This window comes from Gnatocerus cornutus, chromosome 3 (assembly GCF_029298725.1).
Source record: "Gnatocerus cornutus isolate USDA-ARS CGAHR chromosome 3, icGnaCorn1.1, whole genome shotgun sequence".
NCBI lineage: Eukaryota > Metazoa > Arthropoda > Insecta > Coleoptera > Tenebrionidae > Gnatocerus > Gnatocerus cornutus.
In genome coordinates this window covers 11,339,764-11,483,942 of record NC_142235.1, presented here as the reverse complement: position 1 = coordinate 11,483,942, position 144,179 = coordinate 11,339,764, and the positions used below count along the sequence as shown (strand labels likewise).

The following is a 144,179-nucleotide window of genomic DNA, read 5'->3' as shown; positions in this document are numbered from 1 at the left end:
CTTGCCGTCAACGTTGACAATTTAGATTTTGGTTTTGATAAACTTGATAAATCGATCAATATACTATTATTTCTTGTTATTTTCTATGGTATCTAGTTATAGAAAAAACTACTTCGCTAACTTGAATTTCAGTTTTATTTTTCTCAAAAACTGGAACCAATAAAAACTTTTTATGATCATTTTTGTATTTAACGAACCCTTAACACTTAATTAGTGAGATTTGATATATTTCACTTATGGCACAAAATGCCTGTTGACCAGTGTAATTTGCAAAAGAATACGTCTATTTAAAACGTATATTTTCACAACTACATACCCCATATTATAAAACAAAAAACGTTAGAAAAGTTTAATTTCTATTCCAAATTTGATGCGACATCAGACCAAAAGCAAATCGGTTTGGTTTCATTTACTTTTTCGAAGTAGAAAATATCCAAAGGAGGATTTGCAGCTATATTTATGAATGACAGGCTTCCGATCGACTGCAAGTTGGGTTGCTTAATTACTAAAACCTTGTTAGTTTTTCTTACTGTAACGTTGACCTGAATTGAAATAAGTTTTGTTTGACCTGAATTGAAATAAGTTTTGTTGACTGTTGTAACAGTCAAATTTGGATGGAAGAGCGAGTCTAAATATTCTTCTTTACAAGCTTTTGAATTTTCCATTAAACAAATTTAGGTTCACAAAGGATTAACAAAATTACAATTGATGATGATGGTATCATTGCTATCGAAACGCGCGTCAGCATTTTTTGACAAAATTTGGTGTTTGGGAATAAATTGTAATTTTGATAATTTTTGTCAACACCAAAGAATTGATCCAATAAATTTTGTTCACAAAGGAATTAAAATTAATTAAAGATGCTGCCAGGTGTAACGGTTTCAATCCCAACATTGTTGATAAAATAGTTAAAAAATTTAGATTTAAGAAATTGATCAATGAATGTTCTACTTTTCAGACAACAACTGAGAAGACTTCATTTGTAACAATCCCTGACTCACCTTCAGTGACAAAGGAACTGGAAAGAATTTTCTAAAGTTTAGATCTCTAAGTAGTTTTTACTTCGGGTTCAAGCCTCCAAAGTCTTCTAGGTAATCCTAAAAACCAAGTAGGAACAACAGAAAAGTCGGTGATTTATGAAATTAAATGTAAAGATTGTGATCAGAAATATATTGGGCAAACAAGAAAGTCAATTTTAAAAAGGATTCAAAGAGAATCAAGCTCATCTCTTTGCAAGGTTTGTAAAATCAAGCGTTGCCCAACATGTTTTTGACAATGACCACCACATTGATGAAAGTTGTCTTCGTTTAATTAAAAATGTAAATAATTATAAATTTCTAGACATCTATGAAAGTCTAGAAATATTTAGGAACAAAAATGTAATAATGAACTCAGACAACGGCCCCATCCCCTCCTCCTCCCTCTACTCTCTTCTACCTGCGCCAAAAGGGACGGGTCGACATACTTTTAGTATATTAGGACGACGTATTTGTTAGTTTTTAGTTTAATCATCGCTCTTATGATGGTAGCATTGCTATCGAAACGCGCGGCAGCATTTTTTGACGAAATTTGGTGTTTGGGAATAAATTGTAATTTTGATAACTCTTAAGAGAAACAATACAATATTTAATGAACAAACGTGTATTATAAAACCGAAACAATTTCATTTGGCAAAACAAGCAATGATGTCCCCTTGTTTCATAAATTTAGCCACATCCTTAGCTGTTTGATCCAGACCATTTTGAATGTCAACATTGGCACCAGCATCCAACAAAGCTTTTACAGTTTTCGGATCTGTTCCACTAGCAGCTAAATGAAGAGCCGTGTTTCCATCGAAATCAACTTCGTCTATAATATTTTTACAATAATCGAGTAACAATCTCACAATATTAGCAGAACGCTTTCTATTCACAGCAAGATGTAAACATGTTTTGCCTGCACTAGTTTTCTTGGTAACATCTATTCGTGCCGAAACCAGAATATCTATTATCTCTTTTTGCCCATTTTGAACTGCAACATGTAAAAGACTTTTATTGTTGGAAATAACACAATTAAGATCCACTCCAGAGTTTACAAAATCGGTAATTACATCAGTGTTGCCGTGGCGGGCTGCATCAAAAATTGTTTGGGATCTAAAAAGAAATGAAACATATAATGTTGGACTACTTAAAAAATTACCTTTTTTCCACATCTCTGCTATCTACAACTTTTTGAAACAGTTTTTTCACATCATCATGATCTTTGGCGTAGTCCAAAGCAGTCTTGTTATATTTATCTTTTATTTCAATTTTTGCTCCTTTCCTCACCAAGTATTCAACAATTTTGGTCTCTCCAGTATGAGCAGCCTCGTGGAGAGGCGTTTTTTGGTAACTGTCGGTACTGTTAACATCGGCACCTTCTTCAACCAAAGTTTGGACAATAGTTAGATGACCCGCTCGTGATGCGTAATGCAACGCAGTTTTCCCCAAATTGTCTTGATTATTAAGATTTTTTCTTACAAGCAGCTTTGCAACGTCGTCGTGACCATGAATGGCAGCCAAATGTAAAACAGTTCTTTGCTCGGAGTCTCTTCTAGTTGCGTCAACACCACGAAGCAACAACAGTACAGCCACTTCTTGTTGGTTGTGCTTTATTGCTACATGAAGAAGAGACTCGTCATGGAGACTGTCTAAATCTCGCAGACTCTTCTCTGAGGATAGACTTGTTAGTAAATTAATGTAAGCGTGTACGACGCACTGGTAAGACAATGAGATTTCCTCTTTAAAAAATGTCTTTAAGTTCGGCCATGGGATGTCCTGAATTTTTGATAGTTGTTCCAAAGAAAAAAGACACAAGGAAGCGTCAGCATACTCAAACAAATCCCATCCAAAGACACTATCTTTTCCTGGTAAATTGTTATTTCTAATTTCATTCAACAAAATTTCTAAAAATTTTTCTTGTTTGGAAAAATTTTCTCGTACTCCTCTTGCTTTGGTAATGACGTGCTTTCTTCCCAATGATACAGCGAGGTGAAAAGCCGTTCGTTTTCCAAGGTCTTGTTCGTACAATTTTTGAACTTCTTGTTTAACTTTTGATTTGTCGTTGTTTAGAACTGCTAGATGAAGAGGATGATCTTCAGCCAACGCATAATGTTGCATCTACAAGTTTCTTGTATCTCTGAATGAGAATGTTCCCTTTTATTTGTTCTTCTAATTCCAGTCCGTTAACGAAATCATTGTTTGGATGGTCGGAAGAACCATCCAGCACGTCCTGTTTAAAAAATTGGAAAAGTTCATCCACTGTACTCATTTCTTCAACATTTTGCGAAAATTTTAATTTTCCTTTCATGTCTTGGTATAGATCACCAAGATCTTTAAGGTGCTGAAAAATCTTAAAATCTTGAAAACCTGCATTAATATCATCCCCAACTAGTACGATGCTGAGTTTTGGTAACATTTTTAAGAGAAGAGCAACTGCAGTAATGATTTGTTTGGATTCTTGGTTCATATGCAAGAAGAAGAGTTGGTTGTTTATGTGGTAAACAAAGTGAAGAACTTCTTCTTCTGGATTCTCCTCTAAGTCTGTTCTAAGAAGTTTTAACTCAATCGCTTGAGCTTTTGCTTCAGATGGGCTTCCTTTGTAGATCCAATTTTTACTGATAAACTTTCTTTTGGTTGCTGGCAGTACTGTTAGATCAAACTTTTTGATAACTGTTTCAATTAGTTCGATTTTCTCATCGACTTTTTCTTGAAAAGGACACCTAATAACGAGCTCTGATAGCAACAGTTTCAAAATATTTGACACAACTTGCTCACGACTGACTTTACTGTCTTGGAAGTCACCATTGCGCACATTCCTGAAGAAAGCAATGAAACAAGTTGCCGCTTCACGAGTAGAAAAAAACTGTTTTTTTTTTGAGCCGAAAAAAGGTAAAAATTCCGATGAAAATTGCTCTTGGTATCACGCAACTGATAGACCTTCTCCGGCGTCTCTGAAGGAATTGGTGGAGTGGTAGATTGTCGCAATTCCGACACCTTTTCAATGTTCATGAAATCAGCGTTCGTAAACAAAACTAACTTGCAGTCTTTTGGAAACCTCTTGTCATGATTAATAAAATCTGAATATTCTGAAATGAGAAAAGCTTTGGATCTACTTTTCTGTTGGCCCTTTTTTCCGAAGAGTGCTTCTTGGGCATCAAAGTGGTTTTTGCCTTTCTCACGGTGTTTTAGCTGGAGCGCAATTTGAGTTTTTTTCTCGTCCGAGTACGTCAAGTGTATTACCAAATTATCAAATTTTTGGAAACTACTTGGATTAAGGTCAAGGGTGAAGTCTTTGATGTCATTGTCAACGATGAGTTGTAAGGATAACAGTGCTGGCATTAGTTTTTCGTATTCGTAGCCTCTGTTCACCACGCCCGACTTGTACTAACAACAAAAAGAATATAACATAAGTAAAACTTTGTTTTCTTACCATTTTGGTGTCCATGTCTTCGCTTAGAACGGTGAGTGATCTCTGTACAATATAAGAGCAAAAACTCAGCAAAAAATGATTTAACATTTGAAAATTTTACCTGACTTGTGGACAACTTTTTGTGACTCGTTTGCAAAGGCTAAAAAGATTAAAAGTAAGATACTATGGCATTACATTCTCTAGTTAACAAATTTTGGACGACATTTGTGAGCATTGGAAAGTCATTTGTAAATTAAAATTGCTTTTGATTCTGACTCCGAAGCTGGTTTTGCTGATCAGATCAGGACTCACAAAAAGATATCTGTAAAATATTTTTTTGGCGACCTTAACTAAAAACTGAATTTTCTGTTCTCAAATGAAAAATTACCGTTTTCTAGCCGCTTTCATTTTTGTGCGTACTAGGGTTACGCCATCTATCGATAATCTTTTAAATTACATCAAGATACCGACATTACCCCCAATTTTATAATTATTTGGGTAAAATCAAATCGACAAACTGCTGTAAAGTGCAACAAAGACATGTTGAATTATTGAAAATGAACTTGTCTAGCAGTGCTGCTGCAACAACATCAAAAAGCACATCAAACCTAATTCATACAAATTGTGAAGCCACACATGCCGAAATTGCAAATGTAAATAAAGAAAATATAAACTTTTCTGAAGGATTAATAAATATTTACAACTATTTAGTTGTTATAAATGATTAAATCAATGAAAATCATAAACAAAAATTAATTAACTTGAAAATTTAATAATGTCGCCTAAAAAATCTTGTGTGTATCATGACCAAAAAGTGCCATTTTGCCATCGGCCATTAAAACAAAGCTCGGCCAAAAAGAAACACTTTTTAGCTTTGATACACAAATAGCTATTTTAAGATCTTTTTTTGTTTTCTCTGATTTGCTTGGGTATCATGAAACTTCAGAATGCAACATCAAAAAGATAATAATTACAAGTTTAATAGAAGATTTAGTTAGTTTTTCCCAAGATATTTGAGAAAAATTAATGACCCTTTCGAAAAACAAACGGTTATTAAAACTTTTTCGATACTTTTGACCATTCTAGTTTAGAAATGACTTTACACTTTCCCGATATATTTTTTCCAAAATTTGTTTAATAGTGTTTTTCCTACCACTGAAACTGATGTATTTTCTAAAATGGAAAAAACATCATCTGCGCCACCAAGTTCACTTCTGTCCGTTAGCTTCATAATTTCGTCATACAGCTCTTTATCAATTTTCAACAGATCCTCAAGAACTCGAAATGTTTCCAACGTTTTGAACTCACCAACATCTTCTTTTCCTACCAACACCAAGTGCAATTTTCGCTTTAAATACGGCGCAATAAAAGTGATGCCATCCTTAGACCGTTTGTTAAAATCCAAAAATAACAATTTGCTATAAAGATACATAAACATTCTGCGTTCTTCTTCCTGCAGTTTTTCGAATCCATTCTTTTGAAGCAGTTTTGATTTGGTGGCCCATTTAACTAATTTTTCAGTTTTTATAAAATTGTATGACCATTTGGATTTAATATAATCTTTTTCTACTGAAGTCAAAATAGTAAGATCAAAATTTTTGATTATTTTTTCAATTAAATTGTTATTGTTATCGTTGATATTGTTATCGTCTCTTTTAATAGAACATTGTATAGTAAAATCTGATAAAACTAGTTGTGATAAAAGTAAAATTAGCTGGTCTCTGTCGATTGTGGAGTCTTCGTACCTTTTTTTACGTAACTCTTTGAAAAATTTCTTGTAGTTTGATTGTGCAGATATATCCAAATGACATTTTTCGAACATCACTTTTTGAGTTTTTGAATTATTTTTTTCTATTGAAACAATGAAAGATTTTGTATTGGTACTGCTGGATTCTACAAGCTCAAAAACTTCCTTTTTCGATTCTGACATTAAAAACGGTGGAAATTGAGTGACATGTCTATAATTTTCTTCTAAATATTTAAGCGTTGTGTTAATAAAGAAATATAATTTGTACTTATGCTTCTGTTCTTTGTCTTCATACTCCAATGTGACCGAGAATTTTTCTGCTTGTTCAAACAGTTTCAAATCCATAGCCAACTCTTCGAATTTTTTACTCTTGTTAGAATTGACGTTTAATGAGAAATCCTTGATGCTCTCATTAAGGAGCAGTTCTAAAGCAAATGAACTCGATTCTAATGTGTCATCATTGTCATTTATTTTAGGCTCAGGCTAAAAAATAATTATTTATTGTATAGAACTATAAAACTCAAAAGATAAGGATAAGGATGCGAGCGTTAGCTCTAGTTGTGTAGCCTTTTCTTAAGTGTTTTCATTAAAAAAGGCACGAATGCAATACAACATTTTATCCACAACCGCGACAGTAAACATAAAAAAACTACAGGAACGTTACTATGGCTTTGAATATTGGAAATTTAATTATTGGGGGAACAGTTCAGCAATGTTGCCATTTTCCTAATGTTATTTTAGCCACACTGCGACAACAGAGAGTGTTAATTTTTTTTTTACATTTTTTGGTACTCTGGGGGCAATTACCCCCTTTCAAGGTGGTGTACCACTTTGCGAACACCTGTATATTCCACAAGGACAGATATGAGAAGGAGTTTGGCGAGTTTAACAATTGGAGAACACAAAATAATGTAGCATCAGCGGTAAATGAAGGCGTTTTACTAGTGTTTTATTGACTGCATAAGACGTCTCTAAACAATAGTAATGGATCGGTTGTGGATAAAATAATTTTAGAATCTTATCAAAACAAATTGTGGGAAGTCCCGTTTTCCCCGACTTTTACGCAATTACCTCTCCTTGCATCTTTCTAAGGAAAATGCTTCAATTTTTCTTTAATTTTTCCTGGGCACTAGCACCATTTCAAAAGCACAAGAAAAAAACTATTAGTAATATGATATGCCAAACAAATAATAATTCTGAACGAATAATATAAATGGATTGTCTGCCCTCTTATCTGATTACAGATAAGATTACAAATCTATGTGGTTATTGAAAAATATATTTGCGGAAAATCCAAGAGATAAGGTTTTAAAAAACGTAGATAATTTAATTAGGTATGTTTTTAAAAACGGGATCAAATTGGCCTGCGAATTTTGAACTATGTTGACAACTCTGCCTGTCAAGTCAAAAACAACAGTTTTAGCTTAATCAAACTATCAATGCTCATATGATTCTATGACAGCAATACCACCAACTTATCTAAATTTCCACAGCCTACTCCGTTGTAGTTCAGCTCGACCAATGCAACACAAAAACAAAAAGAGCTATTTAGCTGCTGTTTTTTGTGTTTGAAAGAACATAAAAAATTGTAGTGACGCTACCCTAAAAGATTTATATTTTGGTTTTATGAATATTTTTGGATTTTAGAAAATTTTATGTTTCTTTATTAAATTTGACTAACAACGCTACAGATTTTCAAAGCGAACCGATTGGCGCAAAAAAAGTCAATTTATTAATTAGGACCGCTGTAATTTTCTTAAACTATTAAAATTTTAGCAGCTTCCAAATGGTGTCTGTCTTTTTCTTTCGCCTCAGGCAAAGAAGACCCTCAGTGTAAAGGTAGGCATTATCCACTTTTGATTCCGTATTTGATGACGCTTTCGCCTTCTCCCGGGAATCATAGACATTGTATTGTCTTCTTGATGCAGCAGCATTCTGCAGTCTTTCATTCTACTGATTTAACACAAATGTAGAAAAAATCGTTAAGAAAGAAGTCAAAAATTTAATTGCTGTAATCAACAAAGAATAATACTGATTGTTATCAATTATCGAAGAGATAAAACACTGTGTCAAGGCCAACTATAAAACTCCAAATAAAAACCACAGCAATTCCCACTTCTGTTTTTTGCAATTTTTTGGAAAAGAGGTAAATTTTTTGGAAAAGTTTTAATTTTAAATTGTGGAAATTGCTTTAATACACATGTATTAGAGACCAATTTGGAAAAAAATATACAGGGTGTCCCAGAACTCGCGCCCTAGAGAGATAGGCTCAACTAAAAATTTCTTACTCAAAAAATAATCGAGATAAGATGAAAAAACGGTAGCCAATCCCGAAGCTGAACAGAATTTGAAAATCGGTAACTATGGACACATACTATCATCCATTGGTCAGATGAACATTGTTCATTGGTTGTTAATTTTTTATCCGTTCTTAAATACAAGGTGTTTATAAATGTTTCTAGCATCAAGGGTGGCTATGAAATGTCAAAGAAATTTGCCGCTCATTACAAATGTGAGTTTCGATTTGTCAACTGACATTTGCAGTTAACCTTAAACATGAAGCAAAGTAAGTTTTGAGAAATAAACTGTTCCTGTTGTAATTTAAAACCTGAAAATCGAAAACTAGGGCACACAACCGTAACTAAAACGTCATTGAAGTAAGTAACATTATAAATAATTTTCAAGATAGTTATATTTATTATGAAAACAAAGCGGCAAAATAGTGTACGACAGGAATTCCAAAGCCACGCTTGATGCTAGAAACATTTATAAACATCTTGTACTAGTAAATATAGACAATTTTTGTTTTGAAATTTACCATCTGCATTGCTGTCGGCACCCTCCGTTGATCTCTGGGGCGAGAGTTATGGGCACCCTGTATTTATAAAAATAAAAATTATAATAACAACTTTCTCAAAATTCTTTGCAGATCAATTTATTTAAAATTCGCGCAATGATAATAATGTTATTCCGAGAATAAACTTGAATCGTAAATATTAACGATTACAATCTTGTTCAAGATTGTATCAACAATAATAAATTATTATTATGATTGTTTAATTTATTTTTAGATGGTTTATAATACATAAATAACAAAGATCAAACTGGGCTCAGAAGTATTAGTGGGCTAACCTTGTACTTTCATAACGCAGTAGCTTTAATCATATAAGTACAAAGCTAGCCCACCTAATACTTTTGAGTCTAATATCTTTTTTATTTATGAACGGTTTAAAACAAATTAAACAATAGTAGATTTTGTTATACGGCAGAAAAGTGCTACTTATTGTCGAGCAATTAAATTGCAGTAGCGAGGCGAAGCGTAGCGCAAAAATTGCGAGACAGCAAAAGCCACTTTAAGGCCAAATAACAAATACTACTTGTTCTCCAAACGTTAGATTCAGTTCCACGACCGACAATGAGTGAATGCGAATTAAACTATAAACATGGATGGCTATGGATGTAGTTGTCATTAATGACATTTATTGTGAAAAATATTGGTTTCAAAGAGTTTCAAAGTTAAGACCGTGCAAGTGCCATACAAAATGCAAGTCTCAAATAGTAACCATTACAAAAAGTACTTTTTCGGCCTAGGCATACAAAGTGTTTCGATGTCAACACGCGCTTTTCATTACTTATAACAAAATTGCCTATTTTACTATCTAAAACGAATAAAAAATAGGCCTTTTTGTGACGTTTAGAGAAAAAGATAATTGTGTTTATGGAAATGAAACCTTGAACAAGATTATTGCATGTAATCCCCAAGTTTTACGATTCGCGAAATAACATTATTATCATCGAGATAATGTAAATAAATAGAACTGTAAAGAGTTTGAAATTTGGTAACACCTATATTTAAGACTACCTTACTGTCATAAAATTACCTCATTATACAAAAGTGAACTTTTTCACAAAAGATAAAGATTTCAAAATGTAAATAACAGGTCAAGTCAATCCTTTTCTTTAGAATCGAATCGGACAACACAGACAAAATTTTGCATATTATTTGTATAATTATTTTTTTAATTTCTTGACTGCTACTTTAAATAGTAGCATAAAGTAGTAAAATCTATTTCATCATCTATTTCACAGCTGAGATTTCTTCTGACTTTTTAAGAGCCTTAAATTTCCACAATTCACATTCTTATGCAGAACTGTACTTGTAACCAAAAACGGATTTTCGTGATTATATTTGTCATAATGATAGATTATGTTGATAATAAAAGAGTAAGCACCAATATAAGCTAAATTTATTAAAAGATTAGTTATTATCCCTTGTCAATAGATATGTATCTATACTTAAACTTAAATAAGTCAGCAATACAAATAAAAAAACTGCGTTACTAATTCGTAAGATATCGATTCGTGAACGAAAATGTGTGAAATTAAATGTATTTAATGTATTTAAATGTCTTCAAAACGCAAGAATAATCATTTCAACAGTTTACAGGTAACCAAATTCAAATTTGAAAAGACAAACTGCTGCTGGGGTTATGACAACAAGTTAACTATTAAACAATTTCTTTCAGATGTCAGACCAAAACCAAGAAGAAAATAACAAAGAAGAAGTCAAACAGGTGAGAAAGTCTTTTTTTACTTATTCAGAATAAGCTTAGGGTTTATATAATTTACATTAACTCTACATTACGAGTAGTATTGTGACGCAATCTCAGGCCTAGCGCGCGTTTTGGGTACCGGCTCGGCCAACCCTGACGGGAGGCGGGGGTTTAAGGACCAAAAAAAAATACCAGAAGGGCGCCACGGGTTTTTGGTACCAAAACTCAGCGCCGCTAGGCTTGTTAAAAACCCGAAAACTTACCTTATTAGTGTATGGGGGGTTGAGAGGAGGAATAACAGCAAACAAAATCTATATAATGACTAGCGAATTTAAAATGACAAAAGAACAAATGTGAATCGTTACAATCTAAACAAAATACTATAAAAACAATAAAAAAAATACAAAATATTCAAATTAACGCAGTTTGACCGGTTAGCGCTTTGACTGCTCGGCGCAATCACCCACCGCCTAGGCGCACTTCGCGAAAATCGCAGCTGCAAATTTCGGCCTCCGCTCGCGCCCGCGACAAGTGACAAACCGGCACGGCAATAAATCGACCTTAACTACCCCAAATTTGAATACCTGTAAGATTTTACTGTCTGAAGGACAAAGAAAAAAAAATTAAACTTAACGTCTGAAGGACCTAACACACAAAAAAAATAAAGATTAAAACTAACGCGTCTGAAGGACGAAATCAAGAATGGTGTTAAAAATTGGCCTTATCTCGTATCTCTCCGGGACGTCTTCTGGCGGATGCGTCCGGACTACTCCTGGAAATCGGTGGATCCGAGATGGAGAATATTCACGACGTTGAACGATGAACGTTGCCCAGATAACACGGAGACGAGATAGATACGAGACACAAGAGGTGAGAGTGAGAGGCCTTTGGATGGTGAGAGGCCTTTGGATGGTGGGCGGCCTCAAGGATTTATTGTCTTGGGGTGGTTCCGGAACGCTCCAAAATCCGACCGCAGTCGAGGGTACTTCCCTGGCCCAATCTAGGGTATTTCGCTGTTAAATCCGACGTCGTCGTTTGCCACAAAAGGTCTTCACACACAATTACTACTTTTAAGGCTTTTCTACAGCGTTTCCCCGGATACGTTCTTCCCAGTACGACCACCAAAACGGAAAAAAAAAGAAGACCAAGGTGAAACCTCCCACTCACGATACTCCAGAAAAAGTATTGACGATTGTCACAAAAACTCTCCACATTCGCGCCGTTGGATACGCGTTATATTGGTTGCCTAAAAATTTCCCTTCTGATCTTCCTCCTAAATTTGACCGTTACAGTATGTGTTACACCTTTCGCACCATTGATTTCCAAAAACATTGGTCCTAAACTTCTTCCTTCCATTCTCTGACTGGTATTCTTTCGTTTACAACTTCTTACTTACTGTTAGCAATGCTTTGCTACATTTGTGTTAAATTAGTTCACAAAACTATTAGGGTGAATCGTCAATAATTTTTAAAGCCATTTTTAAAATCAGTTGGTTGTTTTTGCGAGGCAGTGTCTTTTAAAATGCGTTTTTTTTTTTTGAGAATACTATTTTCTATTTCCGTTAATATTTTCAGTCAGTAATTTTAGTTTAATTATTTTCTTCATTTGTAACAGGTTTTGACATTACTGATTGAACCATTCCTTTGCTTGTCATTTTATTAGATTGAAATTTACACTGTTTAACGTTACTTTTATATTTCACCATATTTCTTGTTGATATCTTTCTGTGGCAAATCATTTTTTTTGTAATTCTCCCTAATTGCATAATTTTTCGGTAACTTAGCATCGTACAGTTTCTTTACTTTCTTTTGTTTCACTTTTTCTTTCTCTTCCCTTTTGACTTGACAGGTTTGCTCTCACTAGGAGCGCCAGGAAATATTCCATTTTTTTTATAAAAATTTAGTTTTTTCGAGATCTTTATTTTTATTTATTTGCACTCTTATTCTTTCTAATATACCTACAGGGTCCGGCAACACTTATGTGCATTTTAAAGATAAAATTTTGAAAATTTGCATACGTTCATAGTTGATAAAGCTCTAGAAATTGACGCAAAAATTTGTTTTGATCACCGATAGTTTTGGCGTCGCGAGGCCTTAAGAATGTAAATTTTAGCTAATTATAAAAGTTTGAGAAATCAACCGCAAATTTAATTTCTTTTCAATATAAATGTGTTCAAGATAAGTATCTCAGTTGTCACTTTAGATTTAATAGAAATTGTATCAAAATTTGTTGTCAAAATTTGAGAAAAAAAAACTACTGATGAAAATTGGTTTTCTTCAGATTGGATTTATATAAATGAGTACATGGAAATTAGTAGTAACTCAAGTAATCTTTGAACACATCAAAGTTATGATTCCTTAAATTTAGTTAAAATTGGTCCTAATTTTTATTTAATTGAGACTGAAAATCATCCCGACTCAGATTACAGTTGTCTTAGATAACAGTAACAGTAAATCAAAAATAAAACACTTTTATTACACATATTTTTTACTTTTTTTTTGGAGTTTTTTCCGGAAAATCTTGTTACTGACAGTGATGAGCATGATGACAAAAATTTTGTTGTTTTTTTAGCATACCAAATTAAAGAAAAAAGATTTATTTTCTATTCTATAAAAGTTTTGTTTGAAATAAGGTAAATTGGGATAATTTTTTTTTTATGAAAATTGACTCAAAGTCATATTTTAAATGTTACCTAATAAATTGTTAACAATTTTCTCATAATTATACGTATCAGGGTAAAAATTGTTATTTTTGATATTTTTTTCATATAGAATCTTGAGTTTTTGTATATCTCAAAAACTGGGGACCTGTTATTTCACCGAAATTCTACCTATGTGAAATTTTTCGGGATCGGCTTTTTCGTTCTTGTATAGTATTAAACTTAAACACTTTTGATTTTGAATCCGCAATTTGTATTGATATCGACACCTTCCCTTACTTTTTGGGTCAAGAGTTTTCGTTTAGTCTAGATTTTCTTTTTCATAACCGTTCAAGCCTTTTAATAAGTATGATGAAAATAATATCCATTAATTTGATTGCTGTTCTCTCAAAAATAACAGAATTGGAGTTATAAATATAAAATCTTCGAAATATCGATTTCGTCACAAAAACAAATAGATATTTACATAACAAGTACCGAAAGTGACCAATTTCGCACGAGTGTAAATGTAGATGCACGAGGCGCCAGCCGAGTGCAGATATTACACGAGTGCAAGAAAGACACTTTCCGACGAGTTATGTACACTATTTTTCCTACGACCTTTCATCATCAGGAAGAAACCATAAGTTTCGACACAAGTTCATTTCTTATCTATTCTTAATGTCATTTTTTTACAACCTCATAAAAAAGTGACGTATTTCACATATTTAGATGGTTCATGTTTTTGTACATCCATTTCCAAAAGTAAAAGTCACTAGTGTGATATGAATATATCCGCACAGACCTGTCAAAACTGATTTGTCAAAAACGACCTAACCAATTCATTTTTATCATTATGCATGTTGTTTTACAGTGAATCGTCTAGATATTTGAGACAAAAATTCAGGAGTTACATTTGTATTTGAAACTAACTGTCAATTTTGACAGGTCTGTGCGGATATATTCATATCACACTAGTGACTTTTACTTTCGGAAATGGATGTACGAAAACATCAACTTTCGGAGTCATTTAACCGTGTGGAAAATGTCACTTTTATATGGGGTCTTAGGAAAAATATTTTTTTCTGGTTTGGTGCTTTAAGCGTTACATTATAGCACTTTTCAATAGTTTGCGATGCTTTATGAAACTCTTTAAAGCACGTTTTCGGTAAGCCACCCTGTATATGTATTAAAAATTTCGTTCGTTTTGCAGCAAAGACAAATAAATAAAGAAATAAATAAGACGCTATAAAGCGAGCGCGATAAGCGATGGTGTTGCGGCGCGAGCAGCTGCCTGAACTAACTAATATTTCGGAGTCATTTAACCCTGTGGAAAATGTCACTTTCATATGGGGTCGTAGGAAAATAAACTTTCCTTTCTAGTGTAAATAAAAATAACTTGTTTAAGAAGAGTACTTTCTATAAATCTTGTCCCTGTCATGTCAAAACTAATAGAATTAGAACCATAAATATAAACATTTCCAAATTTTTCGTTGGCCCAAACATGAAATTCCTAAAATTGGGGTATTTTGGTCTATAATTTTGTAGTTTTGAACAACTAACACAAGATTTGTTCTCGTTCTTTGTAGTAACTGCAGCCTCTGCTCCTGCTTATGAACCTGATCCTTCAGTTTGGTATATTTTTTTCTTTTATTGTCTCCAATAGTTCTTCCAATTTGTCGTCAATTTTTGTAAGCATTGGTTCGATTTTTTTCATTTTGCAGTTTGCTAATAACACTAATCAGCTCCGCGCAAAAACTTTTCGGCCGGTCAGCCCGTCGGACTTATGTATGATCTAGTTAATTCCCTTTCTAATTGGCAAGATCTTACTCACGTAATTGAAAAGCTCAACCACGCAAATATCAGCCACTTACGTGTCCTTCAGTTAAGAAATTCACATCACTTATATTCATTTTGTAAAAATCTATTGTTTTTATCACTAACTTCATTTCATGATAAATTATTCGTTTTCAGCTCAAGTCTGGCGTGGTTAATCTTGGCTACAATTACGAAAGTGTAGTACCAGCACTGCTCGCTCTCCAACTACTTTTTAACAAAGACATCAAAAATTTTACTATCGATATTAATCCCAGCAGTTTTCAAAAGTTTGATGATTTGGTACTGCGTGTAACTCACGAGGATGGAACTGAAAACCAGTTTGCAATTCAACTGAAACATAGAACTACAAATAGAGATATTCTTGATGCACATGAAGAATTCTGTGGAAAAACACATGTAAAAAGTAAAAGTTTTCTGATTTCGTCGTATCAACAACATTATCATATACATAAAAAAACAATACCCCCTAAATGTAAGCTGGTTTTGTTCACCAACGCAATTTTTTCTAATACTGAAAATGTTGGTGATTATTTTGTTAAATCTGTTGAACCACCACTTCCTGTTTTCAATGGTAAAACTTTTCAGTTACAACCTAAGAACTGTGATGAGAACGACATTTTTTTTGAAAAGTTTTATTTTTGTTCTACCCAAAGAAATTTTCAAAAAACTGTCGATGAAATTAAGAAGTTCTTTCGAACGAAATTCCAATCTACTGAACAAATGGCAACTTGTTACATGCGCTTCTTTCAAGATCTCCACAGCGCGCTGTACAAAGATACAAATATCGACAGAGACAATGTTATCTTAGTTTTGACAAGAGTATTACTATCAAACTACATCATTGCTTGTCCAAAAACTGAAAACATTGCTGATTATTCTTTGATTGAAAAAGTCTTTAACACGTTTGATTTGACAATACTTTCTAATACTAAGAAGGAGTTCGTCGCCCAAGAATGGACATACAATTGTGATTTGTCCAATCCGGAAATTACTTTAATGGCAAAGAACTATAAATTCCTTGAAAAAGAAAAAAAAGTCGAAGATTTAGACTTGATCCCTATTTTCAAAAAAGTTTTGTTTCTGCACGTCACTGAAGACTCTGAATGCGTTATCGCATCACTTGCACTTTTGCTGGAGACTCTACAGAACCACAAAATTAAGTTGATTCTTGTGGAAAAAGAGATCAAAAAGGATTGCTTCCAAAACTGGAATAGTTTTAAAACTCTTGAAGATCTTCGTCGTGTCAACGAAACTTTGTATGACAACGTTGCGCAACGAGTCAAAATTTCATTTCAAGGACGAGAATTTAAATCTCTTGAGCAACTAACTCAGGCAGGCCTACAACTTGATCATCTTATTACAGCAGATCACCTATTCCAGTTGAAAGATTTAATAATAGGAGAAAAACTCCAAGAGCTCCCAAAATACTACATTTCCAAGTCGTTGATAAGATCAGACATACCATTAGCTGCTGTGGAGACACTTTGTAACGATAAACGTGTTATTATTCATTGTGAAGGAAAATCAGAAAAAGTTAAAAAACTTTTACTGGAAGAAAAAAGCCTTAATATTACTATCACTGATGACCAAGAATTTTGCGATGATTCTTTTCACCACTTGAGCTTTAAAGGTGAGACTTTCGAATGGATAAACCCCAAAATCGATCCAACAACACCATCAGTTTTCGAAGAGAATTTAAACATCCTGAGTGGTGAACCAGGGATGGGAAAAACAACACTTTTGACACAATTAGCCCACAGTTGTCCCTTAAATTACTGGGTTCTTTTTGTACCACTACCGGAAATTACTTTCACTACAGAACCTGATGAACTCGTGCGACAATTTTTGAAGACCCAATTGAAGGAAAATCCATTTTGCGATTACTTCATTAAAGAGAAAAAAGTTTTACTTCTGTTTGATGCAATTAACGAGTTAACAATTCAAGGAGTTACTGATGCTCTTAACATGATCACGAAAATCTCTCAACAAGGCTACAAAGTCTGGATTTCATGTACAACGTACTTAACGGAACGTTTAAAGAAGACTTTTAACCGTGCCTACTCTTATTGCATTGAAGAGTGGACAACAGAAGACCAACAAAAATTTATCACCGATAGATTGCTTGACAAAAGTGTGGATAAAAAAACTATTGATAAAACCATAGAGATGTGGTTTGGAATGGAATTCGCTAGTCCCATTCTGAAGACTCCTCTTACTTTATACATTTTAACTACCAGAGACAAAGTCACTGAACTTGAAGAACTCAACATCAGTGAGGTGTTTTGTAATTTCGTTGAGGGAAAGTTGCGTCATTACCGGAAGAAAGTTGGCCTTACATTGGAAGATTACGACCTGATCATGGAAGGATTCATGTCCTTTCACCTTAAAGGCCACCAGACTATTGCCTTAAAGATTTGCTTGGAACCGGAACTAGTAAAGTCACTTAATATCCTTCCTGATCAACGTTTTATCAAAAACATAGAAACCAAAAAAGACTTTCTTGAGATTCTAAGGATTCACGATAACAATACTTTTTCTTTCACTCATCGCTCTTTTGCTAAGTATTTTTCAGCAATATGGTTGATTGAAAACTTTAAAAATCTGTCAGACGAACACAAAAGCTTTATTTTCCAGTCTCAGTATGATGGAATACGAAAGTTTTTCGATTACGAACAGGCTCGTGGCCATCCTCTTCATTTAGCTGTGTTGGATCAAGACTTATCAAGAGTTAAGAAGCATGCTTCGACTTATCTGCGAGACATTGATGGAGGTGGAAGAAGTGCCTTTCATCTCGCTGCTTCTCTTGGAAGAAAACATGAAATTTACGAATCAAACGACATTGGAAATGTTCACTACACCGCTGAAAGTTTTGACAAACATGAAGAAATTTTCATGTATTTGTTAATGTTGAAACCTAATATTTTTCAAAAAGATGAACTCTTTGGGTGGAATTCGTTGCAGTATGCAGATGCCTCTTTGTGTTTGTGGTCATTAGAAAAATTGGCGATTGAAGTGGATTCCAAATGGATAGAATATTCGCCAACATTCAGTAAAAACTTGTTTTCACTGACGTGCCACTGTGCCATAAACGGATATTTGACTTTGTTGACAAATATTATTGATGAAGTAGGATTGAAATTGATCAATAATCTGCACGAAAAGTCTGTTCTTCAAATCGCCATAGAAAACAACCAGAATGAAATTTCCATGTTCTTGTTAAAGTATGGTATTTTTTATACTAAAACCGACAAGCAAAACATTACAGCTCTGCATACAGCTGCAAGTTATGGGAACTTTGAGGTAGCAGAAAAGCTTCTTCTAAACGATGAAGTGAATGTTGATGCGAGAGACGACATGAAAAGAACTCCGCTACATCTTGCTGCTAGAATAGGTCACATGAGAATAGTAAAGTTGCTAACAGACAAAGGTGCAAATATTGATGCTGTAGATTTTGAAGGCAAAACACCTTTACACAAAGCCGCTCACAGTGGAAAACAAGAAGTTGTTAGGTTTTTGATTCAAAAGGGAACTAAAGTGAATGTGAAAAATTTTAGTGGAAGAACAGCCCTTCAGCGAGCTTCCGAAGCTGGACACTTACCTGTAGTTAAAGTGTTGTTAAAACACGGAGCAAAAGTCAACATTCCAGACAATTCAAAAACCACAGCCCTACATGTCGCAGCAGGGCAAGGCCACAAAGACATTGTGGAATACTTAATCAAAAAAGGAGGCATAGTTTTTGTAGAGAATGAAGACGAACAAACTCCTCGTGCTCTTGCGCAATTAAACCTTCATGAAGATGTTGTAAACATTTTAAGTGAAGCTGAAAGAAAACATGATCCCCTGTAAGTAAAACTCTTTTCTCGGCAATAACTAAAATATCTTTTTAGACATAATCCAAATCCTACATCTCACAAAGCGGCGCAAGATGGAGACTTGGCAACAATCGAAGAGCTATTGAAAAACAAAAACGAGGAGATTAACGGAACAGACAGTAAACAAGACACAATGTTACACAAAGCAGCTTACAAGGGACATCTTCAAGTCGTTAAGTGCCTTTTGGACCACAACGCCGATACTGGACTTCCTAATGAAGACGGTCGAGTTCCATTACATTTAGCATGTCATGGTGGACATGTGGATGTTGTCAAAGAATTGTTAAATAAAGGACAAAGTGAAACTCGTGACAAATACGGCTTCACACCTTTGGCTAGAGCATCTCAAAAAGGTCATTTGAATGTAATGAAACTATTCGTAGATGCTGGCATTGATATTAAATCTGAACCACAACTGCTTCACTTTGCAGCTAAAGAAGGTCAAATCGATGTCATTAAGTGGCTTGTGAAAAGAGGGGTTAATATAGGAAGCAAGAACTATAATGGAGAAACATGTCTGCATGTCGCAATAAGCAGACTCCGTAATAAAACTGCTCTTTATTTAATAAAAGAACATAAAGAAATTATTAACATTGTTGACGATGATGGTCAAACTGCTCTTCATTTGGCTGTTGCACGCAGCAACAAAGATATTGTTGTTAAATTGTTACATAGTGGAGCTGATAGCAAGATTAGAACTAACAACGGAAGGACAGCTAAGGATTTTGCCAAAATAGTGGAACAAACAGAAATTATTGAGTTTTTGAATGAGTTTTAAAAAACATGTTCATGCTAGGTTTTATAAACAACATAAAATATAATATTCGTTATTATCTACCCCTATATTCAATTAACTGTATTAAAACTTACGCTTTATTTTTAAGTCTTATTTTCACATTCCGAACTTTCCTAAGCAAACAAGAACACTGGTCTGAAAAAAAAAATCTCTTTCAATTTATTACGCATATTTTTTATAGATTTGATACTCCTGAATAAAGATATACAAGGTGAGTCGTTTAATAACGGGACCCTAACGACTTGGAAACGCAACACAAAATACATCTTCCACTTGTCACTAGATACCAAAATATTTTTTTTAAATTAAGGATTTACGTAGGTGGGCATCCACTTTGTACATTTTATAAATTTTGATCACTTAGACCTCACTTTGCATGCCTGTGACTCTTCGAGCCCTTGTCATTCTTTCTTTTAGGTAGTTGATCGTAATCTCTAAGCACCTAAAACTTTGTTGATCCTATCGACAATAACACAAATACTTGCAACAATTTGCTTCGTTTATTTAACAGATTTATTGCTAATCTAAAATTTATCCATTAACTATGTTTGCCCGTTTTGTAGATAAAATTTACAAAGCGATGCCTATGGAATGTGTATTTAGTGTTGCAGTTTCAATTCGTTAGGATCTCATTATGTGACTCACTTTGTATAACAAAAAATTTGTCTCACGTATATAGCAATTCCATATGTCACGGGTGTGACAAAATGACAACATTTTTTTAAATTTATTTACGACTAAAAGCTTTTTCAAGCAGAAGTACACTGTTATCAGGTAGGTTAATCATCAGATTATAGAGTTATCAGATCATAGAGCAGCAAATTAATTTATGGTGTCACGGGTGTGACGCGTACAAATTAAATTTATTGTTTTTAATAACATTTTTCTATATTTCTGCGAATCACAAAAGTCAGATTTTTTCTCCATTAGTACACAAATATATGAACTGTAGGCACACATATTAAGCCTCTTTGCAATTAGATTAACTAATTCAATTGTGCACTGTATTTTTTAGAAAACTGTAACGGGTGTGACATACATTTGTAACGGGGCGTGACAAAGCAAAACTTGTTAAATAAAAGTTGCTAAAAAATGAAAATAATGTAGCAGAAAGACTAATTTTATTAATGCTTGTAACATTTTGAACAAAGTAAGTTATATTTTACACAGGCGAAGGCGCCCACAGCCCCCAATTTCGGTTTCTCAAATTGGTCGAGTGTACTTATATCCGCTAGACATACCTACATCCACCCTAAACTAACTTCTTCATTTGGACAAAATATGAGATATTAGTATTGATTGCTTGAATATTTTTACTTAGTTGATTCAGATATTTTGAATTCACCAGTATACAAAATGTTTATATTATTAATTGAATTTTTGCTTTCAAGAAGAAATCCTTAACAGAATTGTTGATTACCTTTCTGTGAACGATACGTTTATTTGTGCCTCCCATATCATCCAGAGTTTCTTTAACATGTGAGCATTTTATTAGGAGTTGTTAAAACCAACTGTGTGTACATGTTTAAACCTTAAATCATCAAATTTGGAAAGTCCGATCTAACAATTGTCACACCCGTGACATTTATTTTCAGTATTTCTCTAATATATCTTTTAACTTTAATTAGTGCAAAAACTGTATTATCAATTTGTTACTTTGTATACAAATTATCAATTTTTAACTCCACAGATTTCAACCAGTTTTGCCAACTTTTGTTAAAATATTGTCACGGATGTGACAAATTTTCTTAACAAAGTTTTAATTCAAAAACAAATTATGAAATTACTTTTTATGTATTCAGTATCTGATGTGTTAAGTAAATAGTTCAAACTGATTTGTCCACTAATTTTAAATTCTTGGAATTTATATTTTGAGTGAAAAAGAAATAAGTGAAGTTAAGCGAAAAATTTAATTAAAATAGATGAACAAAAGTGTAGTTAAAAGAAGGTGGTTATTTAAAGTATCAAGAAGCAAACAATTCAACCATTCATGGTTTTGGTTAATTTAAGATTTTTATATTCGATTTTTTACAAAATTATGTTTCTGCAAGATGTTTTTGTTTTTAATGTGTCAGGTTCAGTTCGTGTGGAACTGCTATATAATTATTGGGCAATAATTTAATAAAAATAATACTCATGTTTAGTTTTAAATTCAAATAATAAATTCAACAACTGAAGAAATACTCGTTTCAAGACACAAAAAAATATTTAAAAATAGTATATTGAGACACCGAGTTTCATAAAGCAAAATTTAAGACACGAATCCAAATTTATGAAACGAGCGGCAAGGCATGAACGAGTTTTTTATACTATTTTTCCTAATTTGCTCTTGTAACAAAGCTATGTCCGCTATTTCCGTATTCGCTTTCAATGCTATAATATCCCATTTCGACACAGAATGCTATAATAGCTTTGTTTCCATAGCACCGTAAAAATGTTTAAAATACAAATTATTAAAAATACATAAATACGTGGTATCAAATAAATAAAAGCAGATCTACACTTAGTACCCTAAACCCTTCATATTTATTTTCGTTTTGTTGGCCAAAGTTTCAATTATAACAATGCAGGTACGAGCTTTTTTAACAACGCCAGATTTGAGCTGGAACAATACAGTTGACTTATTAGGATTTATTGAGAGTTTCTTACCGGTTTGTTTCGACTTTGCTGGCTTTAAGATTCTTCTAGTTGTGGTAAATTCTGAAAAATTGAATTGAATGCTTTACTGATGTTTGAAAATTTTCTTCTATTTGGTCTCCAACAAGAACGAGACTCAATTTATATACTTGTAAACTTTTTGTGTAGTTTACTAGCGAGCGACGAAACAACACTTTTGGACGCTTTATTTAAACTCAAAAATAAAAAATCAAAAGAGCAAGTTCAGATTAAAGTCCCTCGTCTTTTAAGTCTTTATCTTGCTATAAAACTATAGGGTTTTGCCACAATGTCTTTTTTTACCGTTTTAGACCAAGCGAACAATTCTTTTAAAATCAAGTGTTCTATAATTTTACGAATCTTGTTAAATTGAAAATTGAACAAACAGCGGTTGGGTTTGCTAAAGTTAGATTATCTTGGATCCATTGAATTCGGTCACTAAAATCTTGGGAATCGGTCGTAAATTCAAACCCTCCAAATGCACGAACACGTCGCTGGATTTGATTGTTGCCCACTTCTATAAACATAACTTGGTGGCACGCACGAATCACAGCAACTGTGGCATTTTTGATGTTTGTGGCTAACCACGGTGCATCCTCCAACTTCTCCATGTCTCGAAGATAACCTTAACACCACGCGGATTTCAGATAGTTGGTAAAACTCGAAGATATCGTATCAAAACAAAAACTTCTGGTTAATCCCACTTCTGACGTTGTAGGGGGTTGGTTAGAACCCCCCGATGGCCAGGATTAAACACAAAATAACATAACTAACAAAAGCAACGGTTTATTCAACCACACCCTTTCGACAGATAACAAGCAGTTCTGCCAACCTGTAGTCAGCAAATAACCAACATTACAAGCCTAATTGACTACATATTATTATTATTATTTTCGTTACGCAGTCAAGAGACTTACTTGACACCTAAGAAGTAATAGCGATATAACAGATAATGAATTGCTGAATCGCGGGCTTCTTTATTTCTTTAAATTTGGAGCTGTGTGTTCCAGAGACACTCCTTTTCTTTGTATACATCGACATATTTTAGTGTTGTATCCTCGCTCCACTTGGTACTCATTTTTCTAAGGTATTTTCGATGATTTTTTTAATATAAAAGGGTGCACAGATCAACTGAATAAGCACTGGAATTGTAGTTAATAATCGTGTTTCCACAGGTTTTGTGAACAGGATAGTAGGGGTGGAGGTAGCCAGTCGTGCCAGTAAATAGAGATGCTTTCTATTCACTGGACTGGAATTGTTACTAAAAGCAGTCCTGGAATTTAGTACGGTTTACACGAGGAAAGTACTAAAATCTCTTACTGGAATTTAGTGACTCAAACGAGTTACTGGCATCGTCTAACCCGGCCTTAAGCCGATCCGTCCACTCAGCCGTCGCCAACTTAACATAAATAAAACCCGATTGAATGTTAGTACGGTTTTTGGGCCATTATCGCTTATAATAAAATTAATGGCTAATAATGATGCTAGAAATGCTAGATGGTACTTAATTGTTGATGATAATTATTTCCATTTTCCTTTATTAGACGGTTGTTAGGAGTAAAACTTGTCCTGTAAGGTACGAAAAAGAAAAAAAACATAAAAAACATTAAATAAAAATCAAATATGAAAAAACAAACACATTTGTCCGTTTTTGGTCATTTTTGTCAAATTGCTTTTGTTATACAATACTGCTTATTTTCGTTAATTAACTTCCAATTAGTAAATAATTGATAAGTTTCCATAACAACAATTGTAACAACAGACATAACTTCATTTTGTCGCAAACAAATTATCTTCAGTCGTCTTGAAAAATGGATGTCGCCGGATTCCCAAAAGTTATTCCCTACTCCAAAAAACGTATGCAACCCTAAAAAAAAAATCTCAATATTACCCCACTGATTCCAGATGATCGTCTCTGGCTCGTCCGCCTCCTCTACATCGACTCTTTCCAAAATATCTTCATGAAAGTCCAAGTATGGATCATCAGCATTACCATCACACTGTTGTTGCTTTTCCAAACTTTTCTCTTCTTGAAAAAGTTCGACTTTTGGTACTTTCTCAAGTACTTTCCGTCTTACGGAGGCTTTAACTTTGTAAGTACACTTGAGGGGAGGATTTTAACGTCAACATATTCATTTTTTTCTAGTTTCTTGGTGCGATTTCTACAGTCCCATTAGTAGCAAAACTGTACCACGAGTCAATTAGCAGTAGCGAGTACTGGGACTTAAGCACTTATTGATTGATTTTGTAAAAAAGATTAATGATGGGTTCAAAAACGACGAAACGTTATTCTATCAGAAAGATTACCAAGAAGTTGTGGAGCGGAAACTGAAAATTGCCATTGAGACACACGTTTATATTCATTTGTATGTTTTATATTGTTCTTCTTTTTCTTTTTATTGACGTTTTAGTTCTGTTCACGATGTCTTGCAGAAAACTAATCCGCTCATACTTCTCTACAGCGTCACTGGTGCCATTTTGGGCATCTGCATGCTAGTCTTCTTCTACACTGTAAGTACATTTTGATTTAACTTCTTAATATTTTTCAAAAGTATACAGGAACTTTGGAAGGACGACAAGCAAATGTGTGCTCTTTAATTCTGACAGCGGTATATACTAATCCTTGTGGTTGGGGACCATGAAAATAGGCGCACGTCTATTCAACCATCGGTCAACCCTCTACAGTTTATCAAACGCTCTAGTGCGGTTATGGCTTTGACTTTTTAAACCGTTTATAGCCACCTAACCGCAAACCCCCATAATCATAATAACCCTAGAGTGGTTGGGTCTCATCTGGCTTGAAATGAACCGCAATAAATATTTTCAATCCCTTTTCAAATAGGCAATTTAAAAGCGAATTGAGAGTTATTGATGACTATTTATTTCAAATCGTGCGTAATAGTCGTAATGTTTTATCCAAAAATATTTTTTGGGCATATTTTTACGATTGGTTCCTTATGCTTCAAAGAAAAATTAGATTATCTGGACCTAAGTCTCACCTAGTAAGTGAAACTTTAAAAAAAAACAATGTTTTTACAAAAAAAAGGTAATACGTTATTACAAATAATGGCTAACGAAGATATATTAATTAACCCAAATTCAGGAACTTTTATGGGCTATTTAACCTTAAAAAAACTCCCACAAATTTCGTTCTTGTGACACCAAAAATGTCGAAATTAAAGCGCGTTCAAGTTTTTTTCTGTAATGTTTTTTAGCTGCTCGAAATAAAAATTTCTACAAATTCTCTTTTTCGGTCTAAATTTTTCTAATTCGACACTCTTAATAAGACATTCGAGAGTGATAATCTCCACAAATTGGTGGAACTTTTTTGGTTTTACAACAAAAATTTCTAAAAATCCGACTTTTTGATCTAAATTTTTGCAAATTTGTAATATTACTAAAACAAACAAAAGAACCAACTTGCATGAATTTCGTTCCTGTTGCACTAAAAATAACGAAATTACAGTGTTGAAAAAAATTGACATTTTCACAGTTGTCCAAATAAAAATTTCTAAATATACTCCGTTTTGGACTAAATTTTTCTAAATTGGTATTCTTAATAAGACAGTCAAGACCTATAAACTCCAAAAATTTGGTTATAGTGGCATGAAAAATGAAGAACTTACAGGTCATTAAAAATTTTTGGTCAAAAAACAAAAATTTTTCTTGACTTCTCGAAATCAAAATTTCTAAAAATTCTTTTTTTCGGTCTAAATTTTTCTAATTCGACGCTTTTAATAAGACAGTCGAGAGTGATAATCTCCACAAATTTCGTTAAAATCACATAAAAAACTAAGAAATTACAGGATTAATAAAAATTGATGGCATTTTTTTGGTCTCAAAACGAAAATTTGTAAAAATTTGACTTTTTGATCTAAATTTTTGCAAATTAGTGGTATTTCTAAAACAAACAAAAGAAACGACATGCATAAATTTCGTTCCTTTCGCACTAGAAATAACGAAATTACAGTGTTGAAAAAATTGACATTTTCAGTTATCCAAATAAAAATTTCTAAATATACTCCTTTTTCGTTTAAATTTTTCTAAATTGGTACCATTAATAAGACAGTCAAGACTTTTAAACTCCACAAATTTCCAAATGTTCCAATACACGTATTTTTTTCTTTTGTATCCCCAATTAATATAATTGCGTTTATCATCAATTTGAGTAAGTTTGGGTCAGTTGAGAAACAAAATCACCTCGAAATGTAGACCTCTAAGAAGTTGGTTTGTAAGACTGACCAGCTGGGAAAAAATATTTATTAGATGAGACCCAACCATTTGAGCGTTATTATGTTTATGGGGGTTTGCGGTAAGGTGGCTGTAAACGATTTAAAAAGTCAAAGCCATAACCGCACTAGAGCGTTTGTTAAACTGTTCCTAGAAATTTGTCTGCTGCTGTTTACAACATCCAGTTCTATTTCTAAGGGTGGTTTGACTTAAGCCATAAAATGTTTAATAGGTATAGGTCAACTGGGTTTACAGTATTTCCAATCGCATAATCTGTTTATAAATTCTTGAAAAGTCGGCAGTCCAGAGTGTAACCCAAATGGAAGAACCGAACAATGCAAAAATAGCATTTAATTTTTTCGTACGGATTTTTTCATGCGAACAAAGTCGCACAAAATTTGTTCCTAATAAGAACTCGATAATCGCACTCCTCAGACCTGGCCTGAATTGTCATAACCTCTACCTTTTATCCATTGACCTATTGATTGCAGAAGTTTTGAATAAATAAACAGAGAACGATTATTGCAATGCGATGTTATTTTAATAGTATATTAAATTACAGTCGACTCTCGATAACTCGAATTTCAAGGGAGCAGGCACCAAGTCCAATTTCCGAGTAGATTTTGCGAAAGTTATGAGTATTTTTTTTCAAGGAAATATGGGCTAAAGAAAATGTCTCTCGTCGATTCTTATCTTAACATTTGGATGAATAAATATGCTTTTCTTTACATGAATTTCTGATAGTGCAGATCCTTCAGATTGCTGAGAAACAATACTATGTGTTTAGATATTGTATTTTACAAATACTGACCGTTAAATTTAATGTTGTATTCAAGGTACACCGCGTTTCAAAATGATTTTGATTTATTTAGTTGCCTAGTTAAGGTCCCAGAACGCGCGCCTCTGAGAGCAAGGGAGGGTGTGGACATGCTGACTAAATATCTGTCTAATTTTGTTGTTTGTTGTATAAAGTTTTTCTTTGTTGGCGATTTTAATGTTTGTCAAATGTCACTATTGACAAAAGACCAAAATTACAGAACTAGTTCAAATACAGAATAGTGCAAACGGCACAAAAAAGCAAACTAGATAAAATTTATTTTGAAACACAACCATATTAACTACTTTGCAGTCGCTCTTTTCTGTGATTAAAATTTTAATTGATTGATTCTCAACGACAAACAAGAAAAAGTTCATAGATATCAAATAAATAATTACACCTACAACAATTAGAAATTTAACAAACAAAAGAGAACTACTTTTTTGTCACTTAATTGTGTGTTGTTATTAAAAATTATGAGTTATGACTTTTATTTACTTAACACAAATACAGATCGATTAGCTAATCAATAAATTAAATAGCAGTTTAGTAACCACAACGACAACCCTAACAAATTTAATTTCAAATCAGTGTGACTGACGATTTTAAATCCACTCTGTCGTGCAGCAAAATGGTTGTCTTTAGAGACCCGACAGTTGTCGGCTTCACCAAAAAAGGTATAAAATAAAATGCCCAAATTTAGCTTCAATTCTTTCCAGATGATCGTCTATGACTGCTACGACTTTTATATATCGATTCTTACCAAAATTTCTTTATTAAAATTTTAGGAGGAACTATCTCCATCAGCATTACTCTATTGCTGCTTTTTCAGACTGTTCTCTTCTTGGTAAAGTTCGAATTTTGGTACTTTATTAAGTATTTTCCAGGCTACGGGGTTTTTATTTATGTAAGTATTTACTGAAAGAAAATTTTCTAATCAATTCTAGCTTCTTGGTTCTATTTCCACAATTCCACTGATGGCAACACTTTACGAAAATACAATAAACAACTCTCATTACTGGGACATGAGCCTTGCCACCACTTTCACCATAAAGAAAATTCAGTTTGAAGCGCTGTATTTCAACACCGTTACTGGGATTAACATAATTTTGCTTACCATTTGTGGATTCACGTCCATGTTGCCAATGGATGGTGATGCTAATATTTTCTTTTCGTATGCCATATTCAACGAGTTTTTTCCAAAATGGGAAAAAGTTTTAACTTGGTTTGTTAGAATAGGCATCATTCCTTTGACTTTGATGACACCGAGCGTTTTCTATATGACTTACTACGTTGTGGCGCGGTTGCGATTTGAATTATATTTTTTCTATTTCGCGTTCATAATGAAGATATTTCGATACGCGTTTGAGCGAATTTCGGTATCGTAATGAACCAATCCCGTGCCAATATTCCCAGAAACATATATTTTTCTTAGGTTTGTAGCAGACAAACCGTCAACGTTGACAATTTAGATTTTGGTTTTGTAAAACCTTGATAATTCGATCAATACACTATTATTTCTTGTTGTACTTGGCTTAATAATTCATCTGAGAAAAACTCTTTGGTTGTAAGAGAACCATCATGATCATGATCAACATCTTCGCTCTCTTGGCTCCCTTGCGCTCCAGTAACCTCAAAACGTCACACCTGTCAAACTGACTGAAATTGGATTTGGCTACTTCGAATTTTTTCCCGAACATTTTGCAAATGCCCAACTACTCTAAAATTCCCTTGATTTCGAAATCAAGTTTTTTCGTTTAAAATAAGGCGAAATAGAAAAAATAGCGTATGATACTTGTTCATAATGCATTTTGCCGCACTTACTACTTTACGTGCGGCAAAATGTTCATTATGAAACGCGTTTCATAATATACTATATTGATCGATTTTTTGGAAACAATTGATAATGGCGATATTCGATAATGACGAGAAATTATTTTACCAGAAAGAGTACCAAGAAACTGTTGGTCGAAGATTGAAAATTGCTATTCAGAGACACATTTATATTTGTCTGCATGTGCCATATCTTTATTCTTTTGTTACTATTTGTTGTTTTTTTAGAATCTGTACAGATGTTTTGCGTAAAATTAATCCACTCATAGTTCTATATAGCAGCATAGGCGCCATTTTGGGTATCAGTCTTTTATTTTTTTTCTACACTGTAAGTGTAAGTAAAACTTTATTCAACCTCTAAATGTTTTTTAAAAATATCCAGAATTCCTGGAAGGCCAATACGCTAGAGTCTATTCTTTGAGTCTAGTAGCATCACTGACGTTCGCTAATATCATATTGACAGGACAAATGTTAGAAAATGTTGTAAGACTTTAGTTTCATTTATTCCATTCTTTTATCAAATTTTTGTAGTCAAACAAGTTGAGTGCACAACTTCTAAATACAAATTGGTACAACTGGAGTTCAGAAAATAAACAACATTATTTGATATTTGTGTTGAACGCTCAGCAGACTTTTCAACTGACATTTTCTCAAAGTATGACATTGAATTATAATTTGGGCATTGCGGTGAGTACACGAAGATACAAAATCAAACTAACAAATTTTTCGAAGATTGTTAAATCTATACAGAGTTCGGCAACACTTGTGTCCACCCCCAAAATCGTCTTTAATTTTAAAGATAAAATTTTGAAAATTTGCATACGCTCACAGTCGACAAAGCTCTAGAAGCTGACGCAAAAACTTGTTTTGTGTCACTGATAGTTTTGGCGTCGCGACGCCTTAAAAATGTAATTTTTAGTTAATTGTGAGAGTTTGTGATATCAACCCATAATTTAATTTTTTTTCAATAAAAATGTGTAAAAAATATTTCAGTTGTTATTTTAGATTCAATGCAAATTGTCTTCAAAATTTGAGAAAAAAATGCGGTTTTATCAAGTTAGTTTCCAATTTCATTACGTCAAAATTGGGAACAACGTTTACACCCATCTGTCAACATCTTGTGTCACAAATGACATCTATCCTTTGGCTCGCTTTAAATTGTAACAAAAGTCTTAATTGGTGAAATTGTCACTTTGTGGATGTAAATTAACGATTTCTGGTGTCCATAAAGTGCAACATGCCCGTGTTAATCAAAATTAACCTTTATAAGAGTGAATGAAGTGACTTGTGAAATTTTGGTGTAAACGTAGTTTGCCGCTGCGCTGTCAGAATGTTGAAAACTAACTTGATAAAACAGCGTTTTTTTTGCAAATTTTAAACACAATTTGCATTAGATTTAAAATAAAAACTCAGATATTTGTATCACAGTTATGTTGAAAAAAAAAATGCAATCGCGAATATTTCCGCAAGAACTCAAAAATCGCTAAAAATTATACTTCTGAGGCGTCGCGACGCCAACCAAACCGTGATAAAAAACAAATTTTTGCGTCAGCTTCTAGAGCTTTGTCAACTATAAGCGTATGCAAATTTTCAAAATTGTAACTTTAAAATTAAAGACGATTTTGGGGGTGGACACAAGTGTTGCCGGACCCTGTATATTCTTTTGTATCTAATGAGCCAGGTTCAGACAACATCTTACTCGGCCAATTAGTTGTAGAAACATTGTTGTATTTCATTTATTTAACTGAAGATAAAATATTTATTGCAATTTCTAAACTAAAAGCGGCCTTAACTGCTGATCCTGACTAAATTTCATTTTTTGTTGTGTCTGACTACATTTTTTTAGCCTATTCTCTTATATTTTTGTTTAATAAAATTATTATCCAAGCCCGGAGTTTTTCCCATGCGGGGTAATTTAGCCGCAGCTGTATATTAAACTAGACATCTATTGCTATGACAGGCAATTTTTGTAAAGATTTTAAATTCATATCACAGAAGAGATCTTATAAAGTGCAGCTTCTTGCACCAGCCCACTCTCCTATGTGAATTTTCGAAAATTTTTAAGTGTAAATTAAGCATTCAATTCTTTGAAAAGAAAATTAAAAGAAAATTGAATGTAGCAATTTTTGAAGTTAACACGTTGTAAAAGCTTGGTGTAATAAATTAACAATTAATTAATAATATGCTGCAAAAGAGAAATTACAATAAAGATTTACTCCTAACAAGTTGGTTAAGCGCTTTTGCTGCGAACTGTTCCCGGTAAAATTTGTAAAGAATTGCTGCCAACATAATTTCATAATGAGTGGCTACAGTAATGAGCTCGAGTATAGTTATATGGTCAGCAGAATTTCAGAGCAACAACACGATTTTAAGTAAATGTTTTGGTTTACTACGACGAATTTGATTGCAATCACCCAATATCTGTGTGAATTTCTGAACAAATTAAAACAGTGTGAGTTCCTAGTCACTTTTTTCTTTTTATTCCTTGGTGACGTTCCGACTAGTTACATGGATCTATTATATTGTGTGATTCATTAAATTTCCATTCGCAGTTGGCTTTGAGGAAAAAATTCATGTCGTAACTAACACCATTACAGTAGTTTCGACTTAATATTTGCTAGTTATAGAACAAGAAGTCAACGCACGTCCAAAATACACGGCCTACCTAGAATGGAAATTTAATGAATCACACGATACAAAAAGGGCGGCACGAATTTAGACACAAAAGGACAGTGTTCAAAGGCGAGTGGCCTAAATTCGAAAACTGCTGGACTTCCAGGCAAAGATGAACAGAAAAAAGAAATGCAGCACTTAAAAAATATTGTCACGTGACAATTTCGGGTTAAACGGAAAGGTGTTAGAAAATGTTGATTTTCGTGACCTTTTGACACGTGTAATTTATTGGTTGCCTGTTTTAGCGTTTCAGCTTGGCGAATTTCATTGTCCGATACGAATTCTGTTTAATTATGTTAGTTGTTAGTTAATCAGTTTTGTTAGGTACCAGTTCGGAGGTGACTGGAGGAATACGTTTGAGCCTCAGAATTTTAGCTGGAGGACTGCGACAAGTTCCTCGGGGTTGTCTAGGTTGCAACTGTTTAGTTTTCGCCTTTGCTTCAACTTTTCCAACTTCTATTTTCTTCCTTTTCACAACCACGTTAGCCTGCTTAGTGTTGAGCGTGTCCTGGTGGTTCGTTCTTCTTTTTGACCGCAACAATGCTAACTCTTTGCTACTCTTTCTTCTTGCAATCTGCTATTCTGTCCATCTTGTGCATTGAGGTCTACGGTTGTTTTTTTTGAATGATTTTCCATCTGTTTACTTACCGTTTGCTTCGTTTTGCTAGTTTTTGCGATCACTCTCATTCTTTGTGACGTAGAGCCGAAGAAGCGATAGCAGCCATTCTGGTTCCGGTAGATCACTTGCGGTTTAGATTTCGAGTCATACGGAACTCCAGAGTTTTCCGATCTTTTTGAGTTTTTGAGAGTGACTTAGTGGCCTTTTTTTCTTGGTTGGTACGTTGGTACGTTCATGGGTCACTAAGGTTCCTGGAGGAGACCGGGGTTTGTCTGGTTTGTCCACCACGAGGTGAGCCGCGTGTAAAAGTTCAAGGCCGCTTTCCATCGTTGTAATTAAAATATTCCGGTGTATTCATCTTCCTAAGGGTATTTTCCGCCCTCGCAAGTCGTAGCCGGAGGATCCTGGCGCCCTCAAGAATATCGGGTCGGTGAGTTTTAGCGAACCCACCCAGACTGAGCTACCGGCGTAGATTTGTCACCAGCCGGCCCGAGCGACTTTGGTTTCTTTTTTATTTTTCACAGTTTTTTGCGTGAGAATTCAACTCACCATAGATTCGACCTATCAGAGACTTTAATTTTTTCAAATCAACCAATCACAACAAACTTTTTCTGGAAATTTCACGAGTGCAATTTTCAGTGACAATTCCACGCGAAAATACCACGCGAGCTGTCAGTTGCTTGTCAGTTCGTTGAATTCTCATGACGAATATAACTCGGGAGCTCGAAATTGTGGGAAATTTTTCCGACAGACGAGTAGTTTTTTCGACGATCAATTGCACGAGTGAGCGAAGCGACACAATTTCGAGCCCACTCGTTATATTACTTATGACAATATATCAAAAAAATGTTAACAATTAAGTGAAAATAATAAGTACCTTCATGTATTTACTAGACAATAAACAAATTAACGCGTCAAAATCTCGCTTCCGCCCGATCGCTAATGGAAGAGCTTACCAGAAATCTGCACCTTGCCCAATAAAAATGGCGATACCATGCCACCAAACATGCCAAAAGGCGTGTCTTATTCGTAGAACTAAGAACTTCTGGGCTTGATGACTTCAAGATTTTGACTCACAAAAAAAATAAAATAAATGAAATAATTACAAGTTAAATTCTATAATAAGTCCGACAAAACAAAGGGTACAAAAAAAGAGTCTAAATTCGTTCCCAGATTTAGCACAGAAAACTATTACCGTCCACTTTAGTAAGGAAATGTTTATTGTTGGACCTAAATAAAATAAAAATGATTTCTTTAGCACCGATCGAAAATTTAATAGTATATTATAATACAAGTTTATAAGCAAGCCTTTAAAACACGCACGACGAGTTTAAGAGCACAACGCGTCAGGTCAGGTCAGGTCAGGTCAGGTCAGGTCAGGTTAGGTCAGGTCAGGTCAGGTCAGGTCTCGAAGGCAAAACCAATAAAGCCCTCGAGCTGGTGAGCGAAAGGATGGCCCAGAATGGCCTGGAAATTGCCCCTGAAAAAACGGAGAGCGTACTCCTGATCGGCAAGAGAAGGCTGACAGGTGTACGATTCAAGATACAAGGAAGAGAAGTACTCCCTGTGGAGTCAGTAAACTACCTGGGCGTCCACGTTGGCAGAAGCCGAACGGGAAAAGAGCACGCGGTCGCCGTGGCTGAGAAAGCCGAAAAGACGGCCGTCGCGCTGAGCAGATTAATGCCGAATGTGAAGGGACCCAAATCGAGCAAGCGAAGGGCCATCGGGATGGTGATAAACTCAATTATCCTTTACGCAGTTCCTGCCTGGGAGAGAGCCTGGCAGATAAAGAAGTACAAGGAGCGACTCGAGAGGACGCAGAGAAAGATGATGCTCCGGATCTGTAGCGCGTACTGCACAGTTTCGACGGAGGCACTCGCGGTGGTAGCAAGCGTACCTCCGATCGACCTTCTGGCCGAGGAGAGGAGCGCCCTCTACCGCGACAAGAAGGATGGGCTGACGAGAAGCCACGCAAGGAAAGTCACCATGGAAAAATGGCAAGAGAGATGGAAGGAGGGAAGCAAAGGTTCGTGGACGCGGACTTTGATTCCTGACGTCACCAGGTGGGTGAGAAGAGACTGGGGAGAAGTGAACTACCACCTAACCCAAGCGCTCACCGGACATGGGTGTTTTTCCAACTACCTGGAGGGAATAGGTAAGTTGGACAGCGACAAATGCTGGTTTTGCAGGGAGGCAGACTCGCCTGAACACACGTTGTTCAGGTGTGAGAAATGGAAGGAGCTGCGTGAAAAGACGCAAGAAAAACTGGAAGAGGAACTCTCCCCACGAAACATGATCGAGCTGATGTTGAGGAAGCGGGAGAACTGGGAGATAATCTCCAACATGGCAGAATTCATCCTGAAACAGAAGGATCACTACGAAAGGCAGAAACAGAGCGGCAACCGGGACGTTGAGCTCTGATCCAGCAAGGTGGACCATTCGGGTCGAGCTCCCGCACTGAAGCAATGTGGAAACAGTTCCAGTGCGGAGAAAGAGCTAAATGGAGGGGTTTTAGTGGGTATGGGTCCCTGGATGGGTAACCGAGTCCCACACTCTCCCGTGCGGGTGGAACCATGCACGGGAGGTGCGTAAAGGCATTTCCCCTCTGGAGAAAAAAAAAAAAAAAAGGTCAGGTCAGGTCAGGTCAGGTCAGGTCAGCTTATAAACGAGTGTTATACGCTATTTTTTATTATACCTATCCATTTACAATCCTTAAGGAGCATTGAAAAATCGTGAATTTACCCAATAAAATTATCAAAGGTTGTTTGTGAATCGTTTTCGTAGAGACGGTTAGCAAGCAATTGTTTGTTTACGTTGTTAAGCACATTTTTTCACGTTTGTAAAAATCCGTTCAGAAAATGAGTGAAGATATTTAAAGGCTAGCAGAACATGCAGAACTGCGATTAATTCTGAATCTACCCGACGCTGAGAAATATACTGGTCATGCTTTCCGACAAACTTCAGACGATTATGGCAAACAGTGGTGGCATCGATGAGTTGAAACGTCAGGTGAAATGGAAACCTTCAAGTGTGGCTAGTGGCTATATTGAAGAATCAACTTTAAACAAAATAGTTGTTTCCAAACGCATTGCTGGTGTTCTGAACACATCGCTTGCTAAATCAACTTCATCAAGAGCTATGGACGTCCAACAGAAGAATGAAAATGAAAAAGCTTCTACTAGTTATGAATTAGAAACAACACACAACTGTAACCAGCTTAAAGCGACAGGCTTTGGAATTTCAAACAATAGTAATTGTAAGTTTCATGTTTATTTATCTTATAAATAAAAATTGACCCTGACATTTCACTATTTCTTGTTACCTAGACGACTTTAAAGCTTTAGTGTTTTAAAGACCCCTTTTTGCACGCTTTTGCGTGTTTTAATTTAGGATTATGATGCAGGTATAATAAAAAAGTGTTTATTTCAAAGTTTGAGACGAAACAAACAAACAATCTAAACTACATCGTACATCATTTTCGTTTTTCTAATTAACACATGAATAGTCGCTGACGTAATATTACGTGTTTACTAAATTGAAATTTTGAACAAGATAATAAGATCCGTTGACGTATTTGTAGGTACGACCTAACATGTCAGTTCTGCCATTTTTGGTTTTTAAGTTAATGTTATTTTTGTTGTAATTTGAAATGACCCATTTACATTATTTAAAATTAGTGCAACTAATTCGTTTAAAATGAAAGTAAACCATTTCCAAGAAATAATAAATGAAATATTTATTAACGATGTTAATTTCTTTGAGTTGTGTACCAATCAAAAGATCCAAGGTTATCATAATTAAAAAACAAAAAAATTCTTTGAGTTGGATTTTTTTTCTTTGTAACGATATTTAATTCGTCTTCAGTGTCAAAGGGATTGGAACGAATTATCCAAGAAGATCTAAAAGTAGTTGTTACTTCCGAACCCAGCTTTCGAAGCTTTCTAGAGAATCCGAACAACGATAACAACGATCCGATTAAGAACGAGATAAAACTTGAGCCGGTGGCGACATCTTTTCAAGTCTCAAACAGTCCGGAATTACAGATTTCTATACAGGTGTCCCAGAACTCGGGCCCCAGAGAGCAAGGGAGGGTGCCGACAGCAATTCAGATGGTAAATTTTAAAACAAAAACTGACTAAGCTTCGAGAACATATAGAAAATAACCAATACTAATTTCCTAGGCAATAAATAAAACCCGAATGAATTTTAATACAGTTTTTGGCCATTATCGCTTATAATAAAATTGATGGCTAATAATGATAATAGCTAGAAGGTACTTAAGTGTTGATGATAATTATTTTCATTTTCGTTTATTAGACGGTTGTTGTAAAATTTGTCCTATAAGGTAAGAAAAAGAAAAAAAATATAAAAAACATTAAATAAAAATCAAATATGCAAAAACAAACATAAAAAAAATCAAATATGAAAAAACAAACACATTTACCCGATTTTGGTCATCTTTGTCTAATTGCTTTGGTTATACAATACAATTACGGTCTGCTTATTTTTCGTTAATTAACTTCCAATTAGTAAATAATTGATAAGTTACCATCACAACAATTGTAACAACAGACATAACTCCAGTTTATCGCTAAAAAATTATCTTTAGTCGTCTTGAAAAATGAACGTCGCCGGACTCCCAAAAGTTATTCCCTACTCCAAAAAACGTATGCAACCCTAAAAAAGAAATCCCAATATTACCCCACTGATTCCAGATGACCGTCTCTGGCTCGTCCGCCTCCTCTACATCGACTCTTTCCAAAATATCTTCATGAAAGTCCAAGTATGGATCATCAGCATTACCATCACACTGTTGTTGCTTTTCCAAACTTTTCTCTTCTTGAAAAAGTTCGACTTTTGGTACTTTCTCAAGTACTTTCCGTCTTACGGAGGCTTTATCTTTGTAAGTACACTTGTGGGCAGGATTTGAACGTCAACATTTTCATTTTTTTCTAGTTTCTTGGTGCGATTTCTACAGTCCCATTAGTAGCAAAACCGTACCACGACTCAATTATCAGTAGCGAGTACTGGGACTTAACCACAGCCAATGTTGCCACCCAAAACCGAATTCGTTGCGAAGCGCTATATTTCAACGTTTTTACTGCACTCAACACAGCCTTGGCTTTCTTCTGCGCTCTTGTGCACATGCCGCCGAAGGACGACGACGCTGATATTTTTTTTCCTTTTGCTATTTTTGATGATTTTTTCCAGAATGTGGAAAAGTCATCTCGTGGCTTTTTAGGTTGGGATACATTCCGATTGCTTTGATGATACCGGGAGTTTATTACATGACTTACCACGCCGTGGCTGGTGTGCGCTTTCAGTGGTACTTATTGATTGATTTTGTAAAACAGATTAATGATGGGTTCAAAAACGACGACGCTTTATTCTATCAGAAAGATTACCAAGAAGTTGTGGAGCGGAAGCTGAAAATTGCCATTGAGAGACACGTTTGTATTCATTTGTATGTTTTATAATCTTCTTCTTTTTCTTTTTATTGACTTTTTAGTACTGTCCACGATGTCTTGCAGAAAACTAATCAGCTCATACTTCTCTACAGCGTCACTGGTGCCATTTTGGGCATCTGCATGCTAGTCTTCTTCAACACTGTAAGTACATTTGGATTTAACTTCTTAATCTTTTCCAAAAGTATACAGGAACTTTGGAAGGACGACAAGCAAATGCGTGCTCTTTAATTTTAACAGCGGTACTAACTTTCATTCATATCATATTGACCGGCCAAATGTTGGAAGACGTCGTAAGATTTTAGTTATTTTCGTTTTTTGGATTTATTGATTTTTATAGTCGAACGAATTTTGCGAAGTAATGTCAACCATTAATTGGTACAACTGGAATGCTAAAAATAAAATGAGTTATTTTACGTTTGTGTTGAACTCTCAGAAGACTCTTCAGCTGGCGTTTGGTGAATTCGTGATAATGAATTACGACTTAGGCGTTGAAGTTAGTAGTATATTATAACATATACGTAAAAGAATTAAACTAATGAAGAGCTTTTAGATTCTTAAAACGATTTACTCGATGGTTTCTGTGTTGAGCCAGATCGACTCAACCAATAAGTTCTAAAATAATATTGTGGTTCATTTTTGTACTTCGGTGATTTTCACATTGTCTTATTAGATTTAGTTTTTGGTTGTTACATCAAATTAGCTTTATACCACGATTAGTGGTGTTTAAACTTGTCAAAAAAAATTAAATCACGCTGCAAGAAGTCTGAATCAATTAAAATATAGAGTTTTGATCTGATCGTCTTAAATTTGATTTTGATCGTTTTTTTACATAAATAAATCGCAAAAAGACCACGTTAGAATATTTGCCTTTCAGTTTTTAACCGAGAAACTGCATTAGTAAGGAGACGAAAACGAAAAAAAATATTTTTAATTTTGTTTTTAAGGTCTGTCTTTTGGTTTGATGGTTTTGAAGATCGTGTGGCAAAAACTGTCACCAGTTAAGAACAATTCATAAAGAAGCATTTGATAATTAAGTAAATTTTTTAAGCAAAAAAATGAATGAAAATGTCTTTATTTACAATCAGTCAACAATTGTTCATTTTCTAACTTTTCGTAAGGTGGAAGGTGAGCTGTTACGGTAATTCACTTCCCAACTCGCTGGGAAGTGACCATTTCCCGACCTCCAAATGCCAGATAACTAGATTTTGATAAATGAAGTAGGCTGCGTTACTGAATTTGACATTTCTATCTTATGTCATTTCAAAAAGTGTATAAAATGTATGTTGAAGTTAAAACTAGTAAATTTTCCGGAGAATTTTACAAAAAATAAGAAGAATGTTAACATTTTAAGAGGAGAAACAACCGCGTCTCGTCTGACTACAGGAGTTTAACTTTTCAAGTGAACGACTGAAACAAGGTCTGACACTGTATGTTGCAGGTTATGATCACTCTTCGTTCACATTCAACATTAACGGTGTTCCCTCTAATACAATTTAACTTGTTAGTTTTAAGTTTCGTTGGTTAAATATATTGTTCATCTTACTATTCGAGATATTTATAATAATAAAGTTGTATTGAAATCGAAAATTCTTAACCTAAAACTTCATGTTTGAATTTCAAGTTGAACTACTTATTCTCTTGATGAGTGTGAAAAAGTGGTTGTCTAGATATATCCACTCCAGATGAGTCATTTCCAATGTAGAGCATGGGCGGAAGTAATTTGATAACAGTTTTTGGAAGCAAATAAACGTTTAACAATATTGGACTTTTAATTTTCTTTATTATTTTTTCAATATGATTGTGAATAAAATAGTATACAAACCTCGGTAGAAGTTCGATTCCTATCTCTCGAGCAATTGTCCACCTCGGCTGACGCCTCGGTGACAAACTTTTTCTCTCGAGAGGAATCTTGAACTTCCCACCTCGGTATGTAATCTACTATTCCTTTAACCGACATTTTTATAGGATATAAAAAGCTCTCCTAATCAACATACTCGTATCAGCGGAGAAAAATTTTGACCATAATTTTGCCTGATATGAATCGATAGATCTACAACATAAAATAGTCTCAAAATTGGTACAGAAATTATTATCGCATCAATAATAGTCCAATGTGCTAGTAAGAAAATAATTTGACGATACCATAACTATAACAATAGGAAAATAAAAGAGCTATATTTTCATTTTTGCACTGTATTAATGCTCTAAACCATCGAAAAAAACCCTCTTATATTTTTAAAGATATGATGCCGCAAATGAGGATTTTTGTACTTGGTACAACTACTTATTTCAAGTTCCAATGCATTTGTTATATACAAATTGTCCCAGAACGTTCGCATTTTATTTTAATAAGCAAATCTGGAGTAGACTTTCGTACTGATGATTTTGTCGTGTGATGATAGGATTGGGTTGGATAAACAGATAGCAGTTTTCACGGAGAACTTTATTTAACTAAGTAACACTGTTCATCGACCGACCTTAGGAACATCATACATATCGGTAACAAAACTGAAAGAACTTTTTATTACATTTTATAAGCAACTATTTATATTAATACTTTTGGTACCATCACCAGTGTTCGGTCCCCGCGTGATTTCATTCTCCGCCTTGGCTGCACTTTGGTGGTGCAACCGGAAGGGGTTGGGAGTGGAAATGCATAGAAGGAAGAGGGATTCTTAAAACAAAAGAATTTCGACACGTTTAACGGCGCCGGCATCAAGCATTCCACCCCCCACCCCCCCGTCCGTGATTTTTAGTACTTCGCACGTTACAAGCATTTTGGCGCGTCTAACCGGCGTCAAGCATTTCAGCCCATGAAGTCCAAACAGCATTTCGGACAGTGAAACTCGTAAACTGGTGGTAGATCTCGATAAAACAAACAACTTTTTCCTCTCCGGTTTTCCAAAATTCGAGCTTAGTTTCGAGATATCAATAATTTTAAAAACTGATTAAAATTTGAACAAAAAAGCATAATAAATTTTAAAGATATTTTATGTCGGTCCACCTCGGTTCCTAATACACTCATTTACTCTATTGGGATACTCGAAATCAGATGGTCTATAATGATTTATTATGTTTAAAATAAACTTACACTCGTCAAAACATACAGGGTGAACCCGAATAAAGTGCAAAAATTTTAACCACCATATCAGACACCGCTGTAGATAATGATTCTGCAAAAAAAAAATCGAAATTTGAATGGGGAACATATAAACTTACTTGTTGCTAAGCAGTTCATTGTATATGTCGTTGATATAAATTAAGAACAGGAGAAGACCAAGTACCGATCCTTGAGGTAATCCAGAAGAATTAAACAATTTGGATGGCGTTACGTTGTTATCTGTTGTCGTCCGGAGAGATATGACCTCATCAGTTGGAGTGCATCGTTAAAGCCCAGTCAATATTTCAACTTAAATAGCAACATATCATGACATACGGTGACAAAGGCTTTAGTAAGATCAAAAGTGGTCACTAGACAGTCGTCTTTAAGATCAAAAGCGGATATAATGTCAGAACACACTGAATTGATGGCTAGTGTGGTGAATCGTTTACTTCTAAAACCATACTGATCATTGAAAATTTTATTACTTTCTTGGAATTCTGTATGCTGCTTGTATGGTATTTGTTCAAACATTTTAACTACAATGGGAACTAGTGATGTTAGTGTATAGTTATTGATGTTTTCATTATCTCTTTTTTTCGGAATTGGAATGACTTTAGATAGCTTAAGTTGAGACGGAAAACTTTTTTTTTCAATATACTGTCACGTCTTTCAAAGGAAAGGGTAGTAAGTGACACCGCACGGGTGCTCTCAATGCCTTTGGCAAGCTGGTGTCGTGGGTTACGAAGTTTGGGCGTCAAGAACTTAGTTTGTAGTAGCCAAGTTGCTAAATGCTCCGTTGATTGAGAAGCCTCAAGTACAAAAAAACTTTAATAAAAAGGTTAAAAAAGATGATACAAATAAAAATTGATATGAAAATATTATAAATAATTATTGTACGTTCTTAAAGAGATGACATGTTAATTCACTATGTCACAGCTGTGAGATGTTTCCAGATATATTACAATTTATTTATCGTTAAGAACATTAAATGCTGTCTAAGGTTGTGGTTTGATAACAAAATACTTGAATTTAAAGAATTAAAAAATAAAAAAGAAAGGATCAATCGCAGGCGGGCAATTCTCTGAAGGAGTTAGCTGGGCACCTCAAAGATATTTGAGAAAGGGTATTTATTCCTGACGGGAATGCTTCTTGTGGTCGTCGACCTCGTCCAGACGGCGTAGTCGTTGTCAAGGGCAAGAGAAGAGGTAAGCTGACGCTGGAGTTCCCTTTTGCTTGGTTGACTTGGGCTGTTGGGGTTGATCAACTGGTGTATCGCCTGGGCTATGAGCGAGCGTCAGGGAGAGCGTACGGGCAAGCCTCTCTGAGGGTGGTCGGTACTTAGAAGCGGTTATGCGTCTCTTAGCTGACTTCTATGGACTATCAGGAAGAGCGTGGACGGTAAGAATACGGTACGATAAGGTACGTCTGCTTCCGAGACGAAAAAGAGCGTTATAATTTCACGAAAATGGTAGGTGGCCTCCACCTGCGCTTTCGGGGTTGATAAGAGGACTTCGAACTCTGCACGAGTACCGTGACCGCTGGTGAATGTCGCAAGTGTCAAGGGTCGTGATGAATAGGTTATGTTTGTTTGTTATTGTTGGGCAATAACGTAAGTCGGTAAGGGTGCGGTAAGTAGTACTGTTTTTTAACCTAGTATTTTCGCGACAGGTTTGATCCTTGAAATTTCTATGGATTTTTGTAGGAACTTTGAGAAAAATACGGGAACCAGTCATGACGAATTCCTGGACTGGACTACAAAAAGGGGCTTTAAAACCACACCGAGTCGTCCTTGGCTCGGTGTGACAACACAAGAAGGAACGTGGGCTCTTAAGGGGGGAAATACGGTTAGGACAGCGTTTTCTCATTGATTTTCATGATTTTTTTTACAGTATAACAGTAGAATATAATTTATTCAAAGTTTGTCAATATTTTAAACATATATTCAAGTATACAATACTGCAAAATTTTTGTATTTCCTTGAAAAACACCGAAGATATTAGCTACACCATATTGCAGGTCCCCATCAGATTCGGCAATTTGCGTACATCCTGGAGCCCGCAATTTTCATTTAAAATCAAACTGCATTAGAATTTATTTTTATTATATGTCTCTTCTACATGAACCTAAATTCTATCAAAAAATTAAAAGTTTAATTTTTTACAGGGGTCGATACAAAAATGCATAATTTTTACCATTTTTTTAACATTTTTTCGTAAAAAAAAGTAATAATAATGATAATATTCCGATTTTAGGGAAAAAAAGTTAATTTTCCATTTTACAAAAAAAAGACAAAGAAATAACATTTTCTGCTTATTTCAAAACAGATAAATCTGCAATTAAAATTTCGAAATTGTTAGTTTGTACTCTTGAAATTTATTTTTTCATTATTTTTGTTTATTAAATTTTATAATCGTATTTAAATAATATCAGGCTGTGGATTCACAATATCAAATAGTGCGTTAAAGATTAAAGAAAAATTTACCCAATAATATGTAAGTATTAAAAAATTGGAAAAGAAATGCAATTGCATCCTTAACAATAATTGAGAAAATTCGAAACAGTCTTAAAGAATTATGAGTTAGAATTGAACTGTGCTAAAACAGGTAATGGGTCAATCAAATATTGAAAATTGGTTTGAGTTAAGTAACAAATCTCATTCCTTTGACATTTTTTGCAAAATTAAAAATATAAAAGTTCTTCGTTATTTTTTGTTTTTTTCGATTTTAAGAACACAACTTGATAATATTAAAGTTTTAATTAAAGATTTATTTATTTTAAATTAAGCAAAAAATATTATTCCTTTGTCAATTTTTTGTAAAATGAAAAATAACGATTTTTTTCCTCTTGTGAACTCAATCCGAGGACATACTGTAGATAACACTTATTAAAAGGTTTCAACACAGTCAAAAATAATTAAATACTGCATCTAAACAACGCTTTCAATGGTGTTTAAATGGATCGGCACGGTTTGTTGATCCTCCATAGTGGAAGGTTGCATAGTTTACAGGCGGTAGTGCCCGCACTTCATATGAATCTGGAGTAGCTAATAACAATAAAACTGACAAAAATTGTCTTTCGGGATTCATCTTATGTCTTCCACATTGAGCTTGTCGTACTAATTCTCGCCCAATTATGGTCATAAGATGTTCATATGCTTCTATTATTGTTATCCGAAAATGTGTCTGAAAGAGGGAGAATGCAAAAAATGTAACCTATATGTTTTTGTACCAAATTTTGTAGAATATTGTTCAAATAACGCAGTGGTGCAAAAATTTTTGAAAAATACATGACGGTTTTGCCAAAATTGGCTAAAGAAATTTAAATATTCAGGCGGGAGCTGAAACACTTTTTCATTGGTTTGACGTCACATCTCAGCTACGCGCTCCGCCTACTGATGGAATTCCGTATGCAGAACATTTGTTTAACACCAGCGTTGCAATTTATGGTTGTTTTTGCAAAAGAATTTATACACAATGGAAACGGAATTTCAAAAAGCCGACACACAAAATTTGAGACACGTAGATGTGCAAATGATATGGGATTTTTTATCAAGAAATTCTAACTTTGCGGTGAAAGTGTCGCGGTAACTACATCTTTCTTTAATTTGATATGACAGTTTACAATGAATGGTTGGGTTTTTATTATCCAAGAGAAATACAATTATAATTATTATGTTGATGTTTCTTATTCAACCGGTATACTTTCAAACGTTTATTCACATTTTTGCTTTGCATCATTCTCGGTCGGCGGGCGCATTTATCGCATTTACCGCATTTAACGATAATTTCTAGGAATACACAATCAGATTTATTATTTCTTTCTCTCTCTTAACATCTTTGTAGAAAAAATATGGTTTTTACATTTTGATCTATTCTGATTTGATTGAATTTTATTCATGTACCTACGATATAATAACCATCTATTATTTTCTACATTCGGAAATAATTATTATGAAGAATACGCTCTCCGTATTCGCAAGAAAATTTATAATTCAATAATTTGGTAGAAATTAAATAGGTGGTTTACTGTATTGGATTTTTTATAATCAGACCAAATTAATAACAATAACTGATCCAAAGCTTTTGTTGTTTTTTTAATTTTTAATTTCTATACAATCCACTATACAGAATGTCCCCGGATTGAGTTCACAAGAGAGAAAAAAAAAGTTATTATCCATTTTACAAAAAAATGACAATGGAATAACATTTTTGCTTAATTCAAAACAGATAAATCTGCAATTAAAATTTCAAAATTATTAGTTTGTACACTTAAAATCAATTTTTTCATATTTTTATTTATTGAATTTTCTAATCGTAAGTACTTAATAGTAGGCTGTGAATTCAAAATATCAAATAGTGCATTAAAGATTAAACGAAAATTTACTCAATAATGGGTAAGTATTTAAAACTCGGATAATAAATGCAGTTGCAACCCGTAAAATTCGAAACAGTCGAATTACGAGTTAGAATTATTGAACTATGTGCTGAAAGAGGTGTGGGTTAATCAAATATTGGTTTAAATTAAGGAATAAATTTTATTCTTTTGGCATTTGTTGCATAATTAAAAATAAAAAAGTTCTTTGTTAGTTTTTGGTTTTTACGATTTTAGAAACACATTCTGATAAGTTTTAATTTAACCAAAAACTATTTATTCCGTGATTTATGCGTAAAATTAAAAATAAAGTTTTTTTTCCATTTGCAAATTCAATCCGGGGACATACTAGATAGACTACTCTATAGAATAAAAGTCGCAACTAAATTGGTAAATTTCTTCGAATAGTTTTTTCGTTAGACCAAAGGATTTTTTTATTAAAACCCCCAACACTTCAAGTCTTTGAGAAAAGGTACAATTGGCAGTTGTTTCGGATATAACAAAAGTCTTCAGTTTAAGCAAAAAATTCATTGTTTTTAAGTTTGTATAAAGCACTTTAATAAATAAAGTCAGTGTATGTAGCATGTGGACTAGAGATAAAGTCAATCAAAAAATGTAATACCTGCATGTATCATGGGTAATAACATAATTAATTTGAATAAATTTAAAATATTACACTTTATAGAAACATCAGACATCGAACATCTCGCGGGCGAAAAGCATTTTTTTTCTTCTTATTGTCTTAAGGAACTGTTATAAATATTTTTTCGGGTGCATTAATACTAGCACTTTTACATTCTGGCACAAAACACCTCTGTTTTGACCGCATTTTCAATTATAAAGACGGCAATCGAATTAGAGTAATACAAACGCACGGCTCTGCTAAGAGCGAAGCTGAGATGTGACGTCACAAAGCTAGCCTCGCTGATAGGTATGTTTTCCAATCTCGCTCGAATCGGACTTTTAAAAACGCTTAAAAAATTATAAACAATTTTTTTGCAATTTTTTCACTAGCGACATCATATTATACGACATGAAAACTATCGATTTTCATCAAAATTCAAAAATGTGCATTCTCCCCATTGTTTGGATGTGTATCATGGTACAATATCTTCAATATAATTGTGAAAACGTTGTGGAGTTCTTAATTTCCTCTTTCTGTTAATTAATAGCATTGTCATCAATTCTTCTTCTTCTTCACTACTGTCTTCATATTCATTATCACTTAATTGAATAGGGATACCAAACAACATTTCACATGCTAGTGGCATAAACATAAAGTCCGTTTAAAAAAAAAAAACACCAACACCGCAATCTTCCCTTGCATTACAACCGGCAATGTTGTCTAGGGAGATTTTTGGTGAGAAAATAGTTGTCAAATTTTTGACATTTCTAAAAATTAGGCAGTGTTTCCGTTAAAAACGTTTCTTTTACAGCCTGTTGGATTGCAAATCAAATGTTTTAATAGTAAAGACTCGGCACCGTCTGAAAGGCAGTTTTGTGTAATCAAATTGTCAATTAGGCAGTTAACCTATTTGATTTTATCACCAAAAAGTCACCATCGACGATGTTGCCGGTTGTAAACTGCTGGGAGAGAGCGGTGTTGGTGGTTTTTTAATAGAAAAACGGACTTTAGGCACAATGGTAATCACTGTATCTTCCATTATTCTATAATAACAAACTATGGGCACGGGTAACAACTACACAAATTTAAACAAAATCGTTCATAATTAAGAAACGCTCGCGTTACACTCTGGCAGTATATCCGGTGAGAGATTGGGAGATTTCGACAGTTGACATATACAGTATGTCCCCGGATTGAGTTCACAAGAGTGGAAAAAAACGTTATTTTTCATTTTACTGAAAAATGACAAATGAACACTATTTTTTGCTTAATTTAAAATAAATAAATCTTTAATTAAAACTTTAATATTATCAAGCTGTGTTCTGGAAATCAAAAAAATCAAAAAATAACGAAGACCTTTTTTATTTTAATTTAGCAAAAAATGTCAAAGGAATGAAATTTGTTCCTTAACTCAAACCAATTTCTACTATTTGATTGACGCATTACCTGTTTTAGCACATAGTTCAATTCTAACTCGTCTTTTTTTCGACTGTTTCGAATTTTCTCAATTAATGTTAAGGATGCAATTGCATTTCTTTTTTAATTTTTTAATACTTACACATTATTAGGAACATTTTTCTTTAACCTTTAACGCACTATTTGATATTGTTAATCCACAGCCAGCTATTATTTGAATACGATTACAAAATTTAATAAATAAAAATAATGAAAAAATTGATTTTAAGAGTACAAACTTATAATTTTGAAATTTTAATTGCAGATTTATCTGTTTTGAAATAAGCAAAAAAATTTATTCCTTTGTCATTTTTTTGTAAAATGAAAAATAAACTTTTTTTGCCTCTTGTGAACTCAATCCGGGGACATACTGTAGGTTGGCAGCAAATTATGCTACAAAATACACTTAAAATACTAAATTCCTGCGCGAAATGGGTTGACAGTAACTGGGGTTATTTTGTTATTTTAAATTTCGCGCGTATGATACACTTTTTATTGCGTAATTTAATGACTTTTCTGTCATTCAATATACCAGTGTCGAAGCCTTCAAAAAAGGTAAAAGTGCAAAAAAATCGTAGTAAAATGAAACCTATTGGAAAATGTTGAGAATATTACAAAAATGAAAGGAAATAGTTATTTACAGTCGCGTGTGGTAACTTACATTTTACAGCGCGAAATCAGTTTGAAGCACGACGGCGTAGCCGGAGTGCTTTAATGATTGAGCGCTGTAAAATGGTTAACGCACAAGAGTTGTAAAAATTTTAATTTAAATAATTGGATTTTTCAAAATTTATGGGAACTGTCACATCTGACATTTGTAAATTTCATCATCTGTCAATTCTGTCAATTTTGTAGTTGGTGCACAAAAAGTACACAATATGGCGCTGTATAAAAAACGTTTTAATATTACTTTAAAAATAGAAATATTGTCTTAATTGAGATAATAATTTAGGTAGATTCCACTTTGGTGATCAATCTTCATTATGGTAAAGTGATTTTAATTTATAAACGCATGTGAAGAGCAGACGATTTGGGCAATTTTTACAGCACGGCGTGTGTAAACGTCCAGGGCGCTTGTAAATCTAGTGTTTCCGAAGCTGTCAATTGAATGTTAATTTGACGTTTACAATTCATGAGGCCAAAAAATAAATTACGGTCGATTCGAGATAGGGAAGTGGGAGAGGGTTGGTTTTTAAGGGTTAAAATCGGTTTATCTCGATTTCCGGCAAAACTACAAGTCTTATGGAAAAAAGTTAAATGACAAAGTTGTAGATCTACAACTTTTGTATTTACACTTATTTCTCATAACCTCAAAATTCACATGAAAAACTCAAAAAACCACGTTTTTGGTTTTTTATTTTTATCTTTTACAAAAAATTTTTTTTTTATGAAATTTGGTGAGAACTTATTTTTGTATATACCAAATACACAAGAATTTTTTGGATTTGAAAAATTCATTTTTTCACGCGTCAACATATCAGCTTTTTTAAAAAAGTTGGTGGGCTTTATATTCGTTGAAATCTCTATTTTCTGATAGTGTAATAAAAAATATACGTCACTATAAAAAATATTTTCAAAAAATTTAAAAAACGAAAAAAACGAATCGAGAAATTATTTTTCTATCATTATGTACAATTTTGAGCTATTTATTAATATTAACACTGTAATTACTCATTTAGCGTATGATTCTAATAAGTTACATTGATTAACAAAAAAAATTTCAATCAAAAGATACTACTATAATTAAGAAGCAACTAATAGTCCGGTCAAAATAGACATTTCAAATAACAAAAACTCCGACAGAGCCAAATATTTGTGGAGACCATGGGTACACCAGTAGAAATAAAATGCCAAAAGTCCCCATAGATCCCATGTGTGCTAAAAAAGTTATTCAAGGTCAAAGGTCAAAATTTTCGTTTTTTTTAATTTTTCTCGAAAACGGTAAGTTTTTTCGAAAATATAGTTCAAACAAAAATTGTAGATCATAAAATTATCTACAAAAAAGGTCCTTATACTTTTTTTCCTAAGAGTCACCATTCCTAAGATATTTCCGTTCTAAACGTTTAAAGAGTTACATTATACACGATATGCACACATTTCCACACCACCTATGAGGTAGTGTACTTGGCGCGTTTTATTTTAGCGTGGTTTCCCCGGAAGGCCTACTCCACGATATTTTATGACGGGTTTTTATGGGAAAGTACTGTATTTACTGCATGATGATTGTTGAATTTGACATTGATACAGTGATTGATTTATGTTGCAACCAGCAATACAGTTGTAACTACAACCCCGGAGAAGGGGTGGTTTTCCCCACTATTTTTAAATTATAATTTTTTTAAATGGTACAGAGTTGAAGTAGTACGTTACGAGACTCAGAAACAGAAACTTCACTGGTACCTATGTACACATTGGGTTAAATACACAAGTTATTCCAAAACAGTATTTTTATACCCTGGTCCTTCGAACAATACCTTCAACATCAAGGCACCTCAACGATCAAACATTGGTCTATCGAGTCGGATCTTAAAGGTCCAAACAAGGGTGCAACAATTTACACGGTAGTTCTGATTTCTGTTCATTTTCTAATCTGACTCATATTCTTCAAATTCGACTTCGTTTTCGAGAAAAATCAAAAAAACCGAAAATTTTGACCTTTGACCTTGAATAACTTTTAGCACACATGGGATCTATGGGGACTTTTGGCATTTTTTTTCTACTGGTGTACCCATGGTCTCCACAAATATTTGGCTCTGTCGGAGTTTTTGTTATTTGGTCAATATTTTTATGTCTACTTTGACCGGACTATAAGTTAATAATGTGTATATTTGATAAAACATCTACAATTTGATTGCTCTGGCATTTAAATTAACAGAGTTACAGTTTTAACATATTTTTTCCAAAAGTTTATAGTTTATTCCCAAAATAAAAAAATCCAAAATTTGACATTTTTGATCTGTAATAGCATTTTTTTTCGCAGTTAATTGTATATTAATTACTGTACGTCTAAATTAGTAATCTCCTCAATTTTCATGTTTGTTAAAAATACAGCCCTTAATACATATATAATTTAAACAGTTAACAGTTTAATAAAAAAAAATAAATTTGCCAAAATTAGTACGTTTTGCTGTAGAATTTTGAAATTTAGCAAACTTAGTAATTAAGCTCAAAGTTGTAATTTTGCCAAATTTGATTGCTTTGGCATTAAAATTGTTAGAGATGCAGCCCTTATTAGACAATTTTTTCAGATTTCGGTTCAATCAAAAAATTAAATTTTCCAAAATTAATACCGTTGGCTGTATAATTTTGAAATGTGGCGTATTTAGTAATTAAATCTGAAATAATAGCTTTGCTAAATTTCATTGTTTTGTCATTAAAATAGACCCATATATTTTTTCTAAAAGTTTTTGGTTCTTTTTCAAAATAAAAAATTCCAAAATTTGACTTTCTTGGTTTATATTTTTGCAATTTAGCACAGTTAATAAATAAGTCTAAATTAGTAACTTCCTCAAATTTTATTGTTTGGCGTTAAAACTGACCGAGATAAAACCTCTAATAAATAATTTTTACAGTTTTTGGTCCATTCAAAAAAATTATAAAAAATTTTCAAATTCAGTATCTTTGGCTGCATAACTTTAAAGTTTCGTATCGTTAGTAACTAAGTTCAAATTAGTAACTTTGCCAAATTTGATTGCTTTGGCATTAAAATTGTTAGAGTTACAGACCGTCCGAACTAAATGTGAACAAACACTCGCATAGAAAAAGATAGTCGCTACCATAGGTGTCGAGAATAGGAAATTTGAAGTCATAATAAAGTTGCAGTTGCAGGCTTTCGTAGACAACAAGAAAAAACTCTTAAGATGATTAGTTTTGATTGCGCGTTTTATAATTTTTAATTTAAAGGTGCCATTAGTAAAGGTTTAAAAACGTGTAAATGAAAAATTATACTGTTATGCTCCTCATCCGTTTGTTTATTCACATTTAGTTTGGATGGGCAATACAAGCATTAACATATTTTTTCAAAAATTTCTAGTTCCATCATCAATTTAAAAAAATTCGAAATGTGTTTCTTTTGATCGATAATTTTGTAATTTGGCACAATTAATAAATAAGTCTAGATTAAAAACCTCCCGAAATTTCATTGCTAGAATCGGAAAACGACGAAGAAATACCATCAAAGAGACAGAAATTATTGAACTAAAAAATATTCCGAAGAACATTTATATAGTACGAGATTTTTTTTATGAGAAAAATATAATAAAACTGTAATAAACCAGCTTTTTACTGAAAAAAAAATTATAACATCCTCATTTTTTAGATAAAATTCCCTTTAAATCCTATCTTGAATATTTTTAACAACCATTTTCTCATGTTTTATTTTGCAATCTTAATGTTTGGTGGATTGAAATTTTTTTTGTTTATCAATGTAACATAGAATCATACGCTAAATAAGTAATTACAGTGTTAATATTAATAAATAGCTCAAAATTGTACATAATGATAGAAAAATAATTTTTCGATTCGAGTTTTTTTCGTTTTTTAAATTTTTTGAAAATATTTTCCATAGTGACGTATCTTTTTTATTACTCTATCAGAAAGTAGAGATTTCAACGAATAAAAAGCTCACCAACTTTTTTAGAAAAGCTGATATTTAGACGTGTGAATTTTCGATTGAAAATTAGGGTGCTTTTTCGGTATTAAATAAATATAAAGAGAAAAAATGAATTTTTCAAATCCAAAAAATTCTTGTGTATTTGGTATATACAAAGGTAAGGTCTCACCAAATTTCATAAAAAAAAAATTTTTGTAAAAGATAAAAATAAAAAACCAAAAACGTGATTTTTTGAGTTTTTCACGTGAATTCTGAGGTTATGAGAAAAAAGTGTAAATACAAAACTTGTAGATCTTTTTATTACCTACAACTTTGCCATTTAACTTTTTTCCATAAGACTTGTAGTTTTGCCGGAAATCGAGATAAACCGATTTTAACCCTTAAAAACCCATCCTCTCCCACTTCCCGATCTCGAATCGACCGTAATTTATTTTTCCTTTCATTTTTGTAATATTCTCAACATTTTCCAATAGGTGTTTCATTCTACTACAATTTTTTTTGGTTTCAAAAATTATCGACCCTTGCCTACAAACTCTGACTGTACGAACTATACATACGACATCGCTCTGACGTCACACGCTCCACCACACAGCTCATTTATGAACGCACTCCGGCTGTTCTACCGGCATCGGCTTCGCCATTTTGATTAGCACGTGGTTGTTTTATTAACATTAGTGCATCTGAAAGTTTTGCTCATTGGTAAGTCCTTGTATTTATTAAGTGGTCAGTTTTCTAAATCTAGTATCTAGGATCGTAAATATGTTAGACCTGAGATACTCTGAGGCAATTGCTCGGTTTAACCCCAAAAAACGAAACACTCATCACTGTAAAGTCTGCAAGTTTTGGACAACATCGATGATTACCATGATCAATCACGTCAGGCGACACCAACAACTGCAATTCCAATGGTACGATTGTTCGAATTCTCTAGAAATGTATCGTTGTGACGACTGTAACCTTACAACGGACTCGAGCATAAGTTTTAAGAAGCATTTGCAAGAGTTTCATCTCGACAAAACGAATGATCACAAAGTGCAAAGTTACAGTTGTATTGACTGCGGTTTTGAGACCTTTTTTGTATTTGACTGGTTAAAACATGTCTTAAAGAACTGTCCATCAAGTAGTGTTAATAATCATGTAAGATTAATCAAAAAGGTGAAACAGCCAAAACATATTTTAAAAGAGCGTTGTGTAGACTCGGAGTATAAAAAAGTATCAAATCATAATTTTAAAAATAAACATTCAAATGTCGATGAAATTTGGAAGTTCAAATGTGACAAATGTGAGTTTCAAGCGAAATACAAATCAAAATTAACACATCACATTAAAACGAAACATTTGAGTCATTCTGAAATTAAGAGGTTTCAATGTGCAAAATGCGATTATAAAACCAATAGAAAATCCAGCTTATCGTCACACATGATATCCAATCATTTAAGTGATTCAGAAATTCAATGGTTTCAGTGCGATAAATGTAATTTTAAAGCCAAAAGAAAATCAAATTTATCACAACACACGAGAAGTAAACATTTATGTGACTCTAAAATTAAATGGTTTGCTTGTGATCATTGTGATTATAAAGCTAAATTTAGAAAGCACTTAACACAACACATAATTTCTAAACATCTAAGTGACTCTGAAATTAAATGGTTTGCTTGTGAGCATTGTGATTATAAAGCTAAATTAAAATTAAACTTAAGAAGTCACGTGATAAAACATTTATCTGACTCAGAAATTAAATGGTTTACATGTGATAAATGCGATTATAAAGCAAAAGTTAAAAATCTGGTAACACAACACGTGAGAAGGAACCACACGACTATAAAACAAAGTTAGAGTCAGATTTATCAATGCACTTACTTACTTAAAGAAATAATTTAAATGGCAGTGAAAATTACACCTAAACATTTATTTTGTGATCAATGCGGTGAAAATTCTAACAATGTTAGAAGAATATATTGAGTTTTGAAAATAAAATATTGTAACTTGAAATTTTATGTTTTCTTTACCGTTATATACTTCAGATCTTATGTCTCATGTCGTTAAAGCCTTGAGTATTAAAATAACAGAGGAACCACGCTTATGGGAATTTTGTAACCGCCAGTATGTGGTAAGGAAGTGGTGCCACCTTTCTTTAAGAGTTCCACACTACCATCAAAATTACAGTTCCTTGCTACGAACGAAGTTTCTTTACAGGTTGGTAATATGATATTTTAAGCGATTCTGTTTACTGATTGTTATTTTCATTGCTACGTAACAATGTTGTTTAGCTTGTAACTCATAACAACATTGCTAAGGTTAGGATGCGAAATTGCTATTCTGATCATGCAGTTTTAAAAGAAGTTGTTATTAACTCCAGCGGAAAGATATTGCTAACATTGTATTTTAATACTAGCCTCATCCCAGGGATTAAACCTTACCAGCGCAGGTGCATGGAGAAATCTGACATTTTTATTTGGATAGAGCAGGCTGTTTTAACCTAACTTCTGACTTTTAATTATTTCATTATTATTCCTGGTTATTTATTACTATTTAATTATTGTGATGAGTGTCCGAAAAAGAAGGAGCAAAAGGACGACGAAAAAGCAGATGACGCTGATGGTAGACTTCATGATAAAACATCCTATTCTTAGCCATGGAAAATGCCACCCCTTACAAACGCAGGAATTGGAAGAAAAAAGGAATGAATTAATGAATTTATTGAATAAGGAAAAGGATGGGGCGGTAAAAGATATACAGCAATGGAAACATGTGAGTAATTAGAATTAGTAGACGGCTATAATATCATAAAATAATGTGAAATTTGTCGTTCGTTCTATAATCGTTTGTTCTATAATATCCTTTCTAGTTTTTGGCTGAATGGAAATCAAAAGTAAAAAAAAAAGGCCCGCATTGCAAAAGATTCGCTGATAAAACAGGTGGTGGTGGGTATACGAACAATGCTCTGACAGATCTTGAAAATAAATTGATGGGTGCTTTAGGATGGGTATCTGTTGTCGGTTGTGATGATCTTCCGCCTGAAATTGATCCAGATGAAGTAAGTAACGATAACTCTACAACTACTAACGAAGACCGACCACTACAAAACCCCTCCTCCCAAGAAAATATTCAGATTTTAACTATTCCTGATCATCTGATTGAAGTAACTGTAATTGATGAAGAAAAAGAGCTATCTAATGAAAAGGAGCTATCCCTTGAGAGAACACCACTAGATTCTGAGGCTGAAGTTTATCCAACCTCAAAAGTTATTAGCAATAAGGGCAAAAAAAGCCTTCTCTGAAAACAAGGGTATTTCGCAAAAAGGAGGCTACAAATCTAAGGAAAAGTCACGGTAGTCAGCTCCAAGACTGCTGACCTATATGCCACAGGGAACAAAGCAATGGCCTCTGCTCTGACAGAGATGGCAGCTGCTATCAAAGAGATGGCTTATGGTTTTAGTCAATTAGCACAAGCTATAAAACTAGTCGGTGCTGCTTTCATTGAATCGAGTAAGCACTGAAAACAGAGACACTCTAGTTTTTTGTTTTTTTGTTTTTTTGTTTGCTTCTAGTCTCCTTTGTTGTATGTTAATAATTAAGGAAGATATATCGAAAGATTATTTATTTGCGTTTTTAAGACTGATAAATATAACATTATTTTGTTTTTTAATAAAAATTTATATTAATTATGATTATTAAGTAAATTTACAAGCCCCCTTCTAACTACGCGTCCTGCAGTAAGAATGTGAATGTTGTTGTCCTCTGGTTGATCAACATGGTCATCATCAGAATCACTAGAGTCATTGTCATTGTTCTCTTCGTCAATTTCAGGTACATTCATTTGTTTACATAGGTTATGTAACACTGCACACGAATAAATAATGCGCCCAGCTGGGGCATGACTGTAGTGCAAAACTCTGTGTTTTAATAAACATCTAAATCTAGCTTTCCATGCACCAAAGTTGCGTTCTATTATGTTCCGAGCGTGTGCATGCCTAGTATTGTATAAGCCTTCTGGACTGTTTGGAGCAGCACCAGCAATTGGTGTCATTAACCAAGGCTGCAACGGATAACCAGCATCTCCAATTAACCAAGTGTCTCTTTGGCCGGCATCATACCGTCTTTGAAGATGCTGGTGAATGGTTGACACCTCCCAAATAGCCGCATCATGAGTGGCTCCAGGGTATCTGGCATTTACATTCCATAACATCATGTTTGAATCACAAATTGCTTGGACATTTATGCTATGGTATCCTTTTCGATTTAAATAAGGTGCATTAATTCCATTGGGAGCAATAGTGGAAACATGAGTACAGTCGATTGCCCCGATTGTAGGAAAGTCCAGATTTTGTACAAACCTTTGCTTGGCTTCGATAATTGCATTTGGAGTTGTAGGAAATTTTACATATCTGGGTAGAAGGTGCGTTGTAAATAGTCTGCTTATTTTAGCCAAAATTCGGCTTACCGCTGGTTGGCTTATTGCTAAATTTATGTCTTCTCCTACACATGTCTGATAGCTTCCATGGCCGTAGAAGTGTAGACATACGAACACTTGTAAAAAAAATGGTATTTTATTTCTTCTATCTTGTTCATTGTTCAGTTCTTCCAGCTCATTTATAATTCTTCTGGACAATTCTTTGTTTAATCGGAAGAGCTTTATAAATTTACTGTCTGGTATCTCAAAGGGATTACTGTGGTCCCTTATATACCTATATTTCAATCTCAATTGTTCACTAAATAAAAATCAAAAAGCAATAATTTGATTATTATATTTTAACTAACACTTACCGTTGATTAACGTTTTCAAACACGTTGTGGAAATTAACGAAAAAATTCCAACCAACAGGATCCATGTTTTATGAATAAAAATAACACAATCAAAGCAAGATTGTTACGCTTAACCAATGGTCAAAACGGTGTTGCTAAGATAGCAATTATCTTTTTCTTAAAATTGTTAACTGAATTGCTAATTTACAGAAATAGAATAGCAATTTGTAGCAAGATTGTTAGCAGTAGCAACTGTCTTTAAGATGACAATAAATATCATTGCTAACTTTAATATAATACAAACAGAATTAGCCTAATTATGTTGGGTTGAGATAGGTTCAGGTCAGATAAACAGTTTGGATTGAATTTCGTAGAACATATCGTTTCAACAAACGAATATTCGCAAGAAGTAAAACAATTTCGGAATACGTAGGTTTTTATTTTTCAAACTATGAAGTACCTACAAGAAAATACAAATCGCGCTAAACAGACATAATATAATTTACCTAATTAATAAATTGACAATTGAGAAGTTCCCATAAAAATGAAAATGTCAAAAAAAAGAATATATTCTATTCAAACATATAATAATAAACATATTATTAGCTATTAGTTAAGATATAGCACATAAAAGTCTTTTTAAAAAATTGCTGTTATGTATGCGAAAGAGTTTTCAGTTTTCGTTTGCTCTGTTTGACATTTTTTACATTTACGTTCAGCAGTTTATTAACATTAAATAATTTAGTTCTAATTAAATTGTCGATTAAATATTGTCTATGCGTTGAACAACCTTCGTATTGCAATAACCATTGCGCTACTTTTTGATGATCATAAATAACAGATGATATGGTATTTTTGATGGAAGAAAGGTGAGGTCTTTCAAAGAAAGTCCCTTGAAATATTTTTAAGCAAATAAAGACTATTTCAAAAGTTACTTCAACAGGAGGCATTAAAGGAGATGTGGATGACATCTCGGAGAAAGTCTCTTTAGTAGGAGTACTTAAATTTTGATTTTCCATTTTTAATAAATCATTATCAATTGAGGTAGAAATGTAGTGATCTTCATCTATTTCGCAATTTGATAACTCGGTCGATTTTTCTAACGCAGCAGATATAATGCCTTGCAATGCTAATCTAAAATGTCTAACAGACGGATTAGGATCGTAACCTCTTCTTTGACGAATTTGGGAAAAAAGATTTTCTATCGGATCTTGATTTAATCGATTCGTTAACAAATACGGAAAATTTTCTTTATTATCTCTCCACAAATTTAAAATGGCATTAATTGTTTGCACAAGACCATTGAAACAAAAGGGTTTATATTTTTGGACTGCCCAAGATTTTATCCATTCCACGGAGTCTAATAAATTTTTTTCGATTTGAGGATTATCATCGGAGATGGCACATTTATTGGGATTTTTGTGATATTTTAATTTAGAATTAAGGTTGTCAAATAGATTGTTAATTTTTAATAAAAACTCTGCTGTGTTATTACATGTCGAAGAATTAATTTCTTTTGTTTCAATGCATGTGGACATTGCAGCGTAAAATTTTTGACTGAAAATTTGTGTTGCCAAAGAAACATTCATTTTTTGAAAATTGTTTGGAGCAATATGTTTTTCTGTTATTTTTGTGATTGGATTTGATATTTTATTTTTGCAAATATTGTACGTAGCCACAATGTCTTTCCATGAAATTACTTTTTTGTCACAAATAATATCCCGTGCCAATAAAACATTTCATACATTTTTAAATAAATGCGGAATATCAAAAATTGCTAAAATTTTGCATTCATTGTAAATAAAATATGGATTTTCTGAAGTTACGTTTAAAAGGTTATACAAACCCCTATTGTTACCTCCTTGATCACATACACAGACTTTAACATTTAACTCTACATTCTTTAATTGATCCAAACATTGAAGTAAGATTTGTTTTAAATTGGTTGCATGTATTGGACCGTTAGAAACAAAATAGGCGAGTGGCATTTTCCAATTGTCATACAATCCTCGAGCCATAAAAGTTAGCACATGATTACCATATTCTTTGAACCTACCAAAATCACCAAAATCATGAAAACCCTCGATTATATCAAACTTTTCATTATAGTCTAAATGCTTTTTTATGGAAACTTCATCAAAAAGCAACACACATTGCCTTTCTTTTGCACTCATTGATTTTATTTTTAATTTAAATGTTGTCAAAAATTTTGAGCCGAACCCCGGTTTTAAACCGATAATATTTATTCATCTTCGAATTGTTGAAAGCCCAGGCAAAACAAAGTTCAAACTATTTCTCAAAAATTTGTAACAGCTGGGCGATTTAAAAAATATACTTATCGCTAAACGTCTTTCTTCTTTGGACCACGCTTGTCTCTTTTTATATTTTGCTGCATTCGTAAAAATGTTTGAATATTCTGGTTTCTTCCATGAATTCTAATTGTATCTTTTGTGGATTTCCTTAATCTCCTCACAGACTGGCGTGACGCAAACAACTGTTTTTTTAGTTTTCTTTTTCTTGGCGTAAGATCTTCTATTTTCTTCATGGGAGAATGCATTTCAAAAACGGGAGTACATGGAAAATCTTGCTTCTGACCGATATCAATAAACTTAGATGGATGATCACGCAGAGTGGGTGAAGATTGCAAAGATTTGTTTACCGATTGCTGTGCTGAGTATACGCGTATTTTCGAGTTCATTTCTTCATTCTTGGATTTGCTTGTCTTTTCGGGAGAAAATGCTAATTTCCTGACAACTGATGCAGTTTTCGAAAACGATTCTTCACTCTCTGTGGGACTACATTTTCTTTTCTTCGAGAAACTTCCAAAAACGGAGCCAATTTTTGATGGGCTCAGTTCCTCGAAATTTCTTTTTCTTGCTGTAAGTGACTCTTCTGAGGTTCCGTCTTGGTCTTGAGTTACATTCTTGCAATGATGTACGGGTATCGCTGATTTAATTAGTCGATGATGGGTTGCATTTACAAAAGATGATTCCGTAAATTGGCATTCGCAGATGGACATTTCTTTAAGTTGATCCAGAATAATTCCTATTAATAAGTCAACGTTACTAAAAATGTTAGTTGATTTGTTCAAAATTTACCTAATAACTTGAGATTTCCACAAGCTTTTATCCATTGCGCACACCGTTAATAGGAAAATGATAAAACTTTTTCTCACTTCGCCGTTTAATATTGTTGCAACGTATATAATTGCACCTTGTGTATGACTTTAAAAAAAAGAGGCGAAGTTTTTCCACTCCGCACACCTTTGTAAATTTAAGCGGTTTTTCCACCAGCTATTTAAATTTACACTGACTAGTCAATCAGAAGAAGAAAAAATTCTTTAAAATTGCTCTTCGAAGGGGCGAAGTTTTTCCACTCCGCACGCCTTCTCGTAAATTCTAGCGGTTTTTCCACCAGCTATAGAAAATACGGAGAGACAATAAAAGTAGAATTCAGTCTTACAAGTTCGAACTGAATTAAAATTGCTCCTGAATATTACCGTTTATATATAATTTTACGCAACAGGACCGGGGGCAGAATTTTTTTGATGAAATTGTGGTTTTCATTTTTACCCCATATTATTATTTTAATGTAGGCATATTAACATGTGTTGAGTATTTGATAAATCATAATTCCTAATTTTTTCATATTCTGGAAAGTCCGAATTTTTCGTGCGTCTCATTATAAACGATAATAACTTACATTATGTGTTAGGGAGTATTTCGCAATTAATATAACCTATAAAGGAATTTAACGTCAATAAGTAGTGGGCATTTACTATAATTTGTGCCACAGTTGAAATGGTAGAGATGACCATTAATCAGATGTTTCGTATGAAATATGACAAGCAAGCAACAGTTTTTAATTTTCAATTACTATGACGATTAACTTGGGGACAAATAAATGTGTAATATAATCTTACAGAAATGAAATAAAATACATTACTAAAATATGTAAAAAACATTTAAAAACCAAAATCGCACCCTTAGATTCGATGGCAGAGTATTTAAAAAATCCTTAATCGTAAGTACAGAAGATATTTTTAATTTGTTTGATATTTCTATATATAACATAAATAATAAAAAAAGGCGTAAATAAACAGAAAATTCTACATTTGCACATAGAACTCATTTTTTATTATTTTTTGTGCTACAAAGTTATGAAAAGTAAGGGTGCGTGTATTAACAACTGCCTGAGGAGTTGGTGCTAAATCAACTTAAAAAGATGTCTCAATATCCCAAATTTTAATGTAATAAAGATTCCACTTTCCAAATTTTTAACGTACTAAATAAAATCGGTTCCAAATACGACTCTGTTCATGTGTATGTAATTCTATCTTTACCGACGTTTTAAGCACGTACAGTAATAAATATTTAAAGGGAATTTTGAGAATAATATCTAGGGGATAACTAAAAGAAATGGAATGAACATTATACAGAGTAACTTACAATTTTTAGTCTAAATATTTAGTTTACAAACCAATAAATCGTCGTCTAAGCGGCAACTACCGCAATCTCAATTTTTACAAAGGCATACGGGAGCGCAAAAAACGTTTTTTCGTCAGTGTAAACAATTTTTCTCAATGAATATTTGATATCAAACTTTAGCTTAAGGTTAGATCTATTCAGTAATACACAAGATAATCTCCACCAGTAAGTTTCCCGCGAAAAATTCATCTGAGACAAAGTAGTAACAAAATATTTTCTCAACTGAGGTTGCGGATGTTGCCGCTTAGGCGTCGAAATAAGAAATTCGAGGTAAAAATTTTACTTGTAATCACCGTTAGAAATTTGGCAACTAATTGTAAGTTAATTAAGTAATATACTAAAAGAATTCTTAATCAAGATAGCTATAAAATTGAAAAAGTTTATTTGATATTTAACATATTACATATTTAATTAAAACATTTGAAAAGAACAGTGACAATATGAAACGACTAAAAGTGATCTACAAAAAAAGTGAAGGTAAATCACTACAGTCGGACTTCGCCGTTCGCGGATTTAACCTTCGCTGATTAGATTTTACGCGGTGTACATTAAGCTTTAACAATATGAAATTATTTTCAGCCAACCTTTTACAATTTGGAACTTGTACGTTCCAATTACCAAATGCCAGCAACAAACAGTAAAATCAAACTATAAAACAATAAACTTTATTTTGTCACTTCTCCCTTACATCTAATAAATTCAGCTCTATTAATTTTTTTATAAACAAAACTGCCTACTTCACTAGTTCTCACAAATATAGTTTAAAGTGTGAGTAATAAATTAGGAGATTAATGTCTAGCTGGTTGTTTTGTTCTGTATTTTCGTCTAATTGTCACGTGTATTTGATAAAATGTCTCGACGTCGTCGAAATCGTCCAGGTCGAAGTGAACGCTTATTTAAAAAAATGGAAAGCGCCAATTTTGAAATACAACGGCCGCCGACTCCAAGGTGTCTATTGATAACAGAAAACCTGAAGCTGATTGTAAAAATTCCTTTAAAAAAGAAACAGTTGTTACAATTAAAATTGCTTTTGCTTTTTGGTTCTGACCCGGAATGGTAAATATGTTTATTATATTATATCATTCTTTTAAACGCTTTTTAATTTTTCAGAACCCTACTTCCTCAACTAATTTTTAAATGTATTTAAGTTTTTCAAATGTTCTACATATTTCAATTTTTAATGTTAAAATAAAATATTTTTTTCTAATTTCTAGCTTCTAATTTTCTACACATTATTAATTTATTACACCAGTTCATTTATTAAATTAATTTATTAAATTATATTGTATAAAATTGGCAAAGGTGGGGCCCAAATTCAGTGACTGATAAATAAAAACGTCTTATCTCATTTTAAAAAAATCTGTACCAAAAAAAAATTATAAATTCAAATCATTTTTTAAAAAATCGTCCATCACAATTAAAAAAAAAATTAAAAACCGTGTTGTAAAATCTGTTTTGTTGTTATAACGCTAAATTTTGGTAGAACACAACCACAAAAAAGTATAAAACAATAAACAATTCTCCTTCAAAGAAATGACGTCATCACAAAATAAGATTAGCTTCTCTTTATAAAATCTTGACCACTAGATGGTGTGTGACGACCATCTTGAAACATAGGTGGCGCTAGCGTTTTTTTTGTGGCGCCCACTGGTGTTCAAGTCGTTCGTTTGGTTACAAAAATTAGCATTGGGTGGTTTCTCTGTTATTTTTATACTCAATGACATTACCAAATATTTGAAATTACGTGCACACCTGAAACGAACCTCAGATGGATATAAAGCAAAAAAATCGTCAACGTTTACTTCTGAACAAATTAAACGTTTTATTGAGGAAGCTCCAGACGAAAAGTATTTGTTTTCAAAGGTAATTCATCCATCTAAACGCGACATTTTATTATAGTTATCTATTTGTAGGTTGCACTGATTATTGCTGTTTCCGGTGCATGTCGCAAAAAGGAATTAAAAGATATGCAAGTACATCATGTGAAAGACATGGGAAACGAACTTTACATCAAAATCCCTGACAGTAAAAATAAAACAGAAAGATCTTTTATTGTTTCTGGACATTTCTATGATATTTGTAAGAGGTATATGAGCCTCCGACCTGCAAATGCTGACAGTTCTCAGTACTTTTTAAACTATCAGAAAGGGCAATGCACTCGTCAAGTGGTTGGCATTAACAAGTTAGGTGATCAACCAAAAATCATTGCCAAATTTTTAAATTTAAAGCATCCAGAGCAATACACAGGCCATTGCTTTAGGCGTTCTTCGGCGACAATTTTGGTTGATAGAGAAGAGGTGATTTAATGGCATTGAAACGCCATGGCGGATGGAAAAGCCAACCCATGGCTGAAGGTTATGTGGATAACTCGATGGCAGCTAAAAGACATACGTCAGATATTCTGTGTAACAGCATTGAGAACAACAGTGACACACCAAATGTGGCTTATTCTCAATTTAATCGAAACGTAGAAATGGGACCATCAACCTCGAAATGTGCGGCACCAGTTGCCCTCACTAATTGCAAAAATGTTACAATAAACATCAATAATTATTATAACACAAATAATAAATAAAAGCTTTTTTTTTAAGTTTAGTTGTAATTTTCCACCGCAATCGTAGAAAATCGCATTTCAACCGCAATCGTAGAAAAAGTATAGTACGCAACTCGAGGGTAAGGCGACTTACGTACACTCGCGAATTATCGCACTCGGCTAACGCCTCGTGCTTACAATTTTTCGCTCGTGTGTAATACGCTTCTTACCCTACACGTTACGTAATATACTATTGTTTACTAACAACAGATTTTCTAATTTTATATAAAAGATGCCTTTATGAAAATAAGAATCTGTTATTGTTAGTCTTGACAAAGACTGTTTGAAATTCGAAAAAAGAAAAGAAAAAAGGAGAAAACACACGTTGACGAAGCTAAATTTTACTAGAAACTGATTGTTTTCAAAAGTGTAGGCACTAAAGTGAACTTTCAGCCCCATATTTGGCTTTTTACTTTAATTTTAAACCGACATGATAAAAGAAACTGGAAAGTCTTGGAAACTTGGCGTTTTGGTGAGTTTATATACCTGAGATAATTAGATTATATAGTTCCACCAAGTTCGTCTGAGTCACCATAAAATCATAAACATTTGCGGGCGACCGCAACGGGACAGCTCGTGGTATTTTGAGATTTACAATGACGACCAGACAGCTGGCCTGTTTGGGGATGATTCTTATATTGCAGGGTGCTTTGGTAAATAAAGATCAGGTAGATATTTTATATATTTACAGATTGGATTGTAATAAAAATTCTGTATTATACAAATGAAAATTTAATCCTTCACCTCGCTTTCGCTATCGTGATTTCATCGTTTACATGTACAATAATCTCAGGAAATTGTGCTTCCAACAGATAACTATTTTCTATGTTAACAACATGGTTGACGCAACGTAAACTATCTATTTTATGACATTTGGCCCTAATTAGGTCTACAACACTTGCACCTAAACTGGGTGTTGCATTCCTTTACGAACACCATGTTAGCTGACTCCATATTAGTTCTATGGGGTTTAGAAAGCAATAATAAGGTGGTAATTGAGAAACGTCGTGTTGTCGATGCTTGAGCTATCTGCGATTACTTGCAGCAGCATTTTTACAGGGAATTTCAGGTTATTTTCCCGCAAAAAATCCAAAATCTCTCAGCTTTTTTTGAACTGTGGGAATTTTCTTGTCCTGCTTTGAGTGGTAGGACGCATTATCCAGCACAATGACGGAACTGGGGGAAATGTTGGCTAAAAGTTTGTTCTCAAACCACTCTTCGAACATCACATGTTCCATATCTTGGTGGTAATCGGCTGAACAGTTCTGTATTTTTTAGCCGAAAGTAGTAAGCAGTTGGGTACTCATCCGTCACTTCCTCCTGCGTGTAAAATTATAATTCGCTTTCCCCTCGAAACCGGTGTATCAAGACAACTACATTCTTAAAAAGATTATTGTTTACCCGTCGACACAAGGCACTACTGTTAAAACCCACTCGCTGCGGATCAATGCTCCTCCACAGCGGTAGTGACCGTACTCGGTTGAATTTCCGAAAATTGCTACTTGCCACGGGAATTGGCCTTCTTTAGCTTCTTCGCTATTGATAATACGGCCGCTTCTGTGTTGAAGATGTGAATTCACAGACAAAACTTTGGGTGATGAGACGCAACTTGAGAAAAAAAAGAAAATGGCGAGCACGAAACGAAAGGAAACGTTTGGTTTTGCTAAATATCTGCAACATTTGAAATTAAACAAGTGTGAAAGTCAAAACGTTGTAAGTCCCAAATATAAGCCTAGTAAAAATCGAGGTAAAAATCGAATCAGAAACCAAGACAAGTATAGAAGAGCTTTTCAAAAGGTGTAGCGGGATACAATATAAATCGTTTTTTAGAAAGACGATGTTCAAAAAGTGTCCACCTTAGCTGGACTTAAAATGTTTTGACTCGCATTAGTAGATGGAGATTCAACGTTTGGGAAATTTGCCCACTTTTAACATTTTTTTAAACATTGATGGTAAACTTTTTTAAATTTTTTTTTGCGGTAATGGTTTCAAAAAACATTACACTATCTCATAAATTTAATTCAGTTTATGGTATTGGTTACTTTAAGAATAGAACAGTTTTTTCGTTTTCTGTAAAATTATTAAAATGGCACTTATTTTTGTACAATGATATGGAATGGCAGGCTTCAAATATAGGGGGGCATAGTGGGGTACCGGGGCATAGCGGGGTAACACTCCTGCTGCTCATATCAAACGTCAGTTAACCATGTGTGTTTTATAAAACAAAATGTGAAATTCAGTGTTTTCGTTAAAAATTTCGCGAAGTTAGGGAGCAAGTTTTTTTCAAATCTAGTCATACAAATGTAGTGGCTAAATATGATGAACCTGCTCATTTATATGCAATATGCATTGATGCCTAAGTAATTTTAAAATGTTACTTTTTCTAAGTAGGTACACAGTTATTCAAAAAATTGATTTCCCCATAGGGTACCCCACATTACCCCTATGTACGGGGCAAAGCGGGGCAAATCCCATTTTTTAAAATAATGCTCACATGTCGTAAGTTTTTTATGGTAATCAAAAAAAGTACAACAAAAATCATCCACAATACATTAGTCTATGATATTTAGTAAAAAAAAATTGTTAATTTCTATTATTTTAACATGCGTGGCTAATTAAATGTTAAGTACCCCACTATGCCCCCCTCTCTCCTACGACCCAAAAAATGCTAGTCTAAAAAAATGCGGAGATGCAGACTGGAGGTCAGGTCAGGTAAGATCACCAGAAAAATATTATAGTAATATAAATCAAAATGTTTTTCTCAAAATAATACAACTTTACTATTTCTGTAACGTTTTACTGAGGCATCATCACTTAAATGGGGCCTTTTTAGTTCTATATGATATTATTTATTTATTTATTTATTTTTTTTTTCTTAACTAGGAGTTAGGCCCAAAATACATACTTAAGTTAGCGCGTGGAAATGGACGTCACGAAAAAACATAGACACACAACATTTGGTTTTTTATTATATAACAAATACACTATTAACACAATCTTGATTTACCATTTGTAATGTAAATTAATGAGTTACATCAAATTTTGAACACAGTACTTATTGATACACCAATAAATTATCTCACTAACTACAAGAGTTATTATAGTTTTTTATCCTTATGTTCCAAATATTTTTATCTTTAAGCCAACGCATGAGAATTGTCAACGCCTAGTCAAAATACGGCATCATTCTAAAAAAGTCCTTGTGTACTTTGTGTTAAATGACTCTCCAAAATTAAGTTTGCTTTGCATTGTTATCGGAATGATTTAGTCTCTACATGCATTTTAGTCTATAGAAATGCTTTATTTAGAACATTAAGACGCATTTTATACTTTTTTTTTCACTTATGTTACTTTCAGTTTAACAGATTTTTTTTGAACACAGAATCTTTCTAAATGAAAATAAATCACTCTGAAAATGGCACAGATTTAAATGTCTTTTGCATGGAAATAGAAAAAAACTGTTACTAGATGCTTAGGATGGATCTTAAATAAAAAACGTTTCATTAAAGCGCATTTTCTATCGATGTTTGGTAGTGATAAAACTATCATTGTACTCCGAGGTTAAGCAGCACGTCAACAATTTCCTTGTGTGCCTCGGAATCTGCAATTCCTAGCGGCGTGGAACCTGCATTTGTAGCTTGATTTATATCGCGCGTTCACAATTTCAATATGACCTTCTTGGCAAGCCATGTAAAATGGTGAAAAACCATCACAGTTCGCTTGGTTTACATTAGCGCCACTTACAACCAGAGCGTTCACAATTTTTTTGTTTCCATTAAAACACGCAAAGCGAAGCGGAGTGGAACCGTCATTGCCTGCCTGGTTCACTTTAGCACCATGCGCAAGAAGCACGTTAACAATCTCCTTGTGTCCATGAAACGATGCAGTGCAAAGCGGCGTGAAACCATCAATGTTGGGTTGATTTACACTATTGCTACGATTAAGCAGCGTGTTTACAATGTCAATGTGTCCTTCTTGGCAAGCCAAGAAGAATGCAGAGGAGCCTTCACTGTTTACTTGATTTCCATTAGAACAGAATGTTTACAATTTCTTTGTGTCCATTGAAACAAGCAATGCCAAGCGGGGTAGAACCAGTGTTGCACGCTTGGTTTATGTGGGCATCACGGTCAAGCAGCAGGTTTACAATTTCAGTGTGTCCTTCTTGGCAAGCCAAGTAAAATGGTGTGAACCCACCATCATCCACTGGGTTTGTATTAGCGCCACCATCAAGTAGAGCGTTAACAATGTCTTTGTGTCCATTAAAACAAGCAATACCAAGCGGGGTAGAATTATCATCGGCCGTTTGATTTGCACAAGCATTATAATCAAGAAGTATGTTAACAACATCAAAGTGACCTTCCTTGGAGGCCAAGTAAAGTGGCGTGCAACAGTTATGATCCCCTTGATTTACACTAGCGCCATGATTAATTAGCACGTCCACAATTTCATTGTGTCCTTTCGAGCTTGCAATACCAAGTGGCGTTGAATCGGCTTTGCACGCTTGGTTTATCTCGGCACCGCGGTCCAGCAGCACATTTACTGTTTCAATGTTATCTTCTTGACAAGCCAAGTAAAGTGGCGTAAAACCCTCATTGTCCGTTTGATTTACCCTTGCGCCCCTATCAAGTAGAAGGCTTACAATTTCTTTGAAACCCTTAAAACATGCAACGCGAAGTGGAGTGAAACCTTTATTGTCTGTTGAATCGACGCAAGCACTACGATCAAAGAGGACTTGTACAACATCAATGTGTCCTTCTTGGCAAGCGTAGTGAAGTGGCGTCCAACCAGCATCGTTCGCTTGATTCACACCGGCGCCATTATCAAGGAGCAACTTTCCTATTTCTTCGTGACCTTGAAAGCTTGCGATGCAAATTGGAGTGGTACCACTATTACACGCTTGATTTATGTTAGGGTTGTGGTCAAGTAACACTTTCAAAGTTTCAATGTGTCCTTCTTGACAAGCCGAATAAAATGGCGTAAAACCATCAGAATCTGCTTGATTTAAATCAGCGCCGCGATTGAGCAGCGCGCTTACAATTTCGGTATGTCCGTTGTAACAAGCAGTACGAAGCGGCGTACCACCTTCACTATCCGCTTGGTTTACTCTAGCGCCACCATCCAACAGAGCATTTACAATTTCTTTGTGCCCTCTAGAACTTGTAATTTGAAGTGACGTAGAACCATCGTTGGATGCTTGGGTTATGTTTGCACTGCGGTTAAGCAACACATTTACAATCTCAAGGTGTCCCTCTTGGCAAGCTAAGTAAAGCGGCGTGAAACCCTCATTATCCGCTTGGTTTACCCTACCGCCACAATCAAGTAACATGTTTACAATTTCTTTGTGTCCACGATAACATGCAGTGCGAAGTGGTGTAAAACCGTCAATATCCGCCTGATTTGCATGTGCGCCACGATTCAGCAGTTCTTTAGCAATATCGGTACTACCGTTACCGCACGCTAAATACAGTGGTGTCTCTCCATAGTTAGTAGTTGCATGAATTTCTGCACCAAAGGATAACAGGATTTTCACAATATTGGGATGTTTGGAACTAATTGCTATAATCGTCAAAGTCCAATTGTGAATATTCCTCACGTTTATTAAGTTTTTATAATCAGTTAGCAACAGTTCAAAGGCATCCAAATATCCAAATCTTGCAGAATAATAAAAAATGTTGCTCACATACTTCACATTCAAATCCGATTTTATATTTTTTTTCTGTCTTAGTTTAATTTCAGCGGCCAAACTCAAAGTTTCTTGCGAATAAGCGAGTGGCGTCATTTTAAATAAGTCGTCAGATTCAGTAGCATCACATTTATCTAGTAAAAAGTTTAAAATCAAAAAGTACTCATGACTTTCTCCTGACGTGGTAAATCGATAATCATGATCTACGATGTATTCTTCCCCAGATTGTTTTACGTGAAAATGAGGATGTCTCTGTCCCCAAGAACAAATCAAGTGAAGGGCACTACGGCCACCGGTGTCTGTGCACGTTAGAATATCATCCTCATATTCTTGTAGTAATTCTAAGTTTTTGTACAAAACAGCAACATGGGCTGGAGAGTCTTTACCCAAAAGCAAATCAAAAAAGAATCGGACGTTGCTGAACTTTTCTTTAAACACTTTTTTTTGTCGAGATGTTCAAACAAATACGTGGCGACCAAATATTCAGCAAACGAGATATGTGTAAAAGTAGGAACATCGTTTGGATTTCCGACAATTAAACCTATGATAAAATCAGCTTCGGTAATATTTAACTCGCAATCTACTTTTAAAGATTTTAACGTTTCGCTGGGGAGAAGTGATTTCAAAGCAGCTTTTACATGGACCTGCAGAGTTTGGTTTTTGAAAATCTCATATTGTCGTTGCAGAATAAAATTAGTTTCGTAGTTCACTCCAAGTTTGTCTTTAAAGTACACATTAAATTTTTCTTCGACAAAATGCTGATATAAGTTACTTAGTAAAAACCCACCATAAAACAAATCAAGATCACTGTTGCTCTTTTTCAATTCAGTCATCATGTAGAGCAGCATTGGAACTCCCAAAATGTTATTTTTTTCAACGAGTACAACCGAAGTTTGCATTTGTTCAAAGAAACTCTCAATTGTTTCAAAAGGAGTGTCTGTTAAACGATCACTAACGTATCTTTGTTGCTCTTCTTTGTCAAACTGTGTCAAATTCCGAGAAAGTACGTTAAAATTCAGTTCTAATGATTTTTGCAAATGCGAACGCGAGGTAATCCATTGCGCCCAACTCTTATCCGAGAATTTTAGAATAAAATCACTCACTGTTTTGACTTTTTTACTGTCAATTTCATCAAGAGCATCCCAAACATAAACGACATTTCCGTAGTCTGAAAACAGTTTTAAAAGCTCTTGGTCACGAGTGCTAAAATTTTTACTCTTTTCGCGAATTATGAAGTTTAAAAAAGCAGTAGCAGTAGTTTTTTTAGTTTTATGAAAAAATAAAAAAATGTCTTCAGGATTTATCACAATTGTCCAGATATTCGGAGGAATTTGATTTTTCATACTTTTCATCAATTCTGATTTTCCCATGCCTGGTTCGCCCACAATGTAATTGATATTGTTTTCCGGCTTTTCAGACCATAAAATCTGCTCCTTTATATGGTTAGTTGAAAGTTTATAGTTTTGTAACTGATTAATATCATCTTTACTCCTAATCCACTCTAAATTTTCGTCGTTTAACAATCGAAAATGGTGACAAGTTTGGTTTTTATTGCTTTTTTGAGATACCTTCTCAAATTCCAAGAGACTAATTTCAGTTTGCGAAAAATAAATTTTTGATTTTGGATCATAACTTTTCATGTGATTTATTATCGTCATGTTTCGACCCAATATTTACAAAAATGTGGCGATTAAATTTGCTTTTTAAACAATTGATGTCTGTAACGTTATCTATTAGAACGACTGTTTTTTCATCGGTTTTTTCTAAATATTCAATATCTATAATGTGGCGAAATAAAAATCTGTTGATATATGGAAAACTAAATGATTCTTTTGGACCACCGATATTTAAAGGATCATTTAACATTTCAACTAAATCATCACTGTAGATTAAGTTCGGTAAAATTTCATATGTTCTACACAATTCATGCAGACTAATGTTTGCTTTACCTTGAACGCTACATGTAAATATTTTAGTTAATTCAAAATATATTTCAGAATCTTGAATATCAGATAAATTTTGAAAAATTTTTATCTGTTTTGGCAACTTTTCTGGTTTAATGTTTTCGCCTAATAAAACATAATTTTTATCGGGACATAATTCAATCGCTTTATAAACAAAGTCACTCGCTTTTACAACTAATGGACATCTACCTTGTAACCAAAAAATTTTGTTTAACGTTGCTGAATTTAATTCGTCCAGATTTTGAAATCCGTTACAATTTAGCTGATATTTTCTAGCCAAGGTACTAATCTCTTTGGAATTATTTAAATAGTTTTTGGCTGCACCCCACAATTTTTTTACGTTTTCAAAATTTTGTTCGTTTAAAGCAATGACGTTAAAAAGAGAAAATGCTCTTTTCAACGCCACTGTTTTCTCATTTTCAAAGTTAAAACACAAAAATCTGATCTCTGAAGACAAAAGTTGTAAAACGATAACTCGCGCCATCCAAATTTTGTCAAGTTTGTATTTTCGACCTTCAATTTTTGACCATTCTGCTATAAACTTAATATAACTATCAGTAACTTGTTCAGTGGCATTAAATGATTGATTGAATTTTTCGTATAAACTTTTTTTAACGTAGTTGACGTTCTCTTGATTAGCGTAAAGATAAAATTTTTGGAAAAATTGTTTATACTTTTCAACATTGGTAGTATTGTCTGTATCGTACGAACCTTCAACAATGTAAAATTGATAAGCATGTTCTGTTTTACTAAATACTTTTAGTGTGTCATCCAACAGTATTTTTCTGACTCCAACTTTAAAATTTCGACCCTCAAGTTCAAACACCAAAGTCTTCTGATATACATCAAATCTAAGATTGGTATACAGGACATATTTATCGCATCGCTCCTTAATTTCCTGGGCAGAATCAAAATATTTTATAATGCTAAAGTCGCCTGTTTGTCCCTGCAGTTGCTTTAACTTTAAGTTACCTCTATCGCTATGCTTTAGTTGAATGGCGATAACTTGGTCACTAATCTCTGATTTAACGTGGACGACAATATCATCGAAGGCACGAAACCTCCCATCGTTGGACGATATAGTGAAGTTGTTGACTTGCTGGTTAGTGACTAGCTTCACTACAAAGTCTGCGACGTTCAGATTTTCGTAATCGGTGCCTTTGTTTGTGGTGCCGCATCTTTTGTGGAAAAACTGAAAAAATGGAAATGCACAGCGTGAGTTTATTCATTATTAGTAAATTACAAATTAAAATTGATTGCGTTTGAAGAATAGAACTGAACGATAGCATTGTGGTCACGGCAATAAAAAGCCTCGTAAATTGGGACTTATTACGTCAATTCTAGCAAATTTGTCGTTAGATGATATTGATATTGAAGTTTTTAAGGAGATCCAGTAGTGATTTTTGAACAAATCGACCGAAATGTGCATGAAATCCTCAAAAGTTGTCAATAGATCGCTTAATTACAGAGTACGGATTTGAAGTGAAAGAAAAGCGTGCCAAAATTAACATAAAAGCCTAGAAGAAAAGTGTTTTTTTTTTTCAGAGACTGAAATAGAATTATTAAAGAATGTTTTAGAGAAAAAAGTCAGGGAAAGCAAATAAAAATTTAATAGTGTTTAAAAAAAATTACTTATCTCAACAACGAATTAACAAGAAAGGAACGAGAAATATAGAAAAAACCTAAACAATAGGTAAACACGGAAAAACAAGAAAAAGTCGTGAAGATGAGACTAAAAAAAAATCTTAGTTGACGGAAAAGATTGGAAATAGAATGAAGAAACCCAAAAAATTAAAGATTGGGAAGGAAGAAGTTCTCAGGAGAAAACAAAAAACTAATAAATAACGAAAAACAAAGTAAAGGCAAAAACTAAGACGACAAATTGGGAACCTATAATATAGGTACGCGGTATAATTGAAATAGATATTTACATAACAAGTGCGGAAAGTGACCAATTTCGCACGAGTGTAAATGTAGATGCACGAGGCGCCAGCCGAGTGCAGATGTTACACGAGTGCAAGAAAGACACTTTCCGACGAGTTGTGTACACTATTTTTCCTACGACCTTCCATCATCAGGAAGAAACCATAAGCCTTGACAATAGTTCATTTCTTATCTATTCTAAATATTATTTTTTACGACCATGAGGTTTTATATGAATAAAAGTGACGTATTTCACATAGTTAGATGGTTGATGTTTTCGAACCTCCATTTCCGAAAGTAAAAGTCACTAGTGTGATATGAATATATCCGCACAGACCTGTCAAAACTGATTTGTCAAAAACGACCTAACCAATTTATTTTTATCATTATGCATGTTGTTTTAGAGTGAATCGTCTAGATATTTGAGACAAAATTCAGGAGTTACATTTGTATTTTAAAATAACTGTCAATTTTGACAGGTCTGTGCGGATATATTCATATCACACTAGTGACTTTTACTTTCGGAAATGGAGGTACGAAAACATCAACTTTCGGAGTAATTTAACCGTGTGGAAAATGCCACTTTCATATGGGGTCGTAGGAAAATAAAATTAGTCAATGGAGAACTTTAGAAAAAGTAACATACATAAAAATACTTGCATTAACCGAAACAAAAAAGAGTGGAATTGAGTCGTCTTTTAATCTATGAAAAAGTAAACAAAAATGAAAGTGCCAAAGTGGGAGAAGCATGGTCATTTAGAAAAGATAAAATTATCGAAATAAGAATGTAAAAGTTGGTACAAATGGAAGTAAATGGATGGATTGATATAATTGGAGATAAAGGTGGAAAAGGAAGTAATAATAGCAATGGATGGAAAATAATAAAAAAAAATAGAAAGTGTAGCAACAACACCGGAATCAAAAGAAGCTACGAAATTGAAAGTGACCACCTCGTCCTAGAAGCTGTTATCAAAGAGAAAGTAAAAAAACCTAAGAAGCAAAAAACAAAAGGTAGAAAGAATAAAGAGCTAAGTGACAAGACAAGACGAGAGTGTAATGTTCATCTGACCAATGGATGATAGTATGCGTCCATAGTTACCGATTTTCAAATTCTGTTCAGCTTTGGGATTGGCTTCCGTTTTTTGGTCTTATTTCGATTATGTTTTGAGTTAAAAAAATTTAGTTTCAAAATTTTGGTTCAGAATTGTTGCTTTCATAAGCCCTTTTTCGCTAGGGCGCGAGTTGTGGGACACCTGTTATTTTACAATAAAATGATGTTATAAAAGATATAAAGAAAAAAAGAAATGAAGTAAGAAGATGGTAACTAAAACGAACAGAAAATCTGGAACGAAAATGGAAACAAACATCAGAGAAAACCAAAGAATGTTCTGCAGAGTGCTGCGATAACTCTGAGATAAACCGACAACAAGTAGAAACAAAAGATCGAACAATAATTACAAATGACGGTATTATCCAGAGATGGAGAAAATACTTTGAAGAACTACTAGATGCTGAAACGAACAATGAACAACAGGCAAAAGATAACAAAACGATTAAAAAGAGAAGTGAATAAGAAAAACTGAAATAAAATTAGTATACAAAAACTTGAAAAAAACAATAAGGCAAATAAAAATGGGTAAAGCTGCAAAATTGACATGAAACAAATCAATGACAGTAGAAAACAAGTGTAAGTTGAACCAGTCAGACAAATAATGGAATACAAGAAGTTGATGTGATTTGATCTCCTGTAACGAATGTGAGCGAATGCAAGAAGACAGACAAGTGAAACAAGTTTGGAAAGCAAAACTGATTGGAGATTGCAGAAGAAGATGACTAAAGAAAGTATGAAACAAATAAACAGAAACAATTTTAAAGAGATGAGGTAGGAAATGAAACGCAGCTCGGGAAGTGACAAACAACAGGAAGAAACGGAGAAGATTTGTCAACAAAACCTCTACATCGTAAAGTAGCAAGAGGACATGATTATGTATGTATGTTTTTCAAATCCCAGCAATCAAATTTTTATACGAAAACGGAAAAAGTCATTGTATCTTATGTTGAGATAAGAACTGACGAATCAAATTCTGAGAAACTGACTTTGCGTGCAACACCTAGGAATTATTTTTTATCTCATTTATCTCATTATCAAATAGGTGTGGTAATTTAGTGTAAGACCGTCATATTTCTAGTTCGTAGAAAAGTATTTTAAAAAGACCACATTATAATTTATAGTTGTCGAAATAAAAAAGTCTTAAATAAATATTAGAAGACAGAGAAGTATACATAACAAATAAAATGTGAACAAATAAAAACACAAAAAAAGATAATAAATTTCTGGGTAATCACAATCTTATCTTATTTTTATATTGCTTTTCATGATCAATAATTTGTTCAAATAAATGTTTTTCTAACCCAAAAATGCATTTAATAAAAAAATGATGAAACGAAAAACTTACCTCGGATTCAGCATCATCCAAATTAGAATTTTTGTTTATAGTCGCTTGAGCCATCTGTCAATAAAAACATAAATTATTATTATTCAACTCAAAACATAAAAGATATGTGTACCTTATATTTCGCTTAAAACATGTAATAACTTTTACATTTTTAGAAGATCGGTATGCTTACTTAGAGCACCTCTTCTATGTTCTAGAGATTACTGCAATTTTTTTACGAATGAATCATTTTTGTATTGATATCAAGTGAAGGACGACTGTTGATAAGAAAATAAAAAGTAATACTAGATTTTGTTATCTTAGCAAGCGAAGTACCTACATTTTTTTTTAATGAAATCTTGAAGAGAACTTTTTTTCTATTATTATTATTATTATTACAAATAAAATATGTATAGGGTTATCCACATAAGATGACACTTTTTATGGACAACTATACAACATTTTTTGTTTTCAGAGACGTGAAATCCAAGTGTCTGACTTGAAAAGTTTAACGTCAATAATAAATCCGTCAAATTTTGACAACGGATACCAACGACGAAAGAACAGACCAGATTTTTCACAATGACTACATTGTGAGGTGTCCTTAAAGAAAATGCGTACCACAATCCTTCAGTTGACACTGTCAGCACATGTATTATCAACACAAATTCAGATAACTATGATCGTCGATCAATTCATATCACAAAAAGGTATCGAAGCTTAACATATATTTTGAGTTGCATTCCGGTCTTGACAAGCACTTCATCTTATGTGAACAGAGTGTTTTTGAAATACGGTACCAAAAATTAAACAAGGTCTTTGGCAGCCTTAAGGAATCGAATTGACTATTTTTATTTTTTTTAACGATAAAAAAACCTCTCACTTGAATCATCACTGATGAAAATATCCACCTACAACAAACCTTTCATTGTTGCTAAGCAATCGAGATTTTATTCATTAATTCAGTGGCGAACTGAGAATTTTGACCAATTAATTTTATTTCGAAAACGAAAAGACTTTTACATAAACCATATTTTGCCAATTTATTCTATTTGTCTTCACCAATTTCGTCTTTTTTTGATGGTGTATTTCAAAAACACTTGGCATATTATTTGTAATAACAATAATAATAACCTAAACGAGTTTTTAAAAGAGTCAAAGAAGAACAAAAGAGAAATGAAATGGGAACAAACAGGAAGCAGTAGGAAAAATCACGAAGAACGAAGAAAAATGAAGAAGTTACAAATAGAAAAAGATAAGATGTAAAACTAATAGTTTGGGTCAGACTTGCAGAGATATGAAAAAACCCAAACGAAAATCGAACTCGCGACTTCCAGGTGCGGCGGAAAAAGTGTTTAACTCTGACATAAAACTCATTTGTAAACTAACTAATTTTTTAATTATTAATTTAAACAGACAATCTAAACAAACTCTTTTAATCAGTTTTCGGCCCACTTTGTTGAAGCTGTATCAAAGCAATGAAAAATGTCGTCATCGTTCCCAACATGCTCAAAACTGTAGATCTGTTAAGGCTCTACGCTACGCATATACCCGGTATATGGCTGACGATTTTTCGTTTTTGAAGCGCATTTTGGACTTTGAAAAGTCGCTCGACCTCTGTATGTATGCGTCTCAGGTAGAGCTATGGAGGTGACATCTTCGAATTTTGAAAAAGTGAAAAATTTGACTTTAATTAATTAAAAACTGAAATTCCCATTTTTCGTTTTTAAGGAATATGAAGCAACATAGGAAGTTAAAAAAAATACCAACATGTGGAGAATTAAAACCTCTATGGAGGTGACATTTTTGTTTTTGTCATTATGCTATAATTTTGAAGTTATTAATAAAAAAACAAATCAAAAATAGGCAATCAACAGTACAACTAACGCAAATCATCTTCTTCAAATCTCATAATTTACGACCGCTCACTAAACATGGGAACATCGAGTAAAAAAATCGATGTTGAACTCAATTTCAACAAGAGCACAATTACATCGATCTTTAATACATCGGAGAAAACATCGATTTTGAAAAATAGTAAATAAAAAACTCAATATAACATAGTTTATTGTGAAAAACAAAAATAAATAAAATTCTTAATAAACCATCAAAATAATAAACAAATGTAAATCGATTTTTTACGCTTAAATGCTGAATTTACGAAACCAACCCTCATTACAGGGTTGTACTCAATTTCTTTCCTTGAAAGGGTACTTCTAACTACCAACACAATGCTACTTGACTCACCCCTTCCGGAACACCCTTATTTAGTCAGGTCCGGGCTTAGCTCAACTGGGAAGTCACGGAATTCTCGCAACAAACATATTGCCACCTGCCTTATCGGCCTTAATCATTTATAATGGGTTAACTTACCGGGGGAGCTCCGCCCCCTGCCCCATCGCTGGATAGCGGCTCGGATTACTGGCACTGACCCCATTTTCTGCAACGGCAGGACACCCATGTCCTTACTCCGACCCTGGAGAGTTACTCGAACGGCTGGTCGACACCCACGTCTTGGCAGCATCTCGGCATCTTTTTCTTTCTTCGAGTACGGTGAAATCTACCATCACCGTACCCACCCGCGTACTGGAAATTATTCCCATCCAGACGCCACTTGGAAATTATTCCCATCCAAGCAATCAAACCCGCGCTCTGGAAATTATCCCCATCCAGAACGCAACTTGGAAATTATCCCCATCCAAGTCACCATACCAGCGTCCTAGAAATTATGCCCATCTAGAACGCTACTTGGAAATTATGCCCATCCAAGTCAATACACCGACGCTCTGGAAATTATGCCCATCCAGAGCGCCACTTGGAAATTGTGCCCGTCCAAATTATTACACCAACGTTCTGGAAATTATGCCCATCCAGAACGCTACCTGGAAATGACGCCCATCCAGGTAAACACTCCGGTGTTCTGGAAATTGTTCCCATCCAGAACACCTTCACGCACGACACTCATTCTACTCTTCACTTTCACCGCCCAATCCTTACTGACTTAAGCCACACATTCTGGCGTCGTTTCCCCCTACTGAGGGTGCGCATAAGTTACTGAGCCAATCCAAGGGCTCTTAATTACAACATTAATGACTCCCAGTTACGTCATCATCATTATTACAAATACCACATTTTTATCGTCTTACACAAATACAAAAAAAAACAAAAATAAATAAAAACTTAAGTTATAAACAAAATATAAAGTAAATAAATTATAAAAAAATAACAAATTCAAGATTAATAAGAATAAAGAAAATTCTAAAATATAACTGCTTTAAATCAAATTAAATTCCAGTCTTCTTCATTTAAAGAATTTAAAAAGGCCATTTTATCCAACCTCTCGGGTTTGATGCGGCACCTTCTGTCACTTAAAATATGACCGACTTTAGAAAATAGACGCTCAGCAGGAACTGATGTGGCTATATTTTGAAGATACTGCTTAGCGACTGGATATAGATGAGGATAATTAAATTTTAGATTTTGCCAGATGAGAAATGGGTTTACATTTAAATCACTGACTGCAGTACTTAAATAAAGTGACAGCTCCTGACTAATTAAAAAACCAATTTCATCCTTTTCTTCTCTAGTAACCCTCAAAGCAAAATCGTCTACCAAAGATTTATGATAATTCCAAATGTCAAAGTTGTCATCACGTTCTTTATTAGCAGTTGAATTCCCTTCTCTTTCCACAGAAACTGTTTCCACAAATGTGTCGTTAAAATTTGAGAGTTCTTTTGCTTTTCTTTTAATACTATTTACAGCGGTCTCGACGGCCAAGTAATCCTTAAAATGAATTTTCTTAAACCTTGGGTCTAGCAATGTTCCAATTGCCAACTTTTCTATTTTTTCCAATTTTCCAAACCGTATCTGAATTTGTTGAAGTATTTGCTCCTTGAACAGTGTAACCTGTTCATGTTGTGGCAAAAAATTAACAATTGTCTCTTTCAAACATCTTACCATTGGTATAATTTTACTAACAGTTACATACTTTTCTCCAGAAAGCTCCTTTGTAGCCATTTCAAGGGGTTTCAGTAACTGTTTTAACTCTTTTAATATTTCCACTTCATTAGCGTTGAGCATGACAGAATCCTAGAATCCTCTAAACTAACTGTTGCAATGTATTTCGCCAGGGTAAGAAATCTATCAATCATATAATATTTTGAGTTCCACCTCGTTGCGACCTCTTGTTTTAATTTTATAACATCAGATTCAGCCACACCATCTTTAGTTTGTAGTTGGCGAAGCTTATCGGCAGCACTAACGCTCTGTTTATAAAAAGTTACTATACTTTTGACTTTAGAAATTACATTTCAATATCACGTGAAACTTTAAAGGAACTATCCAGAACAAGATTAAGCGTATGTGCAAAGCAAGACAAATGTATTTTCTCAGAAAACATATCAATAATAGCTTTTTTCATGTTTGCAGCATTATCTGTAACAATATTTAAAATCTTTTCTTTTGGTAAATTCCACTGGGTTAACGCTTCTTCAAATTTTATAGATATATAATCAGAAGTGTGTCTTTGGTCTAAAGGGTAGACTCCAAGCGTGACAGTGTTCATTTCAAGTCCGTCTAAGAAGTGAAGAGTTACACCTAAATAACTTTTGCTTTGGGATGTATCACTCCAAACATCTGTAGTTAGATTAAAAAATTCATAGTTTGATAATTTATGTTTTACCAAATCGGTTAGCACATTATATTTATTACTGAGTAAATTTGAAAATGTTTTTCTGCAGGGCAGCTTATATAAAGGTAACATTTTTTTTAATAGGTATTTAAATCCTTCATTTTCAACAGTCGATAGTGGAAAATTATCTTTACAACTCATAAACAATATTGCATTAGTAATTTGGGTATCTTTCTGGCCACCTCTCTTAAAACTAGTAATATTTGTAAAACATTTTTCAATACTTGAAGAGTTTGAAGACAATGGTTTATTGTTTAACATCATAGTGTTGGTTGAGGAATCTAAATCAAGTGTTACGGTCGAACTTGTCGAAGTCGAAGCCTGACTTGAACTGCAACTCTGTTCCACTGATGATCTTCTCACCTGGTGATTGTCTTCTGGAATTGGAGGGGGTGAAGGCGAAGAGTATGTCTCTTGATTAATATGGTTCTTATGCATCCTTTGTACATGTCCGAATAAATTTGTTGTATTTCCTGAAGTTTTTAGCTTTTTTCCGCATAGCTTACATATAGCACAGCCATTTTCTTTTTTATGAAAGTATCTCCACACCGGACTCTTGGACGGCATTTTACTATACTAATTGCCAAATTAATGATCAAAAACTTATTTGTTTTACACTTACCAACTAGTTATTCATCAGTTTAGAACAACAACAGACAACAGTGTACACATTTTAGCATGTAGGTACATACATGTGAACGCAAATTACAATGGAACATTAGCACATGGTGCCATAACGTGATCGCAGCACAATTAAATTACGCCTTGCTTTGGTTCTATACGTTGACAACCAACCAAACAAAATATCACCAAAATCAAGAGTGCAAAATAAAATACATACATCGAAACCGCAATCATCGATTTTTAATGATACATCGAAAATAAAAATATATGTATTAAAAATCGATGTTTTTTTGGAAAAATTGATATTAATAAAAAATCGATGTAAAAGTCCCATGTTTAGTGTGAAAGTATACCGGTTGAATAAGAAACATCAACATAATAATTAGAATTGTATTTCTCTTGAATAATAAAAATTTAACCATAGATTGTAAACTGACATATCAAGTTAAAGAAAGATGTAGTTACCGCGACACTTTCACCGCAAAGTTAGGATTTCTTGATAAAAAATCCCATATCATTCGCACATCTACGTGTCTCAAATTTTGTGTGTCGGCTTTTTGAAATTCCGTTTCGATTGTGTATAATTTTTTTTGCAAAAACAACCATAAATTGCAACGCTTGTGTTAAACAAATGTTCTGCATACGGAATCAGTAGGCGGAGCGTGCAGCTGAGATGTGACGTCAAACCAATGAAAAAGTGTTTTAGCTCCCGCCTGAATATTTAAATTTCTTTAGCCAATTTTGGCAAAACCGTCATGTATTTTCCAAAAATTTTTGCACCACTGCGTTATTTGAATAATATTCTACAAAATTTGGTACAAAAACATATAGGTTACATTCTTTGCATTCTCCCTATTCAGCATGATCAATAAGGGAATCTTAATTATTGGAACAATTACATTGTTCGAATGATTAAGTTACTCTCCCTTATTGATCTTGTAGAATTGAGTGCAGACTTGCAAAAGAATCACTATCAACCTTCAACTTCAAATCTCGCGCTCACTCTGATAGTTGCGTGGGTCACTCGCTTGGATCGCTGAAACTCACTCCCCACCACTGTACTTCCTGTACTGAAAACGGCTTTTCTACCGGCATCTGCTTCGCCATTTTGATTAGCACGTGGTTGTTTTATTAACATTAGTGCATCTAAAAGTTTGCTCATTGGTAAGTTCTTGTATTTACTAACTGGTCAATTTTCTAAATCTAGTATCTAGGATCGTAAATATGTTAGACCTGAGATACTCTGAGGCAATTGCTCGGTTTAACCCCAAAAAACGAAACACTCATCACTGTAAAGTCTGCAAGTTTTAGACAACATCGATGATTACCATGATCAATCACGTCAGGCGACACCAACAACTGCAATTCCAATGGTACGATTGTTCGAATTCTCTAGAAATGTATCGTTGTGACGACTGTAACCTTACAACGGACTCGAGCATAAGTTTTAAGAAGCATTTGCAAGAGTTTCATCTCGACAAAACGAATCATCACAAAGTGCAAAGTTACAGTTGTATTGACTGCGGTTTTGAGACCTTTTTTGTATTTGACTGGTTAAAACATGTCTTAAAGAATTGTCCATCAAGTAGTGTTAATAATCATGTAAGATTAATCAAAAAGGTGAAACAGCGAAAAGATATCAAAGTATCAAATCATAATTTTAAAAATAAACATTCAAATGTCGATGAAATTTGGAAGTTCAAATGTGACAAATGTGAGTTTCAAGCAACATACAAATCAAAATTAACACATCACATTAAAACGAAACATTTGAGTCATTCTGAAATTAAGTGGTTTCAATGTGCAAACTGCGATTATAAAAACAATACAAAATCCAACTTACTTACTTACTGTCATGATACTTACATGATATCCAATCATTTAAGTGATTCAGAAATTCAATGGTTTCAGTGCGATAAATGTAATTAATTAATAAATGTAAAAGAAAATCAGATTTAACACAACACACGAGAAGTAAACATTTATGTGACTCTAAAATTAAATGGTTCGCTTGTGATCATTGTGATTATAAAGCTAAATTTAGAAAGCACTTAACACGACACATAATTTGTAAACATTTAAGTGACTCTGAAATTAAATGGTTTGCTTGTGAGCATTGTGATTATAAAGCTAAATTAAAAATAAGCTTAAGAAATCACGTGATAAAACATTTATCTGACTCAGAAATTAAATGGTTTACATGTGATAAATGCGGTTATAAAGCAAAAGTTAAAAAACTGGTAACACAACACGTGAGAAGGAACCACACGACTATAAAACGAAGTTAGGGTGAGATTTATCAATGCACTCACAAAGAAATAATTTAAATAACAGTGAAAATTACAGCTAAACATTTATTTTGTGATCAAAGCGGTGAAGAATCTAACAATGTGAGAAGAATATCATGAGTTTAGAGAATAAAATATTGTAACTTGAAATTTTATGTTTTCTTTACCGTTTCATGTCGTTGAAGTTAGTGTCACGCAAAAAACTGTGAAAAAAAAAAGAAACCAAAGTCGCTCGGGCCGGCTGGTGACAAATCTACGCCGGTAGCTCAGTCTGGGTGGGTTCGCTAAAACTCACCGACCCGATATTCTTGAGGGCGCCAGAATCCTCCGGCTACGACTTGAGAGTACCCCGCATCCTAGGTACTCGATGTAGCTTACCTGAACAACCAGAAAAAGAAGAAACTAACCAGAGACAAATACAGGGTCTATCAGAATAGCGGACCAAAATGAAACGATATATTGACAATCTTCTGGGAATAATTGGAAAAATGTTTAAAAAAATCCATCTTTAATAGTGATCAGAAAATGAACAATTTAAACTAACCAATCGTGTTGCTGATGTTAAGTTACCTGAAAATTAGCTTTTTCTGATTTATTTGTAACTATGGATGCATCTTAAATATTTTTGCATTGTTGTTACACTGACGAAATTTTTTAGGTGACGTCTTCTCATAAAAATTGACAAGTTTATTTTGAGACCAACAAAATGAAATAATAGACTCAAACTTTAAAATTAACAGAATCCGAAAAACAAATAAGTAAATAAATACAGAAATAACAAGAATGAATGAATTAGCGGTATAAATTTGAATAAATAAATAGGTAAATAGTTTTTAAAGTAAATGTTCAAAATTTCTTCCTTCCACTTGAATGCACAGAGCAGCTTTTCTCAGTAGACTTGCCCTAGCATTACTGACCATTTCAGCTGTTATTGAAGCAAATGCTTCTTGAATGCGGTTTCTTAACACGTTAATATTTTCAGGCATATTTCGGTACACCAAATTCTTGACGTGTCCCCAAAGGAAAAAATCTAAGGGCGTAAAGTCTGGCGACCTGGGGGGCCAACGTCTTGGGCCTCCGCGGCCTATCCATGCATTAGGAAATCTAACATCTAAATGATTCCTAGTTACATTTGCAAAATGTGCCATGTTGGAACCAAATATTATTAATGTCAACATTTCTTAATCTTTGTAGAGGAATATTGTCTAGCAGCATGTCCAAATCATCAAGTAAAAAATTTGTATAAATTTGGCCGTTGAGTCTGGCGGGAAATTCGTACAGGCCAACCTGAAAGAATGTGATGTTTTATAATTGCGTATAACTTGTTCTCAAAACAATTTACTATGGCGTTCCCAAAAATTCCAGCCCAAAGATAGACAGAAAATCTTTGCTGGGGATTACTTTGCCTGAAGACGTGCGGATTATCTCGCCCCCAAACATGAAAATTTCTTTGATTGAAAAATCCATCTTTTTAAAAGCAAGATTCGTCTGTAAACAATATGCTTTTGACGAAGTTCTCATTTGCTTCATGTTCCCGCAGAAGCCAAGGACAAAACTCCACTCTTAGAGGATAATCTTCCGGCGTAAGACATTGCACTTTAGTATAATGAAATGGGTGCATTCGTTCGTCTTTAAGAATACGTTGAACAGAAGAGGTGGACATTTCAAGATTTCTAACCACAATACTTATGCTCGTTTCAGGTTCCTCTTCAAAAATCTCAATAACCGCTTCCTCGTTGTTCACGGTTAGTGACCCATCAACGTACCAACGTACCAACCAAGGAAAAAGGCCACTAAATCACTCTCCAAAAACTCAAAAAGATCGGAAAACTCTGGAGTTTCGTATGACTCAAAATCTAAACCGCAAGTGATCTACCGGAACCAGAATGGCTGCTATCGCTTCTTCAGCTTTACGTCACATTTCGTCATCAAGAAGGTGACCCCTTGACAGGTGAAAATTTGGGGTTATCCGAATCAAAGAATGAAAGCAATCGTAAAGACTAGCAAAACGAAGCAAACGGTAAGAAAACAGATGGAAAATTATTTAAAAAATTAATCGTAGACCTTAACGCACAAGATGGACAGAATAACAGATAGCAAGAAGAAAAAAAATAGCAAAGAGTTAGCACCGTTGATGTTGCGGTCAAAAAGAAGATAGTACCACGACACGATCAACACCAAACAGGCTAACGTGGTTGTGAAAAGGAAGAAAATAGAAGTTAGAAAAATTGAAGCAAAGACGAAAACTAAAGAGTTGCAACCTAGACAACTCCGAGGAACTTGTAGCAGTCCTCCAGCTAAAATTCTGAGGCTCAAACGTATTCCTCCAGTCACCTCCGAACTGGTATGTACCTAACAAAACTGACTAACAACTAACATAATTAAACAGAATTCGTAACGGACAATGAAATTCGCCATGCTGATACACTAAAATAGGCAACCAATAAATTACAGGTGTCAAAAGATCACGAAAATCAACCCTTTCTAACATACTTTGTTAAATAATGACCGTTGTTCATGAATTAATTTAAATCTTCTCCACATTACAGCAGCACAGATCATAACAGTTTGCAATTGTTGAAATTCCATGGATGTGGACAATATTAACATTGCCCTTGCATTCTGGTCTTTCCATTCTTTCAAATTATTCTGGGTTCCCTTTCCACTTGGTTTCACAAATTTTCCTTCGATTATGTCACTTGAACCTTGAGCCTTAAAAATAATGTTCATCTGAAATTTCCAAAGTTGAAAATTCTCTCCATCAAACTTCTGAACATTAATATTTGTCGTTTTGTCCATCTTCTTCCTCATTTACAGGAAGTAAATCTTGATGTAACAAACACAGTCTTCCAGCAACAGTGAATTCTTAGAAAAACATTTAATCTTGCAGATACACTAATTTCCTAATGAATCAACGCCTGGGCCCATAACCTTTTAGAGATTTTCGGTGGTTGGAAGAGAAAAAACTAAAATGACTTTTATTTTATTGATTTTCTCAAAAACTCTTTACAACAACATTACTGTGGTTACAATTAAACAAAAAGCTAAACTTCAACAATTTATCACACTATACATAGTTGTACATATTCGAAAATTTATATTTAAAGAAGGAGATGACACCATTCCGGCTGCCAAAAGACACGAAAGCGTAAGTGCTTACAAGCACGAGAAAAGAAAACGAGTTTGCCGTTATTTTTAAAATGTGGTTTGTAGGTAGCAAAGTCTTGAGTGTTATAGGAATGGTGTACTTTTCCTATAAATGTTTTGGGTCATTTTAGCCAAAAATTTAATTAGAAGGAATGTACTTGGTAGCACTTATAACTAAATTTTGGTTGGTAGTACCGCCCTCAATGTTTGAACCTCCTCATCACCGACACCATCGAATAAACAAACTTGACGACCTAAAAACTCTGTGTTCAATCCACCACAACTAAATTTTCACTCACAGCAATTGCCCACTCGTAATTTATAGCCATCGAAGTAGAAAAGCTCAGTTGGAGAGGTTTCTTTGCCTTTATGAGCAAAGTCAAGAACAACTTTTGATTTTTGCGCTCCCAGCAGTACCAATTTGTCTGTTTCAACACCTCCAGGATCAGTTCGGACTGGAATACGACATAGTTGAAAGAGAAGCAAGGAGGCCAACTTACCACGTCTTCAACTAACTGTCCGGTGATCACAATGTGAGTGAAGACGATTCCAGCTCCCAGAAGAAGAGTCAGAAAGCGTAAGAAGTGGATACTTGACAGGTTGTGGACCTCGGGAGGGATTAAATTAAGATTCGGTACTTATGCTCAACTTACTGATAAGAAAGACATCCAGAGGCTGATAGCAAGAAAAACTGCAGAGATGGAGAAGATGGCGACTATAAAACCGACTTCCTTCTTCATGCGTGCTATGAAACTATCTCGGCGTGGTTGTAGTTCTAAAAAAACAACTTACGCGCATAAGTAGACGTGGCGTTTGATACAAATTCGCAACTTTTCCTCCACGTCTGTAGCGACATCTATTTCCTTTAAGAAATCTATGAGGAGATAACACTGAAAACGAAACTGCGTGAAGACATAGATAGTGGTTGTAAAGCAAGAGACTGCCAATGTTATAGCCGGTATTAGGCTTACTCGGTACCACCATGCGAAGAAGTAGTACCAACGTGGAAACGCCGATTCAAAGATCACTAGAAAGACGTACACTTCTTTGTCGTCATAGAAGGGTACCATATGGATCACCCCAGTTACCACACTAATTGTTAGAATAAACAGACCAAAGCAGTTAAGGTAGAGAGATTCCTTCAGGATTTGCTTTTGACTCGCAGACGCGTTTGACCAAAAAATGAAATTCTTCATTTCCGGGGCATACGTCTGAGCCATCTTTGAGATAGCGTAAGCCGTTGATAAGAACTGGAAAAGCGATCAGTAAGTAGTACCACAAGTAGCATGACTTACGAAAATCGTAGATCCGTATGATGCATAGTATTTGACGAAGGACGCTTGGTCGAAAAGGTGCAAGAAGTGGAAGGTCTCGACAAGAATAAGAAGCGCCAAATTGAAAAATGTTAACTTTGATAGATGGTAAATGAGCGGATTTTTTACAAAATCGATAGAAGCGAGTCTTAGTAGCCACAGAGGGTCACCTGAAAGGCGGTTTGGGTGAATTTTTTTTTAGGTTTTCGTACCTGAAGATAATTTTGTAAAAAAGTGGTGAAAGTGAGTCTTCAGTGAAAAGACCGGGACTTTAAAAGAACCCATTATCACTCGGAAACTTGTTAAATTAATAAATGTTGCGTGGTTGTTCTTGTTCTTATATTGTTTCTTTTTCATATTTTATGTCCTGAATAATTCATGAATTGTGCTAATGGTCCTTGTAATTACATTCATTCTTTATAATATTCTGTGGTTTATTGATTAAAACTGGTTTGTTTAACTGATATTAATGCCGATATTAGTAGCAAATCTCACTTCTTTTTAACACGGCTACTTAAGCAACTGTTTTATTTATAACAAATAATCGTGCCTTTTGAATCAAGAGCACTCTATTTTTACAGGGTTAGAGCAGTGACTGTCTTATTTCATTAGCGTTGACTTCATCTATTGCCACTTTTCCAAAGCATGCTGAGAAAATCTGTAAAAATTAATATAAATTCTTCGTGTTAAAAATATTGAGATTCATTTGAAATAAAAGAGTTATTTTACTTTGAAGTACTTAACTGAAAATTGACTTTCTACAAATCACAGACTGTGTATAATCATATTATCTTAGTTAAACAAAAGTTTAGTTTTTGTTCACATGTTTTCTGAAGCAGTAGAGAGACATTTCTAAAGTAGAATTATCTCTTAATTCTAAATCTGCAGCATGTTTTGCTCTATCAGGTCAAGATATTTCTAAGTAAGTCCTTTTTGAATACTTCGCGTTCACTTTTATTTTTTTAGTTCTATAATCCATTTCTAGAAATAAGCTACCCAACAAACTATAGAAGTTATCGAAAAAGTTAGTTTTTCAATAATATCATAGAGTGTACTTTAGTGATGAGTTTTATAGGTTATTGGAAAGCTTATTAAGTTAGCTTTCCAAAACATTGCCAGGCAGGTTTAAAACTTTTGAAAGTGTTTAAGAAGAATTGAACAAAATTTAATTATTAAGAATATCTCTGGATCTGGACTTAATGGATCAAAACGGATTTTAGATTGGCAGTCAGGCATTTCACTTCAGAAAAGACTTTCCATTTCCTCATTACAATTTTTTTTCCAAAATTTGTTGATTAGTGTAATTTTAATTTTTTTTTAAATCCGAGAAAAATTGAGATGGTATATTACAATAACTCAATACCAATAGATATTATAGCACAAAAACACCCTTAATTTGGATGTAAAACCACCAGGTCACACCGCCTTCCCTGTCGCCCCTGCTATAACTTACAACTGCTTCTGCCTATCGTCTTTCTCCTTTTGGGTTTTCACCTGTGCCATAAATTGTGACACGTAGTCCCAGAACTCTGTGGATTTTGTCGTAATTGTTATAAGTTTTTCCACGCTCAATTTTTTATTGAATTTTCTCTCCGTAAGTTCTCTTGCTACTTGCCGTTTAGGACAGTTGTCACACCTTTCAAAAAAAGGTCGGTAGGTGACACCGCACCGGTGCTCTTATAGCCTTTGGTGAGCTGGTGTCGTGGGCCAGAGAGTCTGGGCGCCAAGAACTTAGTTTGATTTAAAAGTAGGCAAGTCGCTCAATGCTACGCGGAAGTAAAATAAATGGTTTAAAAAAAAATAGGCTTTAATAAATAATGTGAAATTGACAATTGGTGAAATTTGAGATGATGTTGGTTAGTTAAATTTAAATGACAGGTTCGATACCGTGTCACAGCTGTGATTGGTTTACAGAATGACTATGTTAAAAAAAGGTTAAATATTAAAAATAATAATGATCAGTTAAATTGAACTCAAGAAATTAATAAAATCAAATTACAGGCAAACAAGACTCTCGATGGAGTCGATATAAGCACGCTGTCGGTGACGTCGATAGTACGACTCAGGCGGTGACGCAACGAAACGATATTATCACAAAAAAAGGTACTTATCGCCGTCGGGAACGCTCCAGGTGCCTCTGTCGTCTGGTCCGGGCTGTATGTGGCCGCTCGGGGTGGTTGTTAGCGGGCGAGAAAGTCTCAACTACTCCACGAGGTCGATCGGGGACTCAAGGCGACGGGCAAGGGTGTTGTAGGCGTACAGGCGAGAGTCTGGTAGTCGTTGATAGACTTACGGGCGAGAATTGTAGGCGTATGTGCGAGAGTTGTAGGCCTACGAGCAAGAGTTGTAGGCGTCCGTGCGACCCTAATTTTCTAAATTAGTATATCGTAAAGAAAAAACGTGAAATATTATCTCTCTGAGGGTGAACGATACTAAATGCGGTTCTGGGGTTCTTAGCCGCAAATACGGGACTTCAGATAGTACTAGGAAGTGCTTAGACGGTAAAGATACGGTACTTTAAGGTAAAATAATACGTCTACTTCCTTCGAAGCCCAAAACGGAAAAGAGAGTTAAAATACCACGAGGAATCGTAGGTGGCACTACCTGTGATTTCGGGGATGATAAGAAGATTCTGACCTCTGCGCGAGTACCGCGGGCGCTCTCAATGTCGCACTTGTCAAAGAGTCGTGATTGACAGGTTATGTTAGTTTGTTATTGTTGGTGAATGTCCGCAATAAACGTAGGTTGGTAAGTGATACTGTTATCTAACATAGTAGTCGCGAGAGGGTTGATCTTGAAAGCTAAAATGGTTTTTGTAGGGATTTAGATAAAGATACGGGAACCAGTCATGACGAATTCCTGGACTGGACAACATAAAGGGGCTTTAAACCACACCGAGTCGCCCTGGGTTCGGTGCGACGATACAAGAAGGAACGTGGGCTCTGAAATTCACTGGAAGGGTGCCAACACCTTCCAGAGGGACAGTCTGAAACGCTCAGGGGTGGTCTGCGCCTCACCAACCCCTTCCTGGCGAACACACGAAATTTTTTGGGGCAAAGGCTTGATCCAACTTCCCCTAGGATTGGAGCCGAAGAAAAGATAAAGAAGATAAACGCGATAATAGTAAGTTTTGAACTGTGGAGACTTACTAGACTATTATTCATTTTAGGTTGAACACTGATGTAGTCGTGTCAACGGTGGAAAAGAACCCAGGCATTTATGGGACTCCTAAATCGCCTCCCATACCAGCGGTGTCTCGCGTTTATCCACTAATTCATAAAAATCTTAATAAATGACCTTGTTCTCATTTTAGAAACGTTACACAGTACAGTAAAGTATGTTTCTCAGAATCTTTACCCATACGGTACCAGCATGTGTCCGTCGGCTGTTTCCCGATTTTAAACATGTAGTCATTACCTACAGCATCCATGGCCTGATAAGCATTGTGTAACAAAGAAGTTGGTTTCTCCGTATTTTCTTTCGATCCAGGCATTTATTTTGGAAATTAGTCGTTTGGTCCAGGCAGCTTTACCATCCAGGTTTTCCCAACTTCTCTCCTGCCAAGCATCTATTTTTTTTCTGCAAGTTTCAGGCTTAGATATACCACGGCCTTGATTCAATCGCTCTTCTACGGGCAAGTCAATAGGCGGTATGCTGCTAAGGACTTGTAGCGCTTCTGTTGAAACCATCCTATATGCCGAGATTACTCGCAAGCCCATTCTTCGTTGAATCCTGGTAAGTTTATCTTTATTGCTTTGTAGGTAAAGAGCCCTGTTCCATATCTCGCAGTCATAGAGTATGACTGAGTGTGCTACTCCCATAATGAGCGATCTTTTGGTTTCCTTTGGGCCTCCGATATTAGGCAGTACTCGGTTGAGTTTATTAACCATGGCTTACGCTTTTGTGCTTACAATATTTACATGTCTGTTCATCATTAGATCTTCATCCAAGGTAACTCCCAGATATTTAAATTTTTTAAGGGCTTTTAGCAGATGATTCCTATCTCCGAATTTTCTTCTTCCTTGGTAGAGGAATATTGCTTCAGTTTTGTGTGTTGCGAGTTTCAATCCGTTTTTAGTCATCCAATGAATGTTAAGTCTATGGTTGTTTGGGCTTTCTCTTTTAGCATATCTGTAGTTTTGTCAACTATCACCGTCGCCAAATCGACAGCATAGCCGATTAATCGGACCTCAAGTCATATTTTAAATACCGTTGTTTCACTCAAAATTTCCTATGTACAGTTGCGTCCAAAAATAATGCACCATACCATTGCATATTTCCAAACAGCATCGGAAAACATTTTGAGGGCCTCGCTGGGGCAGGTACAAGTCCGTTCATGATCTTCCCAGCACATCTGGGTAGTCATAAAATGGTAATTTTTCAATGTTTGCAAAAACCCTGTTCTAAAATTATTCAGATCTTATTTTGTTGTGCTGTGATGGTAAAAGAAACGTATAAATACGGTGGAGCGTTTATTACTTTAACTTTTTAAACAGTTTCCACCAAACTTACCGCAAGACCCTATAAACATAATCACCCTCAAGTGCTGGGTCTGATGATGAGAATTGATCCCCAATAAATTACAGCCTTTTCGTTGATTCAAATTTACTGGAATTGGGAAAAAAATATTTAGAAATAAAGTTTCAGGACCAACAGACAAATATAGTAGATTACTCAACGTGTGAAGTTGAGTTTTGTTTTAATCTAATGTGGACTTGTAATAATAGAGTTGACGAATGATTAAAATTTAGATTAGCTTAAAAGTGCCGTATGAAATTTTTCAAATTTCGCTTAAATTAAATAAAAATATAATTGTCAATTTTGACATGTTAAATCACTTGCTCTCATTGTTTTGTAACTTTTTCACTTACTAGTTAGTAGAAACATAAGTTAATTACTAGTGAAAAAAATGAAGAAAATTTGAGTTTCTTAGGTCCCAAACAATGACAGAAAATGTATTTTTATGGCAAAGTTGAAAAAAACTATATTTTATAGCTAGAGACAAATAATTAAAAAAATTATACACCCGGTTTACAGAAACAAAATTAGATCCTTGATTTTGATCAAAGATTTTTACGAAACCAAATAACGTTACAGGGGTTTTTACATCTGAAAAAACTATGTTTGAAAAACTAAAACTCGAGAAAATGTGATTGACGCTTCAAACATTATAAATGCTAGTGGTTATAATCAGTAAAACATGTAAACAGTTTAGCAAAATTAACAACACTAGTATTGTTGCCAAATCTTTAATAGCACTAGGATTGTTAAATGTGCCTTTATACAATCTACTGCTAAATTGATACTGTTACTCTAACAATTTAGAATGAAATGAAATATTTAACATTATGTTGAAGTGACATAAGTAAGTTGCAAGTCTAATTTAATTTCAATTATTGCATTAAACCGGCCTATACTTAGTTAACTTACTATTGATCAGAATTAAAAATCAATTGTTCTAAAATTTACTTATTTAGCAATGAAAGCGAATTATGTGAAGAAAAATGAACGTTAGAATAATCAATAATTTTAAGAAATAAATTAGAAATTAAAAATTACATCTTTAATTAAAATTAATATTTAATTCAATCAAATGTCAGCAATCAAACTTAATTAAATGCGTGATTAATTTAATCGCAATCAACTTATAGTGGAAATGGGGTCATTGATTAAGAATACAAACATTGATTCAAAATTTCTTTCAATGTTCTTCAAATCATGTTGTTTAGTTGACTCAATCTGCATGAGTTTTAGAGTGAGTTGTAAATAAAAATTGGTTGTCTGACGCACCCTTGTACGAAAACTGACCGCTCAGATCATAAGCAGACCAACCCAAAAGTTCTAGGGGTAAAATGTATTGTTGGGTGCATATTCTGTTCATACCATGGTGCATTATTTTTGGACGCAATTGTAGGCTTTAGCCACTAATATTAGGTAAGGGTTTATATTAAGTTTTTTAAGGGCCTGAATTATTAGCCCCCAGTCTGTCGAGTTTAATGCATTTTTCACATAAAAAACGACTAGCATTCAGACTTTTCTATGTTTGTTTCTTTCACTTTGTCGACAATTTTGATCAGTTCTCCTAGAGCGTTCACTGTTGATCCTCCTTTTGTAAAACCATATTAATTTGTTGCTAGGCCACCGCAGTTTTCAATTTGTTTCACCAGTCTTGTTTTAAGTAAAATTTCAAATAGCTTACCCACTGCATTTAGGATGCATATGGGCCGATACTGCAGGGTGCAGCTAAAGACTTTAATGTTCTTGAAATTTGAAACTGAGTTCTTGACTCATGAAAAATTAGACAATAATACACAAAACCACAACGTTATTTAATTAGCTAATAACAGCTGGAAGCAGTTCTACCTCTTCTTCAACACCACCCTATACTCATTTTTCGGCTTCGCCAAGAAATGATAAACCATTTCGATTTCATCCACAGATTTATACGTTCCCGGAAGAACCTCAAACTTTCTTACTATTTTCACCAGAAGCACCTTTATAGAGGCCATTCCGTAGCTCAAACCTGGAAACCAAAATTAAAATTCAATCTTCTGATTCTCACCGATACACTTTCTTGGTCCGTGACTAAAAGGCAAGAAGGCACACCGCGGCCTCTTTTTAACTTCTCCCGGCAAAAATCTATCGGAATCAAACTAGAGAGGATTCGGCCAATATTCGGGATTCTTGTAAATGGCGAAAACCGGAATCGCCACGTTGGTTCCATCTGGAAAAACTTGACCATCTGGAGAATGGTTTCGATGGTTTTATTCACGAGGCGCATAATTATAGGGACGGTGGTAAGAGCCAAAGAGTCTCTTTGATAACTTTGTCTAAATACTCGAGTTTGTTTAGTTCGTTGAAAGTTATTTCTTCATCATTTTCTCTGGAATAGGTTTTCAGTGGGAGTTAGAATGGGCTTGTCTTACTTGGACTTCAGGGTAAATGCTGAATACTATAAGAACCGCCCCACGGTAAGAGACGCCGTCTTGCTCGCCGCCAACATAAAAATCGACGTTTCGTCTAGAATCTGGTTCAAATTGTGTCCACATCGGTTTAAAATATCGAAGAATAGACTTGTTTCACTGGAAATTCGTTCAGGCTTCTTGTCATAAACCTGAAACGCAGAGGCTATGACCAAATTTCAAAGTAAAAATTCTTTACTTCTTTGACGATTCCCATGCCAAAGACCTTCAATCTGTACAGGTTTTTGTACGTAGAACTCATCTTCCACAAGAACTTGAAATAGAACAACGGATTAACGATTCGTTCGACTGTCAGTTTTTCGAACCTAGCAGAAAAATGAGCGCCACCTTGCTTCTTTGAGAAACTTACTCTTCATCGACAGGCATATATTTGGCTGCTGTTTCTGTGAGCTTCTCCGGTTGTACTTCCCCCAACGTGTCTACAAGTGCATTTAGACACGTGGAAATCCGGAAATTTGTCTTACCAGTAACTGTATTAAGAGTGTTAGCCCAGACAATATGAAATACGTCAGTTTTCTTTCCGGAAATTCCTTCCAATTCGATTGTTAACTTCTTTGCATACTTCACGAAAATTTCAATCAACTTTGGACCAAAAGTCACGTTTAGATTCTTCCTTAGGTTGCTCTACCTGTGATCCAAAAATTCGGATGTTATGATCACATTGAAACTATTGAACTCTCTCACATGGTGCTGTAAGGACGGATGAACAAATTTCATCGGTGTATTGGTACAGTGTAATTGTTCCTTTCTGTAAGTTTTTTAAGATGTACTCAGCATCTTTCGGCCTGGAGGAGACGATATACAGTAGATCACCCAACCAAAATCTCCAGATCGATGGATTGGTTTCGACCGGTTGGTTGAACCTCTGGAAAAAATCTGAAAGAGGAAATTAGGGCTTCTAAAGTGTCTTTGACGTTTTTGTCCTGAGAAGACCATGCGAGGGCTTCCAAGAAAAGGGATAGTGAATGGGCCTGGTTGAACCGCGAAGTGGTAGTACAATTGCGTCCAAAAATAATGCACCATCCCATTGCTTATTTCCAAATGGCATCAGAAAACATTTTGAGGGCCTCGCGTGGTGACGTGTGAAGTTGAGTTTTGTTTTAATCTAATGTTAACTTGTAATAATAGAGTTGACGAATGATTAAAATTTAGATTAGCTTAAAAGTGCAGTATAATTTTTTTCAAATTTCGCTTAAATTAAATAAAAATGTAATTGTCAATTTTGACATGTCAAATCACTTGCTCTCATTGTTTTGTAACTTTTTCACTTACTAGTTAGTAGAAACATAAGTTAATTACTAGTGAAAAAAATGAAGAAAATTTGAGTTTCTTAGGTCCTAAACAATGACAGAAAATGTATTTTTATGGCAAAGTTAAAAAAAATATATTTTATAGCTAGAGACAAATAATTAACAAAATTATAAAGTCCGTTTTCTTTTAAAAAAAACACCACCAACACCGCAATTTTCCCCTTTATTACACCCGACAACGTTGCCTAGGGAGATTTTTGGTGAAAAAATATTTGTCAGTTTTTTGACATTTCTGAAAATTAGGCAGTTTCCGTTAAAAACGTGTTTCTTTTACAGCCTGTTGGATTGCAAATCAGGATTTAATAGACTCGGCACAGCTTGGAAGGCCGTTTTGTGTAATCAAATTGTCAATTAGGCAGCTAACCTATTTGATTTTATGACTTTAAGTCACCATCGACGATGTTGCCGATTGTAAAGTGCTGAGAGAGTGCGGTGTTGGTAGGTTTTTTAATAAAAAAACGGACTTTACACCCGGTTTACCGAATCCTTAATTTTGATCAAAGATTTTTACGAAACCAAATAACGTTATTGGGGTTTTACATGTGAAAAACTATGTTTGAAAAACTAAAACTCGAGAAAATGTTTAAACTGACGCTTCAAAAATTATAAATGCTAGTTGGCCATAATCAGTAAAACATGTAAACAGTTTAGCAAAATTACCAACACTAGTATTGTTGCCAAATTTTTAACAGCACTAGGATTGTTAAATGTGCCTTTATACAATTTCCTGCTAAAGTGATACTGTTACTCTAACAATTTAGAATGAAATGAAATATTTAACGTTATGTTAAAGTGACATAAGTAAGTTGCAAGTTTAATTTAATTTCAATTATTGCATTAAACCGGCCTATACTTAGTTACTTACTATTGATCAGAATTAAAAATCAATTGTTCTAAAATTTACTTTTTTAGCAATGAAAGTGAATTATGTGAAGGAAAATGAATTTTAAGAAATAAATTAGAAATTAAAAATTACATCTTTAATTAAAATTAATATTTGATTCCATCATCCATCCATGTCAGCAATCAAACTTAATTAAATGCGTGATTAATTTAATCGCAATCAACTTATAGTGAAAATGAGGTCATTGTTTAAAAATACAACATTGATTCAAAATTTCTTTCAATGGTCTTCAAATCATGTTGTTTAGTCGACTCAATCTGCATGAGTTTTCAAGTGAGTTGTAAATAAAATTTGGTTGTCTGACGCACCCTTGTAAAAAACTGACCGCTCAGATCTCAAGCTGACCAACCCAAAAGTTCTAGGGGTAAAATTTATTGTTGGGTGCATATTATATTCATACCATGGTGCATTATTTTTGGACGCAATTGTACAACTAAATTGTACGTAAACAATTATTTTGAACTTCCATTTATGATGATTTATCGTCTTTTGTCAAATTTTATGCATTTTCGGACCGCTTTACATACATATACGTATACAGGGTCCGGCAACACTTGTGTCCACCCCCAAAATAGTCTTTAATTTTAAAGTTACAATTTTGAAAATTTGCACGCGCGCATAATTGACAAAGGTCTAGAAGCTGACGCAAAAATTTGTCTTTTATCACGGTTTGGTTGGCGTCGCGACGCCTAAGAAGTATAATTTTTAGCGACTTTTGAGTTTTTGCGGAAATATTCGCGAATTCAATTTTTTTTCAACATAACAGTGATATAAATATCTGAATTTTTATTTTAAATCTAATGCAAATTGTCTTCAAAATTTGCGAAAAAAACGCTGTTTTATCAAGTTAGTTTTTAAAATTATGACAGCGCAGTGGCAAACTACGTTTACACCAAAATTTCACAAGTCACTTTATTCACTTTTACAAAGGTTAATTTTGATTAACACGGGCATGTTGCACTTTATAGACACCAGAAATCGTTAATTAACATCGACAAAGCGACAATTTCACTAATTAAGACTTTTGTTACAATCTAAAGCGGGCCAAAGGACAGATGTCATTTGTGACACAAGATGTTAACAGATGGGTGTAAACGTAGTTCCCAACTTTGACGTAATGAAATTGAAAACTAACTTGATAAAACAGCATTTTTTTCTCAAATTTTGAAGACAATTTGCATTGAATCTAAAATAACAACTGAGATATTTTTAACACATTTATATTCAAACAAAATTAAATTAGGGGTTGATATCACAAACCCTTACAATTAAATAAAAATTACATTTTTAAGGCGTCGCGACGCCAAAACTATTGGTGATAAAAAACAAATTTTTGCGTCAGCTTCTAGAGCTTTGTCAACTGTAAGCGTATGCAAATTTTCAAAATTTTATCTTTAAAATTAAAGACGATTTTGGGGGTGGACACAAGTGTTGCCGGACCCTGTATATTATATACATATACAAGGTGTTTATAAATGTTTCTAGCATCAAACGTGGCTATGAAATGTCAAAAAAAATTGCCACCCATTACAAATGTGGGTTTCGATTTTTCAACCGACATTTCCAGTTAACCTCAAACTTAGAGCAAAGTAAATTTTGAGAAATAAACTGTTCTAGTTGTGGTTTAAAACCTGAAAATTAAACACTTGGACACAAAACTGTAACTGAAACGTCATGAATGTAAGTTACATTATAAATAATTTTCAAGATAGTTATATCCAGTATAAAAACAAACCGGCAAAATAGTGCACGACAAGAATTTCACAGCCACCCTTGATGCTAGAAACATTTATAAACACCTTGTACGTTGTAACTTTCAGAAGCAGGCGCCAATTTTTGAAAATATATTTAATTAATAATTTTTTGAAAATATTGAAATGTTCTTCGAGCAGTATCACAGACAGCATTTAACATTGATATAGCCATCCCAATTTCCTACGCAATGGGAGTGTAATGTTTATCTGACGAATGAATGGTAGTAGGTATATGTCCATAGTTACCGATTTTTAAATACTGTTCTGCTTCGAGATTGGCTACCGTTTTTTTGTCTTAACTCGATTATTTTTTGAACTAAAAAATTTTTGTTTCGAACTTTTGGTTTAGAATTGTTACCTTTACAAGCCTTTTTCTCTGGGTCACGACTTCTGGAATACATACCCTGCATATGAATTTACTAAAAAACATTTGACATCTGGGGCTACTTTACTGATCGTTTCAGCTTTGTCATAGTTTTGACACTTAGAGCTTAGTAACAAAATCAATACCAACATACAGTATACAAATTCTGTACTTACAGCACTATCAGTGAAACTTTGAAACTCTTACGTCATCACTCGCTTACATGCAGATCTCCGGTTACACCATTAGCTTTCGTCATTCCTTGGACAATTTGAATTCGAATGCACTTGAATAATAATAATAGTTATTATGATAACTAATCGATAATTGGCTACTTATCGATGAAATAATCAGTTGGTTAATCGCTTGTAAATAAAACATTTGATGAGTTAGAAGTCTGATAACACACTTTTGAATCAATGAAAAGTAAAATCTTAGAAAGGGTTGTAGTCGACTCAGAGTTGTCTCTCATTCAACAAAAAACAGAATCGGCTTACACAGGGTAAACCCAACTCATCGAAAACCAGTTCATCAATTCGTAACTGACATACATCCACAATGGAAACAGTAATTTCGTATTATAACAACTCATCTCATACCCAACTCGTCAACTATGCTTATTTTGTCTGTTAGTTTTTTTGCGTAGGCAACACATTTTACTTTTCACAAACAACCACTTCACTAAAGTGATAATAAAATATTTATAACATAACTGACATCCATTATTTACATTAATGGCTGGAGTATCCAATTCCAGAGTAAATAAATGCAATAAAAAATTACTCATAAAAATTGTATAATTATAATTTCGCGTTCGTCGGGATCGAAATATTATGCGAATCATTGTAGAATTCAAATACAGGTAAGTACCATTGCACTCAATTGCTTATGTTCTTTTAATACTCAATAAATCCGCAATCTACAAAACATCTTTACATTCTAGGCACAGCTTATCCCTTGTTAATATTTTTTAGGTGTCTAGTATTGGTAGTTATGTTAACGTTCTATTAGTAGTTCAACAGTTGAATTTCTTGTCTGGATTACAATGCCGATGAAGAGCTGTACCACTTTATTTTGGCCGTCACTGTAATACCAACTGACGGTATGAAACGTACTCGGCAAATCTGGTTTTGGTTTTCAATTTTAGGCTCAGGAAAGAATTAGCTGCAACACGCTAGGTAGCATGAGCGCCTTTTTTTCATCAGCCTGTATAATGAATCCCTATTATTCAACTATGAGGATTAATTGTCAAAAGATAAGTCTGAAGTCTTGTTATAATGAATTTCAAATTAATTAAGGTAAAATAAAAAAACAGTTACAGTAAATAATTGCTGAGGAAAGCATGGTAAAGCTGAATGTTAAAAAACAAATAATGTTGACAGAATACAACGTTATTATCTAAGGAAAGAATTTGTATTAAATTTAAGTTTGACACTTCTGTCACAGTAACATGTCTTGAACCTGAATAACAGTGGCTACATATGAATTTTTATTTAATTTCATCAAATTATTAAAAAAAAACATAAGATTCGTAAAAAACTAAAAAAATAAAATTCTTAATAGTTATTTACAGTCGCGTGTGGTAACTTACATTTTACAGCGCGAAATCAGTTTGAAGCACGACGGCGTAGCCGGAGTGCTTTAATGATTGAGCGCTGTAAAATGGTTAACGCACAAGAGTTGTATTAAACTTTTTGGCCAAAAAATTTTAATTTAAATAATTCGATTTTTCAAAATTTATGAGAACTGTTACATCTGACATTTGTAAATTTCATCATCTGTCAATTCTGTCAATTTTGTAGTTGGTGCACAAAAAGTACACAAGATGGCGCTGTATAAAAAACGTTTTAATATTACTTTAAAAATAGAAATATTGTCTTAATTGAGATAATAATTTAGGTAGATTCCACTTTGGTGATCAATCTTCATTATGATAAAGTGATTTTAATTTATAAACGCATGTGAAGAGCAGACGACTTGGGCAACGTCCAAGACGCTTGTAAATCTAGTGTTTCCGAAGATGTCAATTGAATGTCAATTTGACGTTTACAATTCATGAGGCCAAAAAAATATTTAACATTCTTAAAAAAAATATAAAATTCTTAGAAAAATAAATTTTTTAAAAATATGTAAGACAATAAAAATGTGGTATTTGTAATAATGGTGATGACGTAACTGGGAGTCATTAATGTTGTAATTAAGAGCCCTTGGACTGGTCAGTAACTTGTGCGCACTCCTGGTTGGGGTGAATGACGCCAGAATGTGTGGCTTAAGGCAGTAAGGAATTGGGCGGTGAAAGAGAAAGTGGCCAAGAAGTGAAGAATTGGCCGTAGGAGAAGAAGGTGGAAATTGAGTGTAGTGCGCGAGTGCGGGGGCTGGATGGCTGACTTCCAGGAAGTGTTCTGGATGGTAGATTTCCAGAAGGCGAGAGGCTACATGTCGGGCTGGATGGCTTACTTCCAGAGGGCCTGGATGGTTTACTTCCAGAAGGCCTGGAAGTCGTGCTGGATGGTTAATTTCCAGTACGCGGGTGGGTACGGTAATGGTTGACTTTGCCGTACTCGAAGAAAGAAAAAGATGTCAAGATGTCACCAGGGTCGGAGTAAGGACATGAGTGTCCTTCCGTTGCAGAAAAAGGGGTCAATGCCAGTAATCCGAGCCGCTATCCAGCGATGGGGCAGGGGGCGGAGCTCCCCCGGTAAGTTATGTATATGTTGCAAGTTATGTATATGTTGTTTTGTTGCAAGAATTCCATGACTTCCCAGTTGAGCTAAGCCCGGAACTGACTAGATAAGGGTGTTCCGGAAGGAGTGAGTCAAGTAGCATTGTGTTGGTAGTTAGAAGTACCCTTTCAAGAAAAGAAAATGAGTACAACCCTGTAATGAGGGTTGGTTTCGTAAATTCAGTGTTTCAGCGTAAAAAATCGAATTACAAATATATGTATAACATTCTTAAAAAACAAAATTCTGACATGAAAAACATCTAAACGTGTACGTAATGACTGCAGGCTTGAAGAAACTCATCAATATTGCGATTGTCAAACTCTCGTATTATGTTTAAAAGTCTTTGGTTTGCAACACGAGCATAAAGCGGCACAGTTTGTCCACCTTCCAAACGAGTACGTAAAAAATCCGTCCTCATTTGCTCTCATATTACCTTTTCAATGACTGTATAAGGATTTGGATGATGTGAACTAAAAATACTAGAAAAAACGTAATGCACGACTGCGCCGAATTACACAAGTCAAATGCATCTAAAATTTGCCCTGGTGGAACAAATGACAGCGCGCAAAAGGATTTTAGTATTGTCCTAAAGTCTTCATCATTTCTGTACATCTGCACCATTCCCAGTTCTGCAACTTTTCGCCATATCGCTTGAGAGAAATGAAAGAAGCAACTATGTATATTTATATCGGGGATCAATCTTTTAAAAACATTAACCACCGCTTCTTCAAAATCGATTATAACATTTCTTGTTCTTTCTGTTGGTCGAATTAAATCTATCTTTACCAAAACATTAAGTAAAGCTCTTTCATATGTTGGTTCATTCTTGTTAGGCAAAAATGCGTAGACAAATGGAACTGTTTTATTTTTAAAAACTCCATGGATCACCCATAACTGGTACTAAAAATTTGGAGCGTTTTTAAATGTACCATCAACAATCCAAGTATTACATTCAATCAGACGGCTTACATCTGTTGTGCAGGCAAATACTATTATGCGGTTTGCTTCTTCGATTCCACTATCACTAAGAATAAAATTTTCTTCAGCTGCTGTTTTTGTAGTGCGCAGACTTGGTGGTATAATAACTTCCGCCAAAGAATGCGGCACAAGTGGAATGGCACCAACCCGTTTGCGTTTCCGCAATTAGACTTAATCAATTTTCGTTTTGAAATTTATCATTCGTATTGCTGTCGGCACCCTCTCTTGCTCAATGAGTCATGAGTTCTGGGACCACCTGTATATACTACTGTAAAACTTAATATTAACGAGCGTTAAAAAAACGTATCAAGTCACCTATGATATTTTTCGTAGCGTACATCGTATAGCTCATGTTAACACTTGACAATACTAATTGGGTTCCTAGCCTCACTTTATTCAAAGACTAACCAAATTACTTAATTAATACGATAAAACAAGTTTGTTTTTAATGTGTTAAAAATGATTTTTACTATCTGATTTATTAAAAAAAGATAGCATGTGTTAATATGTGTTCTGACTGCGGTTGATTCTACGCCTATGGAATCAATAATACAAAATACGCAAAAAGATTTATTCCATTTTCTGATACAAAAAATTACTCCAATTTTACCATTCTCAAGAACCTCTCCTGAGTCTCCGTCACATCCAAGATCTCTTCTTGCATGACAGAACTCTTATCCAGCAGCATCTTAACACAGTCAACACTTCCCTTCTTCTCCGCCCATTTGAGAGGTGTATTACCACAAGCATCTGCCATTTCCACGTCTCCACCACTTTTCAGCAACCTCTGCAGCACCTCCTGGTGCCCCCTCATCGAGGCAATGGCCACAGAACTGTATCCGAAATCATCAACAGTATTAACATCGACGTTGTACTTCACCAGGAGCTCAACAATCCCGACGTCACCGTTAAAGGCCGCCCAGTTGAGCATCTTAGTTTTGTTGATACTGACATTTTTCTGTAACAACAACTCCACGATCTTCTTGTGGCTTCTGTTGACGACCTCGTGGAGGACGTCCTCAACGAGACTGACTTTTTCTTGCTTGAGGAATTTTTTAACAAGAGCGTAGTTGCCGGTGATGACTGCTTCTTCGAAAGAGGAGAGTTTTGTGGTAATGTCTTTCGTGTAAGACTGAAGGAATTTTGATCTTTGTTGAGCGACTTCCAAGTGTGTGGAGTCTTTAGTAAGGGTTTTTACCACACAGATGTGTCCATGTTCAACAGCGCACTCCACTGGTCTTCGTCCGAAATTATCGCAAGCACGAAAATTCGCGTTCTTCGTTAACAACCTTTTAACAATTTTTGGGTTGCCGATCATGGCGGCCCAATGAAGAGGAGTGTAACCGAAGGAGTCGTACCCATCGACTTCTGCGGAATTTATTACCAGAAGCTTAACCACTTTCTCGTTCTGGTTGCTGATGGCTTTACACAAAGGTGTCACCTTGTTGTTGTCCGGAATGTTAACACTACCTCCGTTGGTAATACAGGTCTCCACGACCTTAACAAAGTCTTCAGCCACCGCCCGGTACAGCGCAGTTCTCCCGAGATGGTCAACCTGGTTGATATCCCATCCTTCGCCCAACAAAAGAACCACTTTCTCAGCTTGACCGGTTGAAGCAACCCAGTGCAGTGGGTACTTGACGTACTCTTCCACATCATGTTGAGCAACCGTAGGAGTCGCCCCATTTTTTGCAAGAATTTCGACGATTTTTTGGTGCTTTCTCTCCATTGCGCAACCATGTGGGCTGTTACCGAGGCGGTCGCACGTATCAGGTCTCGCCCCATGAGCCAGCAGCAGCTGAAGAACTTGAGTGTGCCCGTACGTCGCCGCCAACTGCAGAGAAGACCGCCCAAAGTTGTCGGTGGAGTTAACATCGGCTCCGAACTTAAGGAGGAGTTGCACGGATGTGTAGGCACCTTTACTGGAGGCTAAATGAAGAGGAGTATTTCTGTAGCGGTCCATGATGTCGACTCCCGCGCCTCTCTCCAGAAGGAGTTCCACGATGGTGTGGGCATCGCTTTCAGCAGCTACGTGGAGGGCGCTTCTTTTGTTGTACGTAACGGTGACGGTTTCAGTGTCGGCACCGGCGTCGAGGAGGATTTTCACAATGTTGTAAACTCCGTACTTCACCGATAAGTAGAGAAGACCTTCTCCGTTGCAGTTCTCCATCTTGAGGGCTCTCTGGAAGCGTGGGTCTTGCGTAGTTACCTTGAGGAGGTTGCCATGCCCAAATTTAACACTGAAGTACGCAATCGTAAAGTAGTCATCCTCCAAAGCTGTTAGTTTCTCCAGAGCCAAGGAGGAGGTTTCAGGGAAGTCTGTTAGGATTCTCTCCACAGGGTAGAGGTTGAGCTTATTGACCGCGTAATCAAGGAGGTTCCACCCGAAAAGCTCGTCAACTTGAAGAGGATCGGTTTTCGTGTTTGTTATCAAGAAATCTATAATCCTTTTCACATTTTCGTTATCCGTCACAAGCTGCTTCGTGTCGTACATAAACAAGTACTTTTCATGCATCGGTGGGAGTCTGGAGATCTTCGTTTCGTATCCACACGCGAGATGCAGAGGCGACCTTTTCAAAGGATCCAACTCATCCAACTTCTTGCACTGTTGGAGCTGCTCGAAGTTTTGACACAACACCGCCATGTGAGCTTCATTCTTCTTACACATCTCCAAGTTGAACATGAGGAGAACATTCTTGAACTCTTCCCGAAAGATCAACTTGGTGATGTCTTCGACCTTCTGGTAGTTATCAACCAACCACAACGCGGCGAAGTAGTCCGCGTAGCCTTGTTGGGTAAAAATGACACTTCCTTCGTTACTAACTTTGAGGATCAAACCGATGACATCGCCGATGCTGCGAATCTGCTCCAGGAAATTCTTATCGCATCCAACTTTAACAGTTAAGTTCAAGCACGATGTCGCTGCTAACTTGTACTGCTCGTTCCGGAAGTAAATACCATCCAGTATAATCTGATTCTGATGGTCGCTCACCTTCCTGAGGTAATTCTTGTACTTCGTCTTAATGAAGTACTTGAAGATGTCGGTGACGATAAGCACTTTTTCCATGCTCGCTTTAGGGTCATTAATGAAGATTTCTGTCAACATGTACAGATGCATAGGAGCTCCAAGAATATCGGGCTTCAACATTTTGAAGCACTGGAGCATCTTGTCGGTGTGGAGTCGTTCCTTCACGTAGCGTTGTTGCTCTTCTTCACTGAACTCCTCGATGTTCATTGCCAACACATTGAGCTCCTTCTCCAACCGCTCGCGGAGGTGGTCATCAGCGAACACCCAAACTTTGAACTTCTCGTCTGACAACTTCTTTATGAAGTAGATGGAGGACTCGAGACCCACGTTGGAGATGTTGTCGATCCCACAGAAGAAATAATTTACACGTTGAACTTTCTTGAAACAGTCTCTGAATTTCTGGTCCAGCGGTGGTAGCTTGACGTCAAAACTCTGCTCTTGGATGTCAAATTTCGTGGTCCAGTACCCTGGAGGAACGTTCTTTCGTAGATACTTTAACATGGTCATCGTGCCCATACCAGCGCGAGCACAGATCAAGTTGAGATTGCTCTTGATGACCTGGTGAAGTTCGCTTTCGTAGCGCACTTGGTACTGGCGTAACCTGTCGGACTTTTGTCTGCTGAAGATGAGCTTCAGGTGCTCGTCATCGATGACTTTAAGGCAGTGGACGTTGCTGTATTTGTACTTAACTGCGATAGCAAAGGCCTTTGCTTTGGTGCTGGTGGCACAAAGAACAACGGATTTTGATGGAAGTCGTTTTCCTAGTGACATAACCTCGAGGAACTCTTCAAACTTCCAGAACTTGCAGTTCAATTTCGTGGTGATGGACGCGGAGTCACCGCGGATGACGAAGAGGTCGTCCGGGAAGTGTTCCAAAGCGGTCGTTTTCAAAACCGTTGTTATTAACCGTCGAGGGATGTACGGCTGAGGGAGCGGACCTTCGACTTCGCCCACCACCAGGTTGGTTTTACATATCAAGAGAAGCTCTTTCATCGTGATGATGTCAGCAAAGCAAGGGTTGTACAGGGTTAACTGCTTGAGAGAGAGTTCTTCCAGGCCTTGAATGGAAATTTTGAACTCTTGGGAAAGCTCGTCGTAGTGCTGGCAGGTTTCCAAGTCTTTGAGAGTCGCCAAGATGTGCTTGGAAGAGAAGTCTGGGGCCACGTCGACATCGCTCACGAACATAAAAGTGAGATTCTGGTCTTCCAGGTCTTTGACCAATTCGGTGATGATGGTGCGGTTGTCCTTGTTCACGCTGACCACCAGAGGGAACTTTTTCTGGCGCCACAAGATAAGCGCGAGTTCTTTGTTTTCGTGATCACCGGTGCTGATCAGAAGAGTTTGTCCATGAGCTACCACATCGCTCTTCTTAAGATCAAACTGACAGAGACACGAAAGAGTGTCATTGAGTTCTTCGACGATGGTGATGTCGTAACAAAACAACACCTTCTGGAGGATTTGAGCTCGTGGGCCGACGGTAACGTCAAACACAGGCGAGTAGTCTACGATATACTCGAAGAACAGAATCTCCGCGATCTTCATCTTAATATCTTCTTTGTCGAGTTTGCAGATGTTGAACGCCCCTTTTTTCCACTCCTGGAAAAAGTTTCGGAACTTCTGAGCGACGACATCCACGTTGTTCCCATCGGGAAAAAACTTCTCTTTGAACTTCATCTTCACAGCCTCATCAATGTCAATTCTACTCTTCTGCGACGTGAAGAACGTGATTTTGTTGGAAGTCTCGTCGTTGTAGATTTCATAAATGTGGTTCTCTTGGTCGCCGCTGGTGTCCAAACACATTTCCATGGGTGTGAGCTCTGTCTTCGTCTTGATGGTACAATTTCCAACTACGATCTCTTCATTGACCACTCCATTTGTAAAAAGAAGCACGTGGTCGCTTTTGGTGAAGTCATACTTAAAGTATTTGCTTAGTACCATTTTCCCGTTCTTCCCAAAGTGGTTGCAATTCAGAAGAAGCTTGTCTTTGACGTGTTTGAGTTGGATGGCGTACTTCTCCGTGGTGGTGGTACTGATGTCGATCACGATGTCATCGAAAGGGTGGTACTGGTTGTCATAGATGGCGATTTTGAAATCAAGGGCGTCGCTGTAAGAGAGGTGAAAGCAGTAGTAAGCCAACATGGCGACTTCGAAGTCGTAGCCTTCGTTTTCCACCCCCTTGGTGGCGGTGTAGGTCTAGAAAAAACAATTTGAAGAGTGAAAGAGAATGAGGAGGACTTACTTCGCGTTCTTTGATCATCTCAGGGAGTTTGGAACATCTTCAATACGAGTGCGGTAAAAAACTCACCTGATCTTCATAGTACTACATGATATGGAACAATGCTGGAGATCGTAATCAAAGATAAAACTTATCATGAGTACATTCATGATTCCAGGAATATTGCAAAAGAAGTATGTAGTTTGTCGACAGGCAGGAGTGGACAGGAGTGGATGGTGGGAATCATCTTCGAGTTGCAGCACCATCTGGAATGCCGGCGCCTTCACCATTTCTGTGTTTTAATAGAAAAGTCTCTCAACAGTTGTATTTTAAGTGTTTATTAATACTACTGTTTTCGACAAGATAACGATAAGATAAACAAGACATTCAATCATAAGAAAAACAAATGATAAAATCTATTTATTTTGACACTTCTTCAGATATCTAACAATTTCTCTTCGTCCAGAATCCACGGCGACATCCAGCGCCGTCTTCCCGCAATAATCAACCTTCTCCACATCTGCTCCCATCTTTACCAACACGTCTATCAAATCCGTGCTGTTTCTCTGTGCCGCCAAGTGCAATGCTGTCCTCCCTAAACAATCAACTTCGTCTATAATGTCTCTTTTCCTCTTCACCAAAAAGTCGACCGCCTTCATCCACCCCTTTTGTACCGCCACGTGCAAACAAGTCTCTTTCTTTTTCTGTTTCCGCTCGATGTCAGCGCCGTGTTCTAGCAGCCACTCCAGAAGCTCGACGTGGCCCCCATAAGCCGCGCTGTGAAGAGGAGTCAACCCTTCGCCACTCGTTGTGTTGATATCAACCCCCGCGTTAATAAGGAGCTCGACGATTGCAATGTGGCCTTTATAGGCAGCGCGGTGGATCGGCTCGAGCTTCCACTTGTCGAGAGCCGAGTTCTGGCCTTTGTTGAGGAGCGCTTGGACGACTTGGACGTGGCCACCATGGCAAGCTAGGTGGAGAGGAACTCGACCATCCTTACTAATGGCGGCAGAGTTTGCATTGAGCGAAACAAGAAAACGAACCATTGGAAGATCTCCTCGGAAGCCCGCGATGTGGAGGAGGGTCTCTCCGTGGTGGTTAGTTTCATCGACATCACCACCAGCGCGCAGTAATCTTTTAACAGTATCTAAATCTCCTCGTTGCGCTGCTTGGTGAAGAGCGCTTTCTTTGACTCTGGTGGACTCCCTAAAAGAACAGCTAGAGAAAGAATATTGAAGTTAGCTTCTTACCGCGACAAACACTTCCGCTCCACGTTCTCCAGAACTTCCACGACCTTTTGGTGTTTTCTTTTCAACGCGATGTTCTTCGCGGTGTTACCATCTTCATCTCTCGCGGTAAAATCAGCGTGTTTAACCAAAAACTTGACGACTTCCACGTGTCCTTCGTAAGCAGCGTAATGTAATGCGGTTCTTTGGTACTTCTCCGTGGCTCCTACCTCAGCCCCACGTCCCACCAAAGCTCTCACGGTGGTGTGATGCCCCATTTCCGCCGCGCGGTGAAGAGAAGTTGCTCTGTCAATAGTCTGCGCGTGGATGTTTGCTCCATGGTCTAACAAATAATTCACAATTTCCGTTCTTCCACTATAAGCAGCTTTCAGAAGAGGAGTTTTATGCTGCACGTCTTCAGCATCAACTTTTGCTCTTTTCTTCACTAGGAGCTTTACCACGCTGTAGTTACCCATTTTGGCTGCTAGATGTAGAGGAGTACGAGCGAGTGCGTCTTCAGGATCGACCTCAACACCGTGATCTAGTAGCAAGTTTACACTTTGAAGAGATCCGGAGATGGAAGCTTCGTGAAGAGGCGTCCACTTTTGGAAATCTACTCGAGTTAGGTTCAGATCATGCGAAATTAGAAGTTTAAGAACATCATCTTGGTGGTGCATAATAGCGAGGTGGAGGAGAGGTTTCCGGACGTGGAGGTGCTCCAATTCTTCCAAACCCACGTTCTTTAGGACGACTTCCAGAAGATTAACGTAGCCCATGGTGGCGCAGTGGTAAGTTAACGAGAAAAGATGCAGACGGTTTGTCGCCAACCATTTCCATTGGAGTTTTTCTGTCTTGGACATCTCCTCCAGGGCTCCGAGGCATAAGCTCGCGTCGGCGTATTCAAAACTGTTCCACCCAAGCAAAGTGTCTTTCTCAGAAGGCTTAGCACCGTGATCCAGAAGACACTTTAGCACCTCTTCCATTTTACCCGAAGCTCTTTCCCGCTTTTTGTCCTGGTGCTGGTAAAGAACTTGATGTTTTAAGCAGTAAGATGCCGCAACGTGAAGAGCCGTTCGTCCTCCTCCGTCAGTGTTACTCTCTCTAAGACTCCTAACCTTGACCAGGTCTTCTTCTAAGACCGCGACATGAAGAGGACACCCTTCTGCCAATCTCGCATCAAAGAATCTCTTAATTCCTTCGTACTCCCTCCGGAAGATAAATCCGAGCTCTTCGACAGGAACCTCTTCGAAATTATTGCTCAACCACATAGCCGCGAAGTACTCCCCAAAAGTCCGGTGACTAAACGTAAAGGTACCATTGGTAACCTTAAGGAAGTTTAAGTAGTCTCCGTTTCTTCTCACTGACTCCACGAAGGTTTTATCCACTTTGAGACCAAGCTTGGCGAAGAGATCCGGTTCCAAGCAAGTTTGCAAAGCTGCCAGTTGGTACCCTTTAAAGTAGTAGTTCTTGAAGCCTTCAATGACTACGCCGACGTTGCTCAATCTGGTAATCCCAGTCTTGGTCAAGTTGTGATGGAGTTGGCCTTCGATGAAGCTGTAGTAAAGTTGATTTAACGTCACCTCCCAGTTGGCAAAGTCCCTCGTAAAGTTATCGGTGAGGATGTACAAAATGAGGGGGAGTTTCAAGATATCGTCGGGTTTCTTCTTGTTGAAGAGCTTCTCCAGAAGTTGGTTGATGATATCTTTCTTGACGTGGGCGCTTTTCAATCTGTTAGTCACGTATTTGCACTGGTCTTCATAAGTTAGATCTTCGATAACGTAAATGTTGGTGATCTCCAAAGCTTCTTCGACAAACTCTGACAGTGTCGTCGTGCAAGAGATCCAAACTCTGAAGCCTTTTTGTGATATCTTCTTGATGGTACCAAGAGCGGTGTTGAAAACGGTACTGCTGAGTTCGTTGAACCCATCGAAGAGAAAAATGATGTTTTTCAGAGACAAGAAGTAGTCACAGATACGTTGATCCAGCTCCTGGCTTTGCCTTAAAAATTCTCTTAACATTTTATCAACGTCGGAGTCCCATTGTGGTACCTGCTGAAGAGCAACTGTGGTTACCCAGTACTTCAATGGACACCTCAACGCGAGGTACTTCAAGAAGGTTGTTTTACCAATTCCTGAGTCTCCACTGACCATGGCAAGATCGTTATCAAAGATGGTTGCCTCTTCTGGGTTTACCACGTTTTCCAACCATTGCAAAGTACCATTATGGGTCACCTTAAGATGAAAATAATTGTCGTGGTTCGGAAGTTCCTCGTCAGTCAAGATGATGCTCTTTTGGTGTCGATTTAGACGAAGAAGATGTTGAAAGTTTTTAGAAGCTCCTCCACAATGTACGACTGTTGTTTTCTGAGCACTTAAAACTTTGACCATCTCCGGAGTGAGATCGCGTCGTCGCAGAGTCCGAGGGATGAAAAACTCCGGAAAGTTTTCGCACTTTTTCCCGACCAGGAGGTCGCCTTTAAGGAACTGGAAGATCTCCGTTGGGGTTAGAAGATGGTCGATATTGACTTCCTGGACCTGGAGATCTTTAATACTTTTAGTTTCACGGCCTTGAAGGGAGATTCTGAAAGATTCGATGATACTCCTGTAGAGGTGTTCTTCCGTGGACAAGTCGCGAAGACTCAGCTGATGGTGCTGAAGACTCCCAACCAACACCACCGTCACTTTATCCTCCAGAGTCGCAAGCAGGTTCTTCACAACCTCCATGAGCTTCTCACTGGCCTCAGTAACGTAAAGAAAGAGCGGCTTGCCCATCACCAAGCTCAAAACTGAAGGACCCACAGCTGTGGTCATATTTTCATTCTTACAGAGAAACTTGAGGTCGCGAGCCACGGCCGTGTATTTGCCGACGTTTTCTGTGATGACACTTTTCCAGAAGGTTTCCACGAAGCGCCTGGGGATGTTCAAAACAGCGAAATTAAGCATCTTAAGAGCACGTTCCACCAAGTTGATCTTGGGGTCGGTGGTGAAGACCACCGGACATGAGATGGTAGTACCAGCGACCAAAAACCTGACCAAATTCAACACGACCTCGCTTCTGGTAATTCTCGTAGAGGTGTAACAATTGTTGCGCAATCTCTGGAAGAAGTTGATGTAGCAAATGGCTGTTTGTTCATCCGAGTTGAACTTGTCGACAAAGGTCTTGATGATAGTACCATCAATGTCGGAGACTTTTTTCTGCGCGGAGATGAGGAAGAAGTTGTTCCAAAAGCTACCACTGTTCTTGGTTTTGAACTGGTAGATTCCCTCAACATTGAAGAGATCGGTGAAGAACGGTCGGCGAACCTCCCTGATTTCGTAGTGGGGTACCGCTTCCATTTTCAAGAACTTCACATTTGTGAACAGAATGAACTTGTACTTCTCCTGGACTTCTGCAGGCTCTTGGTCGTACGCTTTGTGGTAGCTGGCGATGTTATAACTCTTCGCCTTGTTTCTACTATCAGTTCTGTGGAACTCTTCCGGTGCGTTGAGGACATCTCTCCCCGTCTCTCTGTGCTTCAATTGAATAGCAAAGTGCTCTTCACTATTTGTGGTAACAACCGAGACAACCAAGTCGTCGAACTTCCGGAAGCTGTTGGAGTTCAGTGTTAGGAAGAAGTTCTTCACGTTTGGGTCCAGGAGGAGTTCCAGCGCGAAGTACGCAGGGACGAGTTTTTCGTATTCGTACCCTTCGTTGACGATTCCACATTTTAACTACAAGAAAATATACAAAAAGGGAGATTTTTAAGCAATACGCACCTGTTTTTGGCTGTTTATTTTGGTGCGAGCGTGTTTCACCGTCGGCATTTAAACAGGTTCAGAGATCGAAGGTGTTATCAGCAGCATTAGACGTTTTTATCAGCGGTTTTTAGATATCGTAATAATTGTATTTGTGACATTATCAATGTGACGGAAATATTGGAATAAATTATAATGAAAAGCAACATATTTTGGTTTAATCGTTTAAACCTGTGGATTTTCCTTATGATTTGCTTTGGATAGACTTAATACCATATGGTTTCTACCTGTTTATTTGGAACTGCGTTGGAAACAAAAAATGAGAAGATGTATGGCGTAATGTAACATAACCTCACCTTTTTGACTGTTATTTGAATGAATATTCAATACAAGACGTACGTTTCGTTTTCCGCGGCACACTGTATGGAATGTTAATTTGATTTTTAGATTCTACCCAGAAGTTGATGACGTGCAATATATTTAAACATTTTTTTTTAAATTGCAGGTAAGTAGATAACGCAGTAATTTCGAAGATCAATAATAGAATTTTTGTTTGTTGGAATGATAACCGAAAATCCTCTCACTGGTTAGATAACACTTTCTTTTGTTTGCACACCTTTTGATTGATTTATCACCTCCTTTGAAATAATTCGTACTTTGGAACTTGATGCTTTAAATACCTCTTTTTTTTTAATTAAACTATGTAATAATAGTTTGTACATAAAATATCCCAGGAAAACTTTAAAAATTTAAAAATTTTAAAACTGTGGAACCGTTAGGTTGTTAAAGTAGTAGCACTGCCATATTTAAAACTTTGTATTTACTAAGGATTTGAAAAATTCAAGTTTAATTTAAATTCAAATGTATTTCAGCAACTGTCCCTCTCAATCGGCAATGTGAATTTTTGCGCTCGTGATACACTAATAACTATTGCGACATTATCAATGTAAGGTAAACATTGAAATCAATTACTCCATGGGAAAGCAACATATTATTTTGGTTTAATCTTTCAAATCAGTGAATCTTACGTTTGTTTTGGATAATTTTAATACCATATGGTCCAAAATGGGGTTAGAAAATTAATCCAAGACGTATGTTTTGTTTTCCGAGGCACACCACACAGATTATTTATTCTATTTTTAGATTGTAGTCAGAAACCGATGGCATGCAATATTTGTAGACGATTTTATAAATAACAGGTATTTAGATAGCGCAATAAGTTCCAACATCAATAACAATTTGGGTTCATTGGTATGATTACCGAAAATCTCCTCACTGATTAGATGACATTTCCTTTTGTTTGCGCACCTTTTAATTGATTTATCACTTTTAGTATTTATAAACTTAAACCTTCTTATAGCTTACATTTTTTTTAAAAGTTAACTTAAAACTATATAAAATTTTGATAAAAGTTCAGCTCAATAGTTTGGTCATGACTTCACCAAAAGATGACGACTTCAGCAAAGAAGGTCTGTATATCTTCATATTAACAAATTTCTAAAAAACAATTTTAGCCAAAAACGGGCGTCATCAACAAAGGCTACCAGTACGAACGACTAGTCCCTGCGTACCTTGCCCTAAAACTTGTCCTTGATAAAACTATCAAGTCTTTCACACTTGGTTTAAATTCCAGTTCTTATGGCAAATTCGACGACTTGTCAATTATTACAGTAAACAAAGAAGGCACCGAAGAGCACCTCGAGGTTCAACTCAAGCACCGAGAGAAAAATCACGATGAACTGGAAGCACAAAAAGCGTTCTGTGAACAAAATTCAAAGAGCTTCAACATTTCGAAGTATCTGGAAAGCTTCAACAAGGAGAATAAGCATGTACAGGATGAAAATCACAAGATTGTTTTGTTTACCAACGCGCGGTTCCTTAATACTGATAAAATAAGCAAGTACGAAGTGAGAAAATCTCAGGCAGAATTTAGCACCGATTTCTTCAATGTAGATGACACTTTTCGGTTTAAACCAAAAGATTCTGATAGTTCTGTTTTTTGGGATAAGTTCTTTCTGATTTCCGCCCAGAAGAACGTCGACGATATGAAGACAGCCATCATTAATATTTTCCAAAACGAGTTGATTTCTGATGAGAAGGTTGCTGTTACTTACATTCATTTTTTCACGGAGTTGCATGATAACTCATATACTGATACAAAAATTGGCAGAGATGCAGTGGTGTTAACTCTGGCGAGACTGCTGGTAACGGAAAACATTGTTAATCTTGGGCCTTCTGAGATTTCTGATCCGAAAACTGAATTAATTGAACAAGCTGTGATGAAGTTTGATATTACTGTCGTGGACCAAACCTGTATCACTCTTGAGTTCTTGAAGAAAAACTGGAAGAGTCGTTTAGAGGACTACCAAAATTTGACCGATAAAGCTCAAAAGCTCAAACTCATCAAAGACTCTCATATTTCTCCCCAAGTTGCTGCGTTCCTTCACCAAAAGCCCCTGTTTCTTAACATCACAGACAAGTCAGAAAAGACCATCAAAGTTGTAATTGAACTACTCTCAACTTTGAAGGAACGACCCAGCTTGATTCTTCTTGGAAAAAGCTCGCTGTATCATTTGAACTCTTTTAGAAGCCTTCGCGACTTAAAGAGACTAGACCACGACCTCTATGGAAGCTTTATCGAGACATTTAAGATCTCTCTGCAAGGGCGCCAACCCAAAAAACTTACTTCTTTTGATCATCTTCTAACACCAAATGAAATATTCCAGTTACTTGACGTCTTGGTCATCGGAACAAAGTTAGAAGAGCTACCAAAAGTATACATTCCTAGGAAGTTGCTCAGGTCCAATATCACCATAGATGGGTTGGATACCATGACTTGTACGACGATGGTACACTGTGGTGGGTATTCCCAAGACTTCAGGAAAGCGTTGGAAAAGAACAAATTCCCTCACAAGATTTTTTTCTTCACCGACCAGGAACCAAAGGTTGCTCCCGTCCTGGTTTTAACAGACAATGACAATATCACCAAAGACCAAAAGGCCTTTCAACACTTAAAGCTCAAAAAAGTAACTTCCTTGGAGTGGATGGAAAAAGAAGTCGATTTGATGTCTCTCGATCTCTACCGCAGTGACGTTACAGTTTTGACCGGCGTTTCCGGAAGTGGTAAGACTACTGTGATGAAGAAACTGGCCTTGGAGTGTCCCAGCGACTTCTGGGTGGTCCGCGCATCCCTCCAGCAAATCAAATCTGTTTTCAAAAATCCGGAAAACGTTCTAAACCAACTCCTGGAACCAACCAAAAAAGACAAAACTGGAGAAAAATTTTGTAACCATTTTGTTACCATCAAAAAGGTCATCTTCTTCTTCGATGGACTCAACGAGCTTAGTCAAAGTTGTATAACATCGTCTCTTGAAGTTTTTGAGCGATTATCAAAAGAAGGGTACACAATTTGGGTGTCTTGTACGAAGCCGGAACTAGTTCAGAAGCCCTTGAAGGTATCTGCCTCTTTCATCGTTGGAGATTTAACGCGACACGATCAAGAGACTTACATAAAGAAAAAACTAGGAAAGGAAGTTCAACAGAAGCTCCTTGGTGATGGTGTTCTGAAAATACCGTTGATTCTGTACATTTTCACCGAGGTTCTGGGCAAGAACGAAGACGTTGGAATCTTATCTTTGGACCAACTGTACGATCGTTTCTTCGAAGGTAAAATCCAACACAATCTTGACAAGATAGGGTGTGCTCATTATGAAGACCTCAAAGATATTATTGACGGATTTAGAGACTTTCAAATTTCTGGGTACCAAATTGCGGCTCTTAAAACATGTCTACCATCTGAGATCCAGTTGGATGTTAAAATGAACCCGCGTTTCTATAACAGGGTGAAAAACAGAGACTTCTTGGAGTTCCTAAAAATCCATGACGACGACTCTTTCAGTTTCAGTCACCAGTCTTTTGGAGACTACTTTGCTGCGTTGTGGCTAAGTGAAAACATCCACGAGGTACCGCCCGAACATCGTGGATTTATTTTCAGCAGTCGCCACGAAGGAATACGCAGATTTTTCGACGCGATGTTGGCTACTGGTAATCCTTTACATCTGGCGGTTCTTGAGGGGGATCTAGAAGGTGTTAGGAAGAACAAACTGCTCTTTAATGAGAAGGATGAAGGCGGAAGGACCGCTCTTCACTTGGCTGCGTCTCTTAAGTACAAGCACAAGAATTTAGAAGGCACAAGATTGAAGATATTGAACATTTTGTTGGATCTCGGAGCGAATCCTTTGGCACAAGACGAGCTGTTCCATTGGAACTGTTTTGAGTACGCGGATGCTGCGTCGTGTCTTTCTTCACTGGAGGAAATGTCAAAGGTGGAGCCTCTGGAATGGAAGTATTTGAAGACCTATCATGATCGTCTTCAATTTTTGTGCCACTGCATTATCACAACGGGTTGCATCAACGTATTGAAACTTGTACTTGAAATCCATGGTCTGCCTCAAGATGAGTGTTTCCTCCACATGGCTCTTGAGCAAAATTAAGAAAAAGTCGCAAAGTTGTTTATTGACAACGGAGCTAATTTGACAAAAACTGATGGTCTTCAACAGACACCTCTTCACAAAGCTTCCATGTTTGGGTTAATCAACACTGTTGAGCTTCTGGTAAACAAAGACGTTCCCGTGGATCCTCAGGACGTTTTAGGACGAACTCCTCTTCACCTGTCCGCGAAATTTGGTCACAAGTCTGTAGTTGCGACGCTGTTAAAAAAAGGAGCAACAATAGACTCTGTCGACCATGAGAAAAAGACCGCTTTACACAAGGCCGCTTACATGGGAAACACGGAAATTGTTGAGTTCTTATGTGAGGAGGGTGCTAACATCAACGCGCGTACCATCAAAGAGAAAACAGCTCTTCACAGAGCTGCAGAAATGGGACACGGCGCCACTGTTAAGTTTCTGGTTGAGCATCAAGCGGCAAAAAATGAAGTAGACCGCTCAAAAAGAACACCTTTACACTACGCAGCCATCGAAGGCCACTTAGAAATTGTTAAGTATTTGGTCAGTGAGGGTGTTGATGTCTTTGCGAAAGACGACGATCAGAAGTCTCCCATGGACTTGGCCACCAACAGAGGTCATAAAAAGATCGTCGAGGTGTTAATACAAGCTGAAAGAAAGGGTACTCCTATTGTTACGGCAAAGAGAATAGTGACTCTGCATCAAGCAGCTGAAGACGGTGATTTATCGAAAATTAAGGATCTTCTTCGACGCGGTGCTGACTCTACCGCCATCGATTCCGACTATCGGGTCCCTCTTCATTACGCTTGTCAACGTGGTCATCGCAACATCGTCAAAGAACTCTTGAATCGTGGTCAAAACGAAGCTGTCGACATATGGGGATTCACACCTCTTCACCGAGCCGCTTATAAAGGTCATCTTGACATTGTAAAGCTTTTAGTTGAAGCAGAAGTTGATGTTAACGCCGTCAACGATTTGGGTCGCACACCCTTGATGAGTGCCGCCACTGGAGGTCACAACAATATAATCGAGTACTTGATTTCAAAAGGCGCGGATGTTAAGAAAACATGCAACAAAGGAAACAACTGTCTCCATATTGCAGTTCAGAAAAATATCACTAAAACTGTTGAGTTCTTAGTAGAGACGCAGAAGGAGCTGCTCGATGAAATTGATTTAACTGGAAAACCGGCGTTGTTTTATGCGGTTGAAAGAGGGGCAAAAGAACTTGTGGAGATTCTGGTAAAAAGAGGGGCTCAGGTTAGTTGGGGGAGCGAGACGGCGATGGAAGTGGCGGAGCGAAATCAGACAGAAGAGGTGGTCGAAGTCTTGAAAAAATGGCAACAAAGAGAGTATTGATAGTTATCTTGTTTATCTTATCATTGTTATTACCGATTAACTTAAAATAGAACTGATTATGACGAGTTGTTTTTCCTGTTAGATGACGGATGCTTAGGCTTAATATTGCAATTTGCAACAGATTATTTAAAGCTAGATAAGAGTTCAAGTTCAGAGCTATTCTTTGTTCGTGATCAAATTGATAGTTCAGTGCACCTAATATCTAAAGAATCTTCAGATAAGATCAGTTGAAATCAAAATGTGAGTGCGACAATATTGAAAAATGTCTTCGCAGTTTTGACGACATTTCTAATAATTCTGAATATGGAACAATCAAAGAAGGTAAGAACCATTCAATATCAGTCAAAAATTTTCTTTTGAATTATATCTCATTTAGACAATGCCGATAAATCAATTCGGAGATCAAAAGGCCATAAAGGAACTTCAACCATCAAAACAAGTATGAATTTTTGCCATAGAAACATTATCAATTAGCATACTGATAAATTGATTGCCTTTTAGCATAAAAGCGGGACCGTCAACCAAGGCTATGAGTACGAAAAACTTGTCCCAGCCCTTCTGGCTTTACAACTGCTTTTCCACAAAGACGTGAAATACTTCTCTTTCAATATAAACTCCCGCGGATTTAATAAATTCGACGATTTGCACATAGATATAGAGTACCAAAACGGCTCTGAAGAAAAGTTTGCAGTTCAGCTAAAGCATCGAGAAAAAGGAAATGACCAGAAGGAAGCAAAGACGGAGTTTTCTAAGAAACAGACAGGGAAAAATAATTTTTGCATAGAGGAGTACTACAACGCATATAATAAGAACAGTGAAGAACTAAAAAAGTATATCATGATTCTTTTTACCAACGTCAAATTTGAGGATATTGAAAGTGTTAAAGAGTACAAAGTGCTGAAAGCAACGTCACCTCTTCCAGTTGTATCAGAGAAGGAAGAAGTGTATCAGTTCAAGAAATCCAATTTTGACAAAACTTTTGAAAATAAGTTTTACATCATGTCGGCACAGAAAGATGTGACTGAGACAACCGAAGCTATAATATCACTATTTGAAGAGAAATTGTTTTCTGAGGTAAACAACGCGATCTGTTATATCAACTTCTTCCAACAGTTGCGCAACGAGAATTATGAAGACACAAATATCAACAGGGACCAAGTTATCTTAATCCTAACGAAAATCGTCCTATCATCTTATCTTATCAAATCTATAGAAATCGGAGACAACATAAATGGCACTTTGATCGAAGATGTTATAAAAACCTTTGATTTGACAATTTTGTCTGAAACTACAAAAAAGGATACTGAAAGTAAACTGAAATACATTTATTCTTTGGATTCGGAGTCCGAATCAGATCTAATCCAACTAGGCAAGGAATATAAATTCCTCCAAAAGAGTGACACCCGAAAAAAAGACTTGGTTGAAGTTGTTTGGTTTTTAAAGAAGAAGCTTCTTTTTCTTCATTACAAAAAAAAATCAGAGAAGCTCATTGCCGCAATAACTACCATCTTAAAAACCCTTCAGAATAACAAACTAAGTCTAGTTCTAGTTGAAAAAGACGCGCACATAGAGTGTCTCAAAGAATGGAAGATATTTCGCAATCTTGCAGATCTACAAGACAGTGAAGATTTGTACAAAAAGATAACCCAAGAATTTAAGATTTCGTTCCAAGGACGTGAAGCCAGAACCCTCCAGTGTTTAAAGAAAGATTTTGGTTTAAACTTGGACTCTGTCGTGACGCCAGACGACATCTTCTCCTTCTTAGAAGGTGACTTCTCAATAGGTACCAAAATTGAAGAAGGATTTGAAATAGTCATTCCGATGACTCTACTAAGGTCGAATGTTCCTATCAATCGGCTGAAGAACGTCTGCGAACAGAAAACAACAGTGGTCCACTGTGACGGCAAATCGGAGGAGCTCTTCGACTTATTGAAGAAAGAAGATTTCGGATTTAAGATCCTTCGATCTGAAAATGCCGCTGCTAAAGTTGAAGGCTCAGTTTTAGTCTTGACTGACCACCCAGAAATTACCAACGTCTCCTACCATCACTTGAAGCTCAGAGACGAGAGTTTAGAGTGGTTTGAAGAAGTGGTCAATCCGAAGATTCCTTCAGCTATCAAAGGTAATGTCAACCTCATTAGCAGCAAACCTGGCAGTGGTAAAACAACAATCTTGAAGATCATGGCCAATAACTACCTTCCCAACCTTTGGACTCAATTCGTTTCTCTACAAAAAATAGGTCCACATCTCCAGAAGCTGGCTAAATTTGAAGTAAAGGAACTTGTTCAACAGCTTTTGGATGTCAAGGCTACCAACCATCGGCACGATCGGTTTTGTCGATACTTCTTGGAGGAAAAACGAGTGGTTTTTATGTTTGATGGATTGAACGAACTGAATCGAGGTGGATTTAGTGATGCTCAAACTATAATCAAAAAAATCTTTAAAGGGTATAAGGTTTGGATTTCTTGTACCAAGGAACTGGAGAAGCAAATTGAAAAAACATTTGAAATACCATACTTGTACACAGTAAAAGATGTGGAAATTGAAGATCAGAAGAAGTACATCAAGAGAAGGTTGAAAAATATTGATGAAAATAAAGTTGAGGAAATTATCAACAAGCTGCCGCACAGCGACATTCTTAAAATACCTTTAAATTTGTACATTTTGACTGAGACAATTCGATACAGTAATTTGGACATCCAACTCAACTTAAATCGGTTGTACGCTAACTTTATTGAAATGAAGATAATGTTTAATTTCGACAACAAAGAGAACGCTAATTTAAAGTGGATCGTAGATCAATTCAAATACTACTATTGTAAGCAGTACCAAATCGCAGCTGTTCAAACTTGCTTAGAAGAAGATATTTTCAAAAAACTTTGCGTCAAAGTAGACAAACGTTTTATTCAAGAGATCAAAGATCAAACCGACAAGCTGGGGCTTTTGACAATCAGAAAAGACAACACGTTTGCCTTCAGTCATCACACTTTCACCGAGTACCTAGCAGCGATGTGGATAATTGCTAATTTTGAAGACTTTCCGGAAGAAGACAGACGATTTATTTTTAAATCAAAGTATACAGGAATCAGAAAGTTTTTTGACTACGAGTTAGCCACAGGTCATGACTTACATCTTGCGGTGTTGGATCAAAACCTAGAAAAAGTTCAGACGCTCGCACCTAAACTTTCACATTTCCGAGACGAAGCTGGACGAACTGCTCTTCATCTCTCAGCGTCCCTGGGGCGGAAAATCGATGTCCGGAAGACCAATCTGAAATATTCCCGTCATTCTAACGACAGTGACATCACTCAAGAGAAGATCTTCAAGTGCTTGCTGAACACGACCAAGGAACTCTACACCAAAGATAAATTCTTCAAGTGGAACCCTTTCGAGTACGCGGACGCTTCCATGTGCTTGTTTTCCTTGGAGGAGCTCTCAAAACGGACGACTCTCCACTGGTCCGAAGTCAAACAGTTTTCCTCTCATCTTAAAGCGTGGTCTTACCAATGCGCCAAAAACGGTTGCATCAATTTGTTAAAAGACATCGTGGCTGAGAAAGATTTCATGGCCCTGGAGGAGCTCCACGAGCAGCCTCTTCTCTTCACTGCCATATAGAGAACCACCAAGACGAAATCGCCATGTATTTAATCGAGCATGGAAACGTTTTCTCTAAAGTGGACTCTCAGAGCAAGACAGCTCTGCACGTTGCTGCCATTTGTGGAAATCTGAAGACTGCTCAGTTGTTGGTCGAGAAAAAGTCTAAGATTGAAGCGCGGGATGCAACTGAAGGAACTCCTCTACACTACGCTGCGAAAATGGGACATCTACTTCTGGTGAAATTTCTCCTTGAAAAAGGGGCCCCCATTGATGCTAAAGACAGGGAGAAAAAGACTCCTTTTCACAAAGCTGCCAACACAGGAAAAGAACACGTTGTAGAGTTTTTGTTGAAAAAAGGTGCTGACATTACTGCCGTGACTTCCAATGGGCGCACGTCTCTACACCGAGCTGCAGAAGCCGGGCATATAAATACCATCAAAATCTTGATGGAGCATGGTATCGATAAAGACGCGAAGGATAAGTTTGGAATGACAGCACTGCTGTACGCCATCTACGAAGGATCTGCAAATATAGTTAAATATCTTATCGAGCAAGGAGTCGACGTATTTGCTTCAGACGATTTAAGAAGAACCCCCAAAGAAATAGCCCGCGAACAAAACTTCCAGGAGATTGTCAGCATGTTGGAAGAAGCCGAGGAAAGAAGCCCCAAGAGGTAAGAAATGCAGATCTCGACGAGTCATTGTCATGTTCTTTCAGGTCTTCCTTGGAGAGTTTGTGGATGGCAACTGAAAATTTAGACGCCTTTAAGAAGTGTCTCGAAGGTGGTCATAACGTGGAAGAAGTCAACGAAGATGGTGACACTCCTCTCCACGTAGCTGCAGCTAAAGGGCATTTGGAAGTGGTCAAGTTGTTGCTGCAAAGAAACGCCAACACGGCTAAAAGGAACAAACTTGACCGTGTTCCTCTGCATCTCGCATGCCAATTCGGACACCTCCAAGTTGTTAAACAACTCCTCGGCAAGGGACAGAACTCCGCCAAGGACCAACGAGGAATGACACCACTGCACTGGGCAGCTCACAGAAACCACACAAAAATTGCCAACATCTTGGCCAACGAGAAGAAAAATGTCGATAATACCACCCATACAGGAAGAGGTCCTCTTCACACAGCCGCTCACTACGGGCACAAAGAAATGATAAAATGTCTTCTTTCCAAAGGCGCTGATATTATGAAGAAGAACAAAAAAGGGCAAACTTGTTTACATGTTGCAGTCGAGAGGAAGCGTTTCGACACTGTTAGGTACCTACTGAGTCAAAATGAAGAGCTCATCCACGAGAAGGACATTGATGGGAAAACTGTCCTTCATTTAGCTGCTGGAAGGAAGAATAAGGAGATTGTGGTTACGCTCTTGGAGAATGGAGCAGATATTAACGCGACAAATAACTACGGGCAAACGGCGCTCGACGTTGCCGTCGCGGCTGAACGTAAAGAGATAATCGAGTGCATTGAAAATTTTGAAGAGAATTCTAAGTAAAAATGTTTGTATAGAGGTAATAGAAATTTATATAACGCAGTGTGAGAGCAATACTGTCATAACCTAAAAATATCTATTTGTGAGAAAACGTTTGATTAGTTGTAATGCTTATTCATAAATTCAAAAAAAAAGATTTACATAAATATACCTAATAAATATTTCACAATGTTTGGAAAAACAAATATCTAAAAGATTTGTTGAATATTTCTTCTCATATCTATATTCCTTAATTAAAATAAAATTAAATTGTTATTTATTATTATAAGTATAACTTTGTTAATTTACCACTAACAAAAAATCTTTGTTAAATACATCATTATTTACATTTAATTTGTAATTATTGATGTTATTTAAAAACAAATTAAATAATTATGTGCAATATTAGAGATTTCAATTTATACCAAGGCCCCCATTTGTCAACAAGTATCCACGGTGATTTTGAAATAGAGGCGGAAAACAAAACCTATTTATTTCCTGCATTGAAATTTACAAAATCATTGTGTGAAAACAGGAGTAAATAAGAACAGGTACGTTTCTTATCTATGTAAGTGGATTAACCCTTTTGAAGTAACCGACAGGCCTCTCTGTATTCGTGTGGATTTAGTGCCATTTAATATTCTCACGTTTAGAGTAAGCCTAACTTAATGTGCAAAAAAAGTAGGGAATGTTTTTTGTTTTCAAAAACAGAATCTTATTGGTTCCAATATTTGACTAATTACCTAAATCCAGAAAATGTACGGTCCGGGAATTACGTTTGGATAATAGCTATGACATTTAAGGGTGGGTTTTTCCAAAATTAGTCAGCACTAATTGTAAAGTAAGTATAGAATTCCCAGTTCCTTAAGGCTATGTCCTACCCCGGCCGAAGTGTATAGGAAATAGCGAAAAACGCCATTACTTTTTGGGGCCACAAATTAAGAGTTGGAGTTTTGATTTTTTTTGTACGTGTAGACAATATCGAAATGTACACGGGAAACTCTGTGATTTTCAAAAATTCTTTATAGATTTATTTAAAAAAAATAAAAACTGAAAAAACGCCATGTCGTTTTACGGGCACAGTTTTAGGAATTTTAGCTTGAACTACGACTTGATAGATAGAGAATTGTATTCTACACCCGGGAAACTCCTTCATTTTTTTCAATTATGAATAGTTATTTTAGAAAAAAATAAAATGTAATGTAAAAATGGTCCTTAATTTTCTAAAAGTCGGCAACCAACACTTCAAAATACAAATGATTTACAACCCCTCACAGCAGGGGTCTCTAATCCTAATGACGGTTCGACGACTACGGCTCGACCGAGTCGGGATTGACCATTGGAACCCCAACCAGATACCTACTCACTACCGAGAGCTGAAGATCATGAATCCCATAACATTTTAATTTCATTCTTGTCAAGATTATTATTACTAAATTTTCTTGCCAGGCATAAAGCTCGCCCAATTACCAACGAACGAAAATTCTAATTATCAAATAAAATACACTCAATTAAAAAAATAATAAATTTGCAACTCTATTCACTGACTGCATAAACGTTTTGTACAAAATGGAGTTTTGAAATGATAAAATTTGAATTTCATTTAATTGGCCACTTTTCTTACAAAAGTACTCCGCACAATTTTCGTGATTGCCAAAAATGTGTTGTGGGCCATTCAAAATATCTTTCTTCAAATTAGCTATCTTCTCCTGTAGTGGACAATCTTCATTTTTTCTAAATTTAATTGGGCAAACCACAGAGGTTCGAAACTTCAAAAAATTTCGTAAATTTGTGTCCGTCCGCGGTGTTTTGGCAATTTCCCTAATCTTATTGCAATAATTACGCAAAACATGATTCCGACATTCAATTTTTTCTATAAAATATGCCGGACCATACAGCTTCCGCATTCTAATTTTTTTTAAAACACTGCTGTCGCTATCGCCAATTATTCTTTTACATATATCTTAAATTGTGCTGCTTTAACGACTTTTCAAACCCTTCTAAAATTATGGCAGCTTCCATTATTCGACTTCTTACCCTTCTTATAAAGATAAACAAAGCTCCCCTCTTTTTTTATTAAATTACCTAGTTAACTCCTTCGGATTGGCACATTTCTAAGAAGTAAAATTCTGGTTTGCTAATGTTATTTGCAATCAGTGTTTACAAATCTTTAACACTTTTATAATAAAAATTTCTGATAGAAAATATCTTGGGTGCGATTTTGTTTCTCAAAACGATAAATATCGGCAGTGATAAAATATAGTCATCTTTGTCTTTTGCATTTGAAATTTGTATTTTTGTCCTTGTCATTTATCACTTCGTCTCGTATCGTTCAGAAACAAAATCGCACCCCTTATCTTTCGTATAATTGAGATGCACTCTTGTTTTGAGACGTCAAATTTTGAGTTATCTATTGGATCTCAAAATCTATCCTTTGGATTTCAAAAATATGTACCTAAAAAGTAATTCAGTAATCGCTATGCTTTTTCCAAATGTTAGCTTTGATCTTTATTGATTTATCAACTATAAATTCCAACTCGAATACAGGGTGTCCCTGAACTCGCGCCCCTGAGAGAAAGGGCTTATGGAGGCAACAATTCTGAACCAAAACTTTGAAACCATAATTTTTTAACTCAAAAAATAACCGAGATAAGACAAAAATTCTGTAGCCAATCCCGAAGCTGAACAGAATTTGAAAATTGGTAACTATGGATACATACTATCATCCATTGGTCAGTTAAACATTAGACTCTCGTTGCCTAGGAAATTGGGATGGCCATTTACTCCACTTCTCGAATAAGCTTTCGGGATTGGTTGTTAACTTTTTATCAGTTCTCGAATACTATTAAACTTAGTCAATTTTTGTTTTGAAATTTACAATCTGTATTGTTGTCGGCACCCTCCCTTGCTCTCTGGGGCGCAAGTTCTGGGACACTCTGTATAAGATACATTTCAATTTTCGAGATGCAAAAATAGTAAGGTAGTAAGGCTAAGTTTTTTTTTTGATCCAAGATTTTTATTGTTTGTTAGTTTGTTGCAAATTAATCTCATATTTTCCAAAGCGATGAAAATAAAAAATAAGTAAATAAATTAATAAATAAATAAATAAAAAAATAAATAACAACACATATATGTACTTACAAGTGGCACACTATCTTGAAAGGAGGTAATTGGGTGGTCCCCCAGAATACAAAAAAAAATGTTGAAAAACTTGCAGATTCTCTATTTTTGAAGGAGGACCAAAAGAAAATTAAGGAAATGGCAACATTGCTGCACTGTTCCTCCAATAATTTAAATTTCTAGTATTCAAAGCCATAGTAACCTCGGTGTTGTATTGTTGGCGTTAGTCAGTCAGGTCGGTTCATGGACGAGTAATATAACTATGGTTTCATGTGAACGATGTCACACTGATAGAGATTGTTGATTACAAAATTTTATAAACAGTTTTCTGTCATTTCTAACAAAATTTTTTCGATTTTTTTTTGCACCATGCCTTTGCGTAAAATGTCCTTTAAGTAAAAATTTTTTCTGACCCTAAAATTACTGCCCAGAAATCGTTAATTTTGGCATTAAACTTTTCCTCTTTAATCCATAAAATTTAAGACATGATTTTTTTTAACATTTTTCTGGTGATCTATGGCATTGTTCGATTATACAGTATCACAGTGGTACGCGACTTTCCGGACACCTGTATGTATCGAGAGATCAAATAAAAACTCACTTGGGTTTGTTTCTTTTGATTCTGTCATGTGAAGTGTCACATGTTAAAGACAATTTAATATTATACTTGGAATTCTTCTAGAAGGATGGATTAGCTTTCTTGCTTTTAGGACTCTACCTGAAAACTGGTAATGACTATGGTTTCTTCGCAAACCTCAATCTAATTTCTCTACCTATCAAAGCACATTTACACATATTTTAAAACTAATTTTGTTTTCAAAAATAGTTTACATGAAATATTTAATTTTATTTGGAAGTGCTGAAAACACACATGCGCCAGATTTTTAAATTTGTTGCAATGGATTTTATTAATAACAGCGTAAACATTCAAGCAAAAGAAATAACAAGATGGGAAAACATCTTTATTTTATTCATTTCAATTTATTATCATTAATGATAATTTTCCAATACATTCAATTAATTTCGAGGGACATCGTATTTAGAAATAAGAAAAATCTATGAAACAAACTCCGAACTAAGGCAAACTTATCTGCCTGGTTTATTGCTGTACTGCCGTAGAAAATATGCTAATTTTACAGACGATTTTCACCCTTATGGATGATTGGCATGTGTCAAATGGTTAGTATGTTGGGTTGCATATTTTTCAAAACACGAATTTTAGTTGAGGGGTAGAACAGCCTTAAGGTTATATTGCTTACGCTATTGTTATGGAGTCATTCCTCTTTCAATAAGCGAAATTATCCAAACTACCCCCATCATAAATTAAAAATTCTTGCCTGGCTACCTAGTTTACATTTGGCTGTTTCCCCGGATTACAGCAGGCCTTTGATTTACAAGCGTCCCCATCATTTTAACAATGGTACAAATTATGGTGGATGGCTACCTCTTAAACGAAGTTAAATAGGTTTATGGAGGCCATATAACCTTATTCCAATGGGAATACAATACCATCGTTATTATTGTTATTATTTACAGTGTTATGGGATTAAGATTAAGTATATGTGTATTATACAAAAGACGGTATTAGCTATAATAATTCCGACGTCGAGCGTATTTTTTCCAATAATTTTTGTAATATAACGGAACAAAATACTTATAATAACTTAAAACGCGTTTTCTTATTAGAAAATCAATAGTATTTATAAAAAGAACACTGCTCCTAATTGCGAACCCCTAAGCAGTGTTTGAGTGACAACCCAGGCCTCAGAGCCGAAATTTATGGCCCCCCAACCGCACCGTTGTAAAAACCCTTAAAAGTCAAGTCATCTAAACAAGTCAGCACTATACTGTTCCAATTCTTCTAACGTTTTTATGGCACACAGTCCACCTTACCGCAAAGATTATGGGGGTTCTCAAAAGTGCAAGCAACCCCATTGTAAATCATTTTCAGGTACCCGAAAGTGGTCAAGAACGAATTTGGGACAGGGCCGGGTTTAGAATAAGAATTAAATCGGAATTAAAGTAAACACAATTACATGTTTGTTCTTTTTAATTAATTAGAATGAAATCAATCGCTGTCGCTTTTAGCGAGATTTTCATCGCCGCCGCTTTCTTCCAAATTAATCACAAATTTGGGAAAATTAGGCGACACATAGAGTTTAACAAACGCTCTAGTGCGGTTATGGCTTTGACTTTTTAAATCGTTTACAGCCACCTTACCGCAAACCCCCATAAACATAATAACGCTCAAATGGTTAGGTTTCATCTAATAAATATTTTTTCCCAGCTGGTCAGTCTTACAAACCAACTCCTTAGAGGTCTACATTTCGAGGTGATTTTGCTACTCAACTGACCCAAACTTACTCAAATTGATGATAAACGCAATTATATTAATTGGGGATTCAAAAGAAAAAAATACGTGTATTGGAACATTTGGAAATTTGTGGAGTTTATAAGTCTTGACTGTCTTATTAATAGTACCGATTTAGAAAAATTTAAACCAAAAAGGAGTATATTTAGAAATTTTTATTTGGACAACTGAAAATGTCAATTTTTTTCAACACTGTAATTTCGTTATTTCTAGTGCGATAGGAACGAAATTTATGCATGTTGTTTCTTTTGTATGTTTTAGTAATGTCACTAATTTGCAAAAATTTAGATCAATAAATCGAATTTTTACAAATTTTCGTTTTAAGACCAAAAAAATGACACACATTTTTTTTAATCGTGTAATTTCTTTATTTTTTATGCGATTTTAACGAAATTTGTGGAGCTTATCACTCTCTACTGCCTTATTAAGAGTCAATTTAGAAAAATTTAGACCAAAAAAGAGAATTTCTAGAAATTTTGATTTCGAGGAGCAAAGAAAATTTTTTGTTTTTAACCAAACAAAAAATGTGACCAAAAATTTTAAACGACCTATAAGTTCTTCATTTCTAATGCCACTATAACCAAATTTGTGAAGTTTATAAATCTTAACTGTATTATTAAGAGTTTTAAAAAAATTTAGACCAAAAAAGGAGAATATTTAGAAATTTTTATTTAGACAACAATGAAAATATCAATTTTTTCAACACTGTAATTTCGTTATTTCTAGTGCGACAGGAACGAAATTTATGCATGTTTTTTTCTTTTGTTTGTTTTAGTAATATTACTAATTTGCAAAAATTTTGATTAAAAAGTGGAATTTTTAAAAATTTTCGTTTTAAAACCATAAAAATGCCACCAATTTTTTTTAAGATCCTGCAATTTCTTTATTTGTTAAGTGATTTTAACTAAATTTGTGGAGATTATCACTCTTGACTGTCTTATTTACAGTGCCGATTTACAAAAATTTAGAGCGAAAAGGAGAATTTGTAGAAATTTTTATTTCAAGTAGCTAAAAAAAATTTGCCCATTCATCATTTTAAAAAATTTTTAGAATATCCAAATCTTTAATTTACTACTCAGTAAGAATCAAAAGTGTAAAGGTAGGTATAAATCAATCATATATGTGCCTATTTAATTATCATATCATCGCCCGTAAAATGAATCACAAAAAAAAAATCTGAAAATCAAAAATAAATTTGTTGCATATTATTACTGTTTGGTCTGCAACAGAATTGAACAGAATTTGTCGATGCAATATTTTTATGCATCCGGTCCTGTTAAAACCTTTCTGGACGGTCGAAACCGCCATTTATGAGGGGTATTGCGTGGGTTATTAGCTTTTCTAAGGGAGGTACTGCCATAAAAACGTTAGAAGAATTGGAACAGTATACATTATCTTGACGGCTGCTATACAAATATTTTCAATCATATAAATACAGAAAAAAATTCTTAAAATGATTCTTGTTGAATAAATCATTCTCGACATTAATTTATCAAAAGTTCTGAAAAAATGGCAACAAAGAGAGTATTGATAGTTATCTTGTTTATCTTATTATTGTTATTACCAATAAACTTAAAATAGAACTGATAATGATTTTTTTCTAGCAAGATGGTGGTTGCGTCGACTTAATAAGTACTAGAATTTGCAGCAGATTATTATCTGAAACGAAATAAAAGTTCAAGTTCATGTTCCAGATCTATTCTTTGTTCGTGATCAAATTTATTGGCCTTAAATTAATTTAGTGCTTCTAAAATCTAAAGACAGATAAGATGTGAATGCGACAAAAGTAAAAAATGTGTACCACTTTGGCGAGGTTTTCAATAATTCTAAAGATGGAGCACTCAAAGAAGATAAGAACTTTTCAAGATTATTCAAAGATATTTGTTTTAATTGTTAACATTTAGTTGGAGGATAAAATCGGATATCAAAAGGCCAGCAAGGAATTTCAACCAATACAAGTAAAAATTTGATAATTTTTTGGCATAGAATAGCTATTAACATATCTAGTAATGTTATTGCACTGATTACAGCCGCGGATAGCAGTTTGGGGTCCGAGCCGTCAGGCGAAGCCTTTAAGCCATCTAAGGCTGTAATAAGCCATAACATTCGTGGTATGTTCAAGATTTAATCGGATTCTGCCTATTTTGACGAAATTTTAATGAAACTACATAATTGTCAAATTGACAGATCGGTATTGTAAAGAAACATTAATGACAGATCAGTATTGTAAATAGTTATTTACAGTCGCGTGTGGTACGACGGCGTAGCCGGAGTGCTTTAATGATTGAGCGCTCTAAAATGGTTAACGCACAGGAGTTGTATTAAACTTTTTGCCTGAAAAATTTTTAATTGAAATAATTGGGTTTTTCGAAATTCATGAGAACTGTCACATCTGACATTTAAAAATTTCGTCATTTGTCAATTCTGTAGTTGGTGCACAAAAAATACACAAGATGGCGCTGTATAAAAAAAATTAATATGATTTTAAAAATAGAAATATTGTCCTAATTGATATAATAATTTAGGTAAATACCACTTTGGTGATCAATCTTTATTATGGCAAAGAGTTTTTAATTTATAAACGGATCTGAGGAGCAGACGATTTAGGCAGTTTTTACCGCACGGCGTGTGTAAACGTTCAGAGCGCCAGTAAATATAATGTTTCCGAAGATGTCATTTGACTGTTAATTTGACGTTTACAATTCATGTGGCCAAAAAGGTCTATAACAGTACAATTATTCAATTGACATTTCATTACAGTTATGAGATACCTAACAAACGTATTTTAGGTTATGTTATGATAGCAATTACAGACAGAAGCCGATTAACATTATTAATTGAGCCCTGTCATTCCAAAACGTTGTAAGTGCCATTTTAATAATTTTATCGAAACATGTATTTAATACGTTTCTATACTTACATGTAAAGTACATCATCATAGTGATGATACAGATAATTCATAATAACATAGTTACTGTTTCATAATAGCATAGTTGCCCTTAATCCATAATATTCAATGTATTTTCGGAAAAGAAAGCAACTCCGAAGACTAAAATCTTTAGAATTTTCTCACGATTTGTAAGTAGAGAGTCAACTACGCAAAACTATTTTCACAAAAATCTTATTGTAGAAATCAAAATGTGTTCCCCATGAACCAACTTTTAACCTGCCTACGTTATTTTGCTACAGCTGGGCATTTGATAGCTGTAGCTGATTTTATGAAAATGCACGAATCTACAGTTTTACGAATCATTGTTCGAGTTTCAGAAGCTATCGCTAGTTTATTATCAAATTATATTTCAATGCCGCAAGGAATAGAAGAAACTCAGACAGTTCAAAATGATTTTTTTAACATTGCTCGCTTTCCCCGAGTGACTGGTGCCATAAATTGCACGCACATTATTATGCAGTCTCCTGGTAAAAAGTTTAATGTTACAGTTTTACAAAACAAACGGTTTTATTTTCAATTAATTTAGAGGAGGAGATGATGGGGAATTGTTTCGGAATAGGATAGATAAATTTTCTATTACGTGCAAGTGATTTGCGACGCAAAACTGAATATAGCCAATATCGTAGCTCGATGGGCAGGTTTCACTCATGATTCGGCCATTTTCCTAAATGGCAACATCCGAACATAGAAATAAAATTTCTATTTGTGTTATTTAAAGTGATAGTGTTTATGCACTTCGACCGTATTTCTTTACTCCTCTTCGAAATCCACTAACTGAAGTCTGTGTCAGTCTGTGTGAAGCTGTCAGCTGCTGTGTTACATAATATTGCCCTAGAGATTAATGAAGATGCAGCTCCATGTCCAGATCCAGAAGACGTAGATAATAATTTTTTGGAAGAAATGATTGCTGCTGGTCAAGTACCTGAAATTCCTCCCTCATCAAAATCAAAGAGTGGACATACGAAATCAATTTATTAATAACTATTTTGCGAATGTCGTTTAAAGTTAATAAAGATTTTAATCAACATTGTTATCGAACACAACAGATAATTATATTTATTAATTTCTTCCCAAATTAGCTTTTTTATAGTTATGTCTAGACTAAGGATTCTTCTTTTAATGCTGATTTTTTTTGCGACTCTAGTTGTATTTTCAAAATTTCCTCAGTCAAACTGGCAATAGATATTCTTTTTTCTAATAAAACTTTGTATTTTTCAGCCACTAAGGCCACTTAAGCCACAAAGTTAATGCTTTTACTTGCGGTGACGGTCTTCTCCTATTTAATTTCAAAGTTTTTTTAACTTTAGACAAAAGTCGTGGTGGGGGTGTTTGCAATTTTTACTTAGGTTGGAGATTAATTCACATGTAGAAAGGGATGTTTACATTATTTACCAAATTTACATTCGTGTTAGTTGAAGTACCAAAATTTTCGAAAGTTTCCAAACTGCTAAATTCTGAAAACTCATCTAAAAAAAAACCAAAAAAAATTGAAAAAAGTTCATCATCAATGTTTAAAAAAGTGTTAAAAGTGGGCAAATTTCCAAAACGTTGTAAGTCCATCTTCTAATGCAATTCAAAACATTTTAATTCCAGCTAAAGTGGACACTTTTTAAAAATCGTCTTTCCAAAACACGATTTATATTGTGTCCCGATATTTATCGACACCTTTTAAAGAGCTCTTCTACACTTGTCTGGTATCTGATTAGATTGATTTTTACCTCCATTTTTGCTAGGCTAATATTTGGGACTTACAACGTTTTGACTTTCACATTTGTTTAATTTCAAATGTAGCAGATGTTTAGCAAAACCACTTGCAGCAAAACATAGATTTGGCATTATACAGAGTCCGGCAACACTTGTGTCCACCCCTAAAATCGCCTTCAATTTTAAAGATAAAATTTTGAAAATTTGCAAACGCTCATAGTTGACAAAGCTCTAAAAGCTGACGCAAAAATTTGTTTTTTGGCCTCATGAATTGTAAATGTTTTTCAATATAAATGTGTTAAAAATATCTCAGTTGTTATTTTAGATTCAAGGCAAATTGTCTTCAAAATTTGAGAAAAAAATGCTGTTTTATCAAGTTAGTTTCCAATTTCATTACGTCAAAGTTGGGAACTACGTTTACACCCACTGTCATCTTGTGTCACAAATGACATCTATCTTTTGGCTCGCTTTAGATTGTAACAAAAGTCTTACTTGGTGAAATTGTCGCTTTGTCGATGTTAATTAACGATTTCTGGTGTCCATAAAGTGCAACATGCCCGTATTAATCAACTATGAGCGTATCCAAATTTTCAAAATTGTAACTTTAAAATAAAAGACAATTTTGGGGGTGAACACAAGTGTTGCCGGACCCTGTACAACTCAAATCCAAAGATATCCTGTTTTTGCGTAAATTAGCACTTACAACGTTTTGGAATGGGAATTCTTAAGATAAGAAATTGATGATAATTTATTGTCTTTTGGCACCAATAGGGTCAATCAAGTCTGTGAATACGAAAAACTTGTTCCAGCAGCACTTCTGGCTTTAAAACTCCTCGTCCACAAAGACGTAAAATACTTAAATGATTTGCTCATTTTGCAGTCCGGCTGAAGCATCGAATAAAAGGAAAGAACAACAAAGAAGCAAAGACAGAGTTTTGTAACAAACAGAGAAGAAAAAATAATTTAAAAAGTAATTGTAATTTTCTTGTTTATTTATATTATAAATAAAAATTGGTCCTGACATTTCACTATTTCTTGTTACCTAGACGACTTTAAAGCTTTAGTGTTTTAAAGACCCCTTTTTGAACGCTTTTGCGTGTTTTAATTTAGGATTATGATGCAGGTATAATAAAAAAAACATTTATAGAGAAGACATACAAAAAATTGCAATATTAGTATGCGATAAAAACGCATTACAAATTATAAGAGTCTGACGAACAATTAAATAATAATTATTATTGTTTGAAAAAAATTCTAAATCATTTTCAATGATCGAAAAAAAATTCTTTTTAAGAATAACCATCTGCAAATAAAGTTTTAACTTTCAACTCTGTCCGTGTACGCCAAAGTAAAAAAATACATAAAAATAGTAAATCCGTCATATATTTTTAGAAGAACATTTTAATAATCAGATGCAGACATCGTCTAAAAAATAACTTTAAATGAGCGCATTAGTTTCTTGCAATACTAATATAGTAAATACTGGTTGTTTAAACTCTCACAATGACAAAAAATAAATTATTATTATTAACGACAATTTTAGGAGTAGCTACAATTGTTGCCAGACTCTATGCAGATAATAAATTATGAAAAACGGATTACATTTTTATTGAATGTGACCGAAAATACGTGTAGTTGATGCAATTATTATCAATATTACAGCGCATATAAACAAAGCTTTCAGGGAAAAATTTTGGAGGGGACAATATTTTAAGGGGACGAATTGACCGGGAACAAAAAAGTCGGGGACGAAAAGGTTTGGGGACTAGTTGTCGGGGACGAACTGTCCGTAAATCAGTTCAAACTCATCAAAGGCTCTCAAATTGGTTTTTCTTGAAAAAGGCTTGTTGCATTACTTGAACTCTTTTGGGACACTCCACGACTTGAAAACACTTGACCAAAACCTCGAGACACTTGAATTTTCTCTGCAAGGGCGCCAACCTCAACAACTTACTTCTTTTGAACAATTTGTAACACCAAATGGAATCTTTCAGCTGCTCGACGATTTGTTGATCGGAATAAAGTTAAAAGTATACATTCCAAGGAAGTTGACCAGGTTTCATCATAGCATAGATGGGTTAGATACCATTGCCTTATCGACGATGGTACAGTGTCGTGTTTCTCCGAAGTCTTCAGAAAAGATAACTTTTCTCACAAGATTCTTTTCTTTACCGACCACGAACCAAAGGTCAACGTTTAAAAAAACAAAGGGTATTGAATGTTATCATCTTTTCTTATCCTTGGCAAGTTGTTTTTCCTGACCGGATAGTGGATGCGCCGGAATAGCATTGGACTTTCTAATAACGATAATACCACATTTACCTAAAATTTTATAACAGTTCAAGTTCAAGTTCTAGGCCTGCTGTTTTTTAGTGATAAGATCTATTGTTGTTAAATTAGTTTGGTACGTTACCTTAAATATAGAGATGACTCAGAGATAAAAATATAGAAACTTTTACATCGCGTTTATCAAATCTGAGATTTCATTACTGATAGGTGATTAGTGATCAGATTCAATAATGATTTTACCATTTTCTAGACATCTGTCGTAGTAGAAACTGTGAAAAGAACCGAAACTAAAACGTGTGAATGTGTTTAAAATGAGTTTGAGATCGCAGCAGCCAGAACAGGTAAAACATTTCTCATCATTGTTATCGTTTAAGTTTAAGTTTTTACTGAGTACAGTGTCTGATAGATTTGAATTCAAAGTTCCGGTTTAAAACAAACATTTTCAGAGTTCTGGTAGCAATAAAAAACAAAGTGGACACCACAATGAGAACAAAGAAGTAAGCAAAAGTTTTATTGATAACAGATAATATACGAACTTCTGATATTTTAGGTCAAACAAGGTGGTATCAACAAGGGCTATGAGTATGAGCAACTTGTCCCAGCACTGCTTGCTTTACAATTGCTTTTCAACAAAGAAGTTAAATGGTTTTCTCTAAATATCAACCCTAGCAATTTTGAAAAATTTGATGATCTTATTCTAAACATTAAATATAACAACTCTGAAGAAAAATTTGCTATTCAACTAAAACATCGTGAAGTTAACAGATCTATTCTAGACCCTTCGATAGAATTGTTCAACACCAACATAGGCGGGAAAAGCCAAAGAAAGAATTTTGCCTAATCGAGTTTCTACGACGCATATAACGCACAAGAATTTTTGCAAAACTACAAGTTAATTTTGTTTACTAACGTAACGTTTAAAGGCATTGAAGAAGTTAAAGATCACAAAGTTGTAAAAGTTGGATCACCTCTTCCTGTTGATCATCAAAGCACAGAAAACTATCAGTTTCGTGATCTAAGCTTTGATAAAACTTTCCAAACAATTTTTTATCTCATGTCGGCACAGCAAAATGTTACCGACACAATCAAATCTATCGAGACAATCTTTCAAAAAAAATTCCACTCTGATAAAAACACAGCAACATGTTTCAAGGACTTTTTTCAAAGTCTGCAAAGTGCCAGGTATAAAGATAATGAAATCGACAGAGACCAAGTTGTCATCATTCTGACCAAAATCCTTCTTTCTCATCATATCATCAAGTTGTCTTTCACAAATAATGATAACAGCTGCATCGCTCTGATTGAACAAGCTTTGAAACTCTTCGATTTAACTATTTTGACTGAGTTCACAAAAAGTAAGATAGAAAAAAAGTGGAAATGCAAACACAACCTTCCGGACGAGAAAATCACTGAGTTAGGAAAACAGTCTAAGTTTCTTAAATGCACCGACGACTTGGACAAAGATTTGCGAAGGGAAATAATTTTTTTTTTTGAGAAAAAAGCCTTGATTCTTCACTGTACAAAGGACTCCAAGAAAATAATTTCTGCGATTATTCCCATTTTGAAAACTTTACGTGTGAAGATAAACCTAATTTTTGTCGAAGAAGAACGACAAGAGTGTCCTCAGGACTGGACGGTCTTTCGCAACTTGAAAGATCTCAGACAGAATGAAAAATTGTACGAAGAGATTACGCAACGATTTATGATCTCGTTACAAGGACGTGAGGCTCTTACTATTGAATGTTTCCAAAGCACCTACGGTTTGAATTTAGACGAAGTTATAACACCAGATGATATCTTTTGCTTTTTGGATGGACCTCTAAAAGTGGGTGGAAAAATTGAGAATTTTCAAGTTCAACTCCCTTTGATATTACAAAGATCAGACACTCATATCAACAGGCTGAAACAGATTTGTAAAGACAGATCAACAGTGGTTCATTGTAGAGGCAAATCGGAAGAACTGCACAAAATTCTGAAGAATAGCGATTTTAACTTGCAGATTCTACGATCTGAAAAAAATGTACAAAATCAACAACCTGTTTTGATTTTAACCGACATTGACGACATCATTGATACCACTTTTCATCACTTGAAACTCGAGAAGACGACTACTTTACAGTGGATGAATGACACAATTCTTCCTCAGAATCATTCAATAATCACAAGCGATCTTAGCTTGATTAGTGGAAAGCCAGGAAGTGGTAAAACGACCGTTTTGATGAACATGACCAACAACTGTCTCCAGGCTATTGGACCCAATTTGTTTCTCTGAAGAAAATCAGTTCAACTCTTCAGAAACTCAGCAAATATGAAGTAGAGGAACTTGTCAAAGAACTCTTGCAAATCAGACAAGGCAACCATCAAAAAGATCGCTTCTGCGAGTATTTTTCAAGAGAAAAAAAAATCGTTTTTATGTTTGATGGATTAAATGAGTTGAAACAAAAAGAGTTTATAGACGCTCAAACTGTTATCAAAAAAGTTTCAAGAGCGGGCTATAAAGTTTGGATAACTTGCACGGAAGAACTGAAGAAGGAAATAGTAAAAACATTCGAAATACCCTTCACTTACACCGTTAAAGCTATTAAAAAGAGGAGCAAGAAACTTACATTAGGAGAAAGCTTGGAGGCAGTTTTGAAGATATAACGATCGCGACCATCATCGACAAACTTTTTAACAGAGGACTACATAACGACATTTTAAAAGAAGTTCTAATTCTGCATATTCTGACCGAGACGATTCTAAACAACAAAGATTCGTTGAACATTGAAAACACTCCTAATTTGAGCCAGTTGTACACGAATTTTGTCGAGATGAAAATGACGCACAATATCGATAAAGGTGAGTGCAGTAATTTAGGAAATATCAACTGGTTAATACAGAAATTCAAGTATTATCACTTCCGAGAATATCAAATGGCAGCTCTTCAAACCTGTTTAGAAGAAAGCTTTTTCAAAAAACTAGGCGTCAACGTGGCCAAAAAGTTTATTGACGATGAAGTGAGGATGTTGACAATGAAGAATAATACTTTTGTCTTTACTCATCACACTTTCGCTGAGTACTTTGTCGCAATGTGGCTAATTGATAACTTTGAGCAAGTACCTGAATCCGAGTAGAACTTCATTTTTGATTCTAAATACTCCGGGATAAGGAAGTTCTTCGATTACGAGTTGGCACGGGATTGTCCTTTACACTTGGCAGTGCTGGATCAAGATATAGAAAGAGTTAAAATGTTTGAACCAACAGAACTAGAAACTTTGGACCAAGCTGGAAGGTCAGTTCTTCATTTGTCCGTGTCGATGGGACGAAAAATTGACATACAGAATATCAAAGAAATGAAATACGGGCGTCACTGTAACAACGAAGAGTTCCAGAAACAAGACGATATTCTGAAATTTTTATTACGATCAACTAAAAATGTCCGTCAAAAAGACAAGTATTTTAACTGGGACGTCTTTCAATATGCTAATGCTTCATCTTGCTTATTTTCTTTGGAAGAACTAGCAAGTAAGCACACTGTTCCTCTGGAACTTCTACAAAAAATTTATCAACACTTGAATGAATGGTCTTATCAATGCGTCAAAAATGATTGCATCAATTTGTTGAAAGCTATCATCGCAGAAGAGGGTTTCCTGAAGACTGACAACCTTCAAGAGAAACCTCTTCTTTTCACTTCAATAGAACACAAGCAAGATGAAAACGCCATGTTTTTGATCGAGCATAGAAACGGTTTCGCCACCACGGATTCTCACAAAAAAACAGCTTTGCACATTGCTTCCATTCATGGCAACTTTGCTCTCGCTCAAGAACTAGTAAAAAGAAAAGTCAATGTTAAAACAAAAGATGACACCGGAAGAACTGCTCTTCACTTTGCCGCTAAATTGGGTCACCTGTCGATTGTAAAACTCTTGATTAATGAAGGAGCAGATTTGTAAGCCAACGACAAGGAACTAAAGACACCGTTGCACAAAGCAGCTTATACGGGAAAAGAAGAAATTGTGGAACTTTTGGTGGAAAAAGGTGTCAACATCGAAGCTCGAACTGCTAACGGTAGGACGGCTTTGCACCGAGCATCTGAAGCTGGGCACATCAAAATTGTTAAAATTCTTCTGAAGAACCAAGCAGACAAAGATGCAAAAGATTTGTTTGAAAAAACACCATTACTCTACGCCATCTATGAAGGATATGAAGAGATCGTACAGTGCTTTATAATCAACGAAGTCGACGTTTTTAGTACGGATGAACTAGGGAGAACACCCAGAGAAGTTGCCGAGGAGGTAAAATGTCCCACTATTGTCAAAATGTTGAAGGCGGCAGAAAAAAAGCACATCAATCAGTAAGTAACTTCTTCTAATTAAGATCAAAAATTTTTGCTCGTTTCTAGATTGGGCCGCCACTCCGATCTTCACAAAGCTGCAATAAGTGGAGATTTACAGTTGTTGCGGAAGTATCTGGAAGAAGGAGCAAACGTGGAAGAGACAAATGAAAAGGAAGATACAATTTTGCACGTGGCTGCCGCCAAAGGTCATGTTCAACTAGTGAAGTATCTATTAGACACCGGTGCTAAGACCTCTGCAAGAAATAAAAGTTACCGCGTTCCTTTACACCTCGCGTGTCAGTGGGGACACCTTTCTATTGTAAAGCTTTTACTGAATAAAGGAGAAGACTCTGCTAAAGACATACGGGGAATAACACCATTGCATTGGGCAGCTTTCAGAGGCTACAAAGAAATTGTTGAAGTGTTAGCAAACACTAAAGTAGACATCAACTGTACGATCCACACTGGAAGAACACCTCTTCACAGTGCTGCTCATGAGGGACACACAGAAATTATTAAGTTTCTTCTCTCAAAAGATGCTAACATTATGAAGAAAAACAATAAAGGACAAACTTGTTTACACGTTGCGGTGGAAAGGAGCCGCCACGAGACGGTAGACTTTTTGTTAAGTCAAAATAAAGAACTTGTCCATGAGAAGGATATAGATGGAAAAACTGTTCTTTATTTGGCGGCGGGAAGAAGGAAGAAGAACATTGTTTTGAAACTGCTAGAAAATGGAGCTGATATTAACGTGAAGAATAACAATGGGCATTCCGCGTTGGATGTGGCTATTGCGTCTAAGCGCGAGGATATTATTGAGTGCTTTCAAAATTTTGAAACTAATTAGGAACAATTCTAATTGTAACTTTATCTTAAAAGAGTTTCTTCATTGTAAGTTTGGAGTAATAAAAATTATAAAAATTGTCTGAAAATTCAATTAAATACTTTATTCTTTTACACTTTGTAAACTCAAAAAGTTAATACAATCAGTTAACAATTCATAAGTTTCCACTCTTTTCAAAAGTTGGGAAATGAGCTATTACCATGACAGTTTAGTTCCTCGCGGGTTAGGAAATAGCCATTTCCCACCCTCAAAATGTCGGATATCGAGATTATGATGAAAAAATTAGGCAAAATTCTGCAACTGACATTTCTAATAAGTGTCAAACGTAAATTATATTTGCGCCTAGGAAAGAGTGCGAAATTATGCATCACAAGTCAAATTATTGAAGTTTTTTGATTGTCACAACTCATCTGTTAAGAAATTTTATGATTTATGATTGTGAATAAAATCGTATACAGTCCTCGGTGGAAGTTCCATTCCTGTCTCTCGAGAAATAGTTCACTTCGGCTATCGCCTCGGTAAACAATCTTTCTCTCGAGAAGAATGGAGGACTTCCCACCTCGAGCTGTAATCTACTATTAATGAAGATGCCAGAAATAACATCAGTACAATACAGGGTGGCCCACCTAAGACTTTCGGGCTCAATATCTTTGTTATTTATGAACGGATTTTTTTCAAAATTTAAAATAAAATTTCTTGAATAGGTAATGATGACGTGACATTACCAGCGTCATCCTTGTCTTAAAAATGTTAATTTTACTTGTCTTATTTTAAATTTTAATTAGTTAAAAGTTATGTCATTTTGTAAAACAGCAATAATTATACGCGTGTGCCAGAAATCAACCGTCTAGCAAGTCAAGTTGCCGAGAAAAAGACAAAAAAGAACCTCAACATTTCCAAAAGATACAAACTGGTAGTCGGCTATGAAACAATCGACTGCTACAGCGAGTTTAGATTTTGGACATCCCTGACTTGATCAATCCGTGACGTTCTTGACATTTGTGAAATTCATTTGAGGTTATGTTTATTTTTGAGCATTATGATGAGGACTATTGATTTAAACCTGCACATGCACGATTTGTTATCTCGATCTTTTAATAACTAATCACAATGCATTGGACCGAGAATCGTTTTTCGACATTTGTGATATTTCTCATTTAAGGTTATGTTTACTTTTAAGCATGATGATGAATATCATTGATTTAAACTTGCGCAGAACGATTTATCCCGATCTTTTGAAATTGAAAACTAATCACAATGCATCAGACAGCGTTTTGGTGCAAAAATTTCGTAGGCATAAGGAAATGTGAGCGAAAAACTTGTTGAAAGTTGGTCGTCACCAGAAAAATGGTTGCAGAATGGTTCGCTATGAGGTGCAACTAGTATTCACGACTTCTTCTAGACGGTTGAGTTTTGGCACACTCGGATAAATATTGATGTTCTATAAAATGACATAAATCTTAACTAATTAAAATTTAAAATAAAACAAGTAAAATTAACATTTTTAAGACAACGATGACGCTGGTAATGCCACATCATCCTTACCTATTCAAGAAATTATATTTTAAATTTTGGAAAAATCCGTTCATAAATGGCAAAGATATTGAGCCCGAAAGTCTTAGATGGGCCACGCTGTTTATACAGAGTGACCCATAGTGAGATTACTGTTTTAACGTAAATGCAATCATAAATGAGCCAAATCGCTTCACTGCATACGTGCCACTGAATTTCCATTTCCAATAAACCTGTGGCATTGCTAAAGAATTCGTGAATACTAGTTGCACCTCATAGCAAACCATTCTGCAACCATTTTTCTGGTGACGACCAACTTTCAACAAGTTTTTCGCTCACATTTCCTTGTACCTACGCATTTTTTGCACCAAAACGTTGCCTGATGCATTGTGATTAGTTTCCAATTTCAAAAGATCGAGATAAATCGTTCTGCGCAAGTTTAAATCAATGATATTTATCATCATGCTCAAAAGTAAACATAACCTCAAATGAGAAATATCACAAATGTTGAGAAACGATGCTCGGTCCAATGCATTGTGATTAGTTACCAAAAGATCGAGATAACATATCGTGAATGTGCAAGTTTAAATTAATCGTACTCATCTTAATGCTCAAAAATAAACATAACCTCAAATGAATGTCACAAATGTCAAGAACGTCACGGATTAATCAACAAAATCAGGGATGTCCAAAATTTAAACTCGCTGTAGAAGTCGATTGTTTCGTAGCCGACTATTAG

The 144,179-nt window shown here is 35.3% G+C and overlaps 9 protein-coding genes, 1 long non-coding RNA gene and 3 pseudogenes across 16 annotated transcripts; 6 read left to right on the top strand and 7 right to left on the bottom strand.

The window, feature by feature from the left end:
* Window positions 1-1,663: 1,663 nt before the first annotated feature.
* LOC148176897 (uncharacterized) lies at window positions 1,664-3,218 on the bottom strand. The gene is made up of 2 exons (XM_088033223.1): window positions 2,179-3,218; window positions 1,664-2,132 (listed from the first exon to the last, which is right to left on the bottom strand). Exons 1-2 carry the CDS (start codon window positions 3,135-3,137, stop codon window positions 1,664-1,666), a joined length of 1,428 nt encoding a protein of 475 aa, XP_087889349.1. The 5' UTR covers window positions 3,138-3,218.
* Window positions 3,219-3,682: 464 nt separating this feature from the next.
* Window positions 3,683-7,341, bottom strand: LOC148176896 (uncharacterized). 2 transcript variants are annotated; one of them, XM_088032932.1, is made up of 6 exons: window positions 7,247-7,341; window positions 5,582-6,658; window positions 4,550-4,588; window positions 4,450-4,491; window positions 4,260-4,403; window positions 3,683-4,208 (listed from the first exon to the last, which is right to left on the bottom strand). In XM_088032932.1, the coding sequence occupies exons 1-6, from the start codon at window positions 7,256-7,258 to the stop codon at window positions 3,768-3,770; spliced, it is 1,755 nt and encodes a 584-aa protein (XP_087889058.1). In that variant the 5' UTR covers window positions 7,259-7,341; the 3' UTR covers window positions 3,683-3,767. The 2 variants fall into 2 exon arrangements, with proteins under 2 accessions (XP_087889058.1, XP_087889057.1); XM_088032931.1 differs by having other exon boundaries at window positions 3,683-4,403.
* A 45,585-nt stretch (window positions 7,342-52,926) lies between these two features.
* On the top strand, window positions 52,927-54,394 carry LOC148176895 (uncharacterized). Its single transcript, XM_088032935.1, has 2 exons — window positions 52,927-53,033; window positions 53,084-54,394. The coding sequence occupies exon 2, from the start codon at window positions 53,094-53,096 to the stop codon at window positions 54,168-54,170; it is 1,077 nt and encodes a 358-aa protein (XP_087889061.1). The 5' UTR covers window positions 52,927-53,033; window positions 53,084-53,093; the 3' UTR covers window positions 54,171-54,394.
* A 12,883-nt stretch (window positions 54,395-67,277) lies between these two features.
* Window positions 67,278-76,389, bottom strand: LOC148176894 (uncharacterized; annotated as a pseudogene). Its single transcript, XR_015769808.1, has 3 exons — window positions 76,298-76,389; window positions 76,186-76,239; window positions 67,278-72,998 (listed from the first exon to the last, which is right to left on the bottom strand). The product of XR_015769808.1 is annotated as an uncharacterized LOC148176894 (transcript).
* Window positions 76,390-79,443: 3,054 nt separating this feature from the next.
* LOC148176893 (E3 SUMO-protein ligase ZBED1-like) lies at window positions 79,444-81,573 on the bottom strand. The gene is made up of 5 exons (XM_088033221.1): window positions 81,547-81,573; window positions 81,477-81,479; window positions 80,472-81,430; window positions 80,292-80,421; window positions 79,444-80,253 (listed from the first exon to the last, which is right to left on the bottom strand). The coding sequence occupies exons 1-5, from the start codon at window positions 81,571-81,573 to the stop codon at window positions 79,444-79,446; spliced, it is 1,929 nt and encodes a 642-aa protein (XP_087889347.1).
* Window positions 81,574-82,569: 996 nt separating this feature from the next.
* LOC148176892 (uncharacterized) lies at window positions 82,570-83,886 on the top strand (annotated as a pseudogene). The gene is made up of 4 exons (XR_015769855.1): window positions 82,570-82,642; window positions 82,693-83,388; window positions 83,424-83,761; window positions 83,825-83,886. The product of XR_015769855.1 is annotated as an uncharacterized LOC148176892 (transcript).
* Window positions 83,887-90,774: 6,888 nt separating this feature from the next.
* LOC148176891 (uncharacterized) lies at window positions 90,775-91,466 on the top strand. 3 transcript variants are annotated; one of them, XR_015769803.1, is made up of 3 exons: window positions 90,775-90,966; window positions 91,046-91,349; window positions 91,396-91,466. It is a non-coding gene; the product is annotated as an uncharacterized LOC148176891 (long non-coding RNA). The 3 variants fall into 3 exon arrangements; XR_015769802.1 differs by having other exon boundaries at window positions 90,775-90,970; XR_015769801.1 differs by having other exon boundaries at window positions 90,776-90,974; window positions 91,396-91,458.
* Window positions 91,467-95,173: 3,707 nt separating this feature from the next.
* Window positions 95,174-95,640, bottom strand: LOC148176890 (uncharacterized). Its single transcript, XM_088033220.1, has 3 exons — window positions 95,633-95,640; window positions 95,388-95,559; window positions 95,174-95,340 (listed from the first exon to the last, which is right to left on the bottom strand). The coding sequence occupies exons 1-3, from the start codon at window positions 95,638-95,640 to the stop codon at window positions 95,179-95,181; spliced, it is 342 nt and encodes a 113-aa protein (XP_087889346.1). The 3' UTR covers window positions 95,174-95,178.
* Window positions 95,641-103,799: 8,159 nt separating this feature from the next.
* On the bottom strand, window positions 103,800-108,595 carry LOC148176889 (uncharacterized). The gene is made up of 2 exons (XM_088032926.1): window positions 108,510-108,595; window positions 103,800-108,463 (listed from the first exon to the last, which is right to left on the bottom strand). Exons 1-2 carry the CDS (start codon window positions 108,525-108,527, stop codon window positions 103,838-103,840), a joined length of 4,644 nt encoding a protein of 1,547 aa, XP_087889052.1. The 5' UTR covers window positions 108,528-108,595; the 3' UTR covers window positions 103,800-103,837.
* A 271-nt stretch (window positions 108,596-108,866) lies between these two features.
* Window positions 108,867-113,642, bottom strand: LOC148176888 (uncharacterized). Its single transcript, XM_088032927.1, has 3 exons — window positions 113,467-113,642; window positions 109,736-113,421; window positions 108,867-109,691 (listed from the first exon to the last, which is right to left on the bottom strand). Exons 1-3 carry the CDS (start codon window positions 113,512-113,514, stop codon window positions 108,902-108,904), a joined length of 4,524 nt encoding a protein of 1,507 aa, XP_087889053.1. The 5' UTR covers window positions 113,515-113,642; the 3' UTR covers window positions 108,867-108,901.
* Window positions 113,643-119,471: 5,829 nt separating this feature from the next.
* LOC148176887 (uncharacterized) lies at window positions 119,472-122,982 on the top strand. The gene is made up of 3 exons (XM_088032930.1): window positions 119,472-119,588; window positions 119,644-119,706; window positions 119,769-122,982. Exons 1-3 carry the CDS (start codon window positions 119,571-119,573, stop codon window positions 122,880-122,882), a joined length of 3,195 nt encoding a protein of 1,064 aa, XP_087889056.1. The 5' UTR covers window positions 119,472-119,570; the 3' UTR covers window positions 122,883-122,982.
* Window positions 122,983-137,021: 14,039 nt separating this feature from the next.
* On the top strand, window positions 137,022-137,620 carry LOC148176886 (uncharacterized). The gene is made up of 3 exons (XM_088032936.1): window positions 137,022-137,110; window positions 137,216-137,266; window positions 137,320-137,620. Exons 1-3 carry the CDS (start codon window positions 137,081-137,083, stop codon window positions 137,608-137,610), a joined length of 372 nt encoding a protein of 123 aa, XP_087889062.1. The 5' UTR covers window positions 137,022-137,080; the 3' UTR covers window positions 137,611-137,620.
* A 2,261-nt stretch (window positions 137,621-139,881) lies between these two features.
* On the top strand, window positions 139,882-142,016 carry LOC148176885 (uncharacterized; annotated as a pseudogene). The gene is made up of 2 exons (XR_015769810.1): window positions 139,882-141,102; window positions 141,151-142,016. The product of XR_015769810.1 is annotated as an uncharacterized LOC148176885 (transcript).
* Window positions 142,017-144,179: the final 2,163 nt, after the last annotated feature.

Coding starts and splice junctions, on each gene's coding strand:
- LOC148176897 (XM_088033223.1), bottom strand. CDS start 3,137: ATGCAACATTATGCGTTGGCTGAAGATCATCCTCTTCATCTAGCAGTT. Junction 2,133..2,178: donor AGCAGAGATGTGGAAAAAAG/GTAATTTTTTAA, acceptor ATTTCTTTTTAG/ATCCCAAACAATTTTTGATG.
- LOC148176896 (XM_088032931.1), bottom strand. Junction 4,589..5,581: donor AAAATACATCAGTTTCAGTG/GTAGGAAAAACA, acceptor TAATCTTTTTAG/CCTTTGCAAACGAGTCACAA. Junction 4,492..4,549: donor AAAAGTTGTCCACAAGTCAG/GTAAAATTTTCA, acceptor TATATTGTACAG/AGATCACTCACCGTTCTAAG.
- LOC148176895 (XM_088032935.1), top strand. CDS start 53,094: ATGTTAGACCTGAGATACTCTGAGGCAATTGCTCGGTTTAACCCCAAA.
- LOC148176893 (XM_088033221.1), bottom strand. CDS start 81,573: ATGTTCCATTGTAATTTGCGTTCACAT. Junction 80,422..80,471: donor GTTTCACGTGATATTGAAAT/GTAATTTCTAAA, acceptor ACAGAGCGTTAG/TGCTGCCGATAAGCTTCGCC. Junction 80,254..80,291: donor TTGATAGATTTCTTACCCTG/GCGAAATACATT, acceptor AGAGGATTCTAG/GATTCTGTCATGCTCAACGC.
- LOC148176890 (XM_088033220.1), bottom strand. Junction 95,341..95,387: donor GCATGGGAATCGTCAAAGAA/GTAAAGAATTTT, acceptor TCTGCGTTTCAG/GTTTATGACAAGAAGCCTGA.
- LOC148176888 (XM_088032927.1), bottom strand. CDS start 113,514: ATGCCGACGGTGAAACACGCTCGCACCAAAATAAACAGCCAAAAACAG. Junction 113,422..113,466: donor AAATAAACAGCCAAAAACAG/GTGCGTATTGCT, acceptor ATTTTCTTGTAG/TTAAAATGTGGAATCGTCAA. Junction 109,692..109,735: donor GAGCGGAAGTGTTTGTCGCG/GTAAGAAGCTAA, acceptor CTGTTCTTTTAG/GGAGTCCACCAGAGTCAAAG.
- LOC148176887 (XM_088032930.1), top strand. Junction 119,707..119,768: donor AACTTCAACCATCAAAACAA/GTATGAATTTTT, acceptor ATTGCCTTTTAG/CATAAAAGCGGGACCGTCAA.
- LOC148176886 (XM_088032936.1), top strand. CDS start 137,081: ATGAGTTTGAGATCGCAGCAGCCAGAACAG. Junction 137,111..137,215: donor GATCGCAGCAGCCAGAACAG/GTAAAACATTTC, acceptor AAACATTTTCAG/AGTTCTGGTAGCAATAAAAA. Junction 137,267..137,319: donor ACCACAATGAGAACAAAGAA/GTAAGCAAAAGT, acceptor CTGATATTTTAG/GTCAAACAAGGTGGTATCAA.